The 132163-nt window shown below is 41.0% G+C and overlaps 7 protein-coding genes across 8 annotated transcripts; 4 read left to right on the forward strand and 3 right to left on the reverse strand.

Annotated features, from left to right (window-relative positions):
* Nucleotides 1-33709: 33709 nt before the first annotated feature.
* exoc2 (exocyst complex component 2) lies at nt 33710-62446 on the forward strand. The gene is made up of 28 exons (XM_079574617.1): nt 33710-33770; nt 40777-40934; nt 42014-42190; nt 42964-43090; nt 44906-45019; nt 45525-45649; nt 49730-49810; nt 51549-51694; nt 51796-51877; nt 51966-52068; nt 53201-53319; nt 55881-55994; nt 56257-56381; nt 56455-56523; nt 56617-56774; nt 56864-56985; nt 57361-57422; nt 57514-57594; nt 57707-57766; nt 57853-57914; nt 58330-58399; nt 59905-60021; nt 60395-60536; nt 61078-61133; nt 61207-61329; nt 61443-61504; nt 62009-62068; nt 62151-62446. The coding sequence occupies exons 2-28, from the start codon at nt 40817-40819 to the stop codon at nt 62242-62244; spliced, it is 2769 nt and encodes a 922-aa protein (XP_079430743.1). The 5' UTR covers nt 33710-33770; nt 40777-40816; the 3' UTR covers nt 62245-62446.
* Nucleotides 62447-64963: 2517 nt separating this feature from the next.
* On the reverse strand, nt 64964-69010 carry LOC306976627 (interferon regulatory factor 4-like). 2 transcript variants are annotated; one of them, XM_079574622.1, is made up of 8 exons: nt 68799-69010; nt 68444-68630; nt 68095-68171; nt 67542-67680; nt 67365-67463; nt 66346-66720; nt 65961-66073; nt 64964-65570 (listed from the first exon to the last, which is right to left on the reverse strand). In XM_079574622.1, exons 1-8 carry the CDS (start codon nt 68994-68996, stop codon nt 65406-65408), a joined length of 1353 nt encoding a protein of 450 aa, XP_079430748.1. In that variant the 5' UTR covers nt 68997-69010; the 3' UTR covers nt 64964-65405. The 2 variants fall into 2 exon arrangements, with proteins under 2 accessions (XP_079430748.1, XP_079430747.1); XM_079574621.1 differs by having other exon boundaries at nt 68095-68192.
* A 1111-nt stretch (nt 69011-70121) lies between these two features.
* Nucleotides 70122-76713, reverse strand: LOC306976634 (dual specificity protein phosphatase 22-B-like; the record flags this gene model as incomplete). The annotated part of the gene is made up of 7 exons (XM_079574629.1): nt 70122-70259; nt 71958-72129; nt 72207-72281; nt 73710-73759; nt 75040-75122; nt 76578-76611; nt 76693-76713. 7 exons carry the CDS (start codon nt 76711-76713, stop codon nt 70122-70124), a joined length of 573 nt encoding a protein of 190 aa, XP_079430755.1.
* Nucleotides 76714-81026: 4313 nt separating this feature from the next.
* On the forward strand, nt 81027-83105 carry bphl (biphenyl hydrolase like). The gene is made up of 7 exons (XM_079574631.1): nt 81027-81213; nt 81654-81761; nt 81855-82017; nt 82087-82240; nt 82313-82444; nt 82780-82903; nt 82974-83105. The coding sequence occupies exons 1-7, from the start codon at nt 81131-81133 to the stop codon at nt 83062-83064; spliced, it is 855 nt and encodes a 284-aa protein (XP_079430757.1). The 5' UTR covers nt 81027-81130; the 3' UTR covers nt 83065-83105.
* Nucleotides 83106-83538: 433 nt separating this feature from the next.
* psmg4 (proteasome (prosome, macropain) assembly chaperone 4) lies at nt 83539-87193 on the forward strand. Its single transcript, XM_079574630.1, has 3 exons — nt 83539-83817; nt 86198-86273; nt 86431-87193. Exons 1-3 carry the CDS (start codon nt 83641-83643, stop codon nt 86550-86552), a joined length of 375 nt encoding a protein of 124 aa, XP_079430756.1. The 5' UTR covers nt 83539-83640; the 3' UTR covers nt 86553-87193.
* A 142-nt stretch (nt 87194-87335) lies between these two features.
* slc22a23 (solute carrier family 22 member 23) lies at nt 87336-100809 on the reverse strand. Its single transcript, XM_079574618.1, has 10 exons — nt 99706-100809; nt 98426-98529; nt 97021-97175; nt 91080-91266; nt 90729-90856; nt 89507-89609; nt 89194-89420; nt 89046-89078; nt 88842-88965; nt 87336-88300 (listed from the first exon to the last, which is right to left on the reverse strand). Exons 1-10 carry the CDS (start codon nt 100096-100098, stop codon nt 87880-87882), a joined length of 1875 nt encoding a protein of 624 aa, XP_079430744.1. The 5' UTR covers nt 100099-100809; the 3' UTR covers nt 87336-87879.
* Nucleotides 100810-109573: 8764 nt separating this feature from the next.
* On the forward strand, nt 109574-126159 carry LOC306976621 (desmoplakin-A-like). The gene is made up of 25 exons (XM_079574614.1): nt 109574-109893; nt 111882-111975; nt 112296-112414; nt 112497-112671; nt 113132-113257; nt 113337-113396; nt 113465-113632; nt 113929-114033; nt 115351-115446; nt 115523-115648; nt 115728-115883; nt 115976-116130; nt 116599-116725; nt 116816-117002; nt 119672-120474; nt 120596-120774; nt 120928-121066; nt 121148-121341; nt 121577-121739; nt 121834-121917; nt 121987-122094; nt 122197-122295; nt 122402-122899; nt 125528-125701; nt 125946-126159. The coding sequence occupies exons 1-25, from the start codon at nt 109694-109696 to the stop codon at nt 126009-126011; spliced, it is 4401 nt and encodes a 1466-aa protein (XP_079430740.1). The 5' UTR covers nt 109574-109693; the 3' UTR covers nt 126012-126159.
* Nucleotides 126160-132163: the final 6004 nt, after the last annotated feature.

Here is a 132163-nt window from a genome sequence, read left to right on the forward strand (position 1 = left end):
AATACTACAGTACTATACGTCAAACAGAAGAAGTCCTTAAAGGAGCAATACTTGACATTTTTTTCTTTTTATAGATTACAATTCTTTTTGCATGTTGTAAAAGTAGTCATTTGTGAAGAATCAGTCTGATACGTGGAGCTTGCATGTAATCATAACGATATAATGATTTGTTGATATTGTGTGTGGTCAGCCCAAATAGCCATGAAAAGGGGTTTACCCCTTTCGTCACATAGTGACTCCGAAGAACGGCATGACGGTAAAAATACCCATTTTCACATTTCACATTTTGACTAAAAAGGTTCAAAATGAGTCCCTTTATCAGCTTGGTAGTGACAATGGGTAATAATGTTTGTCCTTTAGCCATTTGTCATTAATGTCAATAAAATGAGTAATGCGAAAAATGACATAAACAAAACAATATATTAGCTGACATTTGGAAGTCATAAGACAAGTAGCAGTTTTTTATTGTGTTCTGTTGATCTGTTTTCCATCATGCACGACACGTCCATTACTATAAAAGTATGTCATATAATTACCAGGAAACTTAAACATCACACTTTCTGAGCTCATTGTGTGTCCGACATTTGTTTTGACCTCGATTGTGGACATTCCTTGCACCCCTAGCCGACCCGCAATCCCCCTAACCTGCAGTTGGCCGTCTTGTTAGGTCAATCATGTGAGAAGCTGGAATGGTCAAAGGTCACCAATTTTGGATGGTTCAATCTGTCCTTAGGGAAACACGGTGACCCGACTGAACCATGAACTTTCGAGTGGAGGGCGGTTGTTTGTTTTACATCTTCCATAGTGTTTCGATTTTGGAAGCAAAAGTTTATGCTCCCGAGGCTTCATATTCTCAATACATATTTATCTAACTACATGAAAAAAAAAAACCTGTGCATTCACAACATTGAGCCAAGCAATGCCACAACCTTGTGTAGATTACCTCTCGTCTCTGTCAATAGAAGGCTTTACCCCTCTGATTTTTTGGGGCTATTAAGTAAACTAATCTTTGAGTCAATACCGCAGGCTGTTTCTGAAGTCAGCGCATAATGGCAAGTCTTAATATACGTAAATGGGAGCAAACAGACTTAACAAGAGGCTCTCTGGAAGTTTGGGATCAAAGCTTCGGGGCACAAAGGCACAGATTTAGCATGTTAGTCTCATCGTCACTCTTTCACAGCCAACCATTGTCCCCGTGTTGCTCTCCTGAAGTTCTTTGAAACCGAGCGCGGTGCAAAGCGTGCATTGTTATCCGTGGGTTTTTACTGCAGCAAACCATGTTCTTAAACAGCCACACTTTGCCTTTCAGGATGCTGCCTATTGAAAGAAAGATTGAGAGAAAAAAAAAAAGGGAGAGAGAGAAGGTAACATCAAACAGGGGAACATTGTGGATTCATGTTTAGCTGTTGGCCTATTGTCTCGGGTTGACCGGAGTGCACTGGATGTGAGCTGCTCCTCTTTTTACTGGCTGTGTTTTAAGTGGCGACTGAGTTTAGTTTGTATAGCACTGGCAGGGCTCCAGGTGTGTTTGCACTAGATGACTGTTTGGGCTTTTCTCGTCTCATGAACGCAATGAGAGTTATGAAAAGTATGTACGCATAATATGCCCTTTGTTCTTAATGATGCGTGATGACATGTTTAAAACTTTGTGCCACTTGAAGCCAAGCATCACTCCCAGGACTTTATATGTTTCTCATACACACCTCTTCACACTGAAATCTACCTATTCGGCCTTTTCCTTTCTGAAATAAACACCTTTTTTTATTTTCCAGAGGTGGAGCCCCCATCACCTCCCAATCAACATTTTCCATTCAAGTCCTCTGGTCAGTCGGATATAGTAATCCTGTTCAGAAATGGTTTGCGCACGACAATGGCACGCATTTGATAAGCTCTTGTGCTGTGCAATATCCTGCAGAGGTTTCTGTTGATAAACCTGACGTCCACCTGCGGCCCGAGTGTGTGGGAGGACTGCTCCTGTGTTTGTGCAACACACCTGTGTAAGCCCTTCGTCCAACACCTGAATATGCTTCATATGCTTTTACAGTAATCAACAATACCTTTCATAACCAGTGTCGGAACAAAACACAGGTTCATTTGATTATGTCCACGCATCATTTGTCAGGGAGTTACAGTTTTATTGGTATTTTCTGACATGGGACAGGAAGACAAAAAGAGGCACGAAAAGGCTTTGACCCGGAACTGCCCCCATTTACAATAATATTCCTTATTCAGTTATATTTTGGATTGTCTGTTGTTATTGTCTCTTTGATGATCTGTCTCCTTGACAGAATGAAAGAAAAAACGGCTGTGTGCACTGGTGTATGAATGAGAGTGCGAGTGAGTGAGTGCAAGTTTCTGTAGGTGCAAATGTGCTATATAAATGTGGAAATATAGCCAAGCTTAGTTTTCAGTAAATGTGAATGCTGTCACCTCTTCCGTCGTACCGTATTTGCCTTTCAGGTGTCACGCAAACATGTAATTTTGACTGTGACAAGTTTTATTAGTCAGCTCAGTCTTTAGTGTGAATGAAAAGGAGCAGTCGGACAGGTTCTTCTGATCTGTTAATGTCAACAATTATTTTAGAGAAACAAACAAGGTTCACTACAAAACCTGCCCTTTGTAAACAGCTGTGTTAAAGTCAGTTTTGGTCTGATATTTAATGGCGACTTTACCTTTCTTTATCAAGATACATGTTGTATTTTTCAAGGATAAGTATTTGTAGGTTTGTATGTTTGTTTTTTTATTATCAAATGTTGACTGTGGGGATTTATTATGTCATTAAAGCTGACTTTCATTGTGGTCCATACAGGATTAGCTTTTGTGTGGATAATAATCATGTTAAATCAACTTAAAACCCACTCAGGAGTTGAATCTGATCCTTTGGAAAGAGTGAAAACTTTTCTTTCACGCTGACATAGAGTACTTCATTTTCTGTCAATGACTTTTCATTCTGTACTCTTTTTTTTCGTCAACGCAAATATGAATTTTGTTGAGGAATGAGTAATAGTTTAAAAGATGCCTATTTTATTATCAGATTTGAATATTCCTGCAACCTCTTGTTTGGACTACTACTATCGCGACTGTGTAAATGTTAGAGACAGATAGCAACCAGTCGCTTCGGGAAGAAATCAATGAATTATCCTGTTGTGGGTATCCATGGCGATTGTTTGTGTTAAGTGTTTCTAAAGAAGCCAATTAGCTTCCAAAAAACACTCCTTCCGTGACTTCCCTGTGGCTTTGGTGTTGCCACATATGAACGGGGCGCTGGCCTCACTCTCCACCTCGCTGCCAGGTTACATCAGACGGAAACACAGCGCGGATTTGTTTATGGATTGAAGATGGGTCGGGGCACGCCTGCTTTTTGTAATAGTTTCTGGTCTGTGCCACCGGGGTTTCACTGTAATGATAAAGTACATGAATAAGAGGATTTAAAATAGGTACACAGGGTTCAACTACCAACAAAATCTCTACGTCTTTTAGTGCATACTTTTATGATGATATTTTGTCCATACTTCTTGGGAACCACCAGCAGATCTCAAGGACATATGATGAGATATACTTACAATTCTAAATGCATTCTTTGAGGCAACGACCTGAATGCAGGAGTCATATGATGTCTTGCTGTTTTTTTGTGTGTGACCACTCTGGCTGCCAGTGTCTCTGCCCATCTGAGTGTGCAGTGGCATATAAACATGTGAGCCGCGATGTGATTACGCTGTCAACTGCTGCTGAGTCACCCCCATCACTCAGGCTTAATGAGAGGTGTCAGAGCATACCTGGAGTGCGCACACCTAATGCACGCTGACACACACCGCTCCAGAGAATCACGCACAAAATGATATATAGAAATAAACTTGCGTGCCATCAGTCGCCCCGCGCAGTCAACACCCTCGATCGCGGAGCGCAGAAGCAAGAGAAGCACCTGGATGAGCCATTTTTTATCAACTTAAAGGAATAGGCCACCGTTTTTACATACTGAGATCTGTTCTTACCTTAGCTTTGACGAGTTCTTTAGGACCTGTCTGGTCTTCACCCGTGCCTTCAGTCACGTAAACACAGCGCAGACGGCGTTAGCATTTAGCCTCTCCCCCTCTCTACTATAGCTCCAAAACAGGTCAAGATAGAAGCTATCAAGCTCTTCCACGTTTTCCCTATTTAAATATGGTTACGTGAAGTGTTCCACTACAAAGTATAATTACACAAAATTAAACAATGTGGATTTTCTAAGCGGATAAAAGGGGGAACTATATTGTAAGGTGTAATTATACCAGGAGTAATTTGGCATCCGCACAGTAAAGTGAAGATTACTCCTGGTATCGAACTACTCCTGGTATTATTACGCCTTACAATATAGTTCCCTCTTTTATCCGCTTTGAAAATCCACATTGTATCTCAGTATGTAAAAACGGTGGACTATTCCTTTAAAAAAAAAAAAAACATGACTTCGTGACAGCCTCTTTTGTGTTGCTTGTATATATTGAGGATTTATAGGGGAAGGTGTTATGTAAATGTACTTTTTTGCGCTTTTATCTGTTGTAATGTTCCCTGTTAACCTCTTAACCCCCGCGTGAACTGCATGCATTTTCTTCTGATTGGTAACAAAAAAGTAACAAAATAGCGGCAAAAACGAGGATGAAAACGCATCAAAAAGATACAAAAACGTGGCAAAAACTTGACAAATAAAGCAATGAAAAAGCAACAAAACAACAACAAAAACATGACAAAGAAATAGACAAAAACATGACAAAAATGTGACAAAAAAGTTCTGATCACTTTTGTAGGTCTTAGCTTTCAAATGCGCCACGGTAGTGCTCGTGCTTCACAGCAAGAAGGTCCCGGGTTCGATTCCCACCCGGACGGGGCCTTTCTGTGTGGAGTTTGCATGTTCTCCCCGTGTCTGCGTAGGTTTCCTCCGGGTACTCTGGTTTCCAGTACCACTGAAAACATGTACAATAGGCCCGGATGAATGATGTGTGTGCGTGAATGCATGATGGTGGCCAGAGGGACCGTTGTGTGCGGTCGCGCCAGCGCGTCTGTCAGTCTCCCCCGGGGGAAACTGAAGCAAACGTAGCTTACCACCACCGAGTGTGGAGTGAATGTCAAATTATCTCATGTAAAGCGCTATATATATAAATAAAGCTCTAGCTCTTCTTCTAAATGAGGCACTACACTGTTGCTCTCCAGTCGAGAAGCTTTTAGATTTGGGTAAAGCTGAAAATGCACTCAATTCAGGCAGGTAAGACACCTGAGAGAAGCCTCACAGTCTATCGAGCAATCAAATATCAGTGCGTTTTTCAAGAGGAAGTCATTCTGCAATATAAAGAGATATTGTTTGTTTTATTGCCTGATAGTGGACACACTGGACTTAGGCCTGCTAGACCAAAGTGGACCACGTGCAGATAGACAGTCTGTTTATGGATTTGTGATTGAGCATTTTGTGAGGTCGCCCAATTACTAACAAAAACATATCCAGTCTCTCTTTTATTGTGTAATACATTTGCTATCCCGTAGTTTAGGCCTGTACAAACATTAATTAACATTAACATTACATTAATATTTTAGTCTTTTCAGCCCCAAGACACGTTTTTTTTTTGTCCTATGTGCAATATTGGACTGAATAAATACATTGTGCCGTACAGGCAGCCCTGTAAAGTGAATCCACAAAGCACAGCAACATTTTGGGGCAGGGTCGAACGCCGGGGATTTACGTGTACTTAAGAGAAGACTTGAGTTTCTCCGTTTGAAGTGGCGCCCCCCACTTTGTTTCCTGACCTCTTTTTGCCACTGTGTGACACTGGAGCGGGGCCCTTGGGGGACAGTAGCCGCCAGACAGACATGTACTCAGAATGTCCCAACAACAGATGACATAGGTCCAATCACCAGTCTTTGTCCCGCTCCTGTTATGTGTGATTAAATGGTGGGTACAGTTTCAACAGGACCAGGCCTGCAGCCCCCCCCCCTTTCCTCGACACTGGACGTCCGGTGTTGCGTAATCTTCTTTCTGACTTGGCCCCGTGTCTCCATCCCTGTGTGCCAGACTCTATGTCACACACACAATAGGCATGAGAGACAAGCCACGTTTATGTGTTTTATGGGCTACAGGAGAATACAGCGGTGACGCTACAGTTCAAAGACGCTGAAGGTGATCATTAAATCTGAGCTGGCTGCCAAAAATAAACACTTGTTCACTGGTACATGACATCATGCGGGTCGTCAGACAGGCAGCGGTGTGTGAAAAATACACCTCGTTTTGAGGCCTACGTTTATTTCTGTGCAAATGTAATAGATGTAAATGTAATTTCATTTCATTGTTCATTGTGGAACGTTTTTACCCTGGATGCCTTTTGGACCTCTCCCTTTGTGCCTGGATGGGACAAAAGTTACTGAACCTCTAATGTGAGACTGTCACTGCAGTTGATTAATATATTAAAAAAAATAAAAAATACTCAGGCAAGTAGTAATCGTTTGTCTACTGCATCTCTATCTTCTCACCAAGATATGTCCACTATTTGCCTTACACATAATAAAATATATTTTAGTTTCATTTTCATAGGTCACTTTGTTCCTTGTGTGTGGATGGAAATGCAGTCCACTTAAAATGTAAACATCAGTTTCTCATTTCTCTGCCTTAATTTCAATGTAAACCAAACCAACGGCTCCCCCACTCACGCTCAAACCACCAAACTTGATGGTTTCTTGGTGTTCCTCGCCTCGGGCCGCCGCGCTGTGTGGCTTATACTGCACAGAAGGTCCCACAGGAGACAGGAGGATGCACTAAGCAGTGCCAAGTGTTTTCCTGTTGGCTTGTCAGGTTGGCTTTGGGGAAGAAGGGGGCTCTTTAGTAATTATTGTAGTTCTTTTGTGTGACGGAGTGCCGCAGATTTACTGCACCAATGCTGAACTGTATCTGTGTGCTCATATTCAGATATAATCTCAGCTCTCCAGGGGATGCGTTCTCTATACAACAGTGTAGTTCATGACCCACTTCACACAGCAGCACAATCAAGTTGTTATGTAAACTGCCATATATCTGAGCACTATCAAACAACCTATAGCATAAAACTAGTGCAACTCCCATGAAACTATTATGGCCATAAATAATTTCAAGAAGATAATATGTTTAAGATATGCCATAGGTACATACCTGTACGTCGGTCTAGTATGTCTTGGAAACGGGCAGACAATTGTTTCTCCAAGTTTTTACTGTGCGAAAGCAAATTGGAAAATTTAATCAACCAATTAAATTACAACTCAGCGCAAGGCACATGCTGCTTTTACCTGTAGCAGTTACCATGTTTGCACAGAAAACATGATCGATGATTGAGTAAATTTTAAATAAACACTTTTGGTTGCAGTGACATTCAACACGAATGGGCTCTGTTTGGTCAGTGACTCTAAAACAATCTATCTCAGGATTGAGCAGCCATAAAGCAATTTACCGGAGATAACATTTGCGGTTTTATCGACATATTGAGCAATTTCTCGCCCACGGTGTGGAAGCCACTGTGCTGGCCCAAGCCCCAGTGTCACCTGTTTCTTTGTCAGTGCTGGACTAGCTTTCACAAGGTCAGAGCTGTTTGTTAGCCAATCCATAAATTACTCTACTAACTCTGATAAGTGATAATTAGTTCTCTTCGCTTGTCCAAAGTGTGATCTGGCTAAATCTCTGATACAGTCCAACTTTTATCACAAACTGTTAACAAGTTTATTTTTGTAGGGGAGGCTGTGAATAAAAGTCATAAAGAGGATAAGTCTACATCCGCAGTACTACAGTATCTTTCATAATCAGTGGTCACATAATGTGTCAGCTTTTATCATGACACGGTGATAAATGTTTTTAATGACTGTCTGTAAATAAATTAGCTTTTGGTCAGACAATGCAAAGTTCGCTATTTATCAAAACATGTGATATTACTTTACAGCAGTATTTCCATAGAGACTAAGGGGACACAAAAGCCTTGTCATGTTACATAACTTCAGCCAACTTGTCTTAAAATATCCCTGCTTTGTATAAGGGACTCTGTGCTTTGCTGCCACCTCAGAGCTGCTCCATTACAGGAACAGGGTCACATACTAGCATGGACACTGGAAAGTCTCATATTAAATTGTTTCTTTCTATAATAATAATGATAGTTTCCTATCTACGACAAGACTGTGAAAATAGTGCTGACTTTTAGTCACCATCTTCCAGCCCACTGTTGATAAGGCAACATGCCTTGCGTGTGTGCACAGTTTCCTAAATGCAAACAAACCAGCTTAAGAAATGTTCAGTTGCAAAATTCATTCACAATTTCTATTAAGGATTAACAGCAAAACAAAACATCCGCCTACACCACCGAAGATCTGGTTTGGCCTCTCATGTTGTCCCGGTGCATATTACGGGAAAGGGAAAACTCTGATAAGGAAACGCACGACTTTTTCAACTTTGTTAGAATATTATTAAAGAATCTTGTTATAGTACCTCTGAGGGCCTGTGTACTGAGGTAGTGCGTGTGTTGTTGTATGTGAGATAAATAAATAATCCAGGCATACTCCCAGGTTTCACAATGTGTGGCTGCGTTCTGCTCTCACACAGGACCAAAGCAGGTATTGTCACCGCAACACACGCACTGTCTTCTGAAACAATGTTTTATCAGTAAGAGCCATCGTCCATAGAGTAAAGGACAGTGTATTTTTCAAAAAAGCAACCACTTTAATCTTACAAATGTTTATGCTTTTTTGGGCACTTATATATAATATATATTTTACAGTAGTTGTTTTTTCTCAGGGTGATAATGTATAACATCTAATTCCTTGCCTGATTTATTTAATTTTGAATCACAAAAAACAAGTCAAAGTTTGAATGTTTGTTTTCTCATTAATTTATTGATCTATTTGTTTGTTTATTTTGGCCAGGACAGTGCACGTTTATGGGACTCATGCATGTAAACACGCCACGCCGGATAATTTCCACCCAATATTCCACATTTGCACTAAACCTACTATGACATGGGGAGAACATGCAAACTCTACACAAAAATGTCCCACCCGAGATCAGGACCAGGACTTTCTTGCTGTGAAGCACCATCAAAAATCCCCTTTTTGTAACATATAGCAACTCAATAAAACTATTAATTTAAACATGTGACAATTTGAGATAAAAGGCTTTATTTTTATTTAGGAAAAAGGTGTTGACTGACTGGGAGCTTGCATGGAAAAATGCTAACTCGTTTGTCTGTAATCAGGTAAAACTTTTACAACTCAAAATCTTGCATCGTGTGCTTATCTCCCCATCCCAACGTCATACATTTAATTCAGACCTTTCTCCGCTATGCCTAAAATGTAAAACCGAAGTGGCTAGTCTTACTCATTACCACTGGTCCTGCTGAACAGTACAGTATGTTTGGCATATTGTAAAATGTGAATTCAGTAAAATATTCTCAATTTCTACTACTAGAGAGTGCAATCCATAGTTCATGTTGCTCGAGATGTCACTGAAGTCAATGAAGTATGAGAGGCAACTTCACAGGATGCTTACATTCTGCACAAGGATTATCTAACCAGCAAAGTGCACTGTCGAGACAAAATAGATTAGAATAGAGAAATGTGTCTTTAGCTCACAGATGCACACACATACACAAAAAAAAACACTAGGGACAATACAAACATTCCCAGTAGAAAAAAAAATACATAGAAACAGAAAAAGCATTACAGAACAGCTCAGTCCAATTCTGTGGCAATTATGTTCAGATTTTTAGCCAGTGGAACTATATCTGTGTATTGTATAGAGTTTAGATGGGTGAGCGGAGTCAGAGGCAATAGCTCGAGCTTTGGTCAGTGTCTTGTCCTATGTGAGACCCTTTTATGCTACATCGGTATGGGCATATCATCTATACTTCACAGAGGCATAATCTGAACTCATATGGCTTTGTGATTGCATGATTCTGACTGACTCTGAGCTTTCCACTTGTCTTTGAATTGAGCCAGAATGTTCTGTTCTGTTTTTTGTTTTGATTTTGATTGTGTTGTGCCTTACATTAATGAAAATCCAATAAATATACAGTATATGAAAAAAAAAGAAAGAAAGAAAAGAAAAAGGTGTTGGCTGGAGTTGGTTTAGCGTCAGTGCCATCTGTTGAGTGGCTTCGACTTTGGCACCTCAACTTTTCTGTTTGAGTTTTTGTTCGAGTTTACAGGTGTGTCCAGAGCAGTCTTTGTAAAGACTTTCTCACTGTCAGTTTCATGGATTTTACAGGCGGTTTCTTCTGCTTGAACTCTCCCCATGTTCTTTCTGGTGGTGGTGGTGTTGGCTGGTGGATTCGAACAGGTCTCTTGGTTAACGGTCTTTGATTCCTGTCTGTTGAGTTGGGGTGTCGGTCTTTTGTCGCCTGAAATTTGGTTCTTAATCCATGCCCTCAATTTAGCGATTAGAGCGTTTGCGTCGTCGAGCTGCTTTTGTTTGGCCTGTTGTTCCTTTTCTTGGTTTTTAACCTCTGCTCTCAGCTCCTCATTTTCCCGAACTTTCTTCTCAATGTACTTTTCTTTTGTCTGGAGCAATTCTTTTGCCTGCTTCAGCTGGGCGGACTGGTCTTTGGAACGTTTTTCCTGAGCTTTCAGACTTTTGTCGAGAGTCTCGTTCTTTTTGATCTGCATTTCTAGTTTGTCTGCTAGCTCCTTGCTAGACATTACCTGCTTGTATATATAGTTCTCTTTCTTTTGGAGAAGGGTCGTAGCCTGTTCCAGCTGGATGGATTTGTTCTCGGTCAGTCTGTTCTGGTTGTTTAGAGCTTGTTCAAGTGCTTTATTTTTGAGAACTTCTTTGTCTAGATCTGACCTCACCCGCTGAAGCTCCTCCTGAAGCTCTTGTATCTGTCGCACAGACAATGGTGTCGTCCGGTTTGAGGCCGGATTTGGAGACGCCAGCCGGGTCTCCTCCTCCTCCTCAGCGCCCCCTGGTGTAGTGGGGGCCTCAGACGATGGTGTAGTCTGGTTTGAGGCCGGATTTGGAGACGCCAGCCGGGTCTCCTCCTCCTCCTCAGCGCCCCCTGGTGTAGTGGGGGCCTCAGACGATGGTGTAGTCTGGTTTGAGGCCGGATTTGGAGACGCCAGCCGGGTCTCCTCCTCCTCCTCAGCGCCTCCTGGTGTAATGGGGGCCTCAGACGATGGTGTAGTCTGGTTTGAGGCCGGATTTGGAGACGCCAGCCGGGTCTCCTCCTCCTCCTCAGCGCCCCCTGGTGTAATGGGGGCCTCAGACGATGGTGTAGTCTGGTTTGAGGCAGGATTTGGAGACGCCAGCCGGGTCTCCTCCTCCTCCTCAGCGCCCCCTGGTGTAATGGGGGCCTCAGACGATGGTGTAGTCTGGTTTGAGGCAGGATTTGGAGACGCCAGCCGGGTCTCCTCCTCCTCCTCAGTGCAACCTGGTGTAATGGGGGCCTCAGACGATGGTATAGTCTGGACTGGGGCAGGATTTGGAGACGCCAGCCGGGTCTCCTCCTCCTCCTCAGCGCCCTCTAGTATAGCGGAGGCCTCAGACGATGGTATGGTCTGGACCGGGGCATGATTCGGAGACGCCAGCCGGGTCTCCTCCTCACCTACACCCCCTGTTGGTGTTCGGGGGTAGAGTATTGCCTCCAGGTCAAATGCCGGGTCATAGACGCGGACATTGTCCTCCTCCGTATACTCATCCCAGGATTTCATTTTGAAAGATTTGCTCAGTACCATTTTGTGTGCGATCAGCTCGACGTGAGGATGCAGAATGACATGTGAGTGGACGAGCTAACTCTGATATATGCGTCTATGATGTCATCAATGGAATGTCAGATTCTGACAGTGTAACCATCGGTTACGTTCACGTTCTAGAATGTGATGTCATTATCTGAGCTAAAGGAAGGGCTAATAGTTCAGGATCGTGATGTCATACCGCTATGCATTTTGGGATTTGCAGCAATAATAAACCAATGGAGATTTTAAAAAGTAAAATAAGTTATTGTTTGCATTAAAATACTTGGACACTTCAGTGAGTTAGATGTTTTTACCAGTAGGAACCACCAGTAGTGGTGCCATGGCCTTTTCTTCACTTTTTATTGTTCTTTGCTTAATGTTAGTCTATGGAAAATGTATGCTAACAGCTGCAAATATGGCAGCTCTATGGTCGAAGGACAGTTTTTAGTAGGAAAGAAAGAAAGAAATCTTCAAAAAGAAAAGCTACTAGTGATACTTGGTTGTTCAGATCAAACTTTGTTATATTCTAAGTCCCTACAACAAGCTGTCATGTTTGGCATGATCATTGCAAAGAGGGTCATTTTGAAGGAGTGGAAGGCCACCACGCCACCTAGTTATTACATATGGTTGAATGATATGATGTCTTGTCTGTACCTCGAGGAGATTCGATATAATTTGTCTGGCAAACATGATAAATTTACAAAAATATGGGGATCCTTTATTGAACATATCAAACAGAAGAGGACTCAACCTGCGCACTCTAAGGACTGAAGGACAGTTGCTTTACCCTATAAGTATTTCATCTAGTGGTATGGACTGATAAGAAATATTTGCTGTACGGCACCGGCAGTGTTTGTGTTTTCTATTTTTTTAAATGAAAAATTGAATAAAAAAAGTATTAAAAAAAAAGAAAAAAAAGAAAAGCTACAAATATTGTGATTGGATTCACAACCCTGGCATACATTTTTTTTATATAGCAGAAAGTCCTTTCTACTGGCCACCTTTCAAAGAAAATAATTGGACCTCAGTTTTGTGTGCCAACAGAGAATGTATTAGCCAAAAAGTAAGACAAAAACATTTGCAATTCGACAGTTTCCACCATGGAATTTTCAGGTGCCCACCTCTCTAACTAACTAACTAACTAACTAACTAACTAACTAATGAATGCCTGCATTTTCTTGTAACTGAAACTGTTTTAATGGGTTTGTTCTGGGGTCATGAATAATAATGTTAATCATATCATTATATCAATTACTAAAATAAAGTACTTTTGTGTCCTGTTCCTATGTAATTATAAACAGTAGTATTTAACATAAATACTACATTATTACAGTTTTAGATACTACGCTATTGCGTTTTGTAAAGTTCTACCAATATTTAGATAAATGAATATCATGGGGTCACTGGGCACCTCCACCTATGAGGAGGTGAGTGGACTGCCTCGTGAACTTTGCCTGGCCAGCCAGATGCTCCTCGTTTCTGTTCAAAGAAGAACCGTCTGGGCAGCTGCTCACCGCCAATCATTTCCCGATTTTACCAATATCGGTCCACTCACTGACAGAGAGGCGGGAGTTCATCACACCAAGAGATGGAAGCTGTCACCGCACTCTTCCAAAACATTAAAGATGGCGGTGCGACGACTGATACACTGCTTTCTCCTTCTCTTCCGTCTGCTTTAAATAATTTAGAAAATATAAAATCTCTAAAACTGGAGCAAGAAACAGCGTTGGAAGCGTTCCTGGAGAAAAAGGATGTTTTTGAAAAGGCTTCCTGCTGCTTGTTTCTTGTTTTATCTCCAGTGTTTCTATAATTGGTTGATTCCGTCTGTCAATCACGCCCACCACTGAGATCACGCATGTTCCCAGACCATCTTTGAAAAGGCATTTTTTTTAAAAACATGTAGTTTGATTGGCCAGGTAAGCATGAACTCAACACTAAAGCAAAAGGGATTCACGTACATTTTTAGTTGACCTTTAAATGTATATTTTTCCACAAAAAATACATAGGATTTGCGCTTAAGGATATTAGTTTTAATTAATATTTTAGTGCAGTAATTCATCCCTGATTTATTAAACGTCTGTATTGTAACGTCTCAAAATTCAAAATTTCAACGATGACTCCATGACACTTTTCTTGACATATTTCACCAATTTAATTTCATGATTGATCTAATGTCATTGAAAACATCTGATAATTTGACGAAGCACAGAGAAAGGAGAGTTCCTTGTAAATCTTTTAAACTACTACTTGTTATTTACTTTGCGTCACTATGGGTTAGGTGTGTACAAACATGCGATTTGAAGCGTAAAAAGTAGAGTGTAGACAAGTTCAAACAGTTGTCGGCGAGTATCAATAATACATTAGTCTCCATAAGAGGGATGAACTTCAGTAATCCACGCGCGATGATTTGGAAAACTTGCATTGTGCTTATGTGAATTGATGTTTTTCCGAGTTTATGAGTGCGCCCTGTGACAAAGAGCAAGTTTCCAGCCTTTGTTATTGTAATGCGCCTCAGCTGTGTTTGGAGTTTGGAAACATTCTTCATTCTGACTTCTGTTTAGGCAGTAGCAGTGGCTCGGATTCATCTAACCCCTATACAAAAGCCTCGCCGGGTGCCGCTCTCTATGTTAATGCCCCTGCGCCGTGTGTGCTCTGCTCCTGTCGATAACTCCGGCTCTAATCCCAGCCACGGTCTTGGGAGTGAAACATTCCCAACGCGGATTAGCCACCGGGGTCGCTGTAACTGCAACTAATCTGTTTTTTAGTGAAGCTGCATGGGATAAGTCTCTATGAAGAGCACAATGGAGAAGTCAGACTCTGCTGCTTGCTATATGCACGTCTTATTAAGGATGCACAATTGAAGGAAACTCGTGAGTGTATCTTGTCATGTATTCCTACACATTTTAGTGCGTTAGAATGGACTTTCAGAGTAAGATCTTGAACAACACGGCTGTTTATCTGTGCAAACTATCCAAATAAAGCTGTAAAGCTCATTTGGCCAACATGCCACTTCCATCAAAGTGTAGACGTGGTGCAAATGTAAACACAGTGTCTGTAATTATTATCATACCTATTTGAGCTTTTAACACTGAGCTTTTTAACTGTCCCTTAATGACAGGAATCATGCGTTTTATGACTTTCACACATGTTTTGGTGATCCTTATGGAAAGCTCAGCACGCTCACTTGCTGATGTCACGAGGTGGTGCTCTCCTTCGCCGGTAAATGCTTCTTTAGACAACCGTTTAAAACCCGGCCCCAGAGACTCACACTTATGTGAAGAAACCAGCACAGACGTAGCAGCTCTGTCTGTTGAGCTACAGCAGGATTTACTAAATATCTGCTTCACTCTTCAGACAAGATTAACACATCAGAGGAAGCAGAAAACCTTTCTCTGTGATTTTTACAGTTAATCATGTCAACAGAGTCTCAGTCTGAGTCAGTGTTTAAGCTGCTCAAGACGTTAGCATGCTACCGGTTAGCAATTGTCAATCAACTGTCAATGGTTTCAACACGATAAACACATGTATGAACACTGAGGAAATACTACAGTAACAGCTCAGCTCTGACCTCTGTCACATGTTGTAGCAAAGGTTTGGAGAGGTCAGAGTTGAACTGTTGAAGCTAAATGCTAACCAGTAGCATGCTAACGTTTTGAGTGGCTTAAACACTGACTCCTGTGACCACTTGTCCCTCTTTTGGTGTTACTTGCACAGCCATTTAGACTTTTGTCCCCCGTCCCACCAATTCAGATAATGCCCCACTTTTTCGATGAAATTATATTTATGTAGAGAATGACAAATTATCCACCAAATAAAATAAAACCATAATTTCTTCATCTTTTATTCCATAAATAAAAAAATAAAAAAATTGTAGTGGTCCAAAGCACAATTATTTTTTTCCCCATTTTGTCAAATATTCAAATTTATAGAAAGGATAAATGTATAGATTTGTTGCATTTGATGAATAAAATAATAAATTTGCATTAAATGTACAACATTGTGTCCTAACTTTCTGCATTAACATATGTTGTGCCCTATGCATTAAGATCAATGTCTTAACTGTAAGATTATGAAATGCAGATGTAATTTACATGATCGAGTGGTTGACACAAATGCTTCTTGCTTCAGTCTACTCCCTTTGAGCTTCCATAACAGTATAAATATGGGAAAAACAGGTAAACTCCTCAAATAAATAAATAAAAATAAAATAAACTAATGCTGATCTTGACGTAATCTAAGATTAAAGATAATAATCTTGATGTTTGTTGTTTAACTGAAACCTGGCTGGGTGCGGATGCAAATGCCGTTCTTGCTGAGGCCTCCCCACCTAATTTTAGCAGTGCCTTTTCAACCAGAAATGGAAAAAGGGGTGGTGAGACTGCCTCTATATGCATAAACACTCTTGCCACCAAATCTATTTTATTTGATCAATACTCGAGTTTCGAGCACCATGCAATTATTTTTAGTAACCCCCCGATTTTATGCGTCACTATCTATAGACCGCCCAAAAGATGTCCCCTCTTTATTAATGAATTCTTAGAGTTTCTATCAATTTTACATAGCTCTTTTAATATGATAACTCTAACCGGTGATTTTTATCTACACATAGACAACCTCTTAGACCCCATTTCAACCGAGTTTCTGAATGTTCTTAATTTTATGGACTTCACACAACACGTCATGCAGCCAACTCACGAGAAAGGACACAGTCTGGACCTGGTCATCACGTATGGCCTGTCCACTACTGTGTCCTCTGTCGTCGACCTGGCTGTCTCTGACCATTACTGCGTGTTTTTTAATGTCACCGGTTTGATTCAGCGAAAGTCCACAGCAAAAACTGTGAGGAAACGTAATTTCTCCCTGAAGTGGCTGCAAAATGTATTGATGCTTTACAACAAATTCCTCCAGTTACTTTACCTGCTAACTGTGATTTTATTGTTGACAACTTTAACAATAAACTACTCACTGCCCTCGATACAGTTGCACCATTCAAACTTAAAAAGATTAATCCTAAACCCCTTCCCCCTTGGAGAAACAGGGAGCTAAAACAACTTAAGAGAAATTGCAGGAAGGCCGAGAGGAGATGGAGGAAAAGCAAAATAACGATAAATTATCAAATATTCCGTGCCCAACAAAAGACCTACAATACAGCAATAAGAAATTCAAGAAACACATTCTTTTCCACAATAATCACCAATCATAAAAATAACTCAAAAGTCTTATTCTCAACGATAGAAAATGTTTTAAACCCTAAACCCTTTTAACCCCACAGATGCCCTCTGTGAGGAGACACTATCAAATGTAATATTTATCTACCCAAAGTAACACGGTTCTAAATACATCTGATGGTCTATTTGTTCCAGAGGAAACACTGGACAGTTTTGTCCTGGTTAATGCTGAGATGTTGATAAAGCTTTCTCCTCAGTGAGGCCCACCACATGTCTTTTGGACCCGGTCCCAACCCCGTTTTTTAATACATTTTATGGATCTTTTAGAGACGAGCTTCTAAACATGATGAATTGCTCTCTTCAGACGGGGGTCTTCCCTGCTGCGTTTAAAGGGGCGGTGGTGAGACCCCTGCTGAAGAAGAGCAATTTAGATTTGAATGTTTTTAACAATTTTAGACCGATATCCAACGTACCATTTTTAAGCAAAATTTTAGAAAAACTTAAAAAAAAACCCATCATTTTAGATTAACTCATGATTCACAAAAGTTGACAGTAATCTGTAATCTGTAAAGCACTTTGTGATACCTTTCGGCATGAAAAGCGCTTTATAAATAAAGTTTGATTGATTGATTGATAAATTTCTCATGTCTGTCCCTCCATGTCCCACCACATCAAATGACTTGTTCCACTTTCTCTGTATTTGAGGTGGTCACCCTGGCTGTGACTGTTTTCACTTTCAAGAGTGCCCAAAGTGTGCCCTGAGGCCAAATGTGGCCCTCAGACCAATTTTTGTCAGGCCTCAAGCCTCTTGAGTTGGCACACATTGTCAGAGATGCTACTTTTCTCAATAACTCAATAGTTAACATGTCATTAACATGTCCGTGTGACACAGAGCTGGCATCAAGATTCCAAGCCTGAATAAAGCTCTGGTTGCACGATAAAGGCCTCTGCTAAATGCACCCAGTTGTTTCACTGCATTGTTGAATAAAGGACTGTGCGGACCTTGGTCTTTAACAGGCCCACTGTTATTTTTATACTGTATTTATTATAGCACATGCTGATTGTGTTGTGTGTCTGTGGATGAACTGCTTTTATTGGGCGTGTACTGGCACTTCCTCTGCAAATGATGTTCCTAACAGATAAATAAAGTTAATTTGATGCCCTGTACACTTCAATATGCTGCCCATTATAAAAATGTTTGGACGGCACCTGGTTTACCTGCTTTCTATATAAATGTGTGCAGTGTTCATATTCTTAATACAGTATACAGTTATGGAGAATTCTACTTCTTCTACCATTACATATTCTATTCTACCACATTTTTGCATAACCAAAACTATTTCATTCGATCCAGTTTATTTATAAAGCATTGTTAAAACAATAATGTTGACCAAAGGGCTGTACAGTCCAGACAATAAAAATAAGTGCATGATAAACATAATAAACTTATCTAGTATACAGAGCTGGCTCACTCCAAAATTGGCAGCAACAACAGAAACCGCTCTGTCTCCTCTAAGTCGACTGAGAAACCACAAGCAAAGCCTTATCTGCCGAACTGAGAGAGCGCGATGGGGAGCACCAGCAGGAGCAAGACCACTGAAACACAAACTAATACAATTATTTAAAAATAAACTAGGTGGTAACCAAGGAGGTAGTGAACAAATCAAATTGTTTTTACCTATGGCATTCATGCAATACCAGGCTTTCCATTATCCCCGTGGTGTGTTTTGAAATACTTCATATTTCTAAACAAATTGTGCTTGCAACAGCCCATGCTTAACTGTGCGTCGTAGCTGATAGAGCTTCTGTGATGCACCGCACGTGTTCTATGGGTGTTGCCCGTTGTTTTTGTTTGCCTACACACCTGTTAAGTGGAGGTGCGTGTTTGTCGGGCTGGTGTCCTGAACTCCCCTGCTCCCTTGTCCCGCAGATGAACCGTGCTGTCTGATGGGATAGTATGTGTGAAATGCTGGGGATGTGAAGGTGTGTCTGGGGGCATGTGGAGTGTGAGGTGATCAGACAGACACGGAAAAGCACAAGTGAACATGTTGTCCCAGCCCCTATTTAGTGCAATGGTTCAGCAGGTTCAACCTCTCGCCCCGGGCTGCATGTGTGACACGACCGAGGTCAGAGAGAACAGAGGCGTTTAGGGGGGAAACATGGATATTACTGTTCTTAAGCGCTCGCCCATAACCGTCATAGTGTTACAGATAGCGTGACATTTCATCTGTGTGGTTTACACGCACGTCCTTTCATGACTTCACTCGCTGATATTTCAAACTTTGGCTTAAATAATGAGACAGGTGGAGCTGAGTTTGAATTCAGTTTGCGTTACAACTTCGAGGCCCTGCTCCTTGATTCTTATTTTGACAAGCAATGAAAGGGCACATACACATATTTAAATGTTCATTGTCGTCCAAATTCATTCCTAACTTTTCTGAAGTATTTCCAACACCCCTTTTCAGCACAGATATGCTTTTGTAACATTTCACAACTTTCCGGAAGCAATACTGTAATGGTAATGCTTTTTTCACAATTGATATAAAGGGGCTAGATGCAAGTTGGCCATTTTATACTCACTACTGCCACCTCAGGTCATACGTGTAACTGCACCTTTTATATTAAGCTCGTGCATCATGCCAATTCGGACCCGAAGTAACACCTTCTTGAGTGGCAGTGCAGGATTTTAGAGGCAGTTGTGGTGAACAGGTCTGGGCTCATTCTACACATTCGGACATGCCTGGAACATGTAGGGGGAGGAAAATACATAATTTTAACATTTTCAAACTCCGTATAGTCCCTATAAGGATTAGATGCATAATGGAAACAAATGTCTGCTTTTGCAATATACGGAAGAACAATTCAAAATGTTTTCCGCTGTTAGAGAAAAAGTGTTTTTTCTGATAGCAACTGTAATGTTATTCAACCAGGAAAATACCTCTATTATTTTTTTTAGTTTTGACTTCACAGGGGATCCTATTGTACACATTTCTGTGGCTGGTAAAATGTATGTTTTATACACACACAAAATAGATAAATACAAATAAATTGTATGTTTACATTTTCTGTTTTCGTCAAATCCTATGGCTAAAAGCACTGTTGAAAGGAACATAAAATAGGGACCTGTCCCCAATCAAGTCTAATTACTTGTATTGTGCTGCCTCCAGTAGTTAAAGCTCAGTGACTGAACTCTGAAGATTCCTCTTTCAAAAAGAGGATTGGACATGTCTCATATACAGCAGGGCCAGTTGCAGCTTTTGTGCCTTTTATAAACTACCGAGAGCAGAACATTGATTTTAATTTAAATCGTCAGGAGCAGAGACTGATCATTGATTGGAGAATTCAGAACTGAAGCATGTGAGGAAAACCCACACAGACTCCATTCCACATAGAGAATCATCTCGCTTTTACCACAAGGCGGGTGTGAGTTTATGAAACGTTTATTCAAAAAGTGAAAAAAAAAAAAAGTGAATCCGAAATATGACAGAGAATGGTTTACACTCGCCTGCCAACAGATTTGTTTACACGAAGCGGTTCAAAAACATCATCAACCGTCAAACAGATGTGACGGTGACGCTGCTTTTTGGAGACTGAAAGCTGAACACACAGCGGACTGATGTGAGCTCCGGGGTACGGCGTCAGAGAGCAGGGCTTTTCCACTCCTCTTCAGCAGCTGCTTGTGCCAGTCACGCCATCCTGCCCGCTTCACTGACACACAGTACTTCACCTGCCTGAGCTGCGGTTAGCGGGCCAAGGACCTGTGCTCACTCCTGGAGAGCACAGAGCCACCATCTGCTGGACCTCGGTTTACATTGGCCAAGTGTTCAAAGAAATGCACAGGCGCAGTTTACACATTTCACGGTCATTAATAACTCCTGACAGCTGATGTATTGAAAGATCGGCACGGCAAATTGCACAAGAAAAGAATGTCAAATGTACATACTTACTGCTGCACCCGTTTGCAATGCATTTATTTCCTTTTGCTCACGGTTCTAAAGACTTGATTTTTAGCAATACTTACAAATACATGATCTGACCTCGCCCTTTTGTCACATAATGGTTTTTGCTTGGGCAGAAAGGTGTAAAAATAGCATAGGTTATTTGGTGGCAGCGCGGGCAGCCTCGGGGCAAGTGGCGGTTACACAATCTGAAGGTGCAGACATTCTCAGGAGACAGCAGAAACAAAGCAGGCCTCTGGGAACATGACAGTTACACAATCCCGCTTCTGAGTGACTGCGAGGGTGTCTCTTACGTGACATATTGTGCGCCTAGTTATATAAATTATCTCCATTACACGCGATACAACACATCTGAGGGGGTTCTGTGTCATCCGTATTGGCATATCACTCACACGCTGGCGTACATAAAGGAGAGTCTCCCCCACTCCAGCGCTGTCCCGGGGGAGGAAGGAGAGCATCACTGGAGTGGTCATCGGGCTCAGATTACCGCCGCTTCTGTAGGCTACACTTTATGTGTCAGTCATAAAGAACTTTTCAGTTCACTCGGGCCCTGATAAGAAGCAAATTACGGTGTATACGCCGTGTGAAACCAGAGCCACTGTTTGTGCAAAGTGTCGTGTGATAGTGTTTCTTTTCCATATAAAACAATGCAGTTGTTTTTGTTTTTATCAACATATTGATTTGCAATTTACACACACACACACACACATACAAAATGTTGGATATTTGTTACAGCAAAATCAAACTTTAGTTTATGACCTTCATATTGTGATGTTTGTTATATGTGCAACATCTTCAATGACAAAAGGAAAACCCCCAACCTTTTGAGTGCTTTTGTATCGAAAGACACTTCCTGTCCCTTCAGGATTTTGAAGTTTACTGTGCGATGTTTCAAGAGATTGCATTTTTCAGCCAATATCAAATTTTATACATTTTTTTTCCAACATTTCCTCATTTGTACACCTTTAATAGAACTTTTTTCAACTGTAAAAAGCGAATGCCAATTAGGGTTGGGCCATATTGAATCGCCTGTTGTTATCATGATACAATTTTTGGATATCGTTAGAATCTTTTATATCGTTGTGGACACAATATAATTTATATTTCGCTCAGCTCCATCAGAGCAGCATAAACATTGACAGTGTAGGACACAGGGGCATGTGCTTAAAAGGTCAAATGGAATGGATGTAAACTGCTTGAGTAGATCATAATTTGCATGGAAATTAGTGTGGCGCTAAAAGAAAATATTAAAATAACTTTGCATCAATCTTCCAATTATATTGTGAAATATATCGTTATCATGATATTTCTTTTTTATATCGTGATAGATTTTAGGCCATATCGCCCTGCTCTAATGCCAACTGCTTACATCAGCGGTGCTTTGAACAGGTGTGGGTAAGCACTCGATCTGCGACTGTGTGGGGTTAACACCTAAAGAGAAAATGACCTCCCTCTGCACTGCTGTGTTTGTAACCGTGTTCTAATGAGCTCATCTGCTCTAATGATGCTCAGTTCTGCACGTGTGACTTATTCAGCACATCTCCTTCTCAAAACACTTTACCTGCTGATGTCATGACGTGGTGCTTTATTGTGTTGACATTCTAACCGGCTCTGAGCGTTTCGGCGCTCAAACTGCTGTCACTACACAGCTTATGTCGTTAGTTGCCGGCACATTTCATCTAAGGGTCCTGCGTGCGTAACCGAATTGCTTGTGTTAAAGTTGCACATACCTGAATTACTCCGTGATCAAACCCTGAAAGGTTGTGGAGTAAAAAAAACATCTCTCAGCTGTTGCATAAATGAGTTTCCAGCTGTCACAGACCCTTCCACGCAGCTGGAGGTCAAAGCGAGACAGAGTTGAGACGTGAACAAGGCCGACCCCTGACTTTCACATGTTTGTCCTGTAGATCTATGGTGCCAAGTGAAGTTTACTAGAAGATTTTTTTTTGGATCACTACAGCTTTAAGATGTCTAACAGTGATTTAAAAAGCCAGGTTTGTGTTGCAAGAATATGCACTTGAAATACGTGGAATTAGTATTAGTGGTACTGTAGGCGTGTCTGCCTACTGTCCAATTTTCACGTCTGTCATAACGACAAAGAAACCCCATTAACATAAATGGGACGACAGGTTTACGACTTCAGCAGGAGAAATTCCCGATACCCTTTGGCCAACAGCTCCAAACATGCACAGTTGAAATGCAGTGCAGAGTGCAACCAAATCTCAAACTTTACAAAGGATTATATCATACTGTACTAGACACCGATAGTGTAACTGTGTATATATTTCATTTCGTATTTACTTGCGATTACTTAGGTTTCATCTAATCCACGGCCACACAATGTACATAACAGTTTATACGTGACTAGCCAGGACAATAGGCGATAAGCTTTCGAGCAAAGTTTCTCGTTACTAGGTGTGAACGCGCTCGCATATCAACAATCACAACTGTTTAAACAAGATAAAGTAGGCGCGTTACCAACTCAGGTGTGTGTCCCATTCAACGCTCGCTCTGTGGGCCAACATTTGAAACACCTGAACTGATACGGCCTCCCAAGTTTACCACTGAAATATTCAAACACAATGATGGAAATCCCATTTATCACTATGAGAAATGCCAGAGTCCTCGCTATCTCCGAACCAGTTATACATTCTTTAACTAACCTTAGACCCTCGCTAATTACCCGAGTTACTTCACCGCTTTGTTCTTTTGGTCGGAAAAGCTATTTACATTCCGTACTTTTCACTTTGACAGGTACATTATATGATTTGCCTGCGCACAGACTCCTCACATGTCTTAAATCACATTATATCAATCTGGCTGTTTTATAAGACGTCTGCACACTTAACCTGGTCCCCTGTGACGTTAATAGCTCTAAGTAACTGTCACTTTTATAACGTATTACCCCACAATGTGTCATGTCATCCATCAGTGGTTTGGCTAAGTTCATTTATTCCTCGGTGAACTTTGGCGTGACAGTTCGGCGCACTGAGGGGATGATCAGTCATTTGTGTACACATGGGCAGCCATTACTGCAGACATGCACTATCAGGGCCAGACATCTCCCCTGTACATCTGAATGCAGGTTATGGACATATTTGAACTGGGCGTTTGACTGAGCGTGCTGGGCAACAGGGCTTTGTTTGACCTCAGACCATTGTGTAGGTTGTGTGAAATCTTACTCAAATTGTGAAAGTACTGTTGCTTGAAATGTATGTACATAATCTTGGTTGAATTAGGAATTTGATTTGAACAATGTTTTGTTAATAATTACACATAGCTGTAGTACTTTAAAAGACTCAAAGTCACTTGACAATTTCATGCAATAGTCAATCACTCTTCAAAGTCAGTGGTGGCAAGTTACTTCTGTGGCCACAGTTGCCCAGGGGCATCATGACAGAAGCTCAGTTGGTACAAATGGACTCTCCATTTTTTCAACCACATTCGGATTAAGTGTCTAACGCAAACATGATGATTTTGAACCATAAACCTCCAGTTTTGTGGGTGAATGCTCTACTATTGAGCCACTGCCATTTGTTATTCATTCACTTCTCAGTGTTTTACCTGAGAGAAAAATTGACAAAAGGAAAATGCGCTTAGACCAAAAGGGAATCCTCCTATTTCAAGCCCTACATGCCTTCCCATGATGCAGTTCAGTTGAAATAGAACTGCTGTTTTTGCTGTAAACCAGGGGTTCCCAAACTTTTCAGGCCACAAGCCCCAACTACTCGGGACCCCTTCTGTAAAATGTAATTAGCATTTATGATAATTTAAGGTGCAAAACATTTAAAATCTGGTTTAATGATGTTTGTCTGGATATTGTATTTTAATTATCATTTCCTAAAATATGCTTTTTTCAATCAACAATTCAGAAATGTAAAAAATATTGTCTCAGAATCCTCAAATAAAAGTCGGGACAAAAGGCTAAATAACAAATACTAGAATAAAGGTTTAAAAGTAACAGTTTTAAACCTTCCTGGTTTTATTCTTCCGTCTTCCCTTACATCCTTCCTTCTTGTTCCTGTGGCGTTTGGGTGCATGCTGTGGGTTTACATACATTGTATTGGGACAGCGGTGCCGAGTGTGCCTGTGCTTGCTTGTATGAGCCACTGTATTGGAATGCTGGCCCCGGGCTTTCAGCAGCTCACAGCTTTAACTTCTGTAAACAAACTAATAGCATGAGACTGTGGACCACACAGTTATTCTGATGAAACTCAAACTGCAGCCTGCAGTCCCTCACTGCCACTGCCAGGGATAAAGCGCTGCTTAAGGGGTACATTTACAATACTCAAGAGGGACATGAGTGAGGGATTAAACATGAGCTTTTGGATTCAGAATCATTTTGGAAAAGGTTACATAATATTTCCCACAATTATGACTTGTGTGTTTTGGGCAACTTTTTCAGGAGGACGGAGACACAAAGCAAATCAAATATATACATAGAGAAAAACACAATATATTTGGTAAGTTCAAATATATTTGTCCTGAAAACAGGCAAAAGCTAAATTAGATAATAATAAACATTGCCGAAGACTCAAGGCTGAATTTCATTTGCTTGCATTTACTTGACACTGGACTGGGTTAACGGACATATTTTTCATCATATTAGGATAACATTAGTAAAATGCTGATTTATATATTTCGTCTGAATTTCTTTTTCATGCTTGTTTGGCCCGTCCATTTGCACTGCAATGCCAACTCCAAATTACCCTGCCTTTGTCTGGATACTGACAACTATCCAACTGTCACCTCCTTCTGAGCTGAAACAGGTTGGATTACATGTTGAACATCCAAGAAACAGCCCTCCCCGCACTTGCCCACTCCGCTGCACTGAGCCACCGCACTCACACGCGATGGGCAGACTTCAGTGAGGATACCGTAACCCTGCCCCACAGCCACTGTGGAGTCTAGCTCCTGTAGGTGGGGACTCCGCGGATGAAATAGGTCTTAATGGGCCTTGTGCCAAGTGCTGTGAAAGCAAAAAGGTCCGGACTTCCCCTGTGTACTTCGATAGCTGCTTCACTTAGCATTTGTTTATGTGTTATATTCTGTTAGTTTGTGGCAACACGGTGTGATGATTGTAATGTCCACCACTTATGGACAGGTGTATTAATATTACATTAGGCAATAGGCATATGTAAAATACTTTAAAATGACAGCTAAGACATTGCCATTATTTCTGTTTTGGGTGCATGGGTGAAGTGTTTTATGATGAGGGTAAACACATAATGAATGATGGTATGCCTGCATGTTGCTCTATAACTAATGACCTTTGTATAAAAATCATTATTCTTTAATAGTATATTATAGTGGACCCTACAAAAGGTATTAGTCAACCCAAATGCAACTATTTCCCATTTCCCGCTGCACACAGTAAGAGCTAATGGAACCATTAATTATATTAATCATTCTTCAAGTTTGCTTATTTCGTTTTGCAGTTCAAAAAGTATTTCCACAATGGTGCCTATAACCTGTCTACATCCTGTAAATGGCTGTTTTCATCCTTTTTTAGTTACAACCCCCAGTATTCGTGACCCCTTCAGGGCACGTTTACTACATGGAAAATATGACTCCCCAACGATCTGGCAACCTGAAATTATCTTGCGACAAATCTCATGTTCCCTGAGTCACCTGCTCTCTGGATGATATAGCTTGGCATCGTGAGGTTGTCAGGTCAAATTAGCCTGAAGACCTTCTCTGTCCCGACTTGTTTGACTGTGCCACAATCCGTAGTCCTGATTAAACCAGGGACAGACTTTAATTGATCGTCTTGCTCGAAGCCATTCACCATCCCGTCAATCACTGTCAAGCCCCAATTTATCTGCCAAGTAAACAGCGATGCACAATGAATAAGTTCCTATTAATCATAATTAAACTCGATTAAACAGTCATGATCACATATTAAAACAGGCACTACTGGCATGCGTGTTTCCATTCTCCCGTTCTCTAGGCAACACCGTAAACAAGCTTCATGTCATGGAATCTGACAGGTATCTCAAGAACGCAGTCGCCTCACAGCCACTCCGCTTCTGACGCAGTCCTGGCTAATATTTAGATGAGGTTTTCCCTTCCCACACAATGAAAAGATATGGGGCTCACTGTAACGACAGCGTGTCACAATAGCGCCACATCAGCGCTGATCATCTCTTGAAGATTTTACGTGTGTGCGTCTAGTTCAAGTCATTTGCATCCTCCCACTCCTCCTAAGAGCGCGGGAACCTGCCGCTCGCACGCTTCCGAATGTAACAGCACGGTTTGCTTTCATTTCTACCTAATGAGTTGTTTAGGAACTCCTCCTTTTATGTGACTTGTTCCTGGTTTCCACATTTACAAGCCCCACACTGACAAGAATAAATAAATGAAGAGTGCGCGGGGCATTTCTGCCTGTAGCGTAGAACAGGAAGGCAGTCCTCTATTAATCGTCTTTTGTTGTTCCATGTGCTCCATTGTATGTGGACTCACACTTGCATCCTGTCATATGGTCCCTGTCCCTGCCTATATGGTGAAAACTGAGCATGTGCAGTACACCTTTTAAAGCAGATGTTTTGTCAACTCTCAATAGTGTCATGAAAACTGCTTGACTTGTGAATGAATAGTTGCAGTTGAGTTTTGTTTATGATTTTGCAGGCATTATGTCTTTTATTTGTCTGATTTTGAATACCTACACAGTGGCCGCTGGTGACCAGAGCTGTGATCTTGATGGTTTGCACCCTGGACATCCCTGTCACCACTCGCAGATGTCCCGGGACAGTTGGAGAAAGCTGCATTAACCGCTCAGAACCTGGTATGAGACAATGTGCTGTAAGTACATGTCTGTGAGAAAAGTCTACGTACAACTTTGTTTTTTCAATGTTTGCTGAGATAACTTTCCAAATATGTGAAGCGGTAAATGTCACACATGGTTGAATTTTCATGGGGGAATTCCCATTCAGTGCACTTCACGGCCCAGGATTATTTCCTTATACCGATCAATCTTTTTTGCATTGAAAATAGATAAACATACAAACCAGATACATTAGTTTAGTCTTTAATCTGTACATGTGGCATTTTTGCGGAAGACCTGCAGCAAGTGGTCAAAAACTGTTGAGCAGGCAAAAGAACATCTGTGCTTTGTCTGACAAAAAGCTAATATAGATAAGATAAACCTTTTTAAATAAACCTGAACGAAATATGAATATATAAATGCTTTCTACTTCAGTACAACTTAACAAAAAAAATATTCCCCTGTGGTTCACCAAACTAGCGGCTGGTGATGCAATTGGCTGTAGATAAAAACCCAGTGATGAAGACTGATCAAAGTTGAGATTGCAATTTCGATTTAATAGCGATTCATGGCACAGCCCCGGCCCTAATCACATCTCTGTCTCGTAAATGTGCACATGAAACTGAGCAACATTAAGTTATTTTTTATTTTCTTGTGTCATAGATGTGTGGATGCCAGAGTTCTTGTGAAAACACACATGCAGACACATACTCCACATACAGACGGCGTATTGCTTCAGGCGTATGGTCTGCTGTGTGACAGGTCGTGGGAGGATCAAAGTTCATTTTTTGAATAAGAGTAACGCACTAGGTCACTGGTTAAAGATAGACAGGCACAGCACTGATAAAAACGATTACCATTACTAACAGTGAGAAATGGCATGAAATGATTGATCTTTTAGATCCTGTTTATTGAAATCACACATCTTTGCTAGAGAGCAACAGCAGTACTATAGCAGCAGAATAACTCAAATACAATCATGTTGGAAATTCATATATTAAGAAGAGGTAGATAAAGGAGTATTTTGATTAATCTAGCTAAATGTTTTAAATATAAGGGATTACAAGTATTGCATTATTTGTTCACATTTTATTTTACACTACCTTTCACTACCTATACTAAATTTAGCACAATGTAATCTGCCATGTAATAACTTGCACCTATGTAGTACATACGCAATGGAATAATGCATATTTGTAGTTTGGAGAGACGTGATGTACCGTAATAAGACCCTTAGGGTTAACGTTAGGGTTTTATGTCTTATTACATCATGCAACAACAAACAACAAGTGCATGTTACTCCACTTGTGTATGTAACACACAAGTTATTACACATTGTTTCATTGTACAATACATTGTACTGCATTTACAATGTGCAATGTATCAAGGGTAATGTAAAATAAAATGTCACCTTCGGAGATAAAATAGGCATATCTATCTTGTACATTGAGAATGGATCAAGCTCACAATCACAGCTGCCCAAAGAGCTTCTTATGGGTTTGAATAATAAAAAAGATAGCAATAGAAAATACATAACAAAGTAAATTGTCTAAAAGCTAGAAGATGAATCATCAACAGCAATGCAAAGACAAAAGATGAGGCCGCTCAATGTGTATTAAAAACCAGTGTACATAAAAAGAACAGGAATAACCAAAAGTAATGGTCATATTTTCATTCAAATTTTGGAAACAATTAGCTTGTTGCACATTTGATCGATATAGAACATTATAAAGATTTGTCCAATTTCCACAATCTGTTCACACAGCGTTATGGAAAAAAGCTCTTAAGTCTAAAGAGAAGAAAGGTTACAGTAATAGAAAAACACTTTGCAGAATCAGGTGGAAAGCAGCGGACCCACACCCGTCCGCTTCTCGTCTCTCCTCCATGCTGAAGGAAGCAGGATGTCTTTCATCCAGTCCGACTGAGGGATCAAAGGGAATGGGGCTACTTGGCTGAAACTGACCTCAATTTGCACCTATGCATACACAGCCTATAGTCCCCGCGCCCCCCATCACCTCCCACTGAACTGCACATACGCTGCTTCCCTTCCTGTGCACCATCCACTTAACACAAGAGGCCTCTCTGCACCTTATAAAGCCATTACTGCTACCTTTTAATGCCCACGCTGTGCCGCTACTGTATTTCTGCCGCAATGAATTGATCAGATACGGACTCTGTTGTGCCAAAGAAACTTGTTCACAACTACCACAGCCTGAGCGATTCTTCAAAGTGCAGCTTGTGTTTAGCTTCCTCTGTGTCTTCTTTCCCACTGTTTTTACAACAAACAACCGCTCTCCTTCAACTCGCCACCCACCAACACTGTTCATATATATGTGCCCGCTATGGACGGCACATTCTTCTCTAGACATAATCCTATGTAGTCATGTAGAATGTAAAATGCATGTGTTTTATTATTCACTTGCTTTTTTTCCTGGGACTGTATTGAGCTCTGCATATAGTCACACATGATGCACAATCGCCTGCAGGATTTATAGGCGTCTTAAATTACATCTCAATAATGTAACCACCTCAGCGTTACTACAGCACACACACCTACACACTGGACATGTACAATCATCTAATACAGGACGTGAAAAATATGTTTCAGTAACTAATATCTTTGCTGCTGTTTATGAACATGCAGTAGAAATAGCCGGCCAATTGGCTTTGTTTATTAAGGAACATGATTTATTTAATTTAACTTTTATTAACATTTATTTACATTTCCCCTGTCTTTTGCCTTGCTCCATCCAGGTCATCTTTGAATTTCTCCCTGATGTTTTTTTTTCCTGGTTAAATTTAGGTCTGCTAAATTACATTATGGGCTACATTTTGAAATGTTATTGACATGCGAGCAACAACAGTGAATCATTTATTTATTTGTCATAGGTTCTAAAAGTGCCTTACCTGTTATCGTTGCAGTGGTTCGTCATAGGACAGGGGTAAAAAATACGTTCTTGGGCGCCCCCTTTTGGTCAAATATATTCACTTTCCATTGAACCAAGGGACAAGCGGGCCATTCTGGAACAAACCTTAGCGTAGAGAGAATTAATATTATTACCACATCAAATGATGGTTCTTGTTTGGTACATACACATGCAATTATGTTATGGCTCATTTGTTTTGCTTTTAGGCTAAATGTAAATAACATAATGAACATGGTAAAAGTTTGAATTGAATTCGAATTGCTATATTTCTAGAAAATGTTGTAAATGAGCAACAAATCAAAATTTTCTGCTGAAATAATCCTGACAAATTTCACACTGACTGAAGCCTAAACCTTAAAACAATTTATTTACCACAATTTCCTCTTGAGGACAAGATGAAAACAATAACTTTTTTTCCAAACCACCTTTAACATAGTATTTTCTTTGTCTCACTGTTCCCATGAGTTCCCGGTGCAGAGTTTGGGGTCGCTCCTGCCTGTGCCTCCTGAGACACAGTAGCCTGTTGTCTGGCCTGGGGGGTCCGTGGGTCTGGGGAGCCCTGTTATGAGAAGGCCGGGAACATGTTATGTTAACCTGGGTGGTACTGGCCCAGACATATTTGGGAAAATGCCCCTTTATACCCTCTCACACTTTACACAATTGATTTCAGTAACTTCTTTATCCTCTCAATACTTAGTCTCTACTGAAGCAACAAGACAATTAATCCTATACAACCATGTTCACATGTAGGGCCCGATCAACAGCGTTGGTCCAGGCGAGTCCGTCAGCCCAGTCCCTTGCGTGCACATGCATGCTACGTCAGTGCTTGTGACCTGTGGCCTGAGGGTATAAATGTTACAATATTTATAAAAAACCTTTTGTAATTTGTAATATTTGTAATGATTTATGTAAATGTATTATGTATTTTTATGTCTTAGGGACCAGGTCTGCGAATTAGCTGTTAGCTATATGTCCTATGAACATGGCATTGATTATTTGTAACAATGCTTCTTATTCTGTCCCTATAAAATAAACATATAAATGAATTATTGATAAAAGTGTAATATTAAAGATAGAACAAACACCCTGTAGAAGCTGAATCAAAACTGTAACAAAACATTTTGGGGAGATTTGCTCAAATATAATAGTTATTTATTAGCTAAGCTAATTTAATGATCTGTATAATTAATTCTTCTTGTGCCTCTATGTCCTGACTGGATCTATCAGTATGTCAGAACTCCAACACTAAAGGTTATGTTCCCCTTCTTACCCATTATCCTCCATTCCTTCGGTTGCTTTTCCAAAGTAAGCCTGCCTGGCACAGGCTCGGATTTCTGGAATCCACAATGTGAGCCCATAGAGCTGGACATGATCGAGTAAGGGGAGAAGCAGGAGTTGTCAAAGACAAACAAACCCAAATATTAAGGGTTTATTTAAAATCTCTTTGTCTTATATTAACAGCAGTGCTACAGACAGGCGATTAACTATGGGTCATGATTTGGGACTCACCTCATTTCCCATGGAATGTATTATTGAACTTTACAGAAATTATAGCATTTTTAGTTTACCATAGTTTTAAAAAAAAAAATATTATTAAAATGAAAATAAAATATATCAACACAAACTTTTGTTCAAATGTCTGTTTTTAAAAGATTTAAATTAACAAAACTGTTTTGTTTTTCAGTTATACTCTTTTGTTTTCCAAATAAGATATTATATATTATATTATATATTATATTATATATTTGCTCTACAAATAAGAGCACCATTGTAGAGCAAATATATTCCATACATTTGTTTTTATTTTGGACTGAAATATTGCAGTAAGATTTGTTTTAGCACATGTTGTCAGAGACAAAAGGGTGATAAGGATCTTGACTTCCAAGCTATTAGCCACAATTGAAGTGTGCTTGATTAAAACACTAAAGGGAACATGTAAACCCACGTGAGGAGCTCTGAGCAGCAGGAACATGCCAACAGTGTTATGTCAACAGTGTGCATATGATCTCACTGCCCTGATCTTTGACATGAGCGCTTCTTACGTGTTTGATGTCTTACAGTTGAAATGCCCTGTGCAGGAAGGAAGTGCTCACCCACTGGTCGCCTGTTCCATCTTCAGGAGCTCTCGGGGAGGGAGGAGGATTTCAGTGCAATATTTACAGTGACCTTTTCCTCTCACTGGCCAGGGGCCCATGGGAAAAAAATGGAGAAGACAAACAATGAACAATAGGGTTCAGGGATGAGCAATGGTGCCAGCGCAGCGTGTGCCATTACGGGATGTGCATTGCAGAAAGCTGGGGTCACCGTGAGGATCAAGGCTCTCTCTGTCCCTCAGAGACACCTGGAACACCTGCATAATGCTGCTCTATTTATAACCAACCACTCTGTCCTCCACTATTCTGTTGTACAAAGACGGTACAGGATCTATGTAACTATGTCCAATTACCTCTGCATTTTTGTAATGCATTACGGATCATGTTTGTGTTTATGTTTGCGGTTTTCTTGATATGAAACTGATGTTCTTAATCACTGACTTCAGTACAAGATTTTCCAGCTTCATTGCTTTAAGCTGATGTTTATGCAAACAAACAGGCCCTGTGTTGCATCAGCATCTGTGCAAACTCCCAAGTCACAACTTAATTCTTCAATTAGAAGATTGGTCCATAATTGGACAATGTGCGTCCCCTAAGGATTGGGACTTGCCTTATCAGAGGAATTCTTTCTGCCCTGCACAATTTGCAGAGATAATGTAATGGTCTCAGTTCTGCAGTGTGTGCCTGGGTGGTCTCTGTTGCATTTTCAATGATTCTGCGCATTTCCCAGAACAAGTGGAAATGCCTTAGTGATGCACCGTGAAAATGGAGAGGAGGAAAGAGGTGTTCCCACTGGGATTCATAATTCTCAAAGGAAAAGAACATTAGATAATACAACCTTAGAGTTGTAAGGTCATAAAGATAATATACTCTTAAACTCTAGTAGATTATTTTGATGTTGAATTATGGGTCATTATGGTTCAATTCAACATCAGAATCATCTGATATAGTTTATTTGTTATTATCTAGATTTATAGTTATTCATTGCTTTATCACTTTTTTTCATGTCTGTATATCGATATTTCTAACAATTGATTTTTAATATCTTATTTTTATAACCGATCCCAACCTTTGTTTTTGAAGCCGGATGTTTTATTCTGAAACCGGAAGTAAGTCGGAAAAGACCAGTCTCGGATCCAGTCCCGTTTCTATACTTTGAGGTATGTTTTCTCTTCATATTTCTTGTTTCTGTCTAAGATCGATTGCCAGCCGCAGTTCTATGACATACATTTCTTTTTGCAATCGAAAATTTGCAATCGGCGGCAACATAATATTTATTTGGAGTGTAAATGCTTATCTTCCTGTAAAAATGTAGCCTAGCTTGCTAACGCTTGCTGTCAAAATAGTCAACAATGCAACGATGTAGTCGAGTTACTGTAGCCAAGCTAGATGTTAAAACCAAGTTTCTGCGTCTGCAGTGGTCGGTGAAGAGACTTGTCTGCTTTATTTGACCGATTATCATAGAGACGGTGAAGACTGAAATGCAATGATTGGAAGTCGTTGCAATGCTGTAAATAACAATAACTCCTTATGGAGTATTATTTTACCCAACTACTACTACTATATCATGTGTTATGTACAGCTGTTGAAATTTCAATGAAATTCCCTTTCAGTCACCCTTAATTATCCTATTATTATTATTATTATTATTATTATTATTATTATTATTATTAATAATAGACTAGAAATGCAATGGCTGCGCCATTGCGATTGACTGCGGAAATGCGGGGAGCAAATGCAGAAATTGCATAAACTCTTCAAATTGCATAATCCAATTTGCATAAACTGGTAAAATGCATAAAATGTCATGTTGCATAAACTGTATAAACTGCATAAAGTGGTAAAATGCATGCATGGGTTAATTTGCATAAATTATGTAAATTGCATAAACTTTAAAATGCATAAATCCTAAATGGCATAAACTCTTAAGTTGTATAAACGCTTTAAAATGCATTAACTGGTCAATTCCCATAAAGTGGTTACTTTGCATAAATTGTTAATGTTGCATAAACTTTTATATTCCATAAACTGGTCAAACTGTAGAAATGGCCTCAGTGCTTGATTGGCAGAAGCTGCACAAATGGCTGAAAGTCCTGGAGTCTCCCCATTGGCTGGATTCCCCCGTACACACCAATGAAAAAATGTCAAACTCTCGTATAAAAAAAACTGGAAAACTGCAGAAGGACAATTTTTTCTCAAAGCCCACAAGTTGCATATGCTGAACATGCACAAAGTGCAGAAATTGCATAAAATGCAGAAAAAAGTGCAGAAAAGCATGGATTTGCGGCAGCCCCATTATAAGTCAATGGGAAAAATCTCCGACATTTTGGCCGATTGCGGAAAAAACGTAAATTGCAGAAGTCCCAAAAGTAATAGCACCCTTCTCCTCAACATGCGGAACATTTTGATGCATAACTTGCATAAATTGCACAAAGCATGAAGGTGCTGAAAGCTCTAGAAAATTGGGAAAAAGATGGAAGAGGAATAATAATAAAGAACATGAAAACCAATAATTGACTGCGGAAGAATTCCGCAGTCAATCAATTAATAAAAAACTATCTGCAATGATGAGCTTTAGTTCAGTCAGTTACCTGGAGGCAACAGGCACTAAAGTTGGTTCTGCACACCTCGCAGTCACGTCTTTGGTGTTGGCATAAACCCTAGGTACGTATGTTTTACAGGGTTCAAGGGTTATTATATTACTTGTATAAGAAATCCAAAGTTTAACTATATTCGCCACCTTAAGCACAGCTTTATTAAATGTGGTGTTTTCACACAGAGCTTACAATGATTTAATCCCTACTCCCTAGTCTACCTTTGGAAAATGTTGTTGTACAATACGTTCTATAACAAGACCTTCTTAAGCAAATAGAAACCTTAGCGTGTTGCTTTAACTGATTGGTTGTGTATGGGGGATGAGAGTGAGTTGATTGACAGGTAGATAGCAGGCAGGCGCCACATCTTTGAGCTGCTCCATCATTTGTGTCGTCACCTGCGATATACAGCTACTCTGTTAAGTCTGAGCCCTATAGTTCCCCCAAAGCCTCCTCTGCTCGGCTGGGAATACAAGGACGCAAATCTACACAGATCCATTTCCTGTCCCCCCCTGTGGGCTCTAATTGAAAAATTTGGGTGGCCTAGTACGTTTGTTTTGGAGGAATGTGGTGGGTTGTGTTTTTGGAGGCTTTTCCTCAATGCTGCTGTTCTTTGGAGCGCAGGGTGAGCGGAGTGACGGAGGTCAGGCAGAGCGTGTTTATGAAGCGGCTCTCTTCCCTCAGTCCTGTCTGCTCTCCGGCCCGCTCTCCCTGCTGCCCTCTCCTGCTGACAGACTGCTGGGCCTCTGGTTTACACAGGCTGTTGTCTGTGACACAGGCAGAGCTGCACTGGAGGCAGAGCAGCATTGCAATCAGCAAGAATTGGAAATATTTCTGCAAAACAATTCAAGTTTTACAACAACAACTAAACATTGCCAAAGGTTATAGACTTAGCAGAGTTTTTACTGTCATTATTCTTGTATAAGTAAAAAAAATATTGAAATAAAATTTTTGCCAACTCATTCATATTCTCTATTACCTTTAAAATGGTTAAAAATAAACAAATGAGAATATCCATATCTATTTAGTGCTTATGGATCAATGTGATGATCATAATCAATCAGTCGCAGCATTATTTTGTTCTTCTTGCCTGTTTCAAACAGGACAGCTTCTCTTATTGCATACCACCGTAAATAAGCATAAAAAAGATGCTTTTTTAATGTTATTATTATTATTATTATTATGAGGAGGTATCATGATCCTGGCAGAAAAGCGTTGCTATGACCCACAGCCAGAGATGCCTTTCTCCAGTCTTTTAATCCTCTGAAAACATCTTTTTGCATTTCCTGGCCTCAACTTCATATTTCTGTTTATTGTTGAGGGAGTTTTATGTGGGAAATTGGGGACTTGACTTCATTAAGCCTAAACCTATGAAGCGCTTGAGACTGACAAACAAACAAACAGTCCCAAAGACAACAGACCCAGAGGGCAGACATCATGATGGCACAGGGTCAGAGGCATGTATCTCACTGTCCGCTCTCTGTCACGACATGTCTCGCCATGTGGACTGGAGCAGTGTGGAAACAGGGGAAATGCTGACTCATAATGGAATAACCTAACCCACAAGTGGACCAAAGATTTAAGCCTGTGATGAATCAAGAGCTGGCATTTTAATTTATTTCAATCCCTTCCACATTGGCCATCGAGTGTATTTATATCAGCAGTTCAGAGAAAAGTAAAATGAGCAATGATTTTGGATTAATTACACTGGGTTACACATAATAACTTTTTTTAAAGGTGTCAATTAATATATATATATTTTGAACTGATTTAGCACATTTTTGCAACGCAGAATCTGAAAATCTGAACATTTCTGTATCAGGTCAGGGTTGGGATCTTTTTTGAAATCGGATGCAATTTTTTATCATAGCATGTCACCAACCCACGCTAGTTTATAAGCACGGCTGCTTTGTGTACCAACATATATGCACAAATTAAAATTACGTTACATCCAACCCCAGTCTGCCCCTAAATGTGGACGGATGGGCACCAGGACAAAAGACATTATGAAGACAATACCCTTTGACCAATGGGATTTTTGGATTCAGGAGATCAAAATTCTCCTAAATCAGCTCTCAAAACTTAGACACCAAATTATCTAGGAATCCATATAACTTGATAACATGAGCTCACTTTTTATTTTGATGAAAACGTCTTGATACATTTGGAATTAAAACAACCTTTACTTTAGTGGACTCTGGCTTTACATATAGTTAAGTTTAACTTCTGAACCCTCCCGTTCGGCTTTACCCAAATCTAATAGCTTCTTGAAACAAAGTGTCAAAACATAAAAAAAAACCCGCAACAAAAACTGAAGAAAAAGCGACAAAAGAGAGACAAAAATGTGATGAAAACGCAGGTTTTAGAGGTTAAGACAATTATCCGTCACTAGTAGAAATTGCTTCCACACTTTGGGACTATAAATCCACCACCTGTGTTTGTTCCAATACTTCTTGTGACTCTGTTAACCGGCCAGAGCTCGTCCAGCGTTCCGCACAGCCACTACGGCCCACTGTAGAGGGATGAATGCTCTCTGGCGGCACTTGTGCAGGATCCATGTGTATGAAATCTGATGCTGAAACGCATTAGGGGCAATTTGGGCTATTGCCTCCACTTGTGAGGGGCAGCCGCTGACCTGGCCGCGTGTAAATACTGAGGTAGATTGTGCGAGGCCCCGCCCCCTTGTGTGATCAGGCCACACATCTCGGGCCGACGGATGTGTGGATGGCTCTGTGCATTCAGAGCCAGGGGGATCGGAGATAGAATCTGGTGTTTGTGGAAACGTGGGGAGCACCGAGTCAAACGGTGAGGGGCGTGAGGCGACAGGGCACTGAATCGGCCGCTCTGATGGATAGGAGAAAAAAGGGGGTAAAGGGTGACGAGCTGTCTAAATGGGTCCCTTTGTGCCCTACACGCCCATCATTTTTTTTTTTTTTTTACCAATCACTGCCATATGTGATCCACGGGGACGAAAGCTTCATTCACCAGATAGAGCGCCGATAGGGAAATGGTAAATCCTCTCTTGCTCAGAAAAGATCATACAGCTAAAGTCATTCTGTGGAAGTATAAATAGTGATTTATGTAGATTATTCAATAAAAAAGATCATTTATTTTTTGCTTAATTTGACCTAATCATTTTAGTTTGCTTTATATTCACTTCGATGTTGATCTTGCTTTCTCCAATTACAAAATCCCAAATTGCTAAATACCCACAATTGCTTACAGTAGCTCCCTCATACCTTGTAAGATGACAGATTCAATCATTTTCTTTACACAAACACATGTTTAAAACTCTCTTTTCCTCTCACGTTTCATTAGATACAGAGTGGCGTGCTGTCCCTTGTGAGCAGAGCAGCCGGGGGATCCCAACCTCCAGACTCTCCGATCCCAAACAGATTACAGTGCCCTGCTGTTTGTTAGTCGGCCTCCAAGGAAAACAAACCTGCCCGTTCAGCTCTCTTACCAGGGGAGACCACGGATGGGCTAGTGGCTGCTTGTCAGGGCAGTGGGTTTCCCGCTACACGGATAAAATAATAAATATGATAAGGAGAATAAATTTAGCCACACACTCTGCAAAGCCAGAATGGTTGAAATGGAATACCTTGGAGTGTGTCTTTAAGATAAATTTTTGACATACAGGGGCAACAGAAGAACCCTTAAACACTAGGCATAGTTGTGATTTTTTTTACAGGCCAGCTGCGTTACCTTCATAACAGTTTGGCTTTGGGCGAGCAGGTTTAGGCAGCGTATTTTACTCACAGCCGGGACCCATAATCTTCATTTGTGGTCACTGTCCATAACATTATTTTCTACGACTTTGTGTTAAAGTTAGTGGTAAAGTTTTTGACATATCTGGAGCTTTATTCCTTAATAAGAACCCAGTTAGCTTTCACAAAGGTCACTGGACTCCGGGTTTCAGAAAGCTTTCGAGGTCCACTGTATGAGAGTAGAGACAGAGACATTCATGAGCCATAGGGGAGTGACCCCTTGGTACTCAAATCACTACCACAGTGAACAAATTAGCCTATAAAACGAATAAATTGCGGCAACCCATCACTTCCACTTCTCTTATGTCCAGCTCCCCCCGCATCCGTAATAGAAAAACTGCGTTTGTGTGAGCTCGTTTGCACGTTTTTTTTTTTTTTTTTTTGTCATTGCCTTTGACAGGAGACTTGCGCTCTATTCTGTGCGTGTGTGCGTGTGCGTGTGTGTGTGTGCGTGTTCGTTAGCGGGGCCTGGGCAGTGTTCCCGCGTCCATGCACGGCCCCCAGAGTAAAGTAAACACAGCGGCTCTTTTCTCATGGCGGCCGTCAGCAGCCTCTCCCCGGGCCCGCGCCACAGACCACACACTCAGACCACACACACCAGAGCCCTCCTCGTGCTTCCATACACACGGACCACACAACACCAGGCAGGGCCCCTCGCACGCAACCTGGCCGAGCTGTCATTCTGCCCGCCGCCGATCTCCGTGTTTGTGCACGTGCGCGACTTCATACGAGGACCGGGGAAGACAATAGGTCGGGTTCGTGTGACATAATATTCCCGACGAGTGTATAGTTTAATATCGAGGTGACGGACACGTTTGGCTTTTTTTTAACCGTCAAACGCTACAATCAGAACCACTGCCTTCCCCTCCAAACATATGGCATTGATAAAGGCGATGCCAAACTCTTGTTTTAGGCCTGTTAACCTCTTTACTTCTTCGTGTCACTTACACGGCCCTCCCATTTCCTTTGACAAGCACAGGGCAGAGTAACAACATAAGACAAATCCTGGAGGGTTTTTCTTCTTAACTCCCATGATGTTGACTCCTGTAGCAGCAGAGTGGCTAAAGTTTCCCAGAGCTGCTCGGTCTAGAGTCTATGGTCTTAAGATACTGGACTCTCCTCAACTGCAAGTTCATTTTTTCGTGTTTTTAGATTGTTATCTGTCAATTCTTCCTTTTATAATTCTGTTATTCTGCCATTTCCTTTATTTTGTAACTTGATTTGAATCACTGTAAGTATTACCAATAGTGTGCAAAGGCAAGGGCATTACACTTGTTGCAGGTCTGTTATGTGTGAACTCCTAAATAGTTGGAAGGAAACGTGTTTTGGCTGCAGAGCAAAAGAGCGGAAGCCTCAGCCTCCTCAAAGAGTCCCGACTGGTCAGCCTTTTTGGGCCTGGCAGTCATTTATTAGCAAACATCTGTGCTGTTGAAATATACCCTTTCACTTTTTTTTTTGTGTCAGTTGGAGTCTTTGTCTCTCCCAAAATGGACTGATTTGCATGGGACCCCTTCTCTCTGGTCCATAATCTCGCCTGTATTGTGTGGGCTCATGTGGAATGATTGGGGAGGCCAGGTTTATTTATCCTTCGCCGTGAGGTTTACATTCTTCTTTCCTCTCTGCTCTCTGTCTGCGCTCTCACTCTTGGCCCCGCTCTATTTTCCCTGCTATCTGGGAGATAACCACTGCACAGCGTACGGTTAGGGCCTATACAGGTTGGGTGTTTCTTGTCAAACCCTAATGTAGATGTAAAAGAGTTTCAGAAGTTCTAAAAGTCTGTTGTTTGTGTTTGGTTATTGTTCCAGGTGCTGACAAACTGACCTGGTCCTGCATCCGTCCTCCGCCATGTCTCGTGCCCGACAGCCCCCGCTGGTCACAGGCATCTCTCCCAAAGAGGGCCCGGCCTGGACCAAAGTCACCATCCGCGGAGAGAACCTGGGAACAGGCCCCGCTGACCTCATTGGTAATGCGTTTTGAACTCCATGGCTGACCACACAACCCAACCGCTTATACCTATATTTAGCCATCGTTTTTCCACTACCCTTGTTTTTAGTTTTGTTGGATTAAAAAACAACAACTGGTGTTTCTTTAATGGCCACAATTAATGAATTTACTATTGGGGGGTTAAATAATGTGTAAACGCTGCTGACTTTAGACCTCCACTAATAAAATGCATCAATTTTACAGTTCATATTTCAGTCTCAAGTGTTTCAGCTTCTGGATGTAATTAAAATATGGACCGTGACCTGGGATCTTGATTGTGAAAAATGATAATTAGAATAAAATCACAGATCTTATGTAGAACCTACAGGGGAAAAAAACACTATAACATTTACTTTCTTAAGATCTAATAACCTATGGGTATGAAAGCGCCAACTCCAATCCTCTTATTTTAATCACTGTCCAGTCTTTTTCTTCTCTATGTTTGGCTGGAAAACCCATGACAGAGGTTGGGGCTGTCCAGAAGCTACATTTAACACTTCGCTGTTATCCGGCTGCGATATCAGTCGACTTCTGTCCAGAATATCCCCAGGGCCTAGAATTAGACAATTACACATGCGCAAACGTGTACGTGCAGTGCTTGTGTATTCAAACAAATGGACAGTGGAGAACAGAGGCAGGAAACATTAACGTGCAAATTATTCACGCTTTTTGTACGCTCTTTCTGGGCTATTTGTTGGTCAGATCTCCCAGGCCCTTTTAAAGTTTAGAGAGAGAGAGAGAGAGACGCTTCATGTGTGTGTGTCTTCTGGCCAAATCGTTTTCAAGAGGGTTTAAAAAGAGGATGACAGATAAGGGCAGAGTGCACAGTGTGCCGGTAATGAGCCACTTAGCACACAATTGAAACGTGTTAAGCTCCAAGAGGCCACCCATGGCCATCGTGACCCCAACTTGAACTTTGACCTCTTCCGACACATCGATACAACCTGTACAGTTTGTCTAAGCTTTGAAGTTATCGTTGCAAACACTGTTTATTTGCATTTGTCTGCATGTCACTATCTCCTAACATCCGGTTTTCCTTTTCTTTTTTTTTTCTTTTAGGACTGTCAATCTGTGGCCATAACTGCCTGCTGACGGCGGAATGGATGTCGGCTAGCAAGATCGTGTGCCGCGTGGGACCTGCCAAAGACGACAAGGGGGAGATCATCGTCACAACCAAGTCTGGAGGTCTCGGCACCTCCACGGTTTCATTCAAGCTGCTGAAGCCTGAGCGCATCGGTGAGACAGAGCCACCATGTTTGCTTGTTTCATTAAAATATCGACTTTACTCTTTTCTTTTGTTTTGTCATCAGCAATGTAAAACAATTCTCTATAAGAAAACAGACAAAGCTCATTTTGTAATTAGTTTTTCTGGGGAATCCACATTTTTTTTGGTCTTTTTTTTATTGAAAACACTCAATGAAAAGTCGATTTTAGAAATTGTTTTTAAAGCAATAATGTCCTGAAATAGCATTTTACCTTTCAAGAGGGACACAGACATTTCCAAATATGTAATTCAAGTATTGTAGATTAGTTATTATAATATGACATTAGTTTAAACTACAGGCTGAAATGTCAATGCGGCTTTTAGATGATATGCGAATCTCCATAAAACTGAGTTTGTTTGTGTCCATTGAAACGGCTCTGCATCTTCAAACTTGTACATGTTATCGACCAATCTATGTTGAAGGCAGAATCTGTTTGTGTTGAATATGAAATTGAAATAGAAATATTTCTTATGCAATGTCCAGTTTTGGTCCTGATTTTCTTTATTCATTTCCATTCGGGTCCTGATGATGTATTTTTTTGAGTTTCTTGGTGTGACATAATTGACTGACTTTGCTTCAATTTGGTGGATTGTACCAGGTTCAAATGATTGAGTGCAATATTGAGCCGAGTCGAATATTGCAATTTCGCTGTTAGCGTTTCTGCAAAATGAACTGAGCTCATGTAGCGTAAGTAATATCAATACACACTCACTCATGACACCTCTGTGCTCTGCGTCGCTGCAGGTATCCTGGACCAGTCTGCCGTGTGGGTGGACGAGATGAACTACTACGACCTGAGGACCGACCGCAACAAGGGCATCTCCCCCCTCTCCCTGCGACCCAGCAACCCCCTGGGCATCGACATAGACAAGTACGATACAACACAAATGAGTACACGATACACACACGCACACAAATCACTCTGCACAATCACAGAGGGGTAAACACACGCGCTCGAGTCAGTGAGTCATGGTTTACTTCCATAAACACACACAAACTCGCCCCATATGCAGCCGTTTGATTTATTTTGCCAACACAGCAATGTCTGAAAACTCTGTAACCGCTGTACACAGGCAGTGGAAACGGAATAATTGTCTTTAAAGTAGGGAAGGAAACCTTTTGAAAGAGGGACGCACTCCCTCCATGCGCGCTGCACACACACGGAGCCTCCCACACGCAGGCCGGCCGTAGATGGGCCGTAATGTATAGCTTGTGTTGTCGGGTTCTGGCATTTCTGGCTTAGTGTTTGTTTATCTTCAAGGGGCCGGGGGCAAGTGACCGCTCGTGGCCAGAGACAAGACCCTTATAAACAGCATTGCCCGTTTACCCAACTCCCAACTGGGCCGCGCATCCATCATGTCCGCAGAACGAAATAATACCATGCGTGTTATTGTTATGACGGTGTTTTGTCTGAGGTTTGATAAGTTCCAACTTTAAGCGCTCTGCCGAGAAGCTTATCTGGTTTCTCCGTGGCCGGTTTGCACATCTTTGTCTGTCTGAGGGGTTTTCGCTACTGTTTTGCGGGAAAAGAGCAGAACGAGACATTTGAAGAACTGCCAGGACTCAAACTCGCAACCCTGAGAAAGGCGATGTGCGAGAGTTTTGAAACGTTAAAATTAAACTCGTATGGGGTTAATCAGTAAAACGGCTTGATTTTATTGACTTTGATTCGAAACATAGCAGGACAAACTTGACAAATCTATAAATATATTAAATTAAAGCATGCGATTTTGGAAGTTTGGAGCCAAAATTATTCAGGTCTCGCAGACTTTACACAGATTTAAACTGTTATGTAGATGTCAGGTCATTGCATTATAGATGACTTGAGCTTTGTTTCCTCACCATTGTTGGTATAAAATGTTACGCTGTAATAATAATCTGTTACCGCTAGTAACACCGCCTGGAGTTAACGCTTTAGTTATTCAGCTACTGATTTAGTTAATTCTGTTATAATGATGATTGCCAAGTCAGTTTTGAGTCTATAGTTTGAGAGAAATTGGAAGATGTAACTGTGTGAATAAAAATGAGAAATGGGGGTAGGATTAAATACGTTTTCTTCTTCCCACTCCTTTCAGGCAAAATTAGAGCGGGCTTTCTTTATGTTGAAATTAATGTTTATATGTCATAAACTATGTGATGTCCACGGTGGAATGCTTGTGCCTGAAATAAATAACTGAATAATTATGTGAAAAAAAGAGCCACATAGTTATTATATATCATGTAGGCGAAAAAAAGTCAATTCCTATATAACTGCCCAAAATGAAGAAACATGTAGTGTGTAGTCTGCGCCTAGATGTTTTTTATTAAACATTTATTTAGTATTTAGAGAATTCTTCTATCCATCTAGCCAATTTTTATATTTTGTAGAATATGTAATCTTCCAGCGTCCAGCGTGTTAGTTTGTCTTCTGTGTGTGGAGCAGCAGCAGAGTGGGTGGTGATGGTGGGGCTGGGGTTCAGTTTGTGTTGGCCATGGGTCATTAGCAGAGATCAAACTTTCTTAATGAGTACTGGGTCCTCTGGGGGCACCCAGGCGTCACACAGTGCACTTCCCACGCCAGACTTAACACAGGCTGGGAACATTTGGCCACACACTGCCCCCTGCTGGCAATCAACATATGAAGCTGCAGCATTGCAATTTCATTCAGCAGCAATAACACCTTTTGTTCTTGTCTGCTGTGTTTTAGAGGAAAGATCCCACAGAAGGACATGGAGCAGACATTTCCAGGGATGAGTGGAGATTTTACCAGTGAGAACTTCTCTGCCACCTGGTATCTGATGGAAAACCATTCAGTCACCAGGTATGTTTATTGTACTTCAAGTAAGTCAAAATGTACCATCTATAATGTGATCATGTGAAGCCGTAATGGTAAATGACTTTAGTTTGGGTAAAGTTGTAGAATAAACTGTAAGTGACGCTGTTATAAACTGGAACTGTTTCACTGCGAAAAGGCACTGGCTGTTGAATATATTGTGAGAGACAATTTGATGCCGTCATGTCAGTCCAGACAGAAGCTATTTTAGGCCTCTCCTCTCCTTCCTCTCCCCCCTTACCCCCCCTGTAACCCAGACCCCAGGAATCAGTCTGACCAGGAGGCTCTGTTTGGACTTTTCAGGGTGGATGTTTCTTCCTGAGGAAGAAACTTCACCATGAACTGTCACAGGGAAACTCGTTGTCCCATTATGAATTCTGTGGATTTCTTTCACCTGGTCCTAAAACATGCAGCTTTCTTAATATATATAATAAATATATCACCTCACTTTTTCTGTTTAAGCGACTCAGTCTGTGTCGCCTTGTCTCTGCAGTTTCGAGCAGTTGAAAAGCGCAGCCAATAATCTGAAAAAGCAGGCCAATAAGAAGAACGAGGGGAGCCTGGCGTATGTGAAGGGAGGCCTCAGTACATTTTTCGAGGCCCAGGACGCCCTCGCAGGTGAGAAAGATTAACACACTTCTCTGTGCTGCGGGATATTTTCAGCTGTCAAATGGACTACACACATTTTAAATCCATCTCCCATCGTCTGAGTGCAAATGTGTTCCCAACATGTGAGGAGTTTTTTTTTTTTCTATTATAAATACGGTAACTACAATACCACATGCACTTGGCATACTGCAAAGGTGCGTTCGTGCCCCTGTCAGACTGCCAGATATTTTAAATCAATTGTTCACTTCGTCATTCATACTTTTGTCTGTTTACGCTCCGCCTCCATCGCTGCTACTTAGTTACTTCCCCTTGCTATTTATATATCCAATTTCTTACTTCCATCATCATTATTATTGCTTTCCTCGTGTTTGTGGCCCGATTGGGAGAGACGCAGTGTTTTCATTGTTAACAGCAGAATCTAAATAAACGGAGCAGACCTACACAATGCAGGCTGGAGTATTAGGACTGATAACAGGCCCAGTACAACCAATGGGAACAATGCAGAGTGATTCTCACGTTCAAACAGAGCGTGCCTACTGTGTGCCCATGGCCCTAATGGGAAATGTACGATCTTCATAGGAAGAAGAGGCAAGTGTACTTTTAGTTATGTGACCTTTGAACTGGGAAACATTTGACTGAGAATATCTTTCATGCTTTGTTTAATTTATACATTAAACGTAAGGTTTTCAATGAATTGCTGGCGGTAGCACATAAAACTGAATGTGAGGAGTCGTTATTGCTTCATTGCACGAGAGTGAAAAGTCTTATTTGCCAACACTTCTTGTGAACACACAAATGCCCGCACTCTTTCAAATGTAATTTCCAGAATATAATAAGTGTATTATATTGTGGCCAATGTTGAACTTTGCTCACACGAACCAAGTTCATTTAAACCTGACTCCTGTCTCCTCATGATGACTCATTGCACCACTATAACATCCTTTCTTGGCTCGCACCTGGCTTTTACAGTCAGATGAAATTAAGTGGTTTGCCAGAATGGATCATTTAGAGATATTCTGTACTCTAGCTTTGCTCAGCCAAACCTCACATACCAGCGGCACACGGCGAGTCATGAAGCCAAACCTGAGACAGCTCTGCTTTAGCTCAGTGCCAATCCCTAGTTAGCACAGCTGTTCAAAAACCTGTGAATCATTTCTTTGTAATTCAGAATTTATGAGTGCTGCAAAGAAATAGATCTCACGTTATATAATGTTCTTCTTTCAATATGCCTTCAGGCTTCAGCCTATCGAGCTCTCTCGTGACTTCAGTTAGCATGTTGTGCAAAGACATTAAATCAAAGTGAAAATATAACTCCCTGCAATTATCTGCTGTTCTAAGCATTTAATTGTTTCATAATTGTTTTGTCTTCTAATCATTTCTAGAATTAACAAATCGTTTCCTCAAACAGTTTATGCTTTTTCGTCATCAATCCAAGCCAGATCATTTATTGCTTTTCTATTCGCAGGGTTTGTGTAAACCTTCCATGTGAACTGCCTTAAACTGCTGAAAGAGATGGAAAAAGCTGCCGACATGGAGCCGTAGTGACAAATGTAGTCTTGTCAGGGTCAGGTCACAGGGGCTGACTGACTGACAGACAGAGGCTGAGACAATTCACTCTTGTTTCTACTAAAAATGTTGAATTTTGAGGTTTTTCATTGTTGTGTGAAAAGGAAGTCTCCCAGTGATGCAGGAAGCGGAACGGCTACCGTAGTCCAAAAATGCCAGATTCCCAGGGCCTGTTCCCCGAGCCCCCGGCCCCGGCAGGAGTCAAAACATCTCCCGCTTTAGAATCCTGTATTTTTATTCTTATCCATTTTTTTTTTTTTAACTCCCTCAATAGTTCCAGGAAGGCAGGCAGGAGCTCTTCCTTAGGTCCCGGCTGCACGTCTTATCCGGAGCTGACCTGGTGTTTAGGTTAGCCGTGACGTCACCTGGAGCTAACTGTGTGACAGCGGCAGAGGACACGCAGCTGGCAAAAGGGCAAAGGGCCGCGGGGCTGAGACGTGAGCCAGGCCTGCAGCGCGCGTGTGTCTTTTTCTTCCTGTGTGTTCCTGCCCTATCAATCACACATACACACACTCCCCGCAGCCCCTTTGTTTGACTCTGCGTATGGTCATATTCACTGCTGGTCATCTAAGAGTGAGAGGTGCACACGGGGCCAGCCTTGTCTTTACTGATTAGGCAAAGGCGCGTTTACGGGTAAGCTCAGCCTCTGCCTTCGGGCTTCTGTCTGTCTTCTCGACCCTCTTATTTATTTACAGAATCCCACTCTTAACATTTGCTCTCCTCCTCTGCAGTTTTGCCTCCAGCATCTGAACAATATGGGAATCCATTGGTAGAGCAAAGTGCACGCAAAACTGACGCGATGAAGAAATAGCAAAAATAACAAATATAGAATATAAAAATATGAAATTAAAAAAGCATTAGATACTGTATATGGGGAATAGGGGTGGGAACCTCCGGGTACCTCACGATTCGATATGCGATACATGGCTTACGATTCCGATAATCTCACGATACCCCAATACTGCGATAATCAATATATTTCACAAAAATAATCTACAATACTTTTTTTTTTTTTAAACATGCCACGTTTAACCTTTATTTTTAACATACTACATGTTAATCATTTATATTTCTATTCATGTGCTTTGTACCCCTTTTTTTGTGTGTATAAATGATCCCCGACTCACACACTGAAAATGGGTCTATAGATCTGTCAGTGACTTAATTTACATTTAAATAAACAAGGAACCACAGTCCTTATTCATTTACCCCAAATTTATCCTGGTTATAATGCTGAAAACTATCATTAAAAGTAATTGTATGACAGTGTTTGGTCCAAGTGCAGCCCTCTGCTGTCCTGCCTGAATTCTTGATCATTATTAGCCTCCATTGACTGTGAAAACAATAGAGCCCTGCTGCCTCATTAATATGCATGACTTCAAAAGTATCGATATCGGAATAAAAAGTATCGTATCGTCCCGCAAAATATAGCGATATATCAGAAAATCTATATCTTTTCACACTCCTAATGGGGAATAGATTTTTCTCTTCCTGGATTTTTCACTACAGCCGTACTGTCCTGTTTACTAAAAGCTCAGAAATATCTTAAAACTAGAGGTCCAGACACTTATTTTACTGACATTTTATTAATTCTGATCAGACTCATCAGTAAAATGTTTATTTATTAAGCGAAACAAAAATGTCTGGTTTCACAATCCACTGAAAAACTTAAAGGAAAGAAAGAAGCACAGTGGAAATGATCCTAACTTTCCTAATGCATTTCTAATATGGCAATCCTTCACGCACATTTCACAGCTTTCAGAAAGCAATACTGTCCCCGTGATGTAAAAAAACAACAACTAGCTGCTGGTTCATGACCGATTTGAACTATATTTGTTTTCTACACACAAAGAACAACATACATTTTATTGAACTACAGGGGGGAAAATGCTGGTGTAGCGGTGATGCCAGAAAAGAAAATCTCTTTCATAGTTTGACTTAATTCTTGAGATGTCTACGTCGTCTTACATATTTGAACGTTCCGCAAGTATGTATGAGAAGCCTCCTAAGCCTCCTTCACCTCTCCTCCGTTCTGTCAATAAACCCACACAGCGGCTCTCAGCACCCGGCTGCCCACTACTGCACTCCATTTATTTATCCTTTGCCGCTGCCATACCGCACACTCTCTCCCTCCTTCATTCCTCCCCGTTCCTGCCCCATTCCCTTCTTTCAGATTCCCCTGCATCTCGCTCAAAGCCCTTCACGCTAAGTGACGAATACAAGCCACCAGAGAGTCTACCCCCACCCCACTTCAGAACACCGGCTCTGCTCCCCCCAAGATGTTTTCTTGCACTAGGTTGAAACATTTTAGATTTGCGTTCCCTCGAGGTCAGAGTGCTTCGAATTTCTCAGGGGCCGCCGATTTGTTGACCGGTGAGGCGGCCGTCATTACATACACGTTTGCATTGAGTGGAGTCTGTTTAGCTTTACCTGCGCAAGACAGAACTATGATGATTTGATCCCCTCATTACTCATTCCACAAATTCAGATTTGTATTGTGACCGTGTGTGTCTTGTTTTGCAGCCATCCACCAAAGGCTGGAGTCGGACGGCACAGAAAGAGTGGAGGGCTCGATGACTCAGCGACTGGAGAACATCCTCAACAGTAAGCAGATGTGTCCAAAGCCGTGAAAAAACATTGCAATTTGAAATGCAATTAGCGAATAGCAGACTGCGAAATGCCCAGTCGATGTGGGACTGTGTGTATAAAAGTTTAGTTGAAAATCTCTACAAATATGTTTTGAAATTCTTTTGTATTAGCAGTTCATAAATCAGTCTTTTCTTGTTTAAAATGTCCACAGCACACTGCTTTTATGATCTTACAGCAGCAAATGCCGCAAAAAATGACGCACTTTTTCCTAAGATCCCCCCTGCCCTGCTATACCTATTTACACTCTTAAAGTCAAGACATCTCAATTTGTTTCACCCTGTATCACAATGATCAGATTGTCCGTAAACTTTTACAGTTGCCATAATTTGAGGAATAACCAAGTAGGATGTAGTGATGCATAGATTTTGTTAGATGTGCAGGTGCTCATATACACAGGTGACTTTGAAATTCAAAGTCTTGTTGCTGATGATTAAAGGTAGTTTAAAGTTGTAGTTTTGTTTATTAAGACGGCGACAACCTTTTCTGCCAAGCGTACGCCTTGAGTCGTTCATTTATACTCTGAGTACTCCCTATCTCGAGGATCTTGCCAGTACAAAGTTTATTATTACAAAGTGACCAACTGAACTAAGATTATTCAGTATTTAACCTCTTAACTCCCACCTGAACCGATCACATTTCCCCCCAGTTTGGCATTACCCAAATCTAATTATGAACAGAAGAAAACAAGGCTGAACACGCAACATAAGAGTCAAAAAAGTGACAAAAACGCAACAAAAGAACATCAAAAGGAAAAGATCAGTTTTGTAGGTCTTAGCTTTCAAATGAGGCGTTACACTGGCATTTAGGCCAAACTCTTTTTTTAGATTTGGGTGATGCTGAACTGGAGAAAATGCACATGGTTAATGTAAGAGGTTAATTGTGTGTTGTGTTCAAAATTAAGCTAAAATATTCTCAAAATCAAACTTTTTATAGAAAATCATCATTAAAACTTAAATGTCCTTTGAAATGAATATTGAAATTCTACTCCATTTCAGTTTCTTTTTTAATCTGAGGTAATCCCAAAACACGGTATTAAGAGACCACTGCCACTTAAACATTTTTATATATTTAATTGACTGCGTTACAGTGAGTTCCCTTTTCTTTTAGACACTGTAGTTCAGCTCAGCAGATGCATCTCATGTTTGATAATGCGAGTCCTAATGGGGAACCGCTAACCAGGTCCTTTCCCCCGGACTGTAAAAATAAATAAACCTCCAGCCGGACGTACCTTTCATCCCCACAGCCGTAGACCCGAGCGCCGGTGGCCACCATTCCCCCCAAAAACCTGTGCGTCAAACATAATGCCTCATTCACTGAGTCACTAAATAGTTACACCAAAAAGTCAACTCTGTGACAGTCCAGTTCAGAATTGTTATGAAATCCAACCCTTTTTGATTTTTGTCATGTGGTTTTCTTCTTTGATTAAAACAACTTCACGTGAAGTTATGTCTTTTTGATGACACCTCCGACCACCCACGAAGCCGCCTTCGTGCCCCCCCATCAAGCTCGAACCAGACTGTCCCTTTCTCATGGGAAGCTCCTCTCGTTTCTGTGTTGGTTAGTACGTTTAGAGCCGGGAACTCGCCAGACCAAAAATGAGTGGAATATGTGGTATCAACGTTTATTTTTTCAGTAACCCAGTCTGTAACATTTCCCACTTCTTCACCTCTAATTCTTTTTTTTTTCTTTTTAGGAGCCAGTGATACAGCAGATACACTTTTCCAGGAGGTTTTGGGGCGGAAAGACAAAGCGGACTCCACACGCAATGCACTCAACGTCCTTCAGCGCTTCAAGTTTCTGTTCAACTTGCCACTCAACATCGAGCGCAACATCCAGAAGGTAAATGATCGTACAGAAACACGACCTCCATCTGCATGTTGTTACACTGTGGGTCTAAAGAACATGCTCTCTGCATCTGTCTCACGTTTTAATGTCCTCAGGGTGACTATGATGTGGTGATCAATGACTATGAGAAAGCCAAATCCCTTTTTGGCAACACTGAGGTCCCCGTTTTCAAGAAAGGTATGCAGCTGTTTCGAACCCAATGAAATATATAAGATGTATAACTACTGAAACAATCACAATAATGTTTTATTCCTGTGTGATGTAGTGTATATCGAGGTTGAAACGAGAATTAATGCTCTAAGGACCCTTATGTTGGAGAAACTGTTACAAACTCCATCAACTCTACATGATCAGAAAAGATACATCAGGTACTTATTCATTTTCTGTCTTTGCTTTTTTGTGGAGTATGGGATTAAACGTACATTTTGCAAAAAAACGAAATATCTCCCTCACTAATCTCTCATCAATAATTCACCCATTTCTATTCTACGTTTCTATTTTCTCTCCGAGCTGCCTTTTAAACTCCGGCATCTATCTGTTCATACTTGTGGCTTTCTGTAATTTATTATTGTTGAGATGGACCTGTCAGGATCACAGAGACCAGCTCGAAAACCGCACAGCAACATCTTTCATCCCGCTGCATTAGGCCTGGCTCCGAACTCCCACTCAGCGCCTGTTTATGGAGGGAGAGAGAGTGGGTGTGTCTGTTTGAGCAAATGTTTGATTGATGCCACCTCATGAGAAACACACTTGTAGGAGGACTATAATGAGCGCAGGAATAGCCCAGGATCAGGCAGTCTTAAGTTTGAAAAGAAACTGGAATGTCTGTGGCTTTTCTGACGCTGCAATATAGATATCCACTTTATTCTAATTCGCTTTTCTTTTTAGTTTATTTTAGCCCATATTATTTATCTCCAAGGACCATCAAATTGTATCTTGCTATCTGTATTTGGCTAAATTGAGGTGGTGGATCTTTAGGTATCATTGGCTCTGTCTTTTGCCAATCAGAAGGTTTGTTACGACAAAAGAAACAATGTCAGTCTCAGTAATCTCTATGAGGATTCCAGAGTTTTAGGTAGTTTTTTCCTCCCATTTTCCACAAACTTACTAAATATGACTTTGGCTTTTACGCTAAAAACATGGATAAATAAATACATTCATATTCCTCATTGTTAGTTTATCTGTTATAAACACAATAAAGTGGATAACATTACTAAGACAAGCCCAAATCCTTAACCTTAACCAGACATGCTGTGTTACTACGGCAACTCATACAGCATCTGTATAAATTTGCTCATAATCACATGGAAAGTTACTGTGTGTAATTCTTTCATAAATGACAAATGCAGTACCGATGTTTAACAAATGCTTTACAGTGTGTATTTTTCTAAGTGTAACCAGAATCAAGTTTCTGAAATGTTTGTATTGCCACTTGACTTGATTTTTGTCTTTCATGGTTTTAATTTATTAGGATAATATTGTCGTCTTTGACCCCTGTAGATACCTGTCTGACCTGCACGCTCCGGGCGACCCGGCGTGGCAGTGCATCTACGCTCAGCACAAGTGGATCCTGCAGCTCATGCAGAGCTGTCGGGATGAGTTCATCAGTGGACAAAGAGGTGACTGGTCCAAAAGTGCACACATGTAGATTTTTGTTGTAGCTGAAGGAAAATGATCAATGAGCATCTTTTTTTTATTGCAAATGCAGCATGAGTGGCCTTTAAGTTTTGATCACGTCATTGTCGGCGCCCTCCCCTCACCGCTCTGCTCAAGTCCTACGTGTTTATTTATCCGCTAACATTTAAGATGAAAGTGAGAGAACACCGGCTTTGGGTTTCAGGGTCTGACTTGTTACTGTGCACACTTGCATTCAGCTTCACAGATGGATTGGAATAATTAACCCCAATTAAGCTGTTCCTCTGTTAAATCAGCCGGCAGAAAAAATGTGGATGTTAAACTGTCCGCTCAGCCTTTGACACACAAACGTAAGGTCCGTAGCGCGCTCGCACAAAGACGCCCACTCAAATACATTGTTAGTGGGTGGCTGCCTCACATAGTGCAGCTGGAACATAAACATGTCTAATGCTAAGGGTAACAGTGGTTTCCGGGGCTCCGGCTTCACGGTCCTGAAAGTTGGCTGCTTGACTCCTCAGTTAAATATCATCGTTGTGTTTGTCATGTCAGGGATTACCCCTTTATGAGTGGTTTCTGTTCAACGAAACTGCGACGATTAATAGACAATTGTGTTACTTAAATCCATTCCCGGTTATACAGTATGTTGCTGATTCACAAAAGTAACTACTGAATTTAAAACTCTATTACATGCACAAACCAGTAATCCCAATGCTCACAGGGTCTAATATACATAATCTATTGTTTGACTTCCGGTACTCAGAGCAAAACAGCCACATCACCATGGAGACGAGATGGTGATGTCCTGCTCCCGCTTTTTTTGAGGCATTTTTCCAGAAATAAAATAATTGCTTGTATTTTACATTATTCATTGGGTGAAATGCTGCGCAGTATGGCTTTGTATTATTGACATAGTATAATAATATTGCATTAGCTCGTCTTCATACTGTACATTATCCGCATTTTTTCCACAAATAAATAGGTCCTTGTGAAACGAGTGTCAGCGTCACACGTGGCAGGAATCAGTCTTTTGTGATAGATTGTGATGGACCCCGAATATGAAGCAAAGGTCGTTCTAGTATGGTTATGATTCACTTAATTACTTTGTAAATTGCCCTAAATGTGAAATAGATCCATCCATCTTTTTTTGCGATGCTGGTGTTTTGCTGTGAAGAAGCACAGCAGTGCAAGTTGCTTCCGTATGTCCAAACACCACCGTCCGAGTCGGCTCCACTCAATTATAAACTGCAGTGCTCTTATTTCCTGAACACTGCTTCTTCCGCCAATGTCAATACAATTAGGATGAAATTTTGCTCGTAGGAAAATAGGTTTGTCAGTGAACAATTAGAGCGACTAGAGTCCATCTGTCCCACTGGGAGACATGCGGTTGTGATTTTAGGCAGAACCAGAACACCTCTGTGCAGAGTGTGTTTATCACAGCTAAGTGAGCATGCTGATCGGAACAGATAAAGGAATAAAAGTAAGGGTCTGTTTTGTGCTGCACTGTTTTGTGTGTTCGAAAACTGAGGTGGGTTTCCACTGCCAAGGATGATCCTTGGGGGATGAGAAAAACCTTCCAATTTCATTCTTTACTGGTGATGATAATTTTGTAAGGCTGTAATGTTAGTTATTCACCATAATGTACAGTATATCAGTGCACATGAGCCATACCACACAATGTGCTTTCTGCACACCAGGGGTTCAGCCAACACCTGGATCAACAGCAGCTCTTGTCTCTGTGCAGAGAGAGCGTGGCGACATGAGTGTAACACGAGACACTCGTGCATGTTTACTACATAATCCAACTCAATTAAGAATTTCCTTACTTTTTCTCGTCTGGACCTCCAATTATAAGCTTAGCCAAATTTGCTGGTTAGTTTGGGGATTTCTCAATCTGAGCTCTCACACCACCGTGACTCACCACTTCACTTTCTGTGTGTGTCAGACACATGTTTTTAAAATGTGGGCATCCATCACTCTTCATTTAGACATCCTGCATGTAGGCGTTTTGCAGCATTTCACAACCTTTAAAGTTTCAATTTCTCAGTAGTTGTAGAAAACTATATCCATTCAACATGTTTCACTTTCATTTTTCTTTTACCTTTTCAATTAGTGGCCGTCCAAAGCTAAAGATGAGGGGAAAGTACTGTATTGCATCTGCTCTGGATGTTTACTATTTTAACAAATCTCTGTTGCCATCTAGTGGCCTTTTGGTAATATTTGAAAGCGTATGTTCATCAAGCGGACCATGTAAACCCACTTCACCCTAGTCGTTGCAAAGCTGTGGGCTGTGTTTCCTCACACTGAAAACAACGGGACATTCTCTCAGCTGAGGGCCAGGGCAGAAATGGATCAGAAAACAAATAAAGAGAGGGGCGAGGGGCTGTGAGGGGCGACGGAGGATTGTTTGGTGTCAAAGCGTGCTGAGCTTATTGTGGAATGTGGAATTATAAAAATGGCTTATTTGATATCTCAAGTATGTGTTTCTTTTCCACCTCAAATTTCATTTCTCATTGCTTGCCCCTCTTGTCCTTTCATTATGTGTCAGTGGGTGTCGGAGCGCTGGAGCTGGAGGGAGATACCCGTTCATCTGCTCTGAGCCGCCTCAGCCATACCTCGTCTCTGAAGAGAGGGGGCAGCCTGCGAACACCCCGTCCCAGCAGTAAGTTACACAGTGACCTATAACTTCTAACCCCACACCGGGGGAGGGGCGTCTCTGGTGCTTCTTAACTACGGGTATACTTTGTTTATGATTAGGGGAATCACAGTGTGTGAAACCATGACTGTCCCATTACACCAAGTATACAGTAAATTTACACAAACTAGTTTACAAGAAAGAATTGATGATAATAAAGTGAAAAGCAGTAACATTTTAAAAACGCATGTCTGTCACATAACTGACCATCTTCCTTTTGTCTGTACAGCCTGGAGGTTTGAAACGCCTCAGCCTGTACAATTTGTGGAAAAGTTGTCAGACGTTGTGATTGGTCAGCTGCCGAACTTCTGGAAACTGTGGATCTCATATGTCAATGGAAGTCTGTTTAGTGAGGTAAATAATCAAACAATACACCCTGAAATCTATTTTTGTGTTTTTGTGATACATGTTGTCTTTTTTTTCCCAGACTGGGGAAAAATCTGGACAAGTAGAAAAATCCAAGAAAAATGCCCGGCAAAGGCAGAACGATTTTAAGGTTCTTAACTTACATTTCCCTGCTTTATTAAAGTCCTTAAACAAATAAACCTGTACATTTAAAGCCTGGTTTTGCGTTATATTTTGTGTGCAGAAAATGATTGAAGAGGTCACTCACCGTCTGGTGAAGCTCATCCGGGGCGCCCTACTCTCTGGGACACTGCCGCCAAACGAGCAAAGTCTGTATGGAGGCTGGGAAAACAAGACGGACCTGACCGGGCACTGGATGACACAGATCATACACACTGTCAGGTTCTCAGGCCTTTACATTTCTATAGAGTTAAGTAGGAATGTGATGTTGTTTGTCTCCCGTACTGATGAAGGACATTCTCATTGGTCAGGTGTTGTCATGAAGCTCTCTCAGCACTGGAGATACCAAACGATCTACTCCAAGTGCTCCAGGATCTGCTGCTGGATCTCAGAGTGCAGTGCCTCGTGGTGACTCTGCTCCACACTACTGAAGGTCAGATAGACACGCAACCAGCAGGGACAGAGGATTGAATTAGGAGAAATGTCTTTAAAGCCACACTGTGTCCCATTCACACAGTAAAACGAATCAAACACAAACATTTAATGGTGAAATACCTTTAAAAAACATGTGTCTGTAATAGACTGGCGTCTTTCTAAATGTCTTAAAAGTGCTGATCTGAACCTGTACAAGTTTTATAATAACCAGAAGTCGACACCTTGGTTTCACATGTGGTTAGTCATGGTCATTTTCTGTGAAATAGTTACTTTTCTCTCAACTTTCTCTTTGTGCTTCTGAACAATTGTGGTCTCACACAATTTTTTGGTTTCAGCCAACTTGTGTGCGTTTTTGTTTTTTTTATTTATTCAGATGTAAAGAGACTTGCGGAGAAGGAAGATTGGATTGTTGATAATGAGGGGATTACCAGCCTGGTCAGCTCAACTAAACAAATAAAGTATCTTGTAAATGCTTTGATAGACAATTGCAGGCATTTTATTCTCCTACATTGTCTTTTTGTTGCAGCCGTCGCAGTTTGAGCACTGCATGGTCCAGATGTTGCAGTCTCTTAAAGAACCACTGGAGATCAAACCAGGAGAGATTAATGTAAGTATGCACTGACTGACTGGACAGCCTTTAAAGTTATATTTATCGCATATCGTCAAGTTTAGGTCGTCTCTAATGGTATTGAATGAAATTGTGTATTGTATTTGTGCAGGTGTTGCAAGTGGACCAGGTTCAGGACCAGGCGGCGGAGCTCAGTGTGAAAATCATGAGGGTAATTTGAACTAAACGCACGCTTTACGCCTTCATCGTTATACACTTTATTCCCAACGAGAAGCCTGTAATGCCTTCTCTCCTCAGGTCTTTATTAACTGCTTGGATCATCTGAGCACAAAAACGGACGCGGAAATCAATGCTACTCGGTTTGTACTTCCATATAACATCATGCACACTGGATTCAGAGATTTTTCTTTGTTTGTATTGAATTTTGCAGCAGTCTGACACTAAAATGAAAAAAAGCTACTCTAATCAAAATATAAATGAAAAAATACTTCAAAGAGAAAAATATTCTGGCATAATAAGTATTTAGATCCTACAATGGATGTCATTATTCTCGTAGTAGCTGTATTTGAACATTTACGCCGGTGTAAAGGAAAATTCGATTCTATACTCATGATGTGGAAAGCAACATCCCAAAAATAAAAATAAAAGAAGATAAAAGGTTGTCAGTATCAATCTTCAACATTGCGACACTGGGAGAATAGAGGGATGTGAATACTCCGAGTGTGTTGATATTAATATTATCTCTATTATCTCTCTAATCTCTATGTTTTTAAGCAACATCGCGGTAGACCTGTCGTCTCCAGACCGGTTCAATGCCATTCAAGAGGACTTCAGCTCAACAGCTGTGAGTTGGACTGTTTTGTTATTTCCTGCCACTGCTCTTGTAAATACAGCTGAAGTGCCTCAGACGATAGCTGTCATTGTCACCGATGCGTGGGTTCTACTCGTGTAAACCACAGTGTGTTATCTGTCTGTTTCCTGGATGGACAAGAAACAGATATGTCCTAGTTTCCTGTAAGCAGTTCAGATGTTGGTGAGGAGGTTTAAGCACCGAGGAGGAGGAAAACCAAGGTGTGCGTATTGTACTTCTGGTAAAGGGAAATGGAGCAAGGTGCATATAAGGGATTTCCCCAGACAAAACCCACATGTGTGCCATAGGGGTGAGGCAGCCCGCACTGGCAGTGGCTGACCAGAAGTTTATTGTCTTTTTATTAAGTTGCACCAGAAGTTCATCAAATACTTTTAAATTGTAAGTTGTGTTCTGAAATTGTTCCTAACTTTCCTCCTATTTTTATAGCATCCAAAATCTTCACAAGGAAGAGTTGATTGATATGCATGTTTCACAACCTTCAAAGAGCAACAATATCATCTTAGACTACACATTAAAAATGGACTAATTGTGGCCTCTTTCTTCCTGATGCCCTGAGGAAATGGGGCAAGGCTCCAGAAGTTCTGGCCCTTATGGACTTTCCATTTAAATATTTTTGCCCCTCTTTAAGTCACTATTAAACTCAAGCTTATCATTCTTACCTTATGTGTTTGTCTTTGCATAGACAACATCGTCCTATTTTTTTTCCTTTTCACAATTATTTTTTTTCCCCTATTCTATATAGTGGAGCTGGCTCCAAAAACGCGAGTATGAATGAACTTCGCTTGCCCAGTTTGAACGCTTTGGGGGAAGCCATTAGTTCATTGTTAATCTACTGTATGTGAATGTCATACTGTAATGTAACAAACTGTTAGTCTATAGCTTTCGTTTCACAAAGGTCTTTATTCCACAAACTTCTGCTTTTAAAAAACTCTGAAGGACACAACAAATTCTATTGCACTACTGGGGGAAAAAAAATCATGTATAGGGCCTTTCGCTCGCAAAATACAAAAGGTAACAACAACAATCTTACAATTTGGTCAGATATTTATTCACTCTCTGTGTTTAATATCTGAGTCAGATTGACTAAAGTGTGCCTGCAAATCTTTATTTACCACCTTTGCTATGCCCGATCCCTAAGCAGGAAGGGCCTGGTCGGTACTTGGATGGGAGACTGTTTGGTAACACCAGGAAGCCTGGGTGAATGTAGTGAGAGAGTGAGTGGTTGGTGGTAGAAAGGTCCGATGGCACAGACTGGTTGCCTCGCTTCCGTCAGTCAACCCCAGGGCAGCTGTGGCTACAATAGTAGCTTACCAAGTATGGAGTGAATGAATAATGCAATGTAAAACGTCTTTGAGTGTCTGGAAAAGTTCGTTATCTACTACTAAGTGCATTTACTACTACTACTACTACTACGACTACTACTGCTACTACTACTACTAAAACGTTTTTTCCTCATCCTCTGTATTTGTGCCTTGCAGGAGCAGCGTCTGCTGATCATTCTCAGCAACTGCCAGTATTTGGAGAGACACACTTTCCTGAACCTCGCAGACCACTTCGAGAAGCACGGCTTCACAGGGACTGAGAAAATCACCCGGGTGAGTGTGAGACACCAAGACTTGCTGTAGTATGTAAATCTATTGGTGCCTGTGTCTGTCTGCAATATTGTTGATGAGTAACTGTTGTCATTATGAAAGAGATTATAAAAGAAGCTGAATCCCCATCACTAACTCTACGAGAAATATGACTATATGACTCGTCTTCTCTACAACTCAAAGGTCACCCTACTATCTGCTCGACTCACACTCACAAACACACAGACAACTGCACATAATGACTAACAGTTGAATCACAAAGCAAAGATGTGTCAATAACAAGTACCATTTTCTGGTAACAGTCGTTATCATGCCACATTTCCAGTTTTGCATATTTGGATGATTCCAAACGTTTATTTTTTGTTTTGTTTTCCAGGTGAGTGTGGAAGCGGTCCGAGAGTTGGATAGGAAGCTCTTCGACGCTTACATCGAGAGACGCGCTGACCCCATCGCAGGTGCCCTCGAGCCTGGCATTTATGCGGGTTACTTCGATTGGAGGGATTGTCAAGCACCAACAGGTAGGCAGCAATAAATAAAAATAACAAGGACATCCCTGCACTCATGAACTCAATGATGGTCTGTCACAAAATAAAAACAATACAATGGGGGAAATAGTGTTGTGTGCCGTTTGTGGTTCGCATAGTAAAGTTCACTCTTACCTTCACTTGTTCTACTTACTGTAAGCCCTCCTTAGATCTTTTTGTTTGCCCTATGATGATTATCTCCTGGCCTTTACACCACGCCTGTGGGTGTGTGTGCAAAACATTCACTCGTTTTTTTTTTATTCCTGGCTGCACGAGGGTCTCCAAATCATCCTCATCTCTTCATCGGTGGTTTACCAAAGCACAGCGTGATTTATTTAACGCTTTTACTGGTTCTTGTTTTTTTGTAGTGTGCATGAAACAGGAACATTCTGGTGTCCAAACCACACTTAGGATCTGATACTTTTTGCTCGTTACACCCCAGTTAGGGCCAGAGAAATGTTATGTCCTTTCATTTTGTTTTTGCTTTAACCCTGTGCACAGCTTTCCTAATCCATTCCTTCCATATCCTCCTAAGGTGTGAGAAACTACCTGAAAGAAGCCCTGGTTAACGTCATTGCTGTACATGCTGAGGTATTACAAGTATTGCCTATATATTCAGCGCACAAAGGTATTGGTTGGTCATTTGTGATGTTCTTTCATTCAGGTGTTCACCGTTTCTAAGGATCTAGTACCCAGGGTGTTGTCTACAATCGTGGAGTCCGTGGCGGATGAGATGTGCCGCCTTTTGCAGTGCGTGTCATCCTTCAGCAAAAATGGAGCCCTACAGGTGTGATCCTAACAAGGCCTTGATGAGATTCAAGGGACTTTACTTTTTATACTGTAAATGAATTCTATTATACAGTTATAGATGTAGTTCTTTTTCTTTTTTTACATCCCTAGGCACGTCTTGAAATCTGTGCACTGAGAGACGCCATTGCTGCCTACGTAAACTCAGAGAGCAAGTAAGTGTCCCATATGCGTTGACCCAGCGCCCTGAACAGGAGCTGGAATGCACTGGAGCGATGAGTGGGTTATGGTTTTTCAGTGCCACGATCATAAATCGTAACAGTCACAGATCCCTTACTACAATCCCTTCCTCGACTTCTGCTCAGGTTTTGGAAAGGAAGTGAAAGTTACATGGTTGCTCTGTGTTCTGTGCATGCACTGCAGCAGTAGATGTGCATGTATTGACCTGCAAGAGTAAGGCAAATCTACGAAACTGAAAAAACAAAAAGAGGTGCCGGTACAGCTAAATAGCATATATTACTACAATATAGTAAACTAAATGAGTAATTGACCTACTGTGAGATACTGACTTGACAAAAGGCTTCTTATTTTTTCCCCCTAAAGATGAGAAAAATGCAATGCTTGTATTTCAGGGTTTTTTTGGCATGGCTTTAACATGGCAACTTAATGTTTTTTTGTATGGACTGTTCAACAAAATGTAATTGTTTTTCTTCTTTTAGTGTCAGCTTCAAACAGGCCTTGGACACCCTTCCACCCCTTCACAGTGGGGCTGATAAAAAGTAAGTCGATTCTCTGAACCCAATATTGTAACTCATCCTGCAACAGCACTTACAGAGTTCATCATTTGTCTGATTTCACTAGATTACTGGAGGAGCTGCTAAACAAGTTCAAAAGCTCCATGCAGCTTCAGCTCACCTGCTTCCAGCCCTCATCTGTCCAGCCCATCAAGAGATAAACTAACTGTCACTGTCGTCTAAGCTGTCCAGTATCTTTTCTCTACAGTCATTACTCATCACTCGTAATCGCACGCTAAATGAGTATTTTTCAGTTACTGTGCAGGACAGTCCCAGATCAATGGGTTATGCTAATCCTGTAGAGCCACTCACAAGAATCAGACATTTCAGTAAATGTTCAATGATGTGCAATAAATATATTCTGAAACATATTGTGAGTGTTATTTCAAAGGCCACATTAAGATAAAGATAATTGACAGATGCAACAATAACAGATCGAGGGCATACTGTATCTAGTGGAGAGCAGTTAATAAAGACCCTATACTTTTTTTAAAAACTATAATTACAAACTGAATGTAAGAGGAAACAACTTGCAAGGTCACTTTTCTGGGTCACACTTTGAAATGAAAACTAGCCTTCATGAAATTGATACAAATGCTTTATAAATAGATCTGGCAGTGTTTTCCTCACAAATGTCTAGTTTAGCATACTGTATACTAATTTCATTCCACTACTCGAAAAGAAAAATCAGATATAGTGGCTTTTAGATTTTAGCAGACTAGATTACATATGTCAAAGGAATATGATATGATGTCAACAAAATGACTCACCTCTGGAACGGCCTGAGGAGGAGCTCAGGGCTGCAGAGAAGATCATGTTTTTAAGAGCAGGCTCAAGACCCATCTTTTTATCTTGGCTTTTAACTGACATCTATTTATTTAAACCTAATATCTAATATATAATACACATGGGAGGGTGTGCCGGGCGTATTGTTTTAAATGTTGTTATCTGTAAAGCACTTTGTGATACCTGTCGGTATGAAAAGTGCTTTATAAATAAAGTTTGACTGAGTGATGATTTGAACAGAGTCCACGGTGGCACAGCGGTTAGCGCTCACGCCTCACAGCTAGAAGGTCCAGGATTTGATTCCCACCTGGACGGGGCCTTTCTGTGTAGAGTTTGCATGTTCTCCCCGTGTCTGCGTAGGTTTCCTCCGGTTTCCCCTACCACTAAAAACATGTACAATAGATTCCCCTCTGGGGCCAGGACTCCCCTGAAAAAGAGATTCTTAATCTCAGTGGGACTATCCTGGTTAAATAAAGGTCAGTAATAGAAATGTTCTTACTCTTTCTACTTGATGCATGCAATGAAGAATTATGCAAACAATAGCTATGAACATTTATGATTCATGAGACAGATTGAGATCATATTGATTTAAAACAGATGGATGACTATTAGTTGACAGTTTGTCACCAAAGTGGCGCTCTGACTATTGCTGAAAAGTGACAGTTGTTTTGAGTGAACTCCCTTCATTAGTAAGCACTAAACCAGTATACTATTCATCTCTGGAGCTTCCCTTGTGCTGCTTGGCATGTGATCATCACAGTTATAGGTTTATGGTTACAGGGTCGAAGGCGTTTTCAGGGTGGGGGTCTGTGAGCCGTTTTTGTGTGCCACCTTACAGACCTGTACATCCCAGATGAGACCGTGGCAGCAGAAAGTATGATGCATCTGATGAGCGTAGGAGCTGAGCGAGGCTTATTGTGGTTGGTCCTCTAACCAAGGCTAGACAGTCTATGATTCACATGGGTTGAGTAAAAACACCAGCCTATTTGAGTATAGCATGTAGGATTAGAGGGAAAAGACTCCAAAACTTTCTAGACGTCTACAGTTATCAAAGGTTTCGAATACAAAGAAACTTCTTGGTTATCTCCACGGCCTCTATTTTCTGGGGTTGTCTATCGTCACGCATCTTACAGCATAATTCTGTCTGGTTCCCGAGTAGGGGAAAGCCAAACCAGAGCTGACAGAACATGTTTTGGAGCTCCGCGTTCTAATCTTAGCACTCCGTCCACCCACAGATTCATTCACAAAACATGTTCAAAGAAAGAAAAAAAAGCCTTATCCGGTCTCCACTGCAGGGCTATGTTTACAGTAACAGGTGACAAGGGGAGTTTCTGTGTTATCCCCCATGAAGTTGGAGATAGGCACGTCAACACTTTGGGTGAATGGATTTATTTTAATTGAATTCAACTTTTTTTTCCCCCGTCACTATTGACAAGCATTGATCTATGTTTCCTTTCATTTAAATTCGGAAGAACATAAGTGCAACCACATCCAAAACTAGAAATGTACATATTACAATAAACACAATTTGATGCACTTTTGGGGCTTGTCTTCTGTTCAACTGACTTTTCTCTTTGTTTTAACCATCTTATGTTTCCCCTTCACAAAAATATACCTGGATTTGTCCTTTGTTCAGTCCAACACCTTATGATGTCACAAGGTGGTGCCGGAATAGGGTTCAGAAGTACCAAAATCGGCCTAATAAAGTGAGATTTGGCCCGCTCATGTACAGTGCATATTGCCTGATTTTAGCTTCAGACTGACAAGAAGAACTAAAGGTAATTGTTGATCATTTCTCTGTAGAGACTTCCTGTGTTTGTGCTGTTTGCATGTGGCCCCTCTTTCTGGTAAATTATTTAATAGCGGTGAAAATGCCCGTAGGTTTCCCAGCGCAGTGGAAAAAAAAAGTGCGCAAGAGAGGCAAGGAGGACCTCACTTGACGAGCGCAGTCTTTCCTCTTTCTGATGTCATCGCTGCTTGTGATCGTGCACCTAACCACACTTCCTCTACAGTTGTCACAGATACAAAGGCACACACATGGGGGTTTGACACTGCAGCCCTTTATTGCTGGTTGTCTTTACAGCAGTTTTTGTCAGTCCGACTATAATACATTTCTCAGATACAACATATGAAAATACATTCTTGTGTGATGCAAACTGTTTTACAAAGCTTATGTTTCCCTGAGTCAAACTTCATTCATTCAGGCACGGGCAATTGCATTATCAAACTAAATTTTGTTTAAAAAAATATATATAGTGTTTTGTAAAAAAAGAAGAAAAGGTCAGTACATGTCAACAACAACAACAACAACACAATAAAAGACATCAAGGGAAGGCATTGTCTTCAAGTTGAACCACAAAAGGCATCAGTGGCATTGAATTTGAAATACTATGTCTCCATTCTTGATAATATACAGATTTGACTTGATAAAGCCAGAAGCGCGAACAATACTTCCAAAACACATTCCTACACTTCCGTCTTCATGATGGAAGTGTTTTTTTGAGCAGTCTCTCTCTGGGGCCTGCAGTGGTCAGTCCTACAGGCTGCTGCTGCTGCTGCTGTGGTGGTGCACGAGGGGTCTGTGGTAGTCTTCTGGGAGGGGTATGTGCTCAGCGATTCCTGAGTGGTCGTATCCGCGGTAGTAATGGCCACTGGTCTGCTGCGCGTAGTAGAAAAGCTGACGGGATAACAGCGGCTCCACCTGGACAGACAAAAGTCACTTAGTTTGATGGTAAGGTCAGGTGCATTAAGATAACATGTGTGGCGTTAGGGATTAGGGGATATGGTAGTAGAATGATGGACGGTGCCAATATGTGTATATGATGTTCAATCTTTGGGCATTTCATCAATACATTCTACAATCCGAAAATGAATGCTAATATATAAGTAACTTCACCATTGTGTTCAAAGATAAAAAGTAAAGTGGGCCATGCATTTCAACTTTGGAAACAGAAGTAGTGGTTGACCAACTTTCACTTCTTCAATGTATTTTTATCAATCTGCTCGAAGGTTATTTTGGATTCTGAAAAGACTAAATCCCGTGTTTGTGGGGTTTTGTTGGAAGCACATAAAAAGCACAGGTAGGTCTCACCTGAACCGTGAGAGAACCTCTTTGTTTCTGTGGATCCAGACACTCGTCACCAAAACTGATCAGCACCTGGAAGCGAGGCAGGGACCGCCCATGGAGCCCATGACTCTGGAGCTCTGGAGGACACAAAGGTAAGAGTTCAGACAAATTCAGAAGAACCTTACTTTAGTGGTGTGACCTTTGGGGCAGAACTCATTGGAAAGTCCTGTAACATTTTCTATGCAAATACAAATAGCTGCTAAACTCATGGTGGAGTGGGTGGAATCTGAGCGTCTGTGTGGTCATGTGACTAACACTTGACATGATTGAAGTCTCACAGCAGCTGTGTGTTTTTCTGAACGTATTTCATCAACATATCAGTATGAGACCAGATTTGGTGCAGCCTCACCTGAGAGGTATTCCTGGGTGTGCAGCAGTCGACATGGGACCTCCCGCTCCAGCTTGTTGGGCTTGTCTCCATAGGGGGACTGTCCTCCTTGCCAGTACACCCTGCTCTGGCACAGCCTCTGGGCATACAGTCCGTCAGAGGCCATCCACAGCAGCAGCCCTTGGTCCAGGCTGGCAGGGGGGCTGGGAGAACACTCCTCTGACCTGGGGGGTGACAGGCACCGGACAGGGAGTTGCACCAGCTCTGGACCTCCTGGAGGCAGGAAAGGTTTTTCCTCTGGACTGCACGGGGAGATGCGACAGCCTTTTGTACTTGTAGTGGTCACCTCCCTGATCAGTGTATCCCGGTAGAACACACAAACATGAAGACGAGGATCTGTGTGGAGAAAAGAGGAGATATTTATCAATCTGACACTCTCATGCATATACACCAGAGATATAATGTTTATGGAGGCATGATTGAGTTCATACATGGGACTTCAGCCGTTGTCAAGCTCTCACACTCACAAAGACTCTCCCATTCATCCTGGCCTATTGTACACGTTTTAGTGGTGGATAAACCAAACTTTTAGCCATGAGGCAAGAGTGCTAACTACTGAGCCACATTGTCGATAACTTGGTTAACATTAAAACTGGGGAGCATTTTTCCCATTTTTAAACAGTAAAAGAAGGGAGTGGAGTTGATGACTGTTACCTACAGACTCAACTCGTTTGTAAGTGAATCCTACATATCCTTATTGTTCTTTTGTTCTTTATTTATTTATATGCAGACTGCGCCATATGCACAACTTATATGCAGGACATGTAAGCAGGGCGGACCACCATAGAAATACACTGGTTTAGACTATTCTTACATGTTAACAATCAATAAAAATGCATTATATTTAGACGCAAACAGTGCATTTGCTGCATTTATACTATACTCTATGGGGGTAGAAATACATTTACTCAATAAAAACCCAACTGTGATGTGTAGAGATTTTTCATTTTTCTTGAAGCATAAGTTCCCAGTATTGTTACCTGTGAGATGCTCAGCTGGTCTTATGGTGTCCAGGCCAAAGGGTAATTGCTGACCCTCAGACGGAGCGTATGAAAAGATTGAGGCTTGTATTTGGTACCCTGCGCACAGAGGAATGCATGTAAGAGAATTAGACATTAGATCTGAGCAGGTCACAGTGATGAGGCTGCTGTCTGTACCGTTCTCCATGGGAGGGGCAGCTGTCCAGGGCAAGCTGTGCGGAGGACAGGGACACTGGGCATAGGACAGCTCCTGGAGGGACTGCTCCCGACAGTAGTCTCTCCATCCACTGTCTGGGGGAGGGATGTATGACTGCACCTGCACAGACAGATACCCACCTCTTAATTTAAGTTCAGATAAAAAAAAACCTGATCTGAAGTCTATTGTTGTTTGATTGATATTATTGAATGTACAGGCAAGGCAAGGTAAGTTCATTTGCAGAGCACAATCCACACACAATTCAAAGTGCTTCACAGTTGCGCAACATTACAAGAAAGCCGATCAAATCAATCCATAAAACATCAACGGAAAAATAAATAAACTGCAGTAAAAAGCAAGTAAAAAAGACGTGGATATTTTTTATTCCTTCTTCTGTGCATATGATCTGAATGATCTTTTAGAGGAATCATTCCCCCGTCATTGGCTTTCGTGCAATGACCGTAAAATCATTTGTCAGTGCTCCTGTGCCCAGTGTTGTCTGTGTACATTCATTTATGTGAGTGTGAAAATTACCGGAGCCTGCAGGCCGGGGTATGGTGACTGCACGGGATACAGCATGGGACTCAGCGGACTGTCCTCTGCTCTGGGCCCTGTCAGAATATGGCAGAGATCTAATGAACAAAAGTAAAGGCTGCAGTGAGAGATTGATTTACAGTGTAGCACGAAAGCTATTTATTCATTGAAACATTTGTCAAGATTGAAAAGTACACTATTAATCACTTGTGTTGCTATTTATTTAGCAAGTTTTTTCCTTCGAGCATCATTGACATGCACATAAGCACCTGTCATGATAAGTAGGGCTAACAATTGAATCATCATCAAGTAAATCATAGCCAAGCCGCGCGCACATCCCAAACCTTACTTTTCTTAGCCCCCTCCGGTATGATGCGGTACACTTTGTAGGGATCTGAGATGTCCAGTTGGCTGCGCTCCACCAGCTCCTCGAAGTCATTGCTTTTGTTGAGCGCGCAGCGCAGACGCGTCTTCCAGGTCGGGGGGTCCGGTTTATCGATGCCCTCGCGGAACTTCCCTTTGAACAGAGCCCAGGCCTGCGGGTACACAAGCGATACAAGACGTGTTTTAGGCTCACTTCACCAGGCCTGTAGGCTTACACCGCTTTGAGAACCAACAGAAGGCGTCATGGAGTTATTAAACACACAGAACTTTCCCTTTAGTTTCAGATCGGCTGCACATGAGATTCTCCGTGGCTTCCTTACTTTAAAAAGCGCGGCATCCTCGTCCCTGTTGTAGTCCTGTTTGCCCGCATGCTTCCACGGGATCCTGAAGATGCTTTTGTCGTCGTTCTCCCACACGAGGCCCGGGTACTTGCCACTGTCCACCTGTTCGATGAGCCACTGGCGCAGCTTCCCGTTCCCGCTGCTGCCCGAGCACCCGTACTCCACATCAGAGTTCATGTTCAGCTCAGGCCCGCGTGTCGCGTGTGTAAATGTGCTCACGTTCACAGTCAGTGTTGATGATGGTGATGAGACTTATGCTTAAATGGAGCCGGGGCGGGGTCACGCTCACGGAGATGCTGAGGGGGGCGCACCTGCTGCCGCGCGCGCTCCGCAGAAGCTTATCTGCGTGCGCACTTAAATGAAACGCCGGGGAAAACCTGCCCAGTGCACTGTCACACACACTGTCACACGTGGGAACGGCGCATGCAGACTTTCTTTGAAATGGAATGATTACGAAAAGTGCCGGAGAGCATAAACGATGAAAAGGGAAATGGCCAAAACCCCGACAGCCTCTGTGATGCAGCAAGCTCTTTTAAATGTCTTTTTATATCCAGGCCATTTTTTCCCCTCAATAAATAAATAAATAAATAAATACAAATATCCAGACTAATAATGGCAACAGGTGCAGGACAATGAATCAACACAAAAGGGATTTATGGCAATCTACTGTTTGTACCAAAGCTCAATGATCTCTTTCCAAAAGACAAAGAAATATGACATGACTTTGACTGACTTCTTCTAATGTCTCTCAGACAAAAGCGTCACCTTTTGAGTTGGGATTTGATTCTTTTTTATGTGCAACAAAGCACTCTCGTCTCAGTATGTGATACAGCGTAATTAACTGATGTCCACAGTCTTTAGATAAACTTTTATTTAAGAAAAAAAAAAAGTCCATATTGTGTCAAAGTGATATAAAATAATAATAAATTAAATTCATTAGACAAAGCCAATACAGTGGTTCACAACTAGCATTTCAACAGACATAAACAGCATGTCTCACTGCATGGATGAATGCTGCCTCGTGTGGTCTCACAGCACGCTATATCTGCATGGTGCTATGCTTGACTGGCCTTGCATGCTGTTTTGTCAGTTAGTGTCAAGGACAAGGCATTCGATGGGAACTCACTTAAAAATGTTTAAAAAAAATCCCCATCCACATGACTAAATCATAACGTCTCATGACACCACTGGGATTTTTAACTCCATTTTGACTCAAACAGGGTCAAAATAGGTTTAGACAGCTGCAGATTAGAATGGTCCAGGAAGACTATGCTCTCCCAAAGTAATCCAAAGAGCATCAACTCAAGTGGCTAAACGTGGTCCTATGTTGGTCATCACGGCTTCGCTATTGCAGGATTTTTTTTTCATCAAAAGTGCAGCAACGTCCTCCTCATCATTGAAGAAGTTCTCCCGATAACGGTCCATCCACCAGTCACGATACTGTAAGGGAGAGAAATAACAAACATTAGATCCTTTTTATTATTAAGGCGATGGACAGGCTAGAATTCTACTGTAGAACCAGACTTTTGTTGTCATGTTTCATCTATTTTGACCTGCTTATGACTCATTCATTATTTCAGCATGTATTCCATGCTGTTATGCAAGGGAGTGCTCTCAAAGTGAAGTTTGTTGTGATTAATTTTGCAATGACAATAAAGACCTATCCTATCCTTTCCTAATATCTCAGTGTTTACTGGGCCTATGAAACATTAACTGGTATTAAGCTTAGTATAAGTTTAGTATAGTATTTCCCGTGTCAGCACAGATAAACTTCTTTTTTTTCTCAGCTATGGTATTAAAAACGTGATATTATTCAATTACACAGGCAAAGTTGTTGTCAAATGAAAGGGTTTTTAACCACAAGATTAAAATGACAAATTTGCAGTTTACTAACAAATAATAATGAAATGCAATAGGAATATATTTTTATTTAACCAATAAAGTCCCTCTCAGATTAAGAATCTCATTTCCAGCAGGGGTGTCCTGGCCCCAGAGGGGGACCTATTGCCCATGATGTAGGGGAAACTGGAGTACTCGGAGGAAACCTATGGAGACATGGGGAGAACATGCAAACTCCACACAGAAAGGCCTCATCTGGTCCCGGATGAAACCCGGGACCTTCTTGCTATAGGCACAAGCACTAACCAGTGCACCTCGGGTGTCGCCCAATATAATGCTGGTAGTCTATTAATTCAGCGAAAACTAAATGCCACTCCATCAGAAATGAATGACACCAACCTATAACTGTGTTACCTTTATGGCTGAGTGAGTTTGCCTTAAATACAGAATGGCCAAAATAAATACATAAACAAATACATAGGCTACATGCAGTAAATGAGATTAAAAAAAAAAAGAAATTGTAAAAATCAATCACTACGCTATTAGTTTTCACTTAAAAGATGCATGGTCTTGCACACTCCTTAAAAGCTTGTCTTGTATTCAGATACATATTTTAGTAATAATTATCAATAATCATAATCAATAATCATAATCAATCATAATCAATAATATTCAATAATAATAATAATAATAATAATAATAATAATAATAATAATAATAATAATAATAATAATAATAATAATAATAATAATAATAATAATAATAATAATAATAATAATGTATTAGTCTTAAATAGTGCTTTTCCAGACTGTAGCCACAGCTGCCCTGGGGTAGACTGACAGAAGTGATGCTGCCAATATGCGCCATCAGCCCCTCCGACCACCAACCACTCACTCACACAGCACATTCACCCAGGCTTCCTGGTGTTCCATCCGAGTAACAATCAGGTCCTACTCTGCTTAACTTCGAGACTGGACGGGATCGGGCAGAGCAAATGAAGGTGTCATGGCCACAATTAGATCCACAATCCAGACACATTTACCCAGTGTTTGCTTCTGAGTAAAATGAGAAGCACATACAAAATTGGATCAACAGCAGAGTAAGTCATATTTCTTTCTCACGCAACATTCTCTCATTTACATATCAGATGTGCGGCCTTGAAACTATAACACATGCCATTTCAACTGGTAAATCAGGTGCATCATGCCCACAAATAGCTATGCTATTTTCCATCATACACTCACTATTTAGCACCTGCCTTGGTAAATGACCCTGATAAAGCTTTCAGTGCACACTCACTTGGGCCAGTTCTGTGTTCTCAAACTCCTCCAGCTGCCTGAGGAAGCCCAGGTTGGGTCCAGCACATGGTCTGGCTGCTCGAACTGCAGCCAAACTCTCCACCCAGCCCCGGCCCGTCACCGTCATGATGTAGGCCACCACCAGGGTCACGCTGCGGGACACCCCGGCCACACTGCCAGAACAAACAGTCGTCACATCATTATCAGTTTATTGGGTTTATTTACATGCATTACATAGATGTCTCTGTACCAGTGAACAAGGCAGCCTTCTCCTTTCATTCTGGACTCGTGGATAAACATAATGCTGTCTTTGAAGTGCTGGGTCCTGGAGAAGGAATACAGAAGACTTGGATTTATTTCTTAATCTATTTTTTTCAGTAAGGATGTCAGCGTTAGTGGGTGTATGTCAGGAGAGGCAGCTCTGTCCTGGGTTGCCCCCTGGACTCTGTGGAGGTGGTGAGCAGCACTTTCAGTGGCAGACTGAGGCACCCTCTGTGCAAGAAGGAGTGCTACCACAAGGCCTTCCTCCCCACTGCTGTCAGACTGTACAACACTACTGTAAAGTAACTCATGCGCAACAACCTCTTTGCAAAACTACATGCAATAATCTCTGCATCAGAGTCATTTTGTCATCCACCTGTGCTATGACTGTAAACTTTGCATTGCCAATACTTTTATAGTCTGTTCTAATTTGATTTTTATGATCTTTAAAGGAGATATACCAGATTTTTTTTAGTTGTGGAATGAAATTCGTTTTGTCTTCCTTAAGTATATTGTAAACTCAGACATTTGTGGGAAAAACACTGTAGATCTAATTATAAAGCATTTGTATCAGTTTCATGAACTTGGAGGCTAGTTTTGTAGCATTCTTGTGAAAGTGACCCTGAAAAGTGACCTGGCACGTTGTGAAATGTGCCTATAAACATGTCCCTGTGAAGAATTGGGATGCTACAAATATGTTTGGAAGATTAGGGATGACTTTGTATATAGTGGTTTCCTCTTTCATTGTTTGTAATGAAAAAATCTGGTATAGGCCCTTTAAGGTTTTTTTTACTTACTGTATATAAGATACCTCTATTTACTATATAACTGTTTGCACATTTCCTGTTTATTTACACACCCTGAGTGTTTCTTGAGAGCTGATGTAACAAGTGAATTTCTCCATTGTGAGATCAATAAAGGCTTATAAAATTCATATCTTATCTTATGAATCTTTGTGGTTGTGATGCAGAAATTCAGGGCCTCTTGAGCGCCTGTACCACAAATACAACAGAACTTGTCTCATAGTCTCTCTATAAGTGGATGTTTGGGCATTCCCTCTCTCTTACTAGGCCCTTGGTTCTTAGGGAATGCCTTCCAGCATCTGCTGATACTATTCTATTTTTGTACAAAGTAAAAGTGGGCTGCAAAAAACCCCTGCTAAAAACAGGTCTCTCCTAAAATAATTGAACTCCATGTGAAAACTCTCTCCTCCTTTTGTGAGAGCTAAGTGTGACTGAAGTGTCACCCACTGTGCTGACTCCTCTGACCAGCCCTGTTAAACTGCACTATACTTCCACTCTATCATGTGGAGGACTTGATATGACTAAATAGATTTGTAATATAAAAATGAAATTGTTGGTGTTAAAGGGCAGTAGACGTGCTGGAATAGTTAATATAGGTGTAATGATTTTCTAACAGAAGAGTGGATTAGGACTGCAACTGCAGGGTAAAACAAATAAATGCATACCTAGAAGGGCAGCATTTTACTCACAAGTTTTGCTTGGAGTGATCCGATGCAGATATACAAAGGTATGCGATGTCCTAAAAGGAAAGATAACGTAACTTAGATTAAACTCACAAAACAAGTGTCCTGTTTATACAAGTGAATGTACAGGATTTGGCCGGCCCCGGAAACCCTCTCTTTGTGCCCAGTTCATCATATAATGTACAGGGTGCACCTGCCAGCTGACTCACATAAGGGCCCCATGGACGAAACCACCTTGTCCTGAAATGACTGCACCACCACAAAAACCCCTGAGCCCTCTCCTCTGGGACAGCTCTGGATGTGCTCAATAAAGGTCAGCATTTACTAACCACTGATGCAGCAGAAGACAACTGATTACTGTTGATAATCACAACAATGACTCGTCTTTTTTTTATGGCTAATAATAATAATTCAGTTTTATCAGCAGTTTTTGAAATACAGTTTCAATACGTGTGTTTTAAAGATGAATTGATTGCATCATGTTCAATTACCGCATGTGCATCCGAGCGGAGGGTTGTGTGACTGTGATTACAACAGTCTTCCAAGAAATCAATCAGTGAGTTAGTTATGCAAAATAGAAACACATCTGTTGGTCTGGTTAAAAGTCATGAGTCATGATTTTGTGTATTTTAAAAGAAAGCTTCACTCCAATAAAAAGTAATGCTAGTCTGACCCAAAAAATAAACAAGTCAGTATTTAGTGGTTGACCAGTTTAAGTAGTGATACTGTTATGGAAGTTGCCATTCCATTCTAGTGCATTGAAACATACAAACATGAAGGGAGAAAGCCTACAGAAAGCTCAGAACTCTTTTCATGTTACTTTCATCAACAACATGTGAAAGTTGTGAAAGTGGACCCTGAAAATCCTTGTTTACAACTTTGCAAGTCCAGGACTCTCTAAAGTGGTCCTTTTACCTACATGTGTTCTTACTGCAGTTTCAAAACAAATCCTTAGCATGAGTCTGTTTAAACTGCACTGAACAAATACCACCAAATACTACCAGTATCAAACTGTTAACCTTATCAAAAACAAAAAAATCTATATTCAGAAAAACATTTTCAACAAGAGAAATATAACGTAAACTATTTCTCATGAGCAAAAGTGGCTCAATATGGTAAAGAAATGGGAAATGGTGCAAAGACAAGTAATGAAATTAACAAATTACTATTTTTATTTATTTCAAGACAGGACAAACAGTGTTTAAAACATATATATATATATATATATATATATATATATATATATATATATATATATATATATTTTATTTATTGTGAACGTGAACTGTTGTTTTATTTACTTAAGTCTGTAGTGCATGTAACAAAGGCTGCTCACCTCCAGGACGGGTGCAGCGTTGTCATGGATGGATAGGATGTGGGTGATGTTGTGAGCCTTTAGTAGCTCCTTGTCCTGTGCATCTACACAAGATGAAAAATTAAAATGATCTGAAAAATTAACATTCAAAGTGTTTCTTCCTCCCCAACCATTTCCCAAGCAAATTTGGGCCCAAAGGCTCAAAGCTGTTGCTCTGGTTTTGAACTGAAAGAAACACCGGAAAACCAATGATACTATAACAGTCCAACAGCTTGTCCCAAAAGCAAGCAACAGTAATTCTTTTAATCAAATTTTGTTCTTTGAAAGGAAGCCAAATGTTTTCTACAGTGGACAGATGTGTCCTGAGTTGCTTTTTTCATGCTCTTACAATTCTGGAGGCTAACATGCCTTTGCAGTGATTTCACACAATGGCAACACATGCTTTCTAACATTTGATATGGACAGATTAATCTGTCAGCATTAGACGTTACATAACTGCAGTCACTAAATGACACAGGTCTAAAAGTGTTGAGTGTCAATATATTTTTTATGAGGTGTCAGTTCACAAACTGGCACAGTCCCTTAAACACAAGCAGAATTACCCAATACTATTGCACAGTATTCATTAGGTGCATTCGTATCTTACACCTTTATCTATACTGCCAATAATCAATTATTTATATAAAACTGAACCTGTACTGTATTGCCTTTTAGATGATGAGTTGGTTTCTTGGGTTTAAATGAGTTATGCAAGGGTGAATTTATGAGCTGTGTGATATAGAAGACGAGTGTTGAGGTATGATGAGATTTACAGGTGTTGTGAATTTCATGCACTCTTCAAAGGTGAAGCTCTTTGTGTTTTTCTTCTCCAAACATATTCGTGACAATTTGCAACCCTTTTGTTAATATGAGTCAAATACAAACGCAGTATTGTCAAGTGGATACAATTTGAATGATTGTAAGTAGAAAATCACAAAGACCTACTGTGTTCTTGTTGTTCAGAAAAATGTCCCCATCCCCATGAGGTCTTTGTGTGTCTACCTGTGCTCGAGCCCTCTAAAGACATGTTCTTACATTGACATGTTGAGCACTGGGAGCTCAATCTTAGTTTCAATAATTATTGCAAAACTATCTTCCAACATTTGTAAAAGTAAAACAAAACATTTCAGAAATACGGCCATTCATAAGAGCTATAGACAGTACAAATAGTGCTGCAGGACAAATACATAATCTTTTCATGCACTACAGTTGATGAAAATTGATTGTGGTTTTTACAGTGAAGATGCTGAATTGAGGGAGGGACGCCCCCGCACTGCAACGGGACATTCCCCCACACATGAACCTGCATCAGCTCTGTTTCCTCTTCCATATTAACCCACACAGCAACAAATTTACCACAAAATTAACTTTTACCCTAAATTTGTGTTTGTTTCTGTGATTCTCTTCTATAGAAACCAAACCCAATGTAGCATTGCACCACAATTCATATTTTCATAAGGAACTGAAACACAGCCTAAAAACTATCAATCAAAATTCACTAAAATGAGAGGGCCGCGTACCTTTAATATTTCCAAGATAAAGACCAGAAAGGACCTAAGTCAAAACAGACAGCAGAAAACAAATTTAAACAAAAAACATTTTCTGATTTTCAAATACAAATTATCAGTACTTTACCTTGTTGATGCCATTCCCCATTTTTCAATACTATTCCTGCAATGTTTTGATCTTCAAAAAAGTAATCCTGCTATTACACCTCTACTGCAAAACCACTGCTAAGTCTCCAGCTCGACTGCCCCCGAAGTCATGGCAAAGATATTGTAAAGCTCTCGCTCAGAGGGAGGAATATTGAATGACGTAAAGTGACCTTAGCAGAGGAACGGTTGTTTATATTTAGGCCCCCCGGCTGTGGTCATGTGATGTGGATGAGCACATACCAAAACAGACAAAGATGGGAGAAGGCCAAGGGGCGCTGCAATGTCATCCAACTGTGGGTCAAAGTCAGGCTATCACTGACGCCGGCGGAGAGAGGATATCCATACAAGGCTGGGCTGGTTGTGGTCAGACTGAGATGATGTCATACTCTCAGATGGGGAAAGAGCCAGTATTTAAGTATCAGTATTTTCTAATTCAAGTATTATGTATATTAGAAGGGAAGGAGATAGATCTACTGTCACCCGTTACCAAGATAAAAGCAATGACAGCTATGAAAGAGAGAATGCAATGTAAATCTTCATTTCAAACACAATTCTTCACAGGTTTATCGTTTAGAAGCACTACATTCAGGGAGCAATACTGTCATGGTGCTGTAAACAACTGTCAAAACAACTGGGTTTACAATGAAAAGAGATGTCAAAGAGATGTGGAGCTGTCCCCTACCGGCTGTTTTGAAGTTGGTTCGTGCATAATTCTGGCGTATAGGAAAAAGTGAACATTTAGCAAATTGTGTTTTCTTTATGTGGTTGGCTTGTGGAGCGACTCACTCTCACTGACAGGTGACACAGTGGAGGTATTGATTCTCACATCCAGTGTGTGGGTCAGAGACAGTGACAAAGTGTGACGCATCAATAGGCTGGTTTCTTTCTCCGGCGTCTGGGCTTTTCTGATCAGCAAAGGTGAGCAATGATAAAGTTGGCAGGTTTTATCATGTTTTCTAATCTTGACACAGTGTGATGGCGGTAAGCAGCCGATTATTTATAGTTTTTCCACTAGTGAATTGGCAATGAAGGAAAACAATACTTGCATTTCTTGAAGCTTTAGTGAGTGACATGTGAAGCGTAAGATCTGCACAGCTCTTTGGTAAAGAATGACTGCTCGACAACAGCCATGACAATTCTACTTCCTCGGAGTCGACAAGCGTATAATATAGCCTATTAATAGTATCATCAGATTATGTTTTGGTGAAACCTTTGTCTCATTTGTCAAGTGCCAAATGCACCACACTGGGGGAAATAAATGAAAATGCTACACTAATGTCACAGCAGACAAACTGATCACAGCATTGTGTCAAGCTCTGGCAAGAACACAAATGAAGTTAACTGTATGATGCCACTGGACTAGAGTTGTACTGTTGTTGTTGCATTCTTGAGTACTACAATTCTGTGATGGTATATGTAGCTTAATGAACAAAAAACTGTGATTCAGAAGAGAATGTAGGCTATAATAAACTGCCTACCATGTGTAACTTTAGCCTGGCACAAGCCAGACTGATCCTCCATGTTAAGAGATACATGGGGATACATGTCTTTATATGTATTTATAAATACATAAATAAAGTCAGTCTGGCTTTTGCCAGGCTAGTGTAACTTAGTCCACTTCAATAAACCAGATTTCTGTTGCACTTTCACTTTAAATTGTTGTCAATAATTGTCGACGTAGCCAGACCAAGTAACTGGTGCTTTCTGGTCCAATAAATAAATAAGTATGTATTTTAATTTGATCGGTGAATCTTTAAACCGCTGGAAGTCCGTGAGTCTGCAGCTTTTGAAGAATGGTGTTGGTTTCGCTCCTAAGACCGAAGATCAGGGAAACCATGGCTGCAACCCAAAACTTCTGGTGAAGTTAAGATTTGGTGCAAATCTGTTCAAATGCATTGAGCTTTATACCCCTTGGTAATGTCCTCAAAATATGATAAGTGTAGGGACAACGAATTACAAAAGTAACAAGTTACAGAAATATAATACTTTTTTCAGTAGGTGAGGAATATAATACTTAAACGATATACGGTGATGTATTAGTCACTACAATTCAAGTAACTCAAGTTTCAAGAGCATTTAAATGGTTTGTATTGATGTGCAAACAAACAAACAAATGCCCAACACGCCCGAAATATATAATGCACCAAATCCAGCTGATGCTTCTGTATCATCTGTATAGTTCACATCGTCAAAACAGAACATGAGAGTGGGGGAAATGTTTGACTGCACTTTTGCTCAGTGGCATTATTACTATTTTCAGTTTATACTGAAAGAAAAATAGTATAATTTAGCTACATATTTGAAACAGTAATGGCCAATGTAATACAAGCACATGACATTTTTAAAACTGTAACTACTAATATAGAATACTATTACAATTTCTGGTTGCCTATAATATTTCGTCGTTTTTAAGGCAGTACCCATATCACTCACTAGATGGCATAATATGTCTGCAAACGTGACTAATACGAGGCCTATAGCAAACTCAATGAGTTAACCGAGAGATCGACATTGATGCGTGGTCTAAAATGCTGTCAATACAATCGAAGATATTTTCTCTAGAATAAGAAATAAAAAATTACAACCAATAACAAAATTCCGCACACACAAATCTAATTATAGGCTATAATACCTGTTATTTGTTGTCTTTCCTGGTCCATTTGGTCTGCTCAAATATCTGTGTTTTTCATAGCTCTGCAGTGACCTGTGGCAAAAAGCTTGTCAATGGTGTGGATCTGTACTATGAGCAGACAGGCAAAGGAAAACATGTTCTGCTTCTGCTTCCTGGAGCACTTGGCAAGTAACAGAAAATCACTGGCTACTTTGTGTCTTTATGGAGGGGTCAGGGGTCAGCTCATTGATGCCCCCAAATGTCTCGCTACAGGTAGTTCTCGGACTGACTTTGGACCACAGATAAAGCTTTTAAATAAGGAGCGCTTCACAGTGGTGGGATGGGATCCCCGAGGCTATGGACAATCCAGACCTCCTAACAGAGACTTTCCAGCTGATTTCTTCCACAGGGATGCAAAAGACGCAGTGGATCTGATGAAGGTTTGTGTCCTTACAACATCGTAATAAATACTTCTCATATAATTACAAACTGTTTCTTTGTGTGTTGTATAGACTTTAGGCTTTACTAAATGTTCCCTTTTGGGCTGGTGTGAGGGAGGAATAACTGCAATAATTGCAGCTGCCACAAACCCCAATGTGATCCACAGATTGGTTGTTTGGGGAGCCAATGCATTTGTGTCAGAGCAGGATATGGAAATATTCAATGGCAAGAAGATGCAAGAGTTCCTCACAAACTTACAATATGTCCTGGTCCTCGCCTGACTCTGTGTCTCTCTTTGTGTGTGATTTTGCGTTCCCCCAACTAGCTTTTGAGTGGCACTGGAGAAAACGGGGACATCTGGGACAGAGGTTGTGGAAAACTGGGACAAATCAATGGTTTGTGGAAAATCTTCGGGGACATGGGACAGAGGGCTCAAAACTGGGACTATCCTTGGTAAACTGGGACATCTGGTAACCCTTAAAGGAACAGGCCACCATTTTTACATACTGAGATATGGTCTTACCTGAGCTTAGACGAGTTGATACGTACCTGTCTGGTCTTTGTGAGTGCCCTCAGTCACGCAAAACAACCAAAGATGTTGTTAGCATTTGGCCTCTCCCAGCATATTCCTATGGCTCCAAACGGGGTGAAGTTTCAAGCGAACAAGCTCTTCCAGGGGCTCGTACAAAGACCAGACAGGTACGTATCAACTCGTCTGAGCTCAGGTAAAAACATATCTCCGTATGAAAAAAACGGTGCCCTGTTCCTGTATATTAATAATACAATTTTGCAGATTGTGTTTTGGTGAAACTTTTGTCTCATCTGTCAAGTGCCAAATGCACCATATATATGAGGGGAGAGATTAATCCCTCTTCACTGGGGAAAAAAATAAATAAAAATGTAACACTAATGCCAAAGCAGACAAACTGATCACAGCATTGTGTTAAACTGTGTGTAAAAACTAATAGTGGTAGAAGTAGCTTAATTAACAAACTAAACAAAAAAACAACAACCAAAAAAACAACAACTATAATTCAGAAGGGAATGCAGGCTATAATAAGTAGTAAATACATAGTATTGTAGAGCCTATTCCATTTTAAAGGAGTAAGGAAGATTCACACAGCAGGACAATTAAAATAGGCCGAATTAGTGATACATTGTGATTTTAAATATGTTGCATGAGAAAGTAAAGCCAGCTTTTCTGTTGCACTTTCACTTTAAATCCTTGTCAATAATTGTCGACGTATCCAGACCAAAGTAACTGGTGCCTCTTCCTGATCCAATGAACATGCGGAGAAGTTCGTATTTAATTTGATCTGTGAATCTTTAAACCGCTGGAGGTCCGTGACTCTGCAGCTTTTGAAGAATGGCCTTGGTTTCGCTCCGAAGACGCATTATCTTGTGCAAGCCTCAAATCAGGAAAACCATGGCTGCGAAACAGAACTTCTGGTAAAGTTAAGATTTGGTGCAAATGTGTTCAAATGCATTGAGCTTTTTACCCCTTGGTAATGTCCTCAAAAAATGATAACGAATGCTGAAGGCGGAGAATGTGTAGCATATAAAACGTCGCCCAAAGTTGTATATTTAGACACTACTCATATCGCCCACTAGATGGCGAAGTATGTCCGTAACGTGCTGCCTCCATGGACTGTCAATTCATTTCTTAATTTTACGGTCTATGGTTGCAACTATAGCAGATTCAGTAGTATTTAGCCGAGAGGTCGACATTGATCATTTTTGCATAATGATCTAAAATGCCATGTCAATACAGTTACAATACAATTACCAAATAGCCTACCAAAATTCACACACATACAAATCTCATTTGATACATGTTTTTAGTCTTTCCTGTTCCATTCTGTCTGCTCAAATATCTGTCTTTTTCATAGCTCTGCAGTGACCTGTGGCAAAAAGCTTGTCAATGGTGTGGATCTGTACTATGAGCAGACAGGCAAAGGAAAACATGCTCTGCTTCTGCTTCCAGGAGCACTTGGCAAGTAACAGAAAATCACTGGCTACTTTGTGTCTTTATGGAGAGGTCAGGGGTCAGCTCATTGATGTTGTGCCACCAAATGTCTCACTACAGGTAGTTCTCGGACTGACTTTGGACCACAGATAAAGCTTTTAAATAAGGAGCGCTTCACAGTTGTGGGATGGGATCCCCGAGGCTATGGACAATCCAGACCTCCTAACAGAGACTTTCCAGCTGATTTCTTCCACAGGGATGCAAAAGACGCAGTGGATCTGATGAAGGTTTGTGTTCTTACAACATTGTAATAAATACTCATATAATTACAAGATGTTTCTTTATGTGTTGTATAGACTTTAGGCTTTAGTCAATTCTCCCTGTTGGGCTGGAGTGATGGAGGAATAACTGCAATGATTGCAGCTGCCACAAATCCCAACTTGATCCACAGATTGGTTGTTTGGGGAGCCAATTCATTTGTGTCGAAGCAAGATATGGAACTCTACAATGGCAAGAAGATGCATGAGTTCCTCACAAACCGACAATGTATCCTCGCCTGACTCTGTGACTGATTTTCTGCAGCCGTCAGAGACATCTCCAAGTGGAGTGCTAGAATGAGGCAGCCCATGGAGCAAGTGTATGGAGCAGAGGTTTTTGCCAAAACCTGGGAAGCCTGGGTGGTTGGAATATCAGAGTTTGGAAAAAGACCTGAAGGTTGGGAGATAAACTGCACAATAACATTTCATCTGCTAATATCTTTTATTGAAAGTTGTCACCAACAGGAAAGCCCTTGATTTAATGGCAGTATTCACAAGAGATTTAGCTGTAATCACAACAATATACATATACATATATACATGAACAACCATGTACAAAGCATAAAGTATGTGTCATTGCTCTTGTTTTCTACTGTGCACTGCGAGTTTGCTGATTTTTAACAATGGGCAAAACTGCCTGAGTGTTTTGTAAATGTCTTTTACAAAATATGGTATCATTATTTAGTGTAAAGATCAATAAATGTATCTGAAATAAGCTTTGCCTTCTTTTAGGAAATATCTGTATGGATCTTCTGCCTTTAATTACTAGCCCAACACTTATTATCCATGGAGAGAAAGACCCCATGGTGCCGGGCATTCATCCTCAGTATCTTCATGAACACATCAAAGGATCCAGGTAAGACAAAAGAGGAATCACATTTGTTGCAGAAATGTGGATTATTGTCTGTACTTCTCTGAAAATCCAGGTTGCATCTGATGCCAGAGGGAAAGCACAATCTTCACCTGAGATATGCAGCTGAATTTAACAAATTGGTGGAAGACTTTCTTGAAGACTGATTTATCAAATATCTAATAAATAAAACGCTTTGTAAAACAACCAAGCTGCAGCTTCTGGATCCTCAACTTTCATAAAAAAAAAATGTTTTAAGATGTTTTATCCCCAGTTTAGTCCTGGTTTGATCATGATTAAGGACGGCATGGTTGGATTTAGAAGACCAAAAATTGTGAGGTGGTTGGCTACTTGGACTATTAAATGTTTTGTTACTTGGTGTGAGAAGACGACAGGCAAATATTTATTGTGAGAATGTAGACTATATACAAATGTGTATCTTTAATTCTGTTTTCTTTATTTGCGTCGTTAAAGTAAAATGTCTTTGAGTAATGATCCAAAGAGTAAGGTCACCGTGTGGCCCATACTCCGGAACAGTAGGAGGCGGTAATGCTCCTTTAAGCTGTTTGCCAACCGCCGTAAAACAAGAAGAAGAAGAATGATGATCCTGGCGTTCGATTGGTTTAGTCTGGCTTCCCAAACCCGGAAGTAACTGCGTGTGTTTACCTCTGGCATGAGTCGTTTCATTTCAGTTCTGCTATTTAGGTGCAGGCTACTAACACTGTAAAATAAAGGTAATCCAAATGAGTGATATGGAGAACAATGCGTCATTTGACCCCATTTCAGTGCACAACTTCTCTGAAAAGATTTTGGAGCAAGTCGTCCACTTCCACGTGATGAAACTGAGCGGGGGCTTCTTTCTTTGGATCGGTTCGACTCCTGTCCTCTCCAACCTGGCCGTGTCGATGAGCAGCAAATATGTAAGTGTTTTGTTTGCGTTTGTAGCCGCGCACTTACCACGTTTTAATTCAGTTATTAGCATTCAGCCAATATACCTGTTTATATACAGCCTATGGTTTACACTCGACTCACTGCTAATTTGCAGGAGATGTGTAAACTCACTCATAGGGCCTTTGATGAAGACACATTTGTGTAAAGGAGAGTAGACTGTGAAGTTAGATCGTGCCCGGTAAAGAAACTCTCTAGTCCCTAATTATTGATAATAATAATAATGCATCGGTTTTATATAGCGCTTTTCTGGACACTCAAGGACGCTTTACATTGCATTATTCATTCACTCCTTACTCCAGGGGTGTCCAAACTTTTTTCATGGGGGGCCGGAAGTGTACACGGGGTGAAGGGCCGTAGATCAGTAGTTAGTGCCGCAAAACCTTCGACTAGCAGAGGTTTAAATTGTGCCCCATGCCTCTATTTAAGCTTAAAACCTTCATGCCAGCTCTGTCTCACAATAAAATGTTAGTTGTTCGGTTAGAATTGTATAGAATTATTACATTTCAAATAAAAAGGTCCATCTCTGGTGATGTGTACTGATACAGCAAGAAGGCAGAGGGCCACCATAAATTTGTCTGAGGGCCGCATTTGGCCCCCGGGCCGCACTTTGGACACCCCTGGTGGTGGTAAGGTACTATTGTAGCCACAGCTGCCTTGGGGTAGACTGACGGAAGCGAGGCAACCAGTCTGCGCCATCGGCCCCTCCGACCACCACTCACTCACTCACTCACTCCATTACTCCATTCTCCATTTATCAAACGGTCTCCCATCCAAGTCCTGCCAGGCCCTTCCCTGCTTAGCTTCTAAGGTCTGACGGGATTGGGCAGAGCAAAGTCGGTGTGGCCACATTGTTATTACTGATGGTATTCACTTCAGAAGAGCATAGTCAACAAAAGTAACTGAGGATGACAGTGTTAATTTTGACAACATATTTTAATTGATTGACTGCGGAATTCTTCCGCAGTCAATTATTGGTTTTCATGTTCTTTATTATTATTCCTCTTCCATCTTTTTCCCGATTTTCTAGAGCTTTCAGCACCTTCATGCTTTGTGCAATTTATGCAAGTTATGCATCAAAATGTTCCGCATGTTGAGGAGAAGGGTGCTATTACTTTTGGGACTTCTGCAACTTACGTTTTTTCCGCAATCGGCCAAAATATCGGAGATTTTTCCCATTGACTTATAATGGGGCTGCCGCAAATCCATGCTTTTCTGCACTTTTTTCTGCATTTTCTGCAATTTCTGCACTTTGTGCATGTTCAGCTTCTGCAACTTGTGGGTTTTGAGAAAAAATTGGCCTTCTGCAGTTTTCCAGTTATTTTATACGAGAGTTTGAAATTTTTGCATTGGTGTGTATGGGGGAATCCAGCCAATGGGGAGACTCCAGGCCTTTCAGCCGTTTGTGCAGCTTCTGCCAATCAAGCACTGAGGCCATTTCAACAGTTTGACCAGTTTATGGAATATAAAAAGTTTATGCAACATTAATAATTTATGCAAATTAACCACTTTATGCATTTTACCACTTTATGCAGTTTATACAGTTTATGCAACATGACATTTTATGCATTTTACCAGTTTATGCAAATTATATTATGCAAATTATGTAATTTATGCCATTTGAACAGTTTATGCAATTTCTGCATTCGCCTCCCGCAATTCCGCAGTCAATCGCAATGGCGCAGCCATTGCATTCCTAGTTTAGTTTTAGTCTTAGCCTTTTGATGAAAATGTAATTCAATTTTAGTCGAGATTTAGTCCAGAAAATATCTTCAATTTTAGTCTAAATTTAAGACAAATTTAGTCGACTAGATTTAAGACAAATCGACTTTGCTTTTATAATATTTATTATAGTCATGTTTAATCTTGTTCCTCTGCTTCATGGAGCTGCTCCCACGTGAACAAAGCTCAGAGCTGATCCTTTGGCAGTGAATTTACATGATCTGAGGCTCTTTCAGACGCTCAATAGAAGTTTGGATGATTTTAGTCTCTTCTTTTCATTTTTATTTAGTCGACTAAAATATACATTGTAGTCATAGTTTTAGTCTCATGCAAAACTTTAAATTTAGTTTTAGTCCAATTTTAGTCCTCAAAAATATCACTTTGACTAAAATGAAGACTAAATATTTTAGTCAACGAGATTAACACTGGAGGATGACCTAGGATGCTGTCTCTGACATGCCTCACCTGGCCATCAAGCGAATTGTTTATGGCTCAACATACAACTGTTATATTTCAGTCATATAATTTGAAGCTAAATAAAAATATGTGGATTGTAAGGGATATTTGGGATCAGTTAGTATCATCAGTTGGACAGTATTAAATGTTTTCAATGTATTTCTCCCCCCATAGGATTCAATGCCAGTATCTGCACAAGTCATAGGTGACCCATCAAATACATCTGCAAACACGCTGGCACAAAGATTAGGTAAATGTGGAATTCTTTGTTGTATGTTGTATGTTTTGTTGTTAACTAAAAAAAAAGACATTTATTATATGCACATTTTCTAATTTCTATGCATTTATTCCTTATTTTGCATTAATTCTAACTTACACCTATGTATTTTCTTTTTTCATCTCCACAGCAAAAAGGACCGAGAAACAAGTATTTGTGAGCTACAGTCTTGCCGTAACAGACTGCAACCTTAGCCTGTTAGTCGAGAATCGCATCAAAAAGGAACTTGAGCTTCACCCTGAATACTTTTAGACCCTCGTTCAGTTGTTTCGGCAGTCGTTCAATGGCTTTGCAGCAATACTCATAAAACGACACAGTTCACATCCTTCTTACATCAAGTGTTCTTTTATTAATATAATAAATTAAATGGTTTATATCAAAACACGTATGCCTATGGCTTTTTGTACAAATGTGTCATATTAAAAAAATAACACTTTTTGACAGAACATTTGTCGTGTGTAGAACTAGTAAATCAAACAATGTTGAAATGTTTGCCTTTCTAAATGAAAAGGTTTAGATCTATGAATGTGCTGATGGCGTATCTATGGGATGTGCTTCAAATATTAAAAACAAGACTGATGGCAATGGCACATTAACACGTCTTGTTTGATACAGCCCTAAAAGTTACTATCACATTGCTGAGTTTATAAGAGAACACTACTCACAACTAGCCCCTATCAAAAAACAAGGCTCTATTCTAGTTGTCACATATTTACTTTGAATTATTGTGCTTTTTTGGCAGGAGTCAGTTTGTGGGAGAGTTACATTACCACAGTACAGAAACAAACAGTGGGCATGTTTCAATACCAAGGAATCCTCAATGCCCTGGGAGACATGATGAAAAGTAAATCCAGGTTTCCTACATATATGGCTGGCCTTGTCAAAAAAAACAACAGGCCTTTCAAAGTAAAGCCATTGAAAAATACAGAGGAGCATCATAAGACATACCATCGTACACCAAACTGTCCATCAGCTCTCTGGTGTAGAGCACTAACCACAGTCTTCATTCATAGGCTACGGTCTGCTAAGGTCTCCGGCTGTTCTTCTCAAAAGACAACCATCATACACCAATTTCAGCAACAGTCAGTTCAAACGACTACACTGACCTCATGTCTGAGGATAAAGTGCCACATTGCACATGTTTCGGGGGCTAAAAGAAACAAGTAAAAGTGGTGGTGCCCTTTCATGCAAAGTGTGGTAGTGGTTTAGCCTATCCCTGCTTTTCCAATGTGCTGGCTTTTAAACACAAACACTTGATTTGTGTTTCTAACATTTAGTGCAAAAGAACATAAAGAAATATACAGTAAGTTTAGCCAACATGACCGAAGCCTCATGGAGCACCTGCACTACACTGTCTTCTTACCTTTGTCTGTTTATCTTTAAACCAGTTCATCATTGTAAGAAGACCACCAACACTACAACTTTCATATCAACATATTTTTTTTAGATAAACCCAGTCCAGTAATATATTTTTGGCAACTCCTGGTTTAATCATTGTTACTAAAACCACTGGCTCAAACTTTTATCCCCCATTTAAAATGTACCATTTAATGAGTACAATATTTTTTACGTGAGATGCTCACACTCCATTGGCTAAAGCGTGATTGCCAATGACTTCACCACCAGTGGCCAGGGCATAAGAAGCAGGTACTGCTGCCAGAGCGGTTGCAACTGCTGCTGTGGCGCCCCCTGTGGCTGTGAGGTGTAATGGTGTGTCATGAACCCGAGAGTAGTCTTTGTCGATTTTAGACAGAAGGAGATGTTGCTCCCCTGGGTGCAGTAGCGTTTGCCTTGTGAAGGTCTCTCCGTCAGCTATGCTCTCAGGCAGTGGCTGACCCCGAGGTTCGGGCAACAGCAGAAGACAGATGATGCACAGCAGAGTGCAGCAAGCGAAGATGACATGATGGAGGAAGTAGCCCTTCTGGTTGTGAAGCTCCATGATTGGTGCAGTCAGCATGCCAAAGCCAGCACTGGCCAGAACCAAGCCGAGCCCTCCGCCTCTGTAAGACACAGCAAAACAATTCATGAAAATACATGGGCAAGACAATTTTATTTATATAGCACATTAAAATAAATGGGTGCAATTCTATGCACTGATAGAGCAAATGAAAAAATACATTTTGTGAAAAATAATAATAGTTAAAGACAGGCAATAAATATTTCAGTAGGTCTATATAAACATCAGTGATATTTGGGGAGTTTCATGTCCTCTTAGAGTTGGCTGCAAAGTGACTGCTGCACCATGCTGAGTGTTGATATTGGTTAAAGTAAGCATGTTTTTGTCATGTGGCCTGGATAGTAGACCACAGGATCCTTATATTGAATCCTTACATTGGCTCCCAGTTCATTTTGTTGAATGAAGACCACAAGGGGGAGCCAAAGGACTGCAGACCACAGACGCAAATGGACTGCGACTACTTTGTACAGTTCAAAATACAGGAGTGACAATGATCTTTCATCTGATAAATGCATGTATAACAAAAAACACAATCAAATAAAATGAGAAGGTTATTTTGGAACACTGGAGAACATGGGGCTCACCTGATGACAGTGGGTGTAATTTCTGCACAGAAAAATATGCTGAGCGTGCTGACAGCATGAGACGAGAACATGCCAATGATGGAAAAAGCCACTGAAAACTTTCTGTTCAGACTGTCCCGCAGAACTAAGAAAAATATCAACAAAACACATTTTATGTTGCATAAAATTCTGAAAAACGAATTGTTTGCATGAATGTATATTTACCTGTATCATGGCGGAGACTGTACTTCCCAATCACTGCATTAAAGAATAAAAATGTTATGACAATGCTCAATGTTCAAAGATCTGTGCTACGCTATTATTTTTGATTAATGCCTAACCTTAATCCCTTTTGTTGTAACAAATGACTTACGATTCAGTAGGCCCAGCTGCAGCAGTGAGGCGAGGGCAGTGATGATCATGAAGGTGAGAAGACCTCCACGGCGACCCATTAGGCCCACTGCAGGACACACAGCCAGGCAAGTGGCAACAGCGATGCCCGCCATGGTGTAATAGTCAGCATGGCACAGAGCCGTGGGTCGCGCCTCTGGGTCCATCATACTTCGGGCAAAGCAGTGGTGGATCCCATAACCTGTCAATCTGTAGGAAGACATTTAGAGCAAAGGGAAGATAATGGCCCTGTTTCTCCATTGAACAGTAGATAAACCAAAGCATGTAACACTTACGAGTTGACACACAGCACGACAATGTTTTTCCACAGGTTCCGAGTGCTCATCATCTTGACAACGCAGCTCCTTTGAGGCTTCTTATGCAGCTCTTGCTCAAGCTCTGGCAACACAGACACACATAAAGCTACGCCTTAACACCTTTCTTGTTTTAAAGGAAATGAGAATCCAGCCCCTGAGGAACCTATATTCGAGGGAGCTGACCTGCTATGAGCTGACTGGCTCTGTATTAGAGACAAGTATGTCCATCCATATCTATTCTTCTGGGAAAGATGGACGGTATGAATCAAAGAGAGATGTAGGGGTCAAGAGTCAGGAGTAAATTAGGTTAGAGTATTTTTATTTATTTTTATTTAACCTTTATTTAACCAGAGTGACCTGGCCGAGAGGCAGCAGCACATCCATTAAACAATTCACAAGTATAAGACAAAATATAGATACAACTTAGGTCAAACAACTGCAACCACCATGGCGTTGTACCAATTTCATAAATTTAAATTCTCGAAAACTCATTTTGCAGTATAACAGTGAGAAAACAACTTTTGTTATCAAGGACAGTGTTGCCACAGATGACTTTAAAAAGTAATCTGATTACAGATTCTTAATTACTGCTTTAAAAAGTTACTTAGTTACTTTTAAAATCAAGTAATCAGTAAAGTAACTAAATTAGAGTTCAAGTTGCTTTCTTAGTTACATTGATCAGCTGCCGACATCACATACCCTGCCTCAAAAATGCAAATGACAACTGGTCTTGCCAATACTCGCGTTATTGGAAGTGCATTTTAACAGCAACATCAACAATGCTGCAGCTGCCATACATACAGAATAGTGACGTATTTCCATCTCTCTCCTCCTCTATTGTCTACTTTTATGTCATGAGTTTTTCATGCTGAAAATGTTGCATACTTGTTGCATACGTTACATCGCTGTTTGAGACGCAAGACAAAAAAAGGATATATTTTTTCTAAGGAAAAGTATAGAATAGTAACTCACAGTGACTGTGAGTAATTTTAAAGTAATTTACTGAAAAAAGTAGTCAGACAGAGTGGCAGTAACTGGCATCACTGATCAAGGAGCAGTTAACAGACTGCTTGCAAAATAACATTTAATCACATAGTTGCTAATAAATGGACAAGGAATTTTATACAAAAGACAATTTTCCAAAAATAAAAATCACTTTTGGGTGCATAAGCCCTCTAAATCTATCTGTTGGATTCCTCACCCGTTAGGACTCCACTGGACTCCGTTGTCATGTCAACCTGGTTCTTTCTGGCAATACGTATCATCATGGCTTTGGATCGCCTGTACTGCTGGGTGGCCAGCAACCAGCGCAGGGATTCGGGAAAGATCCTGGAGTGAGAAAGGAAGCATGAAGAAAAAAGAAAAGTCAGATGAGAACAGACTGTTTGTTAAAAGCAAGTAGGCAGACAATAAGAGAAAGAAAGTATTGTTTGTGTCAAGGCACAGCAGGCCAGTGCTGTGTAGAGCAGAGAGCACTGTGCAAGCTAATGCCTGGCTCAGTAAGTGAGATATCAAACCCCCGCTAAGAATTTCCTCTGAGGGCAGGACTCACCAAACATACGGCAGCATCAGAACAAATGGAGAGATTATGACGATCTGGAGAACCTGCCAGTCATCACGGTTCGGCCAATTGCGGCACAGAGCTGCCACCCCTGGCATGAGGAGCTGTCCGCCTACCATCAGAAAACTGGCCACCATGGTCATGGAGAAGCGCCAGTTCGGCAAACACAGCTCAATCCCTAAAGACAGATAATGTTTTGGATTAAAGACTCACAATGGCATACACAAGCAAGGTTGTAAATGATTGAGAATCCGAGCTTTGCAAGTGTGGGTGCCCATACATAAAAAAAGCTGATTTCTCTTCTTTCTTCTTGTCATGTCTGTTTGTTTCATGAGGTCTAGATAGGATTTCAAATTTGGCGTTTAATTTTTTTTTCATCCTTTGAACACATACAATTGCTGAGTATGTGATTCAAATGCTCTCCTCTTAATTCCTTCTGTATTATAGCTGTGGCTATAACTTTAATTTCCCACCTCCCCCCTTGACTACGCTTTTATCCCTTCCCCTGCACACAGTAACATGGTACAGCCCAGATGGCCTGGCCCATATGGCAAGGTCTTTCTGAAGGTGACCATTGTGAGAGGGAGGGGAGCTCAGAAACCTGCCACTTCCCATTGTGGGAGAGTCTGGGGCAGAATACCAATGACTTTTCTTAGCCAGATACTGCCCTCCATTTAACAGAGGAATCAATTCAAATGTAGATCACAAAGAAAAAAGTCTTCAACAGTACAAGCAATGAATGCTGAACATTCTAATTTATCTCTTTTGCTCTGACAAAGATCAGACTGTGCATCATACATTACACAAGGTTATCCAAAAATGTAAAAAATTGCAATTATAGCTTCTCAGGTGTGTCATAAATGTATGTAGCAGGTTTCTACAAATGAATGAAACAGTTTCAGTTTGTTACTCATGGTTTCATTTATCAGGTAGCCAAAGCCATATATCTTTGATCACCAATAGGGGACTAGAGGGCTTAATCAGGGTTCTCAGAGCTCCCACCTGGCTCATACTGACCCAAGTAAGCAAGTAACTAGGTAAGTGCTTTGTTTCTTATTGTACAAGCATACAACAAAATAGTGTTCATGTGTTAGTCCTAAGCCGCTGCAACTGAGCCACGCCGCCACTGTGGGTCAACCTGACCAGCATGTTTTTGGAGGTAGAGGAAACCTGGCTGTGTGCCTTCAGTCTCCTCTGAAACGGTGCACCGCCTCCTGGGTTTGTCCCTGTTTCAGAGTGTGGTGTCCTGCACTGGCCGGCTCCACCTCCTCCTTCCTCTTCCTCCTGCGCAGCTCCCTCCACTCCCTCTATAGTAGGTCTACAGTTCCATCTTTACTTCTATATAAAGTAGTGTGCTCCATGTTTTGGAGTTTATATGGTTATGTTTATTAAAATTAAAGTTTCAAAAATTGAGACTCTACTGTATGGGGCCATTGTCTATCAAGAAAAAAAAAGCTTTGAGCAAATATGACCACTTCCATGTACTACAGCATGTATATAAGAAGCTAATGCATCAGTGCCTTTCCTTTGGATAACAGCAGTGGCAATAGTGGACTGTTGGCGCAAACAGCTCAGTCTATGTGTCAGAGACAGCCGTCACAAGTACACACACGGACAAAACAACTGCATCTTGGCATCTCTAAAGCAGTCTAACACACAATGCCCATCACTATTGCACTGAGCAGAGAGTGACATTTCAATTAAAGTGGTGCAGGTCCTTTTTTTGGTGAAGGCTCCACTAGGAGTAATTTGTTATAAAATCAAAATTTATGTGGCTCCTCCTCTAATGGTAGAAATAAACACAGTACAATTCATGATAAATTGAATGATCACTTTTACATTATTAGCTTTGGGCCCTGTGATGAGGAGACCTGAGTAAGGCAAAACTAAACTTGTGGCCCAAATATAGAAGTTGCAGATGCAAATGTTGTCACACAAACAGGCAGAGGCAAAGGCCTTTTGTTCCAGCTGAGTGGGTGAATGCTTCTTCTTGTGCTGTTTATCTCATTGCCCCCTGTTAGCTGCCCCCCTCCTCGGTCTGCCCATTCTACCCTCTTACTCACTGCCCTCTGTAACCCCATCCCCCACCCCTTACCCCGTTCCTTGTTCTATTCATACACATTCATTCAGGCTTCTTCACTGTCCTTCCTCCTCAAAGTGAACGGTAGCCAGGCTTTCAGAAAAAACAATAACTTAAAAGGGAGAGAGAATGTGGAACAAAAGAATGGCAACATAAAGCAGCTGATCTACATAGCTGGCTCTATCTTTGATGACAAATGGCTGACAACTCTGCCGCACATTCTCTCTGTGTTGTCCACTGCTCCTCTACTAACCTTGCCTGGGGCATGAGAACAGAGTGGCTCTCAACAGCATGAGGACAGAGAGGGATACTATACACTGCAGTGAAAAAGATGTGAGAAAGATGGCGAGCCACAGAAAAGGGTAATATAATCCAATCAGGACCTAGTACGAAATATACTTACTATGAAACATATTAATGCACATGTTAAGTTTAAATATGTTTGTATTAGGTAATAGGGGAAAAAAAATCAAAGCAAATAGGGCATTAAGACTTGGCTTGGTTTTAAAATTAAGATTCAGCTCACGGTGTATATTTTAAACAACTTCAGAAGCTCCATCCATCCATCCATACGTCCGTACATACATACATACATACATACATACATACATACATACATACATACATACATACATACATACATACATACATACATACATACATACATACATACATACATACATACATACAGTCCTATAAAATGAGCCCCTGTGCCTGACAGATCGAGGTATGAAGCACTTGAATCCTGTTGAGTCAGCAGAGCTTGTTCTGCCACACTTCTACAACACGTCAAGACAGCCTTTGGTCAAACGTTTTTCAGTGACGTAAAGCTTCAAGGGGCCGTTTCACCATTATGAAACAGCCGTACGTTTGTATCGGGAGCACATAGCATTTACACATGCACATCGTGTTCACTGACGGGAAGAGGCAGTTGCGTCTTTCAGCGGGAGGCCGTTTGTAACGCTTTGTAAGCCTCCAGAAATGTGGACTTTTTTAGCATACAGTATACATTGGCTTCAGGACGTTTTCAGACATCTTTTAGTTTTTTTTCCTTTTTCTTGTTATGGTTCCGTCTGATTATAAATTACCACACTGCTTATATTCATTAAAAGTAAAAAAACAACAACATTTTTTGAACTCCAGCCTAATTACATCTCAAGCGATGCTTTTCTGTGCTTACAGTCTAGACAAGGTTTTAGGCTGAGAATGACTTTGGGGCACAATAACTTTCTGAGCGTTTAATACTCCATCTATTTAAACACCGGTCCAACTATTGAAGACTGACCCAAATGCGTGTTTTTGTTACGTGTTCCATAAATAACAACAATTTAATACTGACAGCAACCCAGACGTCGTATGTCAGTATGTGTTCAGTATAATGCACTGCTTTGTCCTTTGAGACAACTTTAGAAAACAGAGGTAACTGGACCCCCCGCCTGAATAAATGGTTAAATAATAGATTGACAAAGTAATACAGCTCATGCAGAAGGGGAAGGGAGGAGGGCACACACAGTTTCAGTGCAGTTTATTACTGGTATACCTGCAGTGTGCAACAGCCAGATAACTGAACGAGGAGCGATTTTAAATGAGCCGTAACAAAATAAGTAAGATACTGTGCTGGTAAATAATTGGCAGAAATAGTGGGAGCGAAGGGTAAGGTTTCAAAGGAGGAGAAAATCCAGGAGAGGCTTTAGAGATGCTGAATTTAGAAACTGAATTTCAGGCCAGCTCTTACAGTCCCTTGGCAAAAAAAAAAGGGAACAAAACAACAACACTGATTTGATTAGAGACAGCACATGCTGGGGCTTCGCAAAGAATGACAATTGAATCAAAATTGCAACTTAAATTATCAATAAAATAAAATCTCAAAGGCTGAAATTTAGGTGCTAGATATAGTACAATATTTGAGCCAAAAACAAACAAACGCTTCCTGTCTCCATGGGGTTTTATTATGTGTAAAAACTGCAAATCAAATTAGAACTGTACAGACATGCTATGAAGTTCATATTTCAGTCTTCTTTCATCCTGGTCAAAACTATGCAATGTGGACTAAGTATTGTGCCGGCCTAACACACGCCATCTCCAGGTTTATACAATATACAGGGTGGATGTGTGGCTTCGTGCTTGTTTTTGTGCCTATTCTTTTGATCTGCGGCACACTGCGGACTATTAATCAGGCCGGTGATACAGCGAGCTTACTTACAGCCTCGAACCAGTAATTGAACCGGCTTTATGTGCACACTCAGCTCTCAGGCATGAGAGCGTGGAGTTGAACAGCAGCAATATTAGAGCGCCTCTTATTTAATGTTTACACTGCACATGCTAAATTGAAAATGAAACCTGCCTCTGCCTTATTATGGTTGAATGTGTGTTCCGAGACTAAAACATAAACTCGAAGTACGCACTTCAAATACAGTAATGGTGTCAATATATGGACTGCCAAGATAAAAGACAAACAACAGGAGTGTTTTGTTTGGCAAGCAGATGGTAATAACAGCAGGAGACAGAAAATGTGTGACAAATTCCCATGAAGTCCGATACCAGGAGGCCCATTAAATTTAAGATTAAAATTCAGATTAAGCTACTGTATTTGCCATTAAAAAAACATATTTTACTGAGTGGCCTTTTCGCATTAGGTTTAAATCAGACATGGGCCAATCCCTGGTTATAAAGTCTTTAAAATCCTTGCTTCACTCCCACCATGGCTGTCACTGTGACAGCTCCATGTTATGCCCACACACTTCACACAACATAAGATCCCTGTCCACATTCCCAGCTGTCTGTAGCACTGACTTGCAGCAATGACAGCTTCTGACTGCATTTGAGATTTAAGGTGTGCACTTTGCTTGTTTGTGTTTAGAAGCAGAGGCTTATTGGGCTTTCTGCAGAGAGGGACCAACTGCCGACCCCCGTCCTCAGTCTAATCTGTAAGTCTGGCACATAATGTATGACTAATCTGTCCCTGGCCTGGCAGACAGGAGAGGGCCTGAAGAAGAAGAAGCAAGTGCATTCTCTGGGGGAATAAAAACGCCACTGACTTGTTATGTCATTTTCAAGAGCTACATGTTTGTACGAGCAACACAGGTATAGTATTATTACAGTCATCAAACCAAACTCTAAACGGCAAACATAGTTTATGTTTGGCACCAATGAACAACTTATTTTCCATTCTTCCTTCATAGGGGTGTTCAACGATAACTATCAGCATCGATCTCCACTGATTTTGTGTTGATAGATGTGATCATTTCAGTGATTAAAGGGACTAATCTAATACAGGTAAAAACATACCAAAATAACTTAACAGGAGTGGTATAGTTTAAAAGCAGATATCTGAACAGAGAATTCACAAATGGATAGCTGACATGATCATTTTTGGTCTACAAAACTTGCCATTTGATCGTGTGATTGAATAATGTCACCACTCTTTGACGATACTGTGAGAGAAAATGTGTTCTCTAGTGTGTTCTTCTCTAACCATAACCAAAACCTTTGAAATATAAAAGCAGGACTAAAGTAAGTTCAAATACATGGTTGTGCCAGCTAAGATAATAATACAAACTACGGATTTTACTCAAAGGAATCATCTTTTATGAATTCACTCAATAATATTCAGTAGTTATTGTTCAGGTATTGGCATTGTAACTACAGACAAAAATGGAAAAGTTAACCAGCCCTAGTTGCACTTCAATGGTAAAAGGGAAGCCAATGAGTGGTGTTTCCATAATTTCCGTTCTCGTTTTCTACCTGCATCTATCCGCGCGCTGCATGTATTACCGATGAGATGATTTCAGCTCAAGGACAGTGTGAGAATGCATAAATGCGAGCAGAGAGCAGGTGTCAGTGTGTACTTACTGAGCACATAGAGGGAGAGAGCAAGGCCCGCCAAGCAGAAACCCTCAAAGAAGCGCAGGGTGCTGAACATGGTGACGTTCACAGAGAAGGCAACACTCAGGCCGAACACCAACATGAAAAGTACCGAGAGAATCAGAACTGGGTGTCGGCCATACCTTGGGGACAGATGGGCAGAAAGAGCGGGAGAGACATAAGTGTCAGAAAAACATACAGATTTTATTGACCTGGTATAAAGTTGCAAAAGATTCTCTGACATCATAATCCGCTCAAACACATTCCCTTACCCTTTTCTAATCACTGGTACACTAAATGTGTTAGGTGTCAATCGTACCATTTGTTGCTGTCTATTTTGTCTATTGTTTCTCACACAAACCCTATCCCTATAGCAACACAGTTTCTGTTTCAGTAAGCCAAATAGCTAGCAATTTTCTCACCTACATTTAATGGTTATGCAGGAAATCTGATTTGAATACCAATATGTTATGTGTGTGGAAATGCACCTATTGTTTTCCACAGACATCACTGGCTGAAAGTGTCGGTTTTAGGCAGGTCATTAGGTCAGTGGGTCAGGACAGAACTACAAAGCCTGGCAGGACGCACATATCTTTACATTGTTTCCACAGTTACTCATCCTACATACAATACTGGGACTCTTTCCCACAAGGAAGCTCGGATGCTGATCAGGATGTCGAATACAATGACAGTGAGGGGCAACACAGTGTCTTTTTGCCACTTAAGAAACAACTCCTCTGTCATATCTGCTGCTTAAACATTGATTTGGAGGACAATGCATTTTGCTCTTCACTTTTCCACTTTTAAGTTGAATTTTCCAAAAGTCGAGTTTTATTTTCAGAAAAGTCAACTTTAAAGTGTAAAAGTGGATTTTCAACTTGAGCCAAACAGCTGCCATTACAGCTTTTAAAGAGGTGCAATGCAATAACACAAAGATGGCGTCATAGTTTCTACAACTATGCATCTCTTTATTCTATTTTATACATTTCACATTAAGAGCTACAGTCATCATTATATTAAAACCCTGTGGATGTAATGATCTTTAAGCACAAGTAAAAGACGGTTGATGTATTTGGATTAATGCTGTGGAGTGCTTTGGTAAAGCTGAGTGCTTTGACGGTCTGCCATAATCCATCATTACATACAGAACATTAGGACAAGCTACAACGGGTCACACAGTAAGACCGACAGATCTCTATCTTTCTCTAAAACATCACATTCATTTCCCAAGTCAGTGTACATTTCTCCATTTCTAATGGCCTCTGAAAACCCTGCTTTTTTAGATAATGGTGAAAAAAAAAACACAAAACGTGACTCTCTTTAAGATAAAGATAAACCATGTTTTGTCTGTTAAAATATTACATTAAAAAAGGGAAAGGAAAACATGGCGTACCAGTCAGCCATGACACCCATCGCCAAGTAGCCAAATATGGAGCCCACCAACAGCGAAAACTTGGCAATATGCACCTTCCAGGCTGAGTCGCACACCAAGTTCCACTAAGAGACCAAAAAAACAGTGATTAGAACATTTTCAAGAAGAATGAATAGTTAGAAGATATTTGGGCATCTTTTAGTAATAATTTATTAATAATCTCTTAATAAATACATTGTAAAAAAAAAACAGGCCAGCATCAACAGGTATGCTACACTTCCACAAAGTGTTATTTAGAAAATGAAATTATTTACTTTGTTTAATAACTAGTCTAAGCAGCATCAATGGATTGCTGCAGCACTGCTGGCATAAAGTATTGGTGTAAAACTGGCCCCAACAAATCAATAGTTTTCCTCTCTTCTGTAAGGCCATGGGTCAGTGCGCACATCGCCGCAGCTTTCAGCATCTGAAGCACAGGCAAGGGCATGTGCCCAAGTACAATGTGTCCTATTTTGTGCATGACCCTGAAAAAGAGATGTCCAAATGCCCAGGTTATCTGTTTAACTTTGTAAGAAAGCAGCACTGGAGTTTAACAAAAGCATGATGAGTGTATCCAGTGTATCCTCACAGTAAAGACTATGTTACATATAAGAAAAAAGAGTGGGAAAAAGTGTAGACTGCTTCATCAAAGCATAGTGTTAACACAGTACAATGGAATGTGATACATGTGATGTAAGTAAGAACATAATTGTAGAGGTAAAATTAAGTTATCAAAGAATTGTTTTTTTTTCTTCATTTATGGTCAAATAGTACAGAGAAAAGCTTTAATTAATGTGTAAACGTTTAGGCTAATAGTCTCCGAGCAGCTTCCATGCTTTCGCAATAGAAACAGAATCGTTTGGTGGAATGATGCAACATGAAACATAATGTAATTTAAAAAACGATTCATAAACATTATAAAGGAATAAAGAATCAATTGTAGAAAAATAAGATGTTCATTTAAACAAAGCTAAACTCTCATTTTACAAAATGCTATAGCTGACAAATCCACAGACAACAGTGATGTGAGTACTGAGTAGGCCATCATAGATTCTCTTCTTTTAGATATAATTTTGGTTTGGTTTTAAGCATCTTACAGCTTTAATCTCGAGTTATGTTAATCTACTCGTGGTGCCAGATGAGAGGGAGCGCGCTTCATATTGAGGTCAGTGGGTGAGCTGTCACTAAGCGGTACTGAACTGCAGATGAAGAGTACAGTGCGGATGAGGATGATGCACATCACTGTGGGGCTATCTAGTTACCTTGGTAACCACATTCTGGCTGAGCCCCGTGTGCAGCTCCAGTCTCCACTCCTTACAGGCGCACAGCGCGCTGTCTGCGTCCAAGGTGTCGTTGGCCCGGAGCAGTAGCGGAGGGGTAGTGTACGGCTGGGTCCAGTTACTGTCGTTAAGGGCAGTCGGCTGTACGCACGTGCCATTGGGTTGTGCCAAAAGAAAATAATCCGAAAACTGGCTGAAGCCGATGAACAATGCTGGTATCCAGGTCAGGAGCACTAACTGCTTCTGGTGTTTGCCGAAACCTCCCAGAGATGGCAACACCGAGGCGTCGATGTGCGGCAGCAGTCGGGGTACGGATCGATCCAGGGGCGTAAAGCCGTTCTCCGGACCATGCTCCTCGGTCCGGCCGCCTGCCATAGCGGTCCAGACCTGAACACACCAAACAACCTTCCCCTTTTTGCAGCCGATCAGCCCGTTGCCACAAAGAAATCAAATAGACACAGGCTCCTGCTCACAGAAATAAATACCCCTGCAAACCCCTATAAAACCACAGATGCCAGTTGTCCAGAGTTGATAGATCCGATCCAGTTATGGTGAAATTTCCCTCATGGCGAAGGCGCTCTTAAAGCCCAAGGGGTGTCCGCGTGCGTCAGGACGAGCGAATAAATGGGCTTGCACAGAGCAGCGGACAAGTAGCAGGCATCAGCATCTCCCATGGGTGCAGCTCCAGCGGACCATGTGCAGCTGAAGCAGAGTTGGGCCTGCAAGCAGGGCATGTAGTACCCACACGGTTTAGCCATCAGCTGGTCCAACATTTGCGCGTGGCACTGGTCTCATGCCTGTCCCCGAGGTGACCTCGTAGAGATGCACATGGCTCTGTCAGGTCCGGTCACATAAAGCCAAAAAAATCCGTGTGTCCTCACGCGTAAAGCTGTGGAGCGCCACAAAGAAGCGGCACAGGGTCGTTGTTGCTCTGTCAATGGGACGCTGTGCCACAGCGGGGATCGGGGAGGAGGGGGGCTAACCCCGCCCTCGGCCGGTGCGTTATGGGCTGCGATTGGAGCGCGTTCAAAAGGCGACTGCACCAGAGCGGCATCTGCAGCCGACAATGATCCCTTTTGTGCTTCTCTGCATCCACTTTACACCAAACGCTCTGACGTTCACGCGTTGTCACTGATTCATTTGTGCTGGTTCTAAAAACTGAGGATCTGCATCAGCCCCGTTTGGCCGGCGTCATATGTCTTCTCACGGGGAAATTTAGACTGCATGGAGACAATGAAAGCAGTACATGTTATGCTGTTATGTTAAGTGTATGCCACAAGGGGGCGTCAGATGGCCAAAGTCTTCACATGGGCTAAATTATGGACGTAAAATAAATAAATAAATACAGAAATAGATAGATACCAATCAATGACCCAGATTTAATGACCTAACAACATGCATAACATGCAGCCCTGTTTTTTATTTTCTCTAATTAGCTAAACACGTAAGATGAGTTACATAGGCTACTATGCGTAACTGCAGCTTCATGTTGTTCCTGTGAATGACCTTGATGCATAAGTGATTGACACATTTCTCCCTGATTTCTGGCGTAGTCGTCGGCAAAGTGTCCACGACAGACAGTAGATGAAGCCGTTTGCCTGTAAGTGATGGGCTGGTGATTTGGGGCGCAGCTTATTGAGTGAGGTGACAACGTTGAGGTGACAACTTGTGCTCATTTCTCACTCCTCTCGTACATTCACGTCCCTCCTCCTTCTAAGGTTTAAGATGGAGGCAGTGTCTATGTGTCATCTGTTATCGTCTGCCAAACGCCACGCCCTCATAAGCGCACATACCACGGCTGAACACACACCTAATACAACAAGCACAAAGTAATAGGATCCACAAGGAATAACATTGTCATATGCAGCAGTGGAACAGAGTCTGTAATTAAATAAACCAATGATGAAAGTAATGTAAATAATGCAGATAACTAGGCCTAAATCCAGGATTAAAATGAGGCTATACTTTAGAATTGAACCATTCAGCAGCCACGTGCATACAATATTTAACCTTCCAAGCACTGCAGGCCGAGATCAACGTCTAATTAGGACTAAACCATGTCTAAAAGGAGTCCAAAATAGTTCTTAATCTTAATTGGACTAAATTCTATTTGAAGTGGACCTGGGTGTAAACAACATGTGTAAGCCAGAAAACACTAACCACAAACCACCTGGCTTGAATGCATTACTGAAGCATAAATTAAATTATCTCTAAAAGTCTAAAATAGCAGATGACCCAGAGTAACGGGCTAGAAATTCTTTTATACAGCCCTTTTCTGGACTCAAATAATTATAATAATAATTAATAAAATAATAATAAAATAATTGCATTATTAATTTACTTAAAAGTTGATGGTTAGCTACTATTGTGGCCACAGCTGCTCCGGACTGGGCAGACTTACTGAAACAAGGTTGCCAATCTGCCACATTGGCTCCTTCGACCACCACCAATCAACCACTCACTCACTCACTCATACACACACACAAGGTGGGTGAAATGTCTGGCACAGCAACAGTCTGCACCTGTCTTGGCCCGGGGTTCAAACCATCAACTGCCAAATTATAAGAAGTCCCGTTCTACCATCTTAGCCACTGTCGCCTCAAGACGTACCAGAAGAAGCCTGTATCAGCGGCACGCATACCACGGTTTGATAACTGTTTTAGAGGATAATGGGATTGATACATTTAAGATTTTACTTTACTCTATACGGTACACAATTAATGCATTGATAATTGAGTCTGACCAAAGTCACTGTAAATGCTAATATGTTATAAAAGGTTTGTGTGTTTCAAATGAGAGTTCAGTGTCCTTGAAAGGCTGTGGAGGATGCAGCTGGAAGCAGAGGGAGGGATGTTAGGGAAGGGAGAGTTCAGCTTTCTGACAGCCTGGTGGAAACAGCTGTCCTTCAGTCTCCTTCTTTAAGGTGATAGGAGTGGTGGATCACCAATAATGTTGAGGGCTTTGTGGGTGTGATGGGTGACGACTGAATGAAGGGAGATGTGCGCTCAAGAGGCTCTTACAGCAGGATGCAGAGCAGATAACAACAAGGTGGTCTCTCGATGGTCCTTCTGTAAGGTGCACATGGTGGGGGCTGGGGCTCTGGTTCTTCTCAGTGTGTGGAGGAACGCAGTACTTGTGGACCAGGATGGATTGTCTGTGCACAACCAGGTAATCCTTGATGCTTCTCACCCCTTCCACTCTATTCATTTGTAATAGTTACATCATTTCTTCCTATGGCCCTGTGGAAAAAGGCTTCCTCTGTAAATGAGCAGGTAGAGCAGTCTCTCTATCTCAAAGGGACAATAGTGACCCACATTCAGGTGTTCCAGTGTCATGTGACAGCTCTTTGACAGCCCTCCCTCCCATTAACCCCCCTAGTGGTTCTGTTTCAGTAACCCCCCCAAGAGGCATATCCATGTCATCCTGTGCACAGGTACACTACTGTGAGAGACCACAAGCTGTCTGCTCGGAGCTCAGACCATTTGTGGTTTCCAGACCACATGTATGTAACTATTACAGAAAACTCAACTGCAAAAAACTAACAATTAGTCCATTTAATTAAATCATGTAGCAGATGAAGAATGCATTTATGTATACTATTTATTTTTTTTAAAGAGAACACCAGCTTCAAACTGGAGCATTGATGAAGTCTTTCCATTGTCTTAATACAGAATTAGAATTATGAAGCTTCCAGCTAGGAGAATCAGGTAAGCGTGAAGTATTGTGTTGAGAAGTTTAATGTGTCATTAGAACATTTCCTCAGGTAAAGATTATGGATCACAAACTGCTTGTGCTGCAGCAAACTTGAAACTCATTCATTGCATCAATGTTGAATGATGTGACTGTCTAGGAAGTAACACGAGCAGGCAAAAAGTCCAGTTCAAACATGGCTGACCAAATGTGAGAGTGGTTTGTATAGCTCATGCCATTCTAAACATGTATTAACACATTTTTAACATTGTTCAGCCAGTATACAATACATGCAGATGTTAAACATTGGTTTAGCTTATGGGGCTACTTATGCCATTGTTCTTGTATTTGTATTAGCGTGCAGGTTAAGTTTTGGCCATAACAAATGTGCATACTAAGATTTGTGCGTGTGCAACAATATACAGTGTCATGTGTCTGTACTTTTGACAGGTCAATTGTCAGTTTTTACGAATCACCCTCGTTTCTGATTGTGCGTATCTATAAGTACTGTTACAGTTTGTGCCATTAAAAGAGCTAAAACTTTCCTTGAGGCTTGAATGACAAATAGATTCCCATGCTCCTCTCTCTCACTCCCTGCTCTAACAGGTGCAGACACGGATGTTCCCTTTTTAGCATGCCATTAACCTGCAGGGTCTGTGCACAGAGCCACGCCCGGATCCGCTCGGCTTCTCTCATGTGAACTCAGTGGTTTTAAAACTGACTGATGTCTCGCATTAATTAACCTCATTCTCCTTGTAAATAATCATCCTTGGCTTCGCAATGGTAGAGTTATAGAGGCATTTATAGCGACTTAAATACAGGATGTTATTGTGTCCTCATGACGATGATACATACCTAATTATTTGTTTTTGTATTTAAAACAAAAGGCTTGCATAATCTTGGTCAAAATAACTTTCATTTTACTGGTTAATGGCACAATGCGGATAAAAATAATCCCTGTAATCAATAAAGTAATTACCCATTATTAAATCTAAACAAACAGAACAGTGTTGAGAAAGCAGCCACACCCTTGCCCCACCTTTTATTATAACAGCTGCTTTTGAACCTTCCAGTAATGGCACCGAACTCTCACATCACAAACACACATTGTTTTTTTGCTAAACCGCCGCCAAGGACCTGCCAAGATAGGACTACTCATCAGACGACACTCTTAACGATTTAAATGCAAAACAGCAGAAAAAGATGTGTCCGTACATGCTGCTTATCCGTGTCATGATACCAGTTCATGTCGGATCACTGGGGTGAGGTTCGTTGGACAAGTGGAGCTGATAAAGAGGATTCTTACCTTGAGTCCTGAGAGAGTTGGGCGTGTTCACGGGCGCTGTGTAATTGCCTCAAGAGAGCTCTCCTCAGCTCACCTGTGGGAGCGAGGTAAAGCGGAGGTGAACAGGGAGACAGTGATGGGCTTTGTTCTCTGTAATTGCCTTTCATTTTGTTGGAAACGTGTAAGCATAATATTTTGAGCTAAACAAGAATTTAAAACAATACATTTTGCTTCAACAGAGACTTTGAGGAAACTCCAGTCTGAGCATGAAACTTACCTGGCGCTCAGTGGTGAGTTCAAAAGTGTTTGAAGGTTAGTGGGGAGACAAAAATCTCTCCTTGCTCATTCTCCAATTGCTGTCCTGTTCCAAAAGATGAAAGTGTTGATTAACTTAATTATCATTGAACCAACTCATGACATTCCTCAAGCATTATTCATATCATGTGCAGGAGGGCTGGGTGATTGACTATGAAGAATTAAGAAATAGTGTCACTGAAAATAGAGATTAGACCAACTTTTCTGTAGCAGACTGTAACATTTCCATTGTTTTCATTCACTGATACTGTGCTCAAAGAAGGAACCATCAAGTCTGCATGCCACAGGGTAAACCCTCTCAAGTACTCAAAACATCCTTTATGCATATCACACCTTGAATGTTGGCTGGTTCCCCAGACATGTGACCACTGACGATAGTTCTTGAGTTTCATGTCTCAAGAGTTGGATCAATCAATCAATCAAATTTTATTTATAGAGCCCTTTACAACACTCAAGGCGACCAAAGTGCTTTACAATAAAACCACATGAAATCCATTAAAAACATTCATACAACCAAACAATAAAACAGGTAAAACGCACTAAAGTGTCGCCGTGCTACTTAGTGTTAATGATCTGTGTGATGATCTTCATGATTGTTGTACACTGCACTGCAAAAAGGAATTAACTAGATTGGTATAAACATCTCAATTTGAGCATAAAAATCCAAATTTTAGTTGTTTTGACTTGGTAAGTTGTTCTTGGGCATTTGTCCTAGATTATTTCACTTGTTCTGAGATGTTTCTGACTCGTTTCAATACATTTCGTTCTTATTTCAGGTAATTTTCTTGGTCTTATCTCATTGGCAATTTTACTTTCTTATTTCAAGCGAGATTTACCTTAGAACCAGTCTGAAATGTCCTCAAACAAGCTAAATAAACTTGGTCCGATCAGGAAAAATGTCTAAATTAGCCAAAAACGCTCAAAACAAGATATATTTCCTCAATTCAAGTCATTTAAGACAATGCTTGATATGTACTTTTTGCAGTGTGTTGCTTTGTATTTTCTTCACTTGATCTGCCAGGGATTGCAGACGGCCATTGGCTAATTCTGGCATATTTACATTTACATGCTCACTAAATGGTAAATGGACTCAACTTACACAGCGCTTTTCTACCTTTACCAGGCCCGAGGCGCTTTACAGCAAGGAACCAGTCACCCATTCACTTTCTCATTCACATACCAATGTACACAGACAGTGGAGGCAAGTAGGGTGAAGTGTCTTGCCCCAGGACACAACAACCGTGTGCATTTGTGGGAGCTGGGGGATTCGAAACCAAGGCCTTCTGATCACGAGATGACCAAAAAGCAAAAAGTTATGTTTACATTCCTAATAATAATGAATTAAGTCAAGAGTAAACCACAACACCGCAACCACACAACACCGCAACCAGTGCGGTGTTGTGTGGGAGAGCTCACATGTAACACCAAGCGTGCTGTTATATCTTAGTTGTTAGGACTTGAAAGTTGATTCTTATGTAAACAATCATAAAGAGAGGATTTACAAAACGAAAGCTCACAGAATAAGTCCAAGTCAGCAACCTTTTGTTCAATTAATCCTTTCATTGTCTCAGATTTTGATGACTCAGAACATGCTTGCCCAGTCTATAGGTATTGGAGATGCACAGTCTGTAGAGTGAGGCGAGCTATATTGGAGTAACACAAGAATGAACTTTGGCAAATGCAACATGAAAGTGAGTAAAGGAGACTTAATAAGTGCTTCTCGTAGCAGCGTTGTTTCCCATAAACCTGCTTCTGAGACATGGCAGAGGAGGTGTTGATTTCCTGGCGCATATTTACAAGTCTGAAGGCACATATCTGGCAGTTTTTGTTTTTTATAATGTGCTGAAACGTCTATGTTAGGGGAGATTTTGCAGAGAGCAGATGAACAATGAAGATGAAAAACACAGGCTATGCACTAAGTTGATGTAGGCATATACATCAGCGCCAGAGCAGTTTAAACTTGGCTCAAACTAAAAGGGACTGCAAAAAATAAACATTATTCTTTTCGCCAAAAGCACTTTCTCCTTTACTTGTGCAGGTATCGGGTCATCCCAGACGCCCATTTCCAGTGTGCAAGCCTTGTCTTGTCTGCAGTGATCGGGGAATGAAAGTGAACGCTAAAAGGGTGGTAGCAGTGGAACGACACCTTTGACAATCATGCACAAAAAGTGACGACTCAAATATAAATCTTATTTCAAGATGCAAAGACATGCAGCATGCAGGTTTGAGCATGGCGTTGTTATGCACCTCTATATCATTACCAGTTACGTCAAAGTTCCAAAAGCTGCAAATTGAGAGAAGAAGTTTCACTAGAGGAGGAATGTTGTTTTTGATGTGCAGGCAAAGGCGTGTTCATAATTGTCTTTTGCCACAGGGTACAACACATTACCATATGAAGATGGGACTTTTTTTTTGTCCTGAGAAATTTTAAAGCCGTTTTTTCTTGTGAACCTCACATGTGACACATTCAGTAGATATGTCTTTTGTTTCCCTTTTTTTTTCTTAAACAATAAAGTCAATAAAGATGTCAAACATGCTCTTTTACTTTTATCTGACTCAACTTCGGCTAATCAAAAGCAACTGCTTGCTGTGAATCACAAATTGCCAGTTAACACCCACCGCATATTCTGTGTTCTCTCATATCACCACAGAGTCCATGCACATGTGACATTCCTCATTTGCTGCAAAATGACACTCATAAACCAGAGAATCTGAGAGTCTGAGTTCACTTTGACCATGCTTGTTACTTTTTAAGGTGCATTCACAACCCCCTGCACGGCCTTCGCACAAAGAAGCCCCTCTGCTGAAGTCGGCCACTAAAGCAAGAGACCAGTCCTGAATTTTACAAACCGCAATTTTCCATTTGAGAGAGAAAGGGGGACGAAGAGAGGTTACAAACTCAAAACGCAATATACACTGTTGACTTTTTACTGATTTCAAATGTGGACATTTATCAGTTCTCACATCAAAGTTACTGTCATTTCATTTTCAGCTGCCAAACTAGTTTTTCCGGCAAGTCCCACCTATGTCTCCAGGCGAGTGTCAGAGCGGTGCCTGTTCATGACAGAGCTGTGTGCTTTCCACTGAGACAGAGCGGCTGGAGAGTGGGGAGTCTGACATATGTTTCAAGAGTATCAGAGAGATGCCAATGGTGGAATATCACTTAGAATATACTGTATATCCACCTTTGACCTAAGACCTACTTTGTACAACAATCACAGACAGCTCAAATAAACTATTCATCTCATTTATAGGGTTATACTAGACATACTGTAGCCCTATTATTTTCATGTAGGCTGCTCACATGTAGAGCCAGTAACCCTTTCTTTAAATGCATTTCTTTCTGGCCAGGTTTCATGGTGTGAACAATTTCAAATGCACATAACACGACCAAAACTACAATCCACTCGTACACTACAAAAAGTAATTATCAAGCATTGGCTTAAATGACTTGAATTGAGGAAATGTATCTTGTTTTGAGCGGTTTTCACTCATTTAGACACTTTTCCTGATCGGACCAAGTTTGCTTTGCCAGTTCTAGGATAAATCTTGCTTGAAGTAAGAAAGTAAAATTGCCAATGAGACAAGACCAATTTTCTTACCCCATTGGCGAAGAAAATGACCTGAAATAAGGACGAAATGTATCGAAACGAGTCAGAAACATCTCAGAACAAGTGAAATAATCTAGGACAAATGCCCAACAACTTCTTAACTAATCAAAACAACACAAAATTGGATTAGTATGCTCAAATTGAGATGTTTATACTGATCTAGTTAAATAATTTTTGCACAAGCACATTTTCTCCAGTTTGGCTTTACCCAAATCTAAAAGGTTCTTGGAAAAAAAGTGTCAAAACAGTGACGAAATCAAGAATGAAAATGCAAACAACTGAGCGGGAGACAAGAGTAAAAATTGTTACAAAAAAAGCCACAGAAGTGCAGCAAAAGTGCAACAGAGAAGTGATCAAAATGTGATGAGAATGTGGCAAAAATGTGATGAAAACCCAACAAAAAAGAGATGGAAGAAGAGGCAAGTCTTTGAAGGTGTTAGCTTTCAAATTAGGCGTCACACTGGCCTATAGGCTGTGACCCTGTGGAATTGGGTAAAGCTGAACAAGAGTAAATGCACTCGGTTAAGGCGGGGGTTAACAGGTTAAGACCTTATGAAGTAGATTTCGGAGCTAAACTCTGTAAAGCTTGGAGTAAGGTTCATTGCATGCGCTCCTAGTGATTTAAAAAGGCACTATAACTACTATCTTATGTTGCCTTTATAATAACCTCCTATGGTCTTTTTCTCTCTTTCCCATCTGTCTCTTTTCTGAGTGGGTTATGCAAAAAGTCATGCTGGATACACACTTTTGTAGTTATTGACTGAACAAATAAATACACATCTCTCTCATCGCCTCCAGCAGAGTTGAATTTGAGGTGGGACGTGGGAGTGTCACGAAAGAAGAGGGAAAAACTTCACACTCAGCGCTTTTTTTTTTTGGTCGAGAGGTGTGGTTTCTTCTGCTCCAAGAGTTTTCCTCCCCAGTCCTCGGGCGAGAGCGCGCACTACGGTGGCAAGGCGAAGTGAGTGAGTGTCTGGGCGGACAGGTGTACACGGATTGCCGCGCACCTGTCCTCCACAGGACTCAGTGAGGAGTTTTTTCTTCGTCCCGCCGGATCTTGCTGGTCATCATGAGTCAGTACGGCTCCCAGAAGGGTCTTTACGGAGGATCCTCGACCCGGAGGACCGACGGCTCGAAGGGCGACCTCAGCGGCGGAGGGACGTACCCGTACGCCCGCAGCGAGGTGGTGCACGGAGGTGGGAATGGATACGACCCGTACATGGATGGATACAACACGTACAGCTTTTCTTCCAAGGGGGGTGGGATGAGGTAAGATGACCCTTTTTTCTGTTTTGCAGAGGAGTGGGTTAGACAATCTTAGCTATACAGTACTATAGACCCACTGCTCATTCACTGCGGAAAAATGACTTAGGCTTTTGGAACATGCAAAAATGTTTACAAAGTTGATAAGCTATTTATGAGTAAAACATAAGGCAAGGGGAGGCTCAAGTGGATTGTACCTGCTGCTAAAGGAATTTGTTCTGGCCAGTGCGCGTGGAGCTTCTATCAATTATTTATGACCGCTGCATATTTAGTCTGTAATTTTAGCTAACTAGAGTGTTCTTTGTTTGTTGTTGTTTGTTTCTTTGTTTGTTGTTGTTAGTTTGTTTGTTTGTTTGTTTCTTTAGTACCCCATTTATTTGCATGTTTAGCACCAGCATACTATGATCTTGGAGCTCCTTAAAAACAACAGGCTTATTATGCAGGAAATATGATCCTGAGCTCAATTTGCATAACTTCCATTCAGGAAATGCTTTATTTACTCATTTTATTTATTGTATAGGAATTGATTTGCGTCCATGTCTCGTGTTCAGTTGTGTGAAATCTAAAAATTCTCATAGCAGTATGTGGTGTTTGTTTTCATTGATCACAAAGGTCAATTCTTCTCTTTTTTGAGTAACCGCTTGCCATGAAGGTGCCCTTTTGTAGCTAAAAGTTCACCAAAAGGTCTTCTGCTGGTGTCTATGTTGCACACAGGGAATGGGTCCCCTGATACAATTCTAGTGCATCAAGAGAGTAATGTGAACTAAATCCACTATTTAGCCCAGTGATAGAGAGTGATGATGGAACAGGGCTTCAGTGTGGTGCTCGCTTTGCTGTTGTTTCTATGTAGTTGCTCGTCCTAGTTTGGGAGGGCCACATTCAGAGTGTGATTTATAGCTGTCAATGAAGCGCCAAGTTCCATCTGCTGCAGAGGCTGTACACACACCTGTTATTACACTGTCACGTTTAGCAGAAATGTATTACTGCTCCACTATAAAGAGACCTGAGCATCTGGTCTCTGATGTGATGACAGACAATGAGCTGCCGGATCAACACAACTATTGAGCTTTGTGAAAAAAAGTAACATCAATTGATGTGATTTGTTGTTGTTATACTGTGTTATACGCTTAATGTCTCGTTAACGTGTGTGATACTTCTGCATATTAGATGTAATCAGAATATGCACTAAGGGGGTCCTTAACCAAGCATTTACTCATGTGCAACGCATATTGCAAATGTGGATCAGCAGCAGAGTTATTTCTGCATTATTTACTCAGGATTGCCTTATTTACATCTCAGATTTGGGGCCCTAATACTGTAATACAATTGTGGTCATACCGCCTTTGCTCTGCCCAATCCCGTCAGACCTGGGAAGCTAAGCAGGGAAGGGCCTGACAGGACTTGGATGGGAGACCGTTTGGTAACACCAGAAAGCCTAGCGAATGTAGTGAGTGAGTGAGTGAGTGGTTGGTGGTGGTCGGAGGGGCCGATGACGCAGACTGGTTGCCTCGCTTCCATCAGTCTACCCCAGGGCAGCTGTGGCTACAATAGTAGCTTACCACCACCGAGTATGGAGTGAATGAATAATGCAATGTAAAGCGTCTTTGAGTGTCCAGAAAAGCGCTATATAAAACCGATGCATTACTACTATTATTATTATTATTACAGGTAACATCAAATGGTAAATTATGCGCAACATGCCAACAAAATAGCAGATTATAATTTTCATCTTGCACCCACTAAATATTTAGCACCTGCCTTGATAAATAACTCCCTTAGTGAGGACATTAACTGTGTTATGATGTGTGAGTATTATAAAGAAATGTTCAAACTTAATTTAGATAATTTAGACTTTTCTAGTTTGATTACATAATAATTGATTCAAAATGCTACCTCTTTGTGAAAATTTATATTTTCAAACAATTCCTCCCATTCAGACAAGCCACTCAAGCCACATTATCATTTTATATTTCTGTTCCTCTTGGCTCTTGTAGTCCTGGCGGTCTCGGTGCCATCAACCAGAGAGCCATGTTACTGCAGGGCAGCTGCCAAGAATACCTGAAGAAAGCTGAATACGCCCTTCAAACTGTGAGTCATGCAACTCTAATTAGACTTTTATTGCTTTTCACATCTCATTGTTATAAAAGCTCAAGGTCAACTGAGTTTCTGTACCTTTTCTATTGGCATCTAGCTGCAAAACAGTGTCAGTTATATCTTTTGGAAAAGTAAAAGAAAGCATGCTATTATTAAAAACACTTAACAATTAAAATAGTCAGATAAATAAAAGAATAAATATATATGTATTTTTTTTTTTCAGATTTCAAATAAACATATGTGATAGAAATTATTTAACATTCAACTCACTTAGTTGTTTGCCTGAACTCTACACATAATATCTTGAATTGCAGGGTAATTCAGGAGATGCAGAGCGTTTTATGGGAATGGCCAGAGACACGATTGACCAGCTGAAAAGCTGTGCGACGGACCTGAGAACGATGGGTCAGCCCAATGACAACGTAGTGAGGACGTAAGGCCTCTTCTGTTCTCTTTAGTTCTCACAAATGTTTCCATCCATCTGTGAGAGCATTGTTTTTCACCTTGACAAACAGCTTGGAGATATGCAAGGATCAGCTGAAGGGGGTCCACATGGCCTTAACCGGCTCCATGCGCAGGAGAAAGAGCACCAGGTCGAGCAGCACCAGCGGCGCTGCTGCGGCAGGCGGGGCGTGGGAAGAACCCCCTCGGAGCTTCCAGGACGCTATGGCCTGGATTGGACAGCACAAGGTCTGAACTTTTGCTGCTGAAAAAATGCTGGGATTTGATTTGATTTGTCAGTATTACCCTGAAAGATCTTGAGGCGCTGTTGTGAAAGTGTGTGTTTGTGTGTTTAGTCTTTTTAATGTTTCATGATTGTTTAATTGATGTTAGAAAATGAGAGTTAGTTCTCAAATATTTTACCTGGTTAAATAAAGGTAAACATTTAAATAAATAATGGTAAAAATAAAGGATTTTTTTATCATTTCGTGTGATGAAAAAAAAAAAGCAAAGATAAAAAGCAAGTACTTTCCAGACGAACTCACTGGAATTCCCAATTTAAAGCATTCCTCTGCAACCCTGTCAGTCACACTGCCCTTTAAACCTTTCATAATTTACAGTACAGCATTAGGTTTGCTTTCTTCAGTGCATTCTGCAATATCCAATATTCTTCTCTGGTGACAAGCTGCTGTCTGCCTGTCTCCACCAGCGTCTGATTGAGACTGCCTCCTGGGGAGATGACCCTGCAGCCATTGAGGAGCAGCTAATCAACCACCAGAAGTTTCATAGCTCCATCCAGAGAAGCCAGGAGGTGGACAAAGCCCGAGATGAATTCGTATGTGTCTTCTAACTAGCAAATATTCTGTAAAATGAATGACTTTAAGCTATATATATTTTTTGCTCTTTGTTTCTAGATGAAAAAGGGTGACCGAGCCAATCTTCATGCAATAGAGCAAGAATGGGACAGTCTACAGGTAAAAGCATTTACATCGTATATGCAAAAGATGAGTTTCACTTCTTTAACTTTTTAACTTTTTTGCAGCAAATGTCTTGTGCAAGGATTCAGCAGTTGCGAGAACTTGTGCAGATCATCCAGGACATTTCCACAGAGATAATGTGGGTGAACGACAGAGAAGAGGAGGAGTTGGTTTTTGACTGGGGCGACAAAAACATCGACCAGTATATCCCCAAGAAACAGGAGAGCTACTCAGTGAGTCAGATACATTGAAGTGTACCGTACTACATGATGTTACAAAAACGTTGCACTTTATTACCTAACTGTCAGACCAGATCTTGGCACCGCAGTGAGCCATGAATGCCTTTTGCGTGTGTAATCAACTTTCATAACGTAGGAGACCAATCAACTGTGGCTTTTTGGTTTTTGTTTTTTGGCAGCTGCTGTCAATCTTTCATTTGGCCAGAGTACAAGCAGTGTTTTTGCAACGACACTGAGCTAATATTGTGCGTCCTCAATGTTCTCTAAAACTATTTATTTTGTTCCAACAGAGTTTGATGAGTGCACTGGAGTTGAAGGAGAAGGATCTGAACAAACTGAAAACCAAAGGGGACGCACTTCTCAAAAACAACCATCCAGCGTCTGACAAGATTGAGGTGCGGACTTTACACTGTACAGTATGGTGCAACATTTCACCCAATAAACACAACATATACAGTATATAATGCAAGCATTTACTTTTGATTATGGGTGTTATTATTGGTACATAATACATGGAAAAACATGCATCTTCACAGTGAGTGGGCTTGCTTCTCCTCAGACCTGACTCGCTCGTGTAACTGTGTTGGTTTCCTGCAAATGCTTTATTCTGTGTTGAGAAGTAACTGAGTACAATTAGAATACTCATTTTGAGTAACTGTACTTTCCTAAAATCAGAAGAATACATCACAGTAGCTTCATATTATTACATTATTCAGAAATAATCTTTAATTATTACCTGTTTTTCCTCCTAAAAGAATATAACATATAATAATGGCTGCTGTATGATGTACTGTGATGTGCTGCCCCTTGCATTTGCTAAAAGCGTTTTTGAGTGTCGAATTTGCGTTAAGTAAGTTCATAACAGGCTTTTCAACATGCGTAGCTATTTATTTTTAGTTATATGCAGAATTTATACATAGATACAATGCAAATCCACGTAATTATTCTAAGAATTCAGAATACTGGACTCCGCGGACTACACTGAGATTTTATTAGTATTGGAGCATGGGCAACTTAGATGCTATGTGACATAGCTGCATATTAAGATTTAATAATTACTGACAACGCAGGGAAAAAACACACAGGGCCCGATCTTGTGTCTCAAAACGTAGACAATGGCTTAACATTTTGCGCTCAGTAGGAGCTCATTTTGTGATCTTGCCACTCCAGACTTAGCGCATTTAAGTGGGAAGTACTGGGTTGGAAACACTTTTTTTACTCCAACCAGATCGACTCCGCGGCCTGGAGTGGGGTTGTGGGGGAGTGAGGGGTCAACATGTGCATTTGTTTTGTTTTACGTTCACACCAAGCGCTGGCCGATCCGCGCCACAGCGGACGCTGTAGCTCCTTCTCTCTGGAGATATGAACATTGTTTAGCTCACGATGGGATGAATAAAGTTTTTAGTTTGACCTGTGAGAGCCTAAGGCTTAAGGAAGAACGCAAGGCAGCGCAATGTAAACGAGGAAATGAATGTCAGTGGTCCCCCCTTCAGAGCAGTCACCTCCTCTCATGACGCCCTCTCACAAGTGGCGAAGGCGCAAAGCACATAATTTGCCTCCGTGCGCCAGCACAAGATATGGCCCACAATGTTTTACTTGAAATGAGTCAATCCTAGAAATAAAATACAATAAAATACAACAGAAATTCATACACAAAATGTTCCAAAGATATATATTTTGTACCCATTGTCAAAAATCATTATTTTTTGCAGGCTTACAGAGACACCCTCCAGACTCAGTGGAGTTGGATTCTTCAAATTACCAAGTGTATTGATGTACATCTGAAAGAAAATGCTGCCTATAGCCAGGTAATTTGAAGTCAGCAGTATAAAACAAGCATTAAAGTAGTACGTAAATATCTTACCAAATCTGTTGTTTTAATAGTTCTTTAATGAGGCCAATGAGACGTACACATCCCTGCAGAAAGAGCATGAGACGGTGCGTAAGATGTTTACCTGTGATAAGGAGACTCCCTTGGAGAATCTCTTAGAAATTCTCAAAGGCCTGGAGGTAAGATTATCATAGTGTTTAAAATGATTAATCTTTGGAGACTGCACAACATTGAAATGGCTTTGTTCTGAACTTCAAGAGAGAAAGAGAAAAGATCAGAGAACACAAAAGGCAGGTCCAACATTTGGTCGTCAAGTCCAAAAGTATCGTAAGACTCAAACCCAGAAATCCAGACGAGCCCAAAAGCAGCAACCCAGTCATTGTTAAAGCCCTGTGTGACTTCAAACAGGACCAGGTCAGTTCCACCCACAACGATCGGTCCTACAAATGTGTCAATCTGTCTCTTGTCAAGAGGAGTTACAATGTTTTCCTTTTTCACATTTGCAGAAGGTTATTTTGAAGGACAATGAGGCAATTCTAAAGGACAACTATCAGCGCAGTAAATGGCAGGTGACGGGACCTGGAGGGCTGGACATGATGGTGCCCTCTGTTTGCCTGATCATCCCACCACCAAACCCTATTAGCATCAGCCTGGCCAATAAGTAAGGAACACATACAAATTATAATGAGTTGTTAGCATTGTACTATTCTTATGCTTTTTCTTGTTACACTTTCATCGTATTGTTGTTACTGTCATGTTATTAATCTAATGAATAATATCTAAAATAGATTGCTTGCTCTTGCAAACACCTGGCTGCTCTGAGACAGTAGTACACCACAGGCTGGTTGTCCTTGTGAAGCTATTGTAGCTACCCAACAGTGTGTAAACAAGTATGACGAATGAGTGGTCATGCTAAATGTAATATTCATCATGGCCACTGCTGGTTTGAATTCATAGCTTAAAATTTAGCTGTGAGTTTGTTTTTATATCACTAGTCTATATTATTCTCAAACTTGTGTGTAGTTTGGTGTTCAGATAATAATAATAAAGAACTATCAAGGTAAATTGATTGAAAAAATCTAGTACTATCTTACTTAAAATAATACTGTATTGTTATTTTTATTAAAAGGAATGAGCAGTACTATGAAGCTATCCTCTCTGTCTGGAATCAACTGTACATCAATGTTAAAAGCCTCGTCGCTTGGCAGTACTGTCTCCAGGATATACAGCAGATCAGCTCTCTCACTATGACCATGGTAGCAAAATCATAATTTACAATATTTTAGCAGCAGCTGTTGTTTCTTGTGTGTTATCATTCATTACATTGCTTATGTGCTTATGATCAGCTGGCAAAGATGCGTCCTGATGAGTACCGGCAGATCATCAAGAGCATGGAGATGCACTACGAGGAGTTCAGGCGTTGTGCTAAAGGCTCACAGATGTTTGCAGAAGAAGACCAGAGGAGCATTGAAACACAGTTCACTGATGCCCAGGCCCATTATGAGGATCTGGTGGTGCAGCTGCCTACATACGGTAAGTGGTGTGGCTTTCCTATAGTCTCATGATCACACAATGACTTAAAGGATCTGTATCATGCTATTTTAGCCATTCCAAAGTTAAGTATAGGCATGTATATGATATATTGTACCTCTACCATTATGGAGCACTCATTTTTGTGATAAATATAAATGTTTTCTGGAGGTATTTTTCAAACCCGGAAGACACAACGCTTCGATTCAGTTAACTCCGCCCCCTCTCTCCGCACATACTTTATTGTAATATAAATAAACAACAATAAGTGAAGTTACTTCACGATGCAGTTATACGGAGTTGACATCTGCAACACAGCTTCATAAATGGCTAACACACAAGCTAATATGCTAACTAGGGATGTCCCGATCAGGTTTTTTTGCCCCCGATCCGAGTCCGAGTCATTTGATTTTGAGAATTGCCCGATACCGAGTCCCGATCCGATACCTAATACACTGTTTTAAAAATTAAGAAAAAAAACTACATTATTCCACTTGTTTTCATTCATGGTTTTGGATATAGAGAGTAACTCTACTGTGTCTGTTTTTTCTCAAATAAGCAAGACTAGTCTTTACAGTGTAATATAGTTTTACACAGAGAGGCTGATCTAAAATCCCATTCGTTATTAAATGTGTTTGTTGATTGGCAATGAAAACAAAACTTGGGCAAGACATTTTTTATGCACAATGTACAAAACTGTCTGGCAGCGCAGAAAAAAACACAGCAGTAATGTGGCAGTTAAATAACACAATATATTTGGCCAAAATCTAAATGTGCCATGTTAACCTGATTACAGTCACTTTAATAAGTAGATATAGGGTGACCACATTTCCCAGCCTGAAAACCGGGACGGGGTCGAGGTCCGCGCGCAGTGCACCGTCCACCGAGCTGTGCACCTACTGTGGGCGTGTACAGAGTGCGTGTGTTTTACTAAAGGCTTAAGACAACCAGGAGTGACAACAAGTGCTTCTTCTTCAATTCACCTCCTGAACGTAGTGTGGGGATAAGCGAAGAGAGGAGGCAGTGGTTATCAGGTTATAGAGAGGAAGTTTCCCCTCGTCTTTCAGCAATTGCGCATGTATGAGCGCAGCGGGCCGCACTCACGTCTCTGTCCACGGACTTTTAAACATCTCACATGTAGCGGTGTAATAGCGATAAAAACAGCTGTTTGCTACTTCTTACCGCTCTCGCGCCCTTCCCGTCCGTTCTCACTCCTCTCTCCTCTTAGCCTACAGTAAACTCTGCACGCGTTATGGGAGATGTTGTTATTGTTCCTGCGCTGGCACTTGTGTGGATTTGTGGATTTCTCAAACGAAGGGGGGACAGGACTGAGCGATGGTGCGAGTGGTTTGACGCAGCAGGTGGAGTGAGTGACAGAGGCGCTGGGCCAGGGGGAGGGGACAGAAAGTGGTTCGCGGTAGCTCGAAATCTGATCAAAAGTAACGAGAATGGACCCGCATAAATATCCGAGTCCTGATCGGGAGGTATTGTCCGATTCCGATCGAGTCTGTAACCACGTGATCGGCCCGATTTCCGATCAGGGATCGGGACATCCCTAATGCTAACACACAAGCTAACACACGTTTGGATTGACTCACCACTGTGGTCCATCGCTGTCTACATTATGGGACTTGCGTTGGTTAGAAAAGTTAATCCACTTTGGTTCTGGCGAAGGTTCCCCAAACATCCATCAGTGACAGTCACAGAAAAACACTGTTTTGGTGATAGTCGCTGAATCCCGGAGAAAAAAAAACAGCTTCTGAGAGAGTGGCCTCTTCTTGAAAAAGGTTGAATAAACTCCCGTCCTCGTAGCCAAACGCTCTTCTTTTTCTCCGTCCGTGACATTATCGTTAGGTAAGAATAAAGAACAGGTGTGTCCAGAGTAGGTTATAACGAGCTCCATCTTCACAGCTGCAGCGCAAACATGACTGATCTGTTCAGCCGCTCAGGGGATGGGTTTGTTTTGGCCTCAGCTGACCTGGAAGCACCTCGGGACATCCTTTTTTTTTTTTTCCTTCACTTTTTTTTTCTCTTTGTTTCTCTCTTACAACAGAAATAATGAAAAAGCTGTTTTACAAATTAAAATCAGGCTGTAAGACATTGCATTACAGACGTCGAGCACTTCCGTTCCGCTGTTACGACACAACTGAACAGGTCAGTCGTTCACCAGGAGAGGGCTGAGCAGCCTGAGAGCAGGATTAAGGAGGATTGCGGAGAGCTGCCTGAATGAAGCTGCAAACCACTCTGCGGGTGTTTTTGATAAGGAAATAGCATAACAACATGGCTAAAAGCTCTAAAAAGTCGATTTTGCATGATATAGGACCTTTAAATGAAAAGATGGTGGGCGTAACTGATACAGTCGGAATTGTTTCATGGAAAAAAGGCTCAACATGATGCTATTTCCTGTTTCCTGTGTTTAAATCCGATACATATTTTTAAACAGTAAAAAATACATGGCAGAAAACATGTTAAAAACTTTACACAAAGGCAAAAACTTGTTTGTAAATGTGGATAGATGTTTTAGCCTTGAAGCTAAAGGCTGTTTTAGATTTGATAACAAAAGACAGGATGTTCTGTGCACAGAGCCTATTTAATGAAAAATAACATGCATCATTATTCAATTACACTTATTGCACAAACTATAATTGTTTATCAATTATATCTTTCTGCAGTTGCACAAGAGCACACGGAGATAAACCAAGTGGTCGAGCAGCAGGATCAGCATCAACAAATACAAATACAAGTGGCTGAACAGCAGCAGCAGCAACAACAACAACTACAACTGCAGCAAATACAGCTACAACCACAACATATACAAATTCAACCATATCATCTACAGCAACAACCGCACTACATTATAATCCAGCAGCCGCAGGTAGACGAGGAAGCCCGCAGACTCGAAGAAGTGCGAAGAATTGAGGAGGTTCGTAGACAGGAGGAATTTCGAATTGAGGAAATTCGGAGAATAGAAGAATCTCGCAGAGTGGAAGAGGTGCGGAGACTGGAGGAGGCCAGAAGAGCAGAAGAAGCTCGGAGAGAGGAGGAGGCCAGACGAGCAGAAGACGCTCGTAGACAGGAGGAATTTCGACTTGAGGAAATTCGGAGAATAGAAGAATCTCGCAGGCTGGAGGAGGCTCGGAGGCTGGAGGAATTCCGCAGAGCAGAAGAAGAAGCGCGGCGCCTAAGAGAAGCACAGGAAGAAAGACGCAGGGCTGAGCAGAGGAAGTTATCCGAGAGGAAAATAGAGGTGAAGAAGGAAGTTGTGAGAGTGACCAAAGCGGAGCCGATCAGGAGAAAGGTGATACTCTCCTCATCTTCATCATCATCATCCTCCACATCCTTCCTCAGCCTGACCGAGCTGCAAGCACTTCGGATTAGGCTGGAGTCAGCCGAGAGCTCACTGGGTCAAAATATCCACATCTGCCAGGGAGATGAAGGACTGCAGGACTGTAGTCTTAAGATTCAACAGTTGGAGGTAAGAATGGACTTGGAAATTGACATTTAAATCAACAGATGTTTAATAATTAATATGCAAAATTCCCCAACTGTTTTGCAAAATGATGCATGCGTACCCATCCTGTCATGTCACTTAACAGATTGTGCAGCGTGACGTGGACCTGATGAGAGAGGTCTATCTGAACCTAAGAGAGCGCATCATGAAGGAGCTGGATGGCATGAGTGATTCTGACAAAGCTCAGTTCCTCCGCACTGAAATTGGAGTCATCAACCAACGCCTGGCCGGTTTGGAAAGCAGTGCATCTGCATATCTACAGAGGTACGCCTGCTGTTCTGAGAGGGTTTCATGTTTTTTACAGACGTGATAAGAGTTGCCACCATTTGAATTTACTCTGTCATTCTCCTTCAACTGTTCTAGACTGAAAAATGGTAGATATTCCTATTTTACTCATGTCACTTTTTGCATGTTAAGGCTTCGGGCTCTAAGGGACATGCTGCAGAGTGTCGCTCGGACCGAGGACATAGTAAAAGTTCACGAAGCCAGATTAACAGAGAAAGAGACAACTTCCCTTTCACCCATTGAAGTGGAGAATCATATTTCCACACTTAAGGTATTGTGCATACTTACCACACGCTGGATTCAAACTGTTCACAATAATGTTAGCTTCATGTGTTGTTGATTTACTTTTCAGACCATTAAAGCAGAGCTGGATCGTAAAAAGGACTTTGCATCCTCTATGGAGTCCGAGCTTAGCAAAGCGACTCACTGGAACTGTCAAGTGAGCGGTCCTTTCCACAGATGTGATATGATGCTGTCCAAATACACAGACCAGGTCAATCAGCTGACTGATCGATGGAAGCGTATCCAAGGACAACTTGGGACTCGGTATTTGGAAATATATTTGTTTTTTTTACAATTTATCCCATGCTTGAATAATGTAGCCTAACAGATTATGGTTAAGATAATCCTTTATTGATCTCACAATGGAGAAATTCACTTAGGGTGTGCAAAATAGACAGGAAATGTGCAAATAGTTAAATAGTAAAAAGAGGCACTGGTAACAGTTACAGTCTTTAATTGTTTGGATTAATGTGTTTCCATTTTAATGTCATTTTTTCAGACTTCAGGATCTGCACTTCTACCTTCCTCAACTTAAAAACTACCAAGAAACAAGCAGGTCACTTATGGACTGGATTGACACAACAAGGACAAAACAAGACACTCTTCAAGCAACTAAAGTCAACAATGTCGAATCACTGAGGGATCTTATTAGCAAACAGAAGGTTTAACGCTCGAAGACTTTATGTTGTGCTATTATCAGTTATTAGTGTATGTTATTATCCCCGTTTGTTTTATCCTTGTTTGTTTTATTTCTAGACTCTCAACTCAGAAATCAAATCAAAGAGAGGAGTAGTTGACAGTGTTCTAAAGGACAATGTGGCTTGTGTCACCTCAATTAAAGTAAGAATTTGTAGTAAGAGTTTGAAAACAATTTTAAATGATGTTTTATCGCCATTTATCTTTTTACAGGACTATGAGACAGACCTCACATCTTACAGCTCTGGTTTAGAGACTTTGCTTAATTTCCCCATCAAGAGAACAATGCTGAAGTCACCATCAATGGATTTAAACGTAGAGGTAGTGACAATAATTCATGAATTGATGTTAATTAGGTTCATGTTAATACAGTTTACCAAGCCAAAGGAGCACGTAGTAACTTTAGTGGATGTGTTTTTCCAGGCCACACAATTACAGACCCGCTACATGGAGCTTCTTACCACATCTAATGACTACTACATGTTTTTGGGAGAGCTGCAGAAAAACATGGAGGAGCTAAAGGTTCTTTATGTTTTTTGTATTTCCTCATAATATATTGTCCATAGGGTATTAGGGTTGTTGTTTAATCCACAAAATTGTCTAATCGAAACCCATCTGCTTTCTTTAGATTCGAAATACAAAGATCGATTTATTGGAAGAAGATCTGCGTTTGCTGCGTGAACAAATAAAAGACCACGCAACTAAAAACAAGTCGCTGGAAAGCGAGGTGAATCGCTACCAGCTGGAGATGTCCCAGTCTAAAGACGTGCTACTGTCGATGGAGGAGGTTAAGCGAAACACAGCTCTACAGTATAGTGCCACTAAGGACAGCCTGGACAGCTCTCAGAGCCAGCTTGCCGATCTGGATGAGCAACTGTCACGCATCAAATATCTCCTGGAGGAAGAAAAGAGAAAAAGAAAACTCGCGGAAGAGCGTTACACTCAGCAGCAGGACGAGTATGACATTGCCCTGAAAAAGAGGGAAAAAGAGCTGGAGTCAGTAAGTTGGTCCAAAATAGAGGTGGAGAAAAGTGTAGCATCCAAAGATCGTGAGATCGAGAGGCTGAGGCGACAGCTTGAGGAGGATTCACAGAGGATGAAGGAGCTTCAGAGAGAAATGTCAAAGGTAAGAAGTCATTGCAGTGCTGAAATCAGTAACATGAACCTAAGCTTTGAATCTCAAATTCACGTGAGCCGAACAGAAATGCAAAAGGTTGAGGCCCAGAGAGAAGCGGACATGGCAGAGCTACAGGCACAATGTGACCACTTGGATGCAGAAAGGAGGAAAACAGAGGAGGAAATAAGAAGGATAAAGAGTTCTAAGGAGCAAACTGATGAGCAATGCAAAAGACTAGAAAGAGAGGTCCACAATCAGCAAGTGATCATTGCAGAAGAAGGCCGAAAGAGAATGGAGCTTGAGAGTCAGGTTGAGGCTTTAATGAGGCAGAGGCAGGAAGATAGCAGCCACTACAGGGAAGAGTTAGAAGAGAACATGAAGAAACTACAGGAACAGAACAACCTGCTTGTCTACACCACTCACCGTCTTGAAGAGGAGTCGCGTAGGAGGTTAACTGTTGAGGAAGGGGAAGGGGTGCTGGAGCAGACTATTTCACAGCTTCAACAGCAATTGACCAATGCAACAGTGGTCACAGCTCGGCTGAGGGACTGTGAGGATGAGCTTGAAAAAATGAGATTTGAGTTGGAAAGGGAGTGTAAGGAGCGGGTGAGGTTAGAGCAAAATTTCCATCGATTACAAGTACGCATCAAGGACCTTCAGGGTGTCCGGGATGCCCTCGAGAGCCAACTAGAAATTGTGAGGCAAAGCAGTCAAGAGGAAGTGGCCAAAAGAAAGCAGGCTGAAGCAGAGATGGAAAAAACCTCTGTGGCTTTGATGCAGTACACATGCACAAATACAGATCTACAACAGAGGCATGAGCATACAGCCAGTTCAGAACAGAGAAGTGATGAAGAATTACTGAAGTTGCATGAAGAATTGGAAAAGAGTTTGAAGCAGAACCAGGCAACTTCAGCTAGACTGACAGAACAGAGTGCTGATCTGGAAACTGTGAAGCAACAGTTTCTTCAGGAACAAAACAAAGTAAAGGAGGCAAATTTAAAAAACGAAGATCTTCACAAAACTCTTGAGGAGAAGTGTAAGGCTGTAGATGAAATGTATGCTGAGCTCCAACGTCTACAGGAGATAACAGAGACTCAGAGTGAAGAGAGGCTGAGGCTTGAAGACGAGCTACGAGATGCACAACATGAAAACAGTGAGTTGAAAAGGACCACAGAGGGAAATCATAATGAACTCTGCTCCCAAATAACTGCCCTGGAGCTTCAGCTACAAGCGAATGAGGGCAGTAATATGGACTACTGCAGCCTGGTGTCTGAGCTTTCATCTGAGAGGGAGAAGCTGAAGGCGGAGGCTGACAAAATACAAAGGGAGGTCATTGAGGTACTCTTCGGCCTCTTAGCCCTGGACTACTCTTGCCTTTCCAACCGAATGAAGTAGCTGCATGCTTCAAACTGCAGATTTTTAGTCCTTATAAACACATCATAATTCTGTATGTGTTTAATGAGGCTTGCATGTTTGTTCCATTGTTTGCACACTCTGCTGCAGTACGCTGACATATTCTGGTTTTGATCTTTTATTTCTTTTAGCATAATTAATTTGTTTGCAATCATTTATGAATAATGTTCTGTTTACAGAATATGAAAATTATTAACAGGTGTGTAAAAAATGGTTCTTTATCAGTGAAAAATAGAAATGCAAAATAATTACTTTTATTGGTAACACTGTATTTTACACTACCTTTGATACATAGTACCTGATGTTACTCAATGTAATATACTATGTAACAATGTGTAATAACTTGGGTTACATACACAATAGAATAATATGTATTTGTATTTCGAAGATAATTATGTACCTCCAAAAAACAAATACACATTATTCCATTGTGTATTTACTACATAGATATAAGTTGTTACACATTGTTACAAAGAAGATCACATAGTACTACATTTTGTTATGTACAATGTTTCTTGGGTAGTGTAAAATAAAGTGTAACCTTTTTTCTTTTATTTGTTTAGATGATATACTTCTTAGTAGCAGTATTAGTATTAGTAGTAGTAGTAGTAGTTTTTGTTATAAATGTATGCATGGCATTTATGTGAACAACCATTTCTGCATGTACTGAACCTGTACTTGAAGTACTTGTAGTGCACGTCCTTACATCGTTAGGGTAGCACTTATACATTATATTGGTGATGGAATGGAAATAAGATGAAGAAAATTGTATTGTATAATTAATCTTGATAATAACCTTGTCATAATCCACACGTCAGTTACATTTTTGCTAGTTGTTAATGATTTATAAACACTGCTGCATAATCCATGTTTGTAACAACTCCAGTAATTATCATCTTATTGCTTTTTATTATTATTTATTATATGGTAGATAGAGAAATGTGCCCCCCCCCCCCCCCCCCAAATTACCCGTAAACTCTATGTTACTTATTTCCATCTTATCACCATGCGAAAACCCAATGTGCCACCACTATCTGTGATTTGTTTTTTAAAAGTGTGTGCTTTTGTTTGATTTTATTGGTTTCACTGACGTTGCGTACCCTTTTGTCATAACTGCGATGTTCCAAGGTCAATTTAGCTTGTGTTATTTTATCATAATGAACAATTGACACATGTATGTAATTTTTCAGTGTATTTATTTCTATGTTTTTGGCTTTTTTGCAGATGGGTGACAAGGAGAGAGTGCAAATCCACGAACTAGAAGAAATCAGACTCATCAAACGACAGGAAGAAAATGTGGTGCAGCAAACTATGGTTAAACCAATGAGGGCCCCTGACCTAAAACAGGGCAGAGAACCCATGCCACCCATGCTGTCTTTTGATGGTGTCCGTAAGCCAGTAAGTGCAAAAGATTTAGTTGAATGTGGTGTATTAGAGAAAACAACATTTGATGATCTTGTTCGGGGACAAAGTACAATACCTGAAGTGTCTGCAGATAAAAGAATTAATCTCAAAGGCACAGGCCCAATAGCTGGAGTTATCATTGAACGCCCTAAAGCACTTGGTTCTATTAGAGGAACAAGCAAAAAACTTACGTTCACTGAAGCAAAAAAGAATAACATGTTACCGCCGAATTGTGTAGATTTGCTGCTTGATGCCCAAGCAGCTACTGGCCACATCATTGACCCCAAAACAAATCGAAAGTTGACAGTGGATGAAGCTAGTAACCAAGGAGTTATTGATAAAGAAGACCTGGAGAGATTATTAGCAGCTGAGGGAGCTGCTATTGGATATGGTGGTTCTGGCACAAGAAAGCCCCTTTCAGCATTTGAAGCTATGAAAAAAGGACAAATTGACCGGACGACAGCTCTGCGTCTTTTACAAGCTCAGGAAGCAGTTGGGGGCATTTTAGATCCAACTCTTAGTGTTTTTCTCCCAAAAGATACTGCCATTGAACGCAATCTAATTGATGACAGTATTTATCATGCTTTATATCAGGAGCCTGAACTCTATCTGGATCCAGAAAGTGAAGAAGGAACAACCTATATGTTGCTGAAAAAGCGTTGTAAAGTAGAGCCACACACTGGTCTCCTTCTCCTTCCTGTCCCTGAAAAAATGGACCCATCCAAACTAATCTTTGACGGTGTTCGGAAACCTGTGACATCGAAAAAACTTCTTGATTGTGGTGTTTTGGACAAGCCAACTTTTAAAGATCTTGAGAAGGGAATTAAAAGTGTGCCTGAAGTGTCTGCAGACAAAAAAATACCATTGAAAGGGACAGGACCAATTGCTGGAATAACAACTGGAAAAAGAGGGAAAATGACTATAGCTGAAGCAAAAAAGCAAGGGATTTTATCACCAGAGTGTGCTGACTTGCTTCTTGAAGCCCAGGCTGCAACAGGCCATATTATTGACCCAAGAAACAATAAGAAGTTGACCGTGGATGAGGCATGTTTTAAAGATGTTGTAGACAACAGTGATAAAGAAGAGTTGTTGGCAGCGGAAGCAGCAGCTGTGGGCTACAAAGATCCATATTCAGCCAAACCTCTATCTGTATTTGAGGCCATTAAGAAGGATCTTGTCGACAGCGAGACTGGGATTCGTCTGCTGCAAGCACAAGATTCTGTTGGAGGAATTTTAGATCCAAATCTGAGTGTTTTTCTTCCTGATGAAACTGCGATTATGCGCAAACTTTTGGATGACCATACAAGAAATATCCTAAATCAAAGTCCAAAGTGCTACATTGACCCAGAAAATGAGGAAGCTATAAGTTATAATGATTTAAAGAAAAAATGCAAGACAGAGCCCCACACAGGCTTGCTTCTCTTGCCAGTGACTGAAAAACTGGATCCATCCAAATTGATCTTTGATGGAGTTCGTAAACCCGTCACAGCCAAGCAATTATGTGATTGTGAGGTTATAGACAAGCCCACTTTGAAAGATCTTCAGACAGAAAAAAAATCTGTTCCAGAGGTTTCTGCTGACAAGAAAATTAACCTGAAGGGGACGGGGCCAATTGCTGGAATAATAGTTGGGAATAAAGAAACTTTCACATTAGATGATGCCAAAAAACAAAGGTTGTTGCCATCTGATTGTGCAGATTTGCTACTGGAAGCCCAAGCAGCAACAGGTCACATCATTGACCCAAAAAAGAATAAGAAACTCACTGTAGAAGAGGCAATTACAAAAGCTGTAGTGGACATCAGTGATCAAGACCTTTTATTGGCTGCAGAGGCAGCTGCTGTGGGGTACAAAGATCCTTATTCGACCAAACCTTTGTCTGTATTTGAGGCCATGAAGAAAGGTCTTGTTGACAGTGAGACCGGACTTCGTCTACTACAAGCGCAAAGGTCTGTTGGCGGTATTTTAGATCCAAATCTAAGTGTGTTTCTCCCTGAGGACACTGCTATTAAGCGCAAACTTATTGATGACCATACAAGAAATCTCCTGAAGCAAAATCCAAGGTGTTACATCGACCCCGAAACAGAAGAAGCCATTACTTATGATGATTTAATTAAACGATGCAAGACAGAGTCTCAAACAGGCCTGCCTCTTTTGCCAGTGACTGAGAAAACAGATGCTTCTAAACTGATTTTTGATGGCGTTCGTAAGCCTGTGACAGCAAAGGAATTACATGATTGCAAGGTCATAGACAAACCTACCCTAAAAGCTCTTGAAACAGGAAAGAAGTCTGTTCCAGATGTATCTGAAGATAAGAAAGTAAATCTAAAGGGCACTGGTCCTATTGCTGGATTGATAACTGAAAATGAAGAAAAAGTGTCTTTGACACAAGGCAAAAAGCAAAGGCTTCTATCACCAGAGAGTGCAGATTTTCTTCTGAAAGCCCAGGCTGCGACAGGCCATATAATCGACCCAAAAAACAACAAGAAACTCACTGTAAAGGAAGCATGTTCCAAACAGGTGGTGGACAGTAACGATCGAGACTTCTTATTTGCCGCAGAGGCAGCCGCTGTGGGCTACAAAGATCCATACTCAGCCAAACCTATCTCTGTGTTTGAGGCCATGAAGAAGGGGCTTGTTGACAATGAGACTGGACTTCGTCTGCTACAAGCGCAAAAGTCTGTTGGAGGCATTTTAGACCCTAACCTTAGTGTTTTTCTTCCTAAAGACACAGCTATTGAGCGCAGCATTATGGATGAAAACATGTATTATTCTCTAAACAAGAATCCAAAGTGTTACATTGATCCTGAAACCGAGGAAGATGTAAGTTATGACGATCTAAAGAAAAGATGTAAAACAGATCCTTACTCAGGACTGCTACTGTTGCCAGTCAGTAATAAATTGGATGTTTCTAAACTGATTTTTGATGGTGTGCGGAAGCCAGTAACAGCAGAGCAGTTACATGATTGTGAAGTTATAGACAAGCCAACACTTAAGGATCTGCAGACGGAAAAGAAATCTGCCCCCGAGGTATCAGATGACAAAAAAGTAAATCTAAAGGGAACTGGACCGATTGCTGGAATCATAGTGGAAAATAAAGGGAAAATGTCTTTATCAGAAGCAAAGAAAGAAATGCTTGTTTCACCAGAGTGTGCAGATTTGCTACTGGAAGCCCAGGCTGCAACGGGCCATATCATTGACCCTCAAAACAATAAGAAGTTGACTGTAGATGAAGCTTGTATCAAAGATGTGGTAGACATCAATGATCGAGAAAGGTTGTTGGAGGCAGAGAAAGCAGCTGTGGGCTACAAAGATCCATATTCAGGAAAACCTCTGTCTGTATTTGAGGCCATGAAGAAGGGGCTTGTTGACAAAGATGATGGGCTTCGTCTGCTACAAGCACAAGAGTCTGTTGGCGGTATTTTAGATCCAAAACTGAGTGTTTTCCTCCCTAAAGAGACAGCTATTAAACGTAATATTTTGGATGAAAACACTAAACGGTCCTTGAACCAGACCCCTAAGTGTTATATTGACCCAGAAACTGAGGAAGCTGTAAGTTATAATGATTTAAAGATAAGATGTAAAAAAGATATTCAAACAGAACTGCTGCTTTTGCCAGTGTCAGAGAAACAGGATGCTTCTAAACTCATTTTTGATGGCGTTCGTAAGCCTGTGACAGCCAAACAATTGGGTGAATGTGAGGTCATAGACAAGCCCACACTTAAAGATCTACAGAAAGAAAAGAAGTCCGTCAAAGAGGTGTCTACAGACAAAAAAGTTAACCTTAAGGGGACTGGGCCAATTGCTGGAATTGTTGTTGGTCAAAACAAAATAATGTCCTTATCAGAAGCAAAGAAAGAAATGCTTGTGACACCAGAGTGTGCAGATTTGCTACTGGAAGCCCAGGCTGCAACGGGACATATTATTGACCCTAAAAACAATAAGAAGTTGACTGTAGATGAAGCATGTGCTAAAAAAGTGGTGGACCCCGATGATCGAGAAAGATTATTGGAGGCAGAGAAAGCAGCTGTGGGCTACAAGGATCCATATTCAGCCAAACCTCTATCTGTGTTTGAGGCCATGAAGAATGGGCTTGTTGACAAAGATGATGGGCTTCGTCTGCTACAAGCACAAGAGTCTGTTGGAGGTGTTTTAGATCCAAACCTGAGTGTGTTCCTCCCTGAGGACAGTGCTGTTAAGCGCAATATTATTGATGAGTATACAAGTAATCTCCTTGAGCAAAGCCCTAAGTGTTACATTGACCCAGAAACTGAGGAAGCTGTAAGTTATAATGATTTAAAGAAAAAATGTAAGACAGAGCCAAAAACGGGTCTGCTACTTTTACCAGTTAAGGAGAAACTGGATGCTTCTAAAATGGTCTTTGATGGTGTCCGTAAGCCTGTGACAGCAAAACAGTTACATGATTGTAAAGTTGTAGATAAGCCGACATTGAAAGATCTTCAAACTGGGAAAAAGTCTGTTAGAGAGGTATCAGCAGACAAAAAAGTTAATCTCAAGGGCACAGGGCCAATTGCTGGTTTAATTACTACAAATGAAGAAAAGGTCAGTTTGACCCAAGGCAAAAAGAAAAAGTTTTTATCAGCAGAGTGTGCAGATTTTCTTCTGGAGGCCCAAGCTGCGACAGGCCATATAATCGACCCCAAAAAAAATAAGAAACTCACTGTCGAAGAGGCATGTACGGAAAATATAGTCGACATCAGTGACCGAGATCTTTTATTGGCAGCAGAGAAAGCTGCTGTGGGCTACAAAGATCCATATTCAGCAAAAGCTCTGTCTGTTCATGAGGCCATGAAGAAGGGTCTTGTTGACAGTGAGACCGGACTTCGTCTGCTACAAGCACAAGAGTCTGTTGGAGGAATTTTAGATCCAAATCTGAGTGTTTTCCTTCCAGAAGACACAGCAATTGAGCGAAGCATTTTGGACAAGAATGTTTGTCATTCCCTAAAGCAGAGCCCTAAGTGTTACATTGACCCAGAAACAGATGAAGCTGTAACTTATAATGAATTAAAGAAACGATGTAAGACAGACCCTTACTCAGGGCAGCTCCTTTTGCCTGTCACAGAAAAATTGGATGTTTCCAAAATTGTGTTTGATGGTGTAAGAAAGCCAGTCACGGCACAGAAATTACAGGATTGTGAAGTTATAGACAGGCCAACACTTAAGGATCTGCGCACAGCAAAGAGATCTGTCCCAGAGGTATCAGAAGACAAAAAAATTAATCTAAAGGGAACTGGACCAATTGCTGGAATCATTGTAAAAAACAGAGGGAAAATGTCTTTATCTGAAGCAAAGAATGAAACACTGTTGCCATCAGAGTGTGCTGATTTGTTACTGGAGGCACAGGCTGCAACAGGTCATATTATTGACCCAAAAAACAATAAGAAGCTGACTGTCGATGAAGCATGTGCTAAAAAAGTGGTGGACACCAATGATCGAGGACGATTATTAGAAGCTGAAGCAGCAGCTGTGGGCTACAAAGATCCATATTCAGCCAAACCTCTGTCGGTATTTGAGGCCATGAAGAAGGGGCTTGTTGACAAGGAGACAGGACTTCGTCTGCTACAAGCACAAGAGTCTGTTGGAGGAATTTTAGATCCAAATCTAAGCGTGTTCCTCCCAAAAGACACAGCTATTAAGCGTAATATTTTAGATGAAGACACAAGCCGTTCCTTGAATAAGAGTCCAAAGAGTTACATTGATCCGGAAACAGAGGAAGCCATAAGCTATAACGATATAAAGAAAAGATGTAAAAGAGAAAGTCAGACTGGCCTGTTACTTTTGCCAGTCACCGATAAACTTGATACCTCCAAACTTGTTTTTGATGGTGTCCGTAAACCAGTCACAGCAAAGCAATTACATGAAAATGAAGTCCTGGAAAAGGCAACTTTTAAAGACCTTCAGAGTGCAAAAAAGTCTGTTCAAGAGGTGTCAGAAGACAAAAGAGTAATTCTCAAGGGGACTGGACCAATTGCAGGGATTGTTGTTGGTAAATACAAAAAAATATCCTTGACAAAGGCAAAGAAACAAATGCTTTTGCCACCAGAATGTGCTGACTATTTGCTAGAAGCCCAGGCTGCAACAGGACACATTATTGATCCTAAAAACAATAAAAAATTGACTGTAGATGAAGCATGTAATGATAATGTGGTGGACAGCAGTGATCGAGAAAGATTACTAGCAGCAGAGAAGGCTGCTGTTGGCTACAAAGATCCACATTCAGCCCAACCTCTGTCTGTATTTGAGGCAATGAAGAAGGGGCTTGTTGACAAGGAGACTGGACTTCGTCTGCTACAAGCACAAGAGTCTGTTGGAGGAATTTTAGATCCAAATCTGAGTGTGTTCCTTCCTAAAGATACAGCTATTAAGCGTAACATTTTGGATGAAAACACTCATCAGTTAATAAAACAAATGCCTAAATGTTATATAGACCCTGAAACT

Source organism: Gobius niger (genome assembly GCF_951799975.1).
Source record: "Gobius niger genome assembly, chromosome: 17".
NCBI lineage: Eukaryota > Metazoa > Chordata > Actinopteri > Gobiiformes > Gobiidae > Gobius > Gobius niger.

Coding starts and splice junctions, on each gene's coding strand:
- exoc2 (XM_079574617.1), top strand. CDS start 40,817: ATGTCTCGTGCCCGACAGCCCCCGCTGGTCACAGGCATCTCTCCCAAA. Junction 40,935..42,013: donor AGGCCCCGCTGACCTCATTG/GTAATGCGTTTT, acceptor TTTTTCTTTTAG/GACTGTCAATCTGTGGCCAT. Junction 62,069..62,150: donor CACAGTGGGGCTGATAAAAA/GTAAGTCGATTC, acceptor TGATTTCACTAG/ATTACTGGAGGAGCTGCTAA.
- LOC306976621 (XM_079574614.1), top strand. CDS start 109,694: ATGAGTCAGTACGGCTCCCAGAAGGGTCTTTACGGAGGATCCTCGACC. Junction 112,415..112,496: donor AATGACAACGTAGTGAGGAC/GTAAGGCCTCTT, acceptor CTTGACAAACAG/CTTGGAGATATGCAAGGATC. Junction 121,067..121,147: donor ATCATATTTCCACACTTAAG/GTATTGTGCATA, acceptor TTTACTTTTCAG/ACCATTAAAGCAGAGCTGGA.
- LOC306976627 (XM_079574621.1), bottom strand. CDS start 68,996: ATGAACTCTGATGTGGAGTACGGGTGCTCGGGCAGCAGCGGGAACGGG. Junction 67,681..68,094: donor ACCCCGGCCTGCAGGCTCCG/GTAATTTTCACA, acceptor CTGTCTGTGCAG/GTGCAGTCATACATCCCTCC. Junction 66,074..66,345: donor CACCCAGGAATACCTCTCAG/GTGAGGCTGCAC, acceptor TGTGTCCTCCAG/AGCTCCAGAGTCATGGGCTC.
- slc22a23 (XM_079574618.1), bottom strand. CDS start 100,098: ATGGCAGGCGGCCGGACCGAGGAGCATGGTCCGGAGAACGGCTTTACG. Junction 89,421..89,506: donor GTCGTGCTGTGTGTCAACTC/GTAAGTGTTACA, acceptor GTCTTCCTACAG/ATTGACAGGTTATGGGATCC. Junction 89,079..89,193: donor GCAGCTGGGCCTACTGAATC/GTAAGTCATTTG, acceptor TCTTTAATGCAG/TGATTGGGAAGTACAGTCTC.
- bphl (XM_079574631.1), top strand. CDS start 81,131: ATGGCCTTGGTTTCGCTCCGAAGACGCATTATCTTGTGCAAGCCTCAA. Junction 82,018..82,086: donor ACGCAGTGGATCTGATGAAG/GTTTGTGTTCTT, acceptor TGTGTTGTATAG/ACTTTAGGCTTTAGTCAATT. Junction 82,241..82,312: donor AGATATGGAACTCTACAATG/GCAAGAAGATGC, acceptor GATTTTCTGCAG/CCGTCAGAGACATCTCCAAG.
- psmg4 (XM_079574630.1), top strand. CDS start 83,641: ATGAGTGATATGGAGAACAATGCGTCATTTGACCCCATTTCAGTGCAC. Junction 83,818..86,197: donor TGTCGATGAGCAGCAAATAT/GTAAGTGTTTTG, acceptor CTCCCCCCATAG/GATTCAATGCCAGTATCTGC. Junction 86,274..86,430: donor CACGCTGGCACAAAGATTAG/GTAAATGTGGAA, acceptor TCATCTCCACAG/CAAAAAGGACCGAGAAACAA.